Genomic DNA, 118262 nt, shown 5'->3' on the forward strand with positions numbered 1-118262 from the left:
AAAGTGAATATTATAATGTTGGGCAAAGCTGATACTTTATGTCAGGGTAATTATAATCAAACCACAATCTCATTCATAATTGTCATAATTTTGAGTCAAACTTGCAATAAAACTAATGCTGTAAGCTTGTGCATCTACTTTTAAGTTATTTGTTTGGTTCTCTTTTGTTGGTTTAACAGGTGAATCTTAATTACAATTCTCAATATCAGATCTGAAGATAACTGCTATCATCAGATGTTTGACAGCCGTGGTCTTAAAGGTGAGTCCATCATCCGGTGGGTAAGATTTGGTGAATTGGTTGAACCCTTCAGTTGTAGCATCAGAATTTGGTTGACATCCAGTGTTGCTGTGATTTTTCCTGTGTACCGAAATTTATGGATAAGTTTTAGATCGAGAATTCAGTCGTCTGTGATTTTTCTGGGGAATGAATTGGTGCACGGAGCTGTTTTTTTTTTTTTTTTTTTTGGTCAAATCGGCATTTTATTTCATATAACTCTAGCGTGAATACAATCCTCCGGGTCAAGTGAAAATAAACAGTACAACGAGTATGAAATGTATGCTAAACTTGTCCAAATGACCTCTCTGGAATGCCGGACAATATAAGTGGCGACCAGTTTGCTGCACTGTTCGCCTCCCGATACACATGAGCTATTTAACAAGAGGTCAGCTCCCGCACCAACCTATGGGTGTCCTGTATCAATAGGTGACTATCCCCATACCTGTCTGCTCTCCGGATCCAGTCAATCACTGTGGAGGAATTACACTCGAGAAATAGGCTGTCAGCCTCCAACACCCGTCTCGCATACAAAATATCCTTCGAGGATGCCCGTAGCTCCGCTCCCACTGTGGTCAGACCTGGTGTGCTCCCCCATCCGGCTGCAATAAATCTACCACTATCGTCCCTGATCACATCACCTACACCTTCAGAGGCACCATCTCCCGCCATGCCTTTATCAAAATTTACCTTAAGATAACCAGAAGGTGGGGGTACCCAAGAGAAATAAATAAACCTGGATGCTGAGACAGCGGTACAGGTACCCCAGATATCCTTGGCCCTCCCAAGTAAGATCAATGTGGCCAACATAGTAACCTTCGTTGTACGCCGCAGGGCTCTGTCCATCACAACCCGTGGGGACGACCTCCTGCCCTCAAACAGATGGTTGTTCCTGTCCAGCCATATATGATAGGCCAAGTAAGCAACCACGATCCCCGTTTCTACAATGCTAGGCCTTTAGAGGGAATCGCTCAGATACCGAAGCAACTCCTCCACCAACTCCCACAGCAAAGAGAGTGGCATAGGTGAATATCTCCAGATCCACATAGCTGTAGGGAACTGAAGAAGTACATGATTGATGATCTCCTCAGCGTTCGGACATACCTCACATAGCAAAGTCATCCGCATCTCCCGCCTGGCAAACACACTCCTAGTCGGTAGGCAGCCCCAAGCCACCTTCCAAAGGAAAAATGCTACTCGGGGATGCACTTTCATCCTCCAGATCCATCCACCCTCAATCTACTTGTCTGGCTCCCTGCTGGTCCAAGCATAAAGATCTCTGGCACGTACCCTCAACCGGCCTGATGGCATCCAAACCAATCTATCTAGCTCCACCCGTGAAGAAATCGGTAAGGCCAAAATCCTCTCTACCAATTGCTCCCCAAAAGCCTCCCGGATCATACCCTCATTCCATCTTTCCTTACCGAAAACTAGCAAGTCGCATATCCTGTGTCCCACCAACCTGCTCGAGTCCACCATCGTCGGTAATCTACTGATCGATAACTCAATCACCCAGCTATCCTCAAGAACATCAATAGAAGTCCCGTCCCCAATAGCCCATTAGATCGCCGAGAGCACCAATGGAGCTCTAACACAAATTTCCCTCCAAATAGGGGAGTGATGACGTCCTGCCCGGACATCAGCCGACAAGGTGCCATACTTGGCCCTCATCAAGGAGGACCATATACTATTGGGCTCCAACAAGAAACTGGCTGCGAGCCGCATCGCCGATGCCTCCCGTCTCACCACTAGTGATGGCACTCCCAATCCACCATACCTGACCGGCTGACAAACCACCTCCCATACCACCAGATGGATACTGCCTCTGTCACCATGCCTCCCTCAGATAAAATTTCTGATGAGCTGCTCAACTGACCTCAACGATGCCACGGGAAGAATGAAGTTGGACAGAAGATATATCGGAATGGAATTAAGCACTGACCGCGCCAGGGTGACCCTGCCCATTATGGATAGTGTATGCATCTGCCACTCTTCAATCCTATATCTAATACTAAGTTCAAGAGAAGAGCAATCCCTTATACGCAGATGTTGTCCCAGGATCGGAACTCTTAAGTATCCCAGAGGACTCTCCTGCTTGCCTACACCCATAATCTCCATGATCTCGGCCTTCTCATGAGGCTTGGTCTTCGGGCTGAAGAAGATTGTAGACTCGGCTAAGTTGACCTATTAGCTAGAGCAGCACAGTAGACTTGAAAGATCCTCCTAATCACATGGGCGGCCTGCCTAGTCACCCGAGATAGCAACAAGCAATCATCAGCAAATGGGAGATCGACATAGCCCCCTACACTAGCCTATAAACCTCCAGAGTCTGAGAGCCCACGGCATGCCTAGATAACGCATCTGCACAAATAATAAAGAGCAAGGGGGACAAAGGACACCCCTAGCGAAGCCCAACAGATGAGTCAAAGAAATGAGAGGGCGCACCGTTTACCAAAATGGAAAAGGAAGGACCCCCAACACATCCCATGACCCATTTGATCCAAATCTCGTGGAAGCCGAAGCTATGAAGAGAAAGTCGAATAAAATCCCAACACATCCTGTCGTATGCCCTCTCCATATCAAGCTTGACCCCCATAAGGTATCTCCTCATCGGGGTCCTATTGAGATCAAACATAAACTCCTGGGCAATTAGAACATTGTCTAATATACTCCTCCCCCTATAACTGCTCTGGACTAATAATCCTGGATAAAATGTCCCTTAGTTTAGTTGCCAAAATCTTCGCCGTAGCCTTGTACAATGTGGTGCACAGGCTGATCGGCCGAAAGTTGCCCAACTCGGTAGCATCCTAACGCTTGGGGATCAAGGTAACAAAAGTACTCTGCCACTCCGAAGACATCACAGTTATGCTGAAAACTGTTGGATGGCCTCAATCACATTTGCCCAATTATTATCCAATACCTGCAAAAGAATACTTGTGGAAAGCCATCCGGCCTGGGTGCCTTGTCCCCTGCCAAGGACCACACCGCCTCCTGGATCTCCCTCCCCGACACGGGCCTAATCAATGCTGAGGTCTCCTCATCTAAAACTCCCTCTGATGGCATGGGTAGATCAACAGGTATCCTACTCTCCGTCCGCTCGATCCATCTAGCCCTGAAGAACTGCTCCAACACCCTGCATCTTGTATTCGGATCCTTCGAGATATGTCCATCCTCTTTGCTGATAGCTCTGATCCTACTCCGCTGCCTCCTGATGAATGTCGACTGGTGAAAAAATTTAGTGTTCCTATCCTCCTCAAGAATCCACTGTACTCTTGACTTCTGCCTCCAAAAGATCTCCTGTTGATGAAGGAAAGAGTCATGCATGGCTAGGAGTGATCTAAGCATTGACAATTCATCTGTCGATAATCCTCCCCTCGAAGTCTCCTGTGAAGCTTGGCCCCGTGAAGCCCAAATCAATCAATTCGTTGCTGTTATGAACTCCTGAAATTTCCTCACCTTCCTTTTGTAGGAGAAAGCCTTCCCCCCCCATCTTTTCCTGTGGGCCATCTATATAGTTAAAATCACCTGGCACTGGTTGTCGCTAGTCAACCAACTTGCATGCCTCCTCCCACAATATCCTCCGCTTCCTGAACTCTGTGCTGGCATAACTGCTACTAATAGCCATGGCCTTCCGCTGTCCTCCGAAATCACCATTATCACCTCTTGGTTGCATACATTAAATATGTCCATCTTACAACATTCCAATTTTCAAGTAACAATAATGACTTCAGATAGCCCTTGGGATTCCATAGCATAGAACCCCCATGATCTCGGCAAAGCCCTCCTGGCTCTTATAATACTCCTCCTGGCTAACTGGGTCTCAAACAACATGCAAATATTCGGGTTATATTGCTGCACCAACCTATGAAAAGCCGAGGCAAAGGTAGGTTTTCCCGCCCTCCGGCAATTCCAAAGGATAATCTTCATAGATAACCCGACTTACTGGCCCAACCCTCTCCCTCAGAGCCGACCCCACTGTGCTCAGCCAGGCCACTTTCACTATACTACAGGAAAAAGGGAAAAAGCCGACGCTTAAATGCCGACGCTAGGAAAAAGCGTCGGTAAGTTTTGCTCCCCACCAAATTTTGCCGACGCTTTTTATGAGTGTGGCAATTTGAAATAGTGGACGATGCTTAAAAGCGTTGTTGTAGACCCCCAACTAAACGGCGCTTAAAAGCATCGTTTTTTCGACTAATACGACGCACTTAAGCGTCGTTGAAGGAAAAGCCTAAAACGACGCTTACAAGTGTCGGCGAAGGCGAAGTCCCCCTCCAAACCCAGTGACCGAACTCGAGCTCGCATATTTGCCCTAGCTACTCCCCGAGCCTCATCTTCATCCTCTCCGACCGACCCTGAGCTCGCATATTTGCCCTAGCTACTCTCCGAGCCTCGTCTTCCTCCTCTCCGGCGCTGCCCTGGCCCTCGTCTTCCTCCTCTCCGGCGTTGCCTTACCCCCCATCTTCCTCCTCTCCGGCGCGGACCCCGAACTCGCATATTTGCCCTAGCTACTCTTCGAGCCCCCTCATTCTCCTCTCTGGCGCTGCCCTGGCCCTCGTTTTCCTCCTATCCGGCGCTACCTTAGCCCCCATCTTCCTCCTCTCCGGCGCGGACCGTCCGACTCCTACATCCTCTCCTCCTCCCTCCTTCCGGCGTCGACCGACCGACCCCAACCCCCTCTGCCTGAGGTATTTTTCTCCTCCTCCCTTCTCTCCCTCCTTCTCGCTTGTTCTCCTCCTTCTCCTCCTCTTCTTCGTGTGTTCGTTTCCTCGATCGAACTTCATGATAGCCCTCCTCTCCGGAGACCGGCATCGACTGACCGGCCCGAAGCAACGATCGATCGAGGTCCGTCTCTGTCCGAGGTAATGCAGTATCTTTCCTTTATTCTTCTGTGCTTAGTCATATACTCTAGGTTTTAAAGTATCTTTCCTTTATTCTTCTGTGCAGATATATCAATTGTTTGACATCTTTATTTTGTTTTGAGACATTCTTATTTTCCTTTCTTTTTTTTGGAGAGGATTTGTCTTCCATTCGGAATATCTAGCATAGATTTCAAATTTTTAACAAAATTTCCCAGGTGTTGAACATGCCATTATGCCCTTAATATGATCTATTTCCTTGATTACCTGTACTTTTAGCTATCTTTGTAAATACTGAATAGATGAGTTTTGCTATTAAGTGAGGTCTGACCCTTGCTTCCTAACAAGCTTAGACCCCCTTACACCTTTATCTAATCAGTTAAATGAGATCTATTTCCTTTTCCTAATAAGTTTTACCTTAAAAGTTACATCCAAGGAATAACTGAAGGGATCAAGAAGTCTCACCCAGCCCCAATTTACTGAGCAAGAAATTGGATGATCATAAATGTATATGCTTCAGGAAGCCAAGATCATCTAGCTATTGCAGGGAGCCACCACCTAGATCTTTTAATTTCCACTGAAGGGTGTATGCCCATTTGAGCCATGTAAGGCACTACCATGGATTGAATGACAATATAGATCTGCATTTGGTTGAAGTTTTATTTATAAAGCTCATCCATAGTTTTCCCATCACACACACACACACACACACACACACACACACACACACACACACACACACACACACAGAGAGAGAGAGAGAGAGAGAGAGAGAGAGAGAGAGAATTGTAGCTCCAAGAATTGCAGCTCTTATGGTAATGGATGGGGTTCTTAATGCTCCAAGAATTGTAGATATTCTCGGTTTGAAACTTAAGTTCCTGACTATGCTGCCAAAAATGTGCTGGTCAAAGCAATCTAATTTTGACTATGCTGCCAAAAATTCCTGAGTCCAAATTATTTCTTGCTTAGCGAGAAGGTGTCAAACGAAGTGTTCGTCTTTTTACCAAAAAAAAAAAAACGAAGTGTTCTATTTGTTATGTCAACAAGAAGGCATCCAATTGAATCTCAAGACGATATCGAAATCCTATGCATCGTATTTGCACAAATAGAAAGCTACTGCTGTTTGTAAGAGGAGAATTAGTTTCTTTATTTATATCTAAGATGATGTACAAGGCCTTGTGTGAAAATAGTTTCAGATCAATTGATGCCGTCTCCTGGTAAGAATGACAAGTTTTGTCACTTGCTGCCTTGGTTCCACTGAAGACAATTTTGGTGCTATCAAAGAAATTCTCTTTATATAACCAAAGCAGATAAATTTCACATGAGGAAACCAACTGATAGCATCTTTTGGCAATATATTCTTGTGGACATTGCATATTTACTTTTTTTTTTTCCAGAGGGGAATTGCATATGTTGCTGATAGAGCACACTAGCATCATTTTCAGAAGGTGATCCATTTTCTGGTGCTGCCTTTTGGGAATTGATTTTCAGAACTCCTATAGGTGCGCTGCTGCTTGTACTGCTTTGATGTCGAGGCCTGTTTCATTCAGGTTTAGAGTACATTGTAGCACTATCCCATCTTGTATTATTTGACAGGAAATCCAACAAAAAGAATCGTTTACCTTTTGAGTTTCTGGTCTGTCGATTTTAGTGTTTCTGTGATGACTGATGAAGTAATTGCCTTTGGCTACTATTTTCACAGAGGCAATGCACGGTTGCTTTTTCTCATACAGGATCCTACCCGGACCACGCTAAGCCAATACTTGCACCCTATTCTCCCCTCTGTAAAACTGGCAGATGCATCAAATAACCAGTTGATTCTCAATGACCACCCAGTGGCAAGTCTATCTTTGTTGGTATGGATATCCTGCAAAAGTTTGTCAGCCAAGCCGCTATTAGCTTCCAGTTAGTTATTTACTACTGTAAACGCTTCCAGAGGAGCTTGATAATTTCTTTTATATGCATTTATCTTCTAAGGAATTCAGTCACCAGGTCATCCCTCTAGTGAGATTTGATCACCAAGTAAAAAACTTAATACAGTTGGCTTTCAACCTAATATATCAATGTTCTATGAGATGTTGATCAGTCTGAAATTTGAAAAATTCTGGTAAAAAATGAAAAGCAATGCTGATACAAGGAGTTGCATCCAGTCGGCAAGGCAAAGACAGCAAAACCAAACCCTTTGTTTTCAATCATCTTCTAGAGTTAAAATCTTCAAGCCAGGGTGCCAAAATTTCTCTTTAGAGAAACTCCTTCAATTTCTTCTTCTTTTTTCATTAGGTAATAGAAGTTGGCTTGACCGCTCTGAGCTGCTAAAGCCTCTTCTAAAATGCATTTTTAGTTAATTGTAAGCATTTGCATGATGTTTTCCATATGCTTGCTAATGATGTTTTTAGTATAAATTTATCATTTAAAGAATAATGATTCTTTTTTGTGCATACCAGGTAACAATATGCCCCGAGAGAGACGATTTAGAGATGTGGAGTTCCAACATTCTCAGGTAGGATCTACTTCTAATCAGTCCCTGCAGTCCCAGCAGCCATGTGAGCACTAGCAGCACGAGTCAGGATCTCAGCGCAACCCTCCTGCTGATTGTCCAGAGGATGAGCTCTGGATCCAGGGTAATTCAATTTAAAGTTCATATTTTATGTTCATATTTGTCTTCAACTTTTTAAGGCATATTTTATTTAATGTTAATAGATGGACAAGAGACGGTGAGGACGAGACGGGGACCCACTCAAGCAAAAGATGTGTGGAAGCTTCCTGAGGATGAGAAGATCATCATCCGATGCAACGAATTGGGGCAGCTCATCAATAGAGCTAGAAGTCTTCTATCAAGCTTTTTAGGATCGGTTGCATGCAAGGGTCACCTGTGTCCGCTCAACTATACGAAGTGGAATGACATGCTTCCTTCGTATAAGGTTGAGGTTCTTAGACTTATACAGGTAATGAATTGAATTTGTTCTTTTTATTTGACACCTCCTGTATGTTAATTTGCTTACTACCATAATTTTAATTTTGAGGTTTAATATTATTATATCATTCTGTATCTTGTTGTAGGGTAAGTTTGTACTCCCTCCAGAGAGCCATGATTGGGTGCTAAAGTCCCTCAACAGCAAATGAAAAGAATATAAAGCAAAATTGAAGACGGACTTCAAGTGCGAGGGTATGACAGAGGAGGAGGTTGCTCGTGTGACTCCTCCTGATGTATACCCTCAGCAGTGGAGGGAGCTTGTTCACTACTGGTTTTCTGAAAAAGGACAGATCACGTATATTATTTTAATATCTTATATTATCTTTATTATTAATATAGATTGCAAATATATACATTGAATATATTTTATTGTGTGCTTTTATTTTGGCAGACATATTCTAATATTGGTAGAGCTGTACGAGCATCTCAAGCAGTTCCTCACACTTCAGGCTCGAAGAGTTATGCGAAACGTAGAAATGAATTCGTAAGTTTTTTTGAAACTATTTGAAACTCTACTAACATATAGCACGTATCATGATATATAATTTGCCAATATACTTTCCGTATGTGTAGATAGTAGAGCATGGAAGAGAGCCTGGTGTAGAGTTTTATAAGATGACCCACACTCACCGAGATGACAGCTTTGTCCGAGACAAGTCGAGAGATATAGTTGTACGTATACATTTTTTATTTGTTCACAATTTTTTTATTAATTTTACTTCTTTTAAAATATTAATGTGACTGTTTTTTTCTTTTTGAGAGAGATATAGGAAAGAGCTACATCTCTTATTTTAGAGCGCGTCGGGGAGTCATCGTCATCCGACGTGGCCAGTCGCGTCGAGGCTCAGGTCTATGCCAAATTGATGGGCCCAGAATGTTATGGTCGCGTGAGGGGTTATGGTGTCGGAGTTACCCCCACTCAGCTGTCTGTAGTGACCGATATACCCAAGATGCCAGACAAGGTACTAGCACTGTAGAGGTTTGTAGTTTGAAAACAGAGATGGCACAGATAAAGCAGTCATATGAGACAAGGATAGAGGAGATGAGGCAGAGTCATATGACCGATATGTCGGAGTTGAAGCAGAGCCAAGAGTTGAAGATACAATCTTTGCAGGATCAGCTTGACCATAGTTCATCTTTTCTGCAGAGATTTGCTCCTCCGGTACATAACTAAATTTATATGAATATTTTACGTAATTATAATGTATTCTTGTATGAGCGTGATGACTTTCGTATTCTTAGTTTCTAAAGTATTTTTTTCTTGTAGGTTGCTGATACTTCATCTACTCGTAGAGATGATGATGCCGTCGACTCTTGATACATCGTAGATTGTTTACTTAGGAATTTGAGATGTATGTTTTTAGGGTGTTTTTGAAGTACAATGTAATCAAATATGATAATATGAATATTTTGAATGAAAAGTTCTTGTTTGTGACGTGCATTTTGTTATCTATGTGATTTAGTGTATTTGTTTTGTTAGAATTTAATGTATACAGGGTATTAAAAATTGCTTTTACGAATTTTTTTTTTTTAAAAAAAATCTATTGCCGACGCTTTTAAGCATCGGCAAAACCAACAGGCACGGAACCTGGCACGCGTTTACCGACGCTTTATAGCGTCGGGCATGGAGGATATTGCGACGCACTTAAGCATCGGCCTATTCGAACACAAAACCCTCGGTTTTATGCGTCGGTCCAGATCGGCCGACGCGTTTAAGCGTCGGGTAACGTGCAAGATAACGACGCTTAAAAGCGTCGGTATAGATCGAGTTTTGGCCGACGCTTATGGAGGCGTCGGCGAAAACTATGCCCACCCCCACCTACCCGACGTGTTAGCCACGCTTTAGGGGGCGTTGGAAGGAAATATACCGACGCTTAATAGCGTCGGTAAAGCCTAAAAAAAAGCGCCGGAATATATTCTTTCTTTTGTAGTGCTAATTGTCTCCCCAGGTTCCGTCTTCTTTACTGCTGCCATAACCTGAAAAAGAAGTTGACTGTGGCTTGGACCACTGTTTTTCCGTGCCAAATGGCACAAAATATCCACAGTGCAGCCATTCTTTGTCTGATGTCAAAAATTGTGTGAGCTGATCTTTTTTGCTGTCATTAACCAGAAAAGAAAAAAAAAATCGTTTAACACGTTCCTCATCGGTTAAACTGTACCATCTTTAGCATTAAATCATATTTGTCTTTATCATGGATTTATTCTGGACAGCATTCTACGTGGTCATGAGATCGATGGTGAAATCCTGCATGCGACAGAGGAAGCTGTAGTTAGTAAATTGGAGTTTAAGAAAACTGTTCGAAATCTTTGAAGGCTGAACAATTATGGTAGTTAAAAGATAGATTGCATTCTACCACTGATTTGTTTTTTTCATTGAGAAAACTTTCTTAGGGTGTTATCTCTTCACCGCATCACACTTTCACTCTTTTGTCATTTAATTTCAACAATAAGTTCGTAATCGCATCGACCTAAATTTTAAAGTTTTACAAGAACCAAGGAGGCGAGGATGATTCCTTGAAGCTTAGTGATAAAACTAAATATTTCATTTGAGAATTGAATAACATGTAAGTGCTAGTTGCTAGATGAAGGAATGAGAATTCGAGGCTTTTTCATTTCTAAAGAAATAAATAGTAGTGCTTGCCGTAGCATGGATTTACTGCACTACTTTTCCTAGAATATAATAGGTCTAAACAACTTGATGGTTTTGGTAATGCTAGCAAAACTATGATGACCTCAATTAGAACAGCTTTTAATTTCCTACAGAAAAAGCTTAAAACTTGAAGAGGATAAAATTCTACCTCATTCTAGAGGAGAATATAGGGAGAAAAAAGTTGAGCCAAATATTAGTTATCATGCTCTGGCTACCTTATTATAGATCCCATGGGTTCTCTCATTTGTGCTGGATATAACTCCCTTCAGTCCCAGTTGATTAATGAGGTTGAATTCAACTTTGCTTGGGAAGGAATTTGGGTGGCCACTCAAGAACTTAATTGCAGTCACCTTTGGATTGAAGGTGATTCAAAAAATGCTATCGGATATGGATTTCTGAAGGCAAACCAAGCCTCAAAAAATGCGCGAATTGGTTGTCTAAGCTGGGCTTAAAACCAACATTTGGTAGATGGTCTCATAACTTCCCTTGGTCTCTTCTGGATCTTGCAAGAGTTGATAGTAATGCATGTTCATGGAGTTCTCAATGCAACTCTAAGCATTTGCCTTGGCCAAAATGAAGAGGATGCTTCTTTACATAGAGTCAGGAGCTTAAAATATTAGGCTTATACCAACGTAATAATATGGTAGGGTTTGAGGCTAATTGATTACCTACAATATCCAAGATTGCTTGTGAATTTAACTTAGCATGATTATATCGTTACGGAGCTAAACCATGTTTAGATAGTTTTCCATTATGGACATTCTAGTTTAGTTCACCAATGAGTCTAATGCAAGCAGCATCAGGCTTATTCTGATCCATGGTTGGTCCTTCCTGTATCTTTGTACCTACGGGAATAGCACTACATTGCTTTGACAAGAATAGCAAGCTATCGTTTTGCTTAGTCAGTGTCGTGTTCAGGAATAAGGCTGGAAATTGGCCTCACTCATGCCAAACATGTTTAAGAAAATGGAATAAGGGAGAAATAGCTGTTTTGGTCAAACCTGATTATTCCTGGAATAGTATTTTCAGGGGAGAAGATGGATTAACAACTATTCCTGAAACAAGGCCTTTATTTAGTCCTGCCTCCTCCTCCCTCCTCTTTACGAGGACACAAAGAACCATCAACCCTAGATCTAATTCCCTCAAGAATAAGAAATTCCAGCAAACAAAAACAGGAATAGTACTTCAAGAGGGACAAGTGTCTCTGGCCCACGTTTTCTTATTCTTGAATCAAATTTCAAAGAATTCTATTTGGATCCTTATGGAGACTTCTAAAAAGTTCGCATTGAACATTATCCTTTTTCCTCCATTTGCTCCAACAGTGTCCAGGATTCTAAGATAGATAATTCCCGTAAGATGAACAGTATCTTAGATAGTGAGGTTTTCCACACCTTCTGGTATGCAGTACTCTTATGCAGAAGAATGATGATCCTTTTGCTTTCTTCATGCATCCACTATATTAACGTGTTACAGTGATGTTCAGAGAAGTAAAAATCCAGTGAATATCTATCATTTCCAGAGGTAAAAATCCAGTGTAAATATGATAAGAATCTAATAACATTTGAGTGATGGCGGAGAGATGTGCTCTTTGCTACGTCACTAAAATAAGCATGCCCGTTAGCATCAAAAATATGACCCACAACTTGGAAAAAAGAAAAAAAAATCAGAGCTCAATGGACACTGTGAACTGGAGGTTGCTTCTTGTGAATTACAGCATCAAATTCCATTATTTTGGGGTTCAATGCACATCAATAAGTTGAAGATTATCAAACCACTTCAGAACTTTTGCCATCATGGTCCTTGTTTTGGATTCTAGTTTCGGCAATTCATGAAGATTCTCAAATTTTACTGTTTTTAGTGATTTTCTTGGGGCTTCAATGTATAGGGGGCCCAAATGCATTTAACTGGAGATAGAGGAATTAGTTTTAGTAGAACTGGATGAAGAGTTTTGATCCTTCCACTTTTCCCCTCTGTCCTTGTTCCTTGTGCTTCTCTCTCCCTCCCAATTACCATGCAAGTTAAAGCCTGCAGCAGCAGTCCAAAAGGCATTCTCCTTTAACTATGCAATTGGTACTCCTTTGAGTGGTTGGAATATTTTTTCTTCAGTAGATGAGCATTATTGCACTATTGCCTCCACTTAGGCTGCAAGGCACTCTGCAGTAATTTCTTTGGCACTAGATCTTGGTTTCTTGGTCTTGCAGTTTGTCTTTCGTCAACAGATGTGGTTGGTTCCACTTCTTAGAAAGAGGACAAGGAGAAGATCAGAGAGATATATTTTTTATAGAAGGGCTGCAATCTATTATGACCTCAATCCAAATAGCTGCATGGTAGGGTCGTTATCTTTGTTGAAAAGCTAATAATGCTAATAGTACAAAGAGAAATCTAACACTTTCCAAAGTGATTAGGTACTCTGAGCATCTCTGCTTTTATTGTGTTTCCAAGGTCCAAGCATTGCTACGTAAGAAAATAAGGTTATAAAAGTGAGTGGAGCCTTTACCATTTGATAGCAGCATGACAACAAACCAAAAAAGACCCACAAAACAACTTATCACTCAATGTTTCTTTGTTGACTCTTTCCTGTTATCTTCAATTGTATTTAAGAGCATTGCACTCATGCATGCCCAATCCCTTTATGAAACTTCACAACCCCTCACTCGAAAAAAAAAAAACAGGCAACACCAAACCAATAAATTAATATTCTCCATCCGTTCGAAGACCCTTATTATATAGAGATGGGGAGAGAGTGAGAGAGAGGGATGTCCACCTCATTTGATCCCTTACAAAGATGATGAAGGGAATGAAGTAACTATACTGTCCATATTGGTTGGAGCTGTTAGGAGGCTTTCTCCACCAAGCGATCCTTGCATTTGGTCCCAAATAAGAAGGCTGGAGTACTGCTGTGAATCCACCCATTCATTCAGCTCTTGCTTCTCAAAGCACTCCCTACTTGGGTCCCCATCATCTCCCACACAACATGGCTGTGCCTCCATGGGCACCGTGTTTCCCATGACATCGACCAAGGGTGGCAGATAGGTTGAGTCCATGCTGCACGAGAAGTTGAGGAGAGGGGGCAGTACTTGATCTTGATGCTGACTAGGGTTCCACAAGCTGGAATTTAGGGTTGTGGCATCTAGCTCATCTTTCGCACTGCTTCCCGGCCGGCTATCACCGGTGCTGCTGGTGTCGAACATGAAAATAGGACAATGAGTGTGGAATATGTTCTCAGGAGCTGGCTTTGTTGATAAATTTTGGTTGATGATGGCATCCAGTTGATCAACTGCAGTGTTGAACCTTGGCTGGACTAGCTCTGTATTTTGTGGACTGATCGATGGAAGCGTGGTAGGTTTTTGTATCTTCTTTTTGATCCATGAATTCCAATAGTTCTTGATCTCATTGTCGGTTCGGCCGGGCAAGTGGCTTGCTATGTGAGCCCATCTACACAAGCCACCATGCAAGCTATTTAAATTGTAAGGTCTAGAATTGCAAATTTTAGCTAGGACTTTATGCATACAACCATATTGGACTATTTTTTTCAAAAAAAGAAAACGTAAGCCTTAAAATTAAGGCCATTTTTCAAAACACTTGATGTAGATCTTTTTTTAAAAAAAGGGCAATTGAAAACAAGCTTGCACCAATTTCATGCAAGCCAAATGGATGTGACACCTCATTAGAGCATACTTAATTCGAGATAGAAGATGGTTTCCATGCAAAGCATATAAACGTGCGATCATCACATCCTTGTGTGCCAAGACACGAACAAAAGGAATAAAGTAGTGTTTCTCAAACCTATTTCCAACAATGTTATGAAGGCTGATAATTAACTTCTCCTCCTCTGGTGTAAACCTCCCTCGTCTAATGTCGGGTCTCAAGTAATTGATCCATCTCAAGCGGCAACTCTTCCCACATCTTTGGAGCCCTGTGGGACAAAGCACAAAGGAATGAGAACCTTATAGAAACGACCTACGTAGTTTCCCATTCATGTCTGCTAGAGATAGAGAGAGAGAGAGAGAGGACCAGCTTTCTCTGGGACTTCACTCCAGCAGCCATAGCCATGGGTGGTGATGTATCTGATGAGCTTCTCATCTTCCTCAGGAGACCAGAGGCCTCTCTTGACCTTCTGTTGGTTGCAGCAGGAGTGGTGACCCATGTCTTCAACTTCTTCCTCTTGTTTTCTAGTTCCTCTCTCTGTTTGTCTTCTTCTAGCTTCAGGCGCCGTCGGTTGGTTGGAGAGCTCTCCCTACTTATGTCAAGGAGAAGAGTTAGCTCCTTCTCCTCCTCCTCCTCCTCCTCCTCCTCCTCTCTCTTCCATCTCCCTTTTAAGCTAGCAGCCGGTACCTTCGACAATTGCACCGGATGGGTCCTACCTTCTTGGTCTCCTTACGTTCTATCTAACCCTACAGCGACTGGGCATCGGACACCCCCTTCGCTCTCTCTCTCTCGTGCTAGGTAGACTGGTCCTAGTGTACCACTTTTAGGTACAAAGAGCCAATACTTCAGCGATCGCCAGGAGTCAATCATGAGAAGACGAGGTATTGTAATGTCTAAAACTAACAGTAAACGATCTGCCGACAGCAAGCAACGTATCCATCATTTAGCCGTCAACTTGTTTTAGCAGCTGCTACGTAACAGAGACAATGGCTCCTACTTCATAATTTCGTTATTAAGCTCAATAAGATCTTCAAATAATAAAAAAAAAGCTCCATAAGATTGTCTGTAAATTCATACAAGAATTAGTTTTGATTAGTGAATAATCATATAAGAAAAAGGTCGAATGTTTCATAAGAGTTGTTATAATGTTTAATTTTGTTTCCGAATAGACCTAATCCTTGCATGAGATCGAAAAACATTCAAAAGGGTTCATGAGAACTTACAACTGATATTTCCATCATTTTTTTTTTTTGAGGACATCAATTTATTTTTCTTTTTTTCTTCTTTTGTACAAGAGATACCAGTATTATTGGAACCTTGATGAGTAGCCTCTCCATCATTGTTTCACAAAGACAACTAATACGGAACCATAGCACCATCCTATGAACATTGGCGCCGCACTATCCTAGATTCTAAAGGATCATATGGTGAGCGATCCAGTTCAACTTTGGAGTAACAAAGGAAAGATTGACCTGGGACATGGTCACATATGTAAGCTTGTTAGCTAATTTGGTGGTCCTCCATTGTCAAGACAGACAGACCTCATGGTATGTAAGAGATGTCTGTACTCCTAACTACTATTTTGATATGACTTATTTGACATGGCCTTATAATCTGGGGCTCACAATAATATAAGCCACTTTATGGTGTATATCGCAGATTATGTTGTATGTCTAAACAGAGATAATTGAGTTCATCTTCAACCATCATAACTTCATTTTAGTGTTCCATGATTCTACTAATTACCCCAAAAAATTCTTTTATGAGCATTGTTGGGCCTACATTCACATATAGGATTGCATCGACTAAATTTTTTGTGCTTGAAAAGGTGAAGGTGGCTGCAGGTGTAGGCTTTGTCATACGGGGCCCGCACTCCAGGGCAGTGGCTGCAGGTGGCTGCCAGTTGTTTGATGCATCGGTTCCCAGAGCAAAGCTGCGTGCAGCCTGGGCGGGTCTTCGACATGCGCAGGTAGTGCTATGGGCCAGCTCGATTATTTTGGAGGGTGACTCGGCCACTGTCATCGGGTGGATCCAGAGGGGATTGGGAGGTGAGGGCACAGACCACCCCTTGATTCGCGACATTGTGATGATGATGAGAGATGGGGGGGCCATCCAGGCCAAGCATGTATTCAGGAAGACCAATGGGGCAACCAATTGGGTAGCTGCCTACGCGGCCCACCACTCGGGTATGCCCTCTGGTCAGGGGAGAGGGAGTTGCCATTGGTACTCCGTGAGTTATTGTATTTTGATCTTATTGGGTGTATTCGTACCCGCACTGTATGAAGCATCCGTATTCAGCAAAAAAAAAGAAAAAAGTTGAAGGTGGCTTTTTAGAGATGTGAAGGGTAATACTGGCACCTCATATTTTGTGCACACTCTTCTAATTAGTCTTCTCTCTTCCACTTCAGAGAACATATTTCTACCTCTCTGGGTATTTTATCACACTTGTGTATACTGCAGGATGAGTCATTTAGGCTTTGATTACTGGACCACACAAAAAATGGAGTCCAACATTTTGGACCATCCCTAACTTTAGCATTGTTTGGCATTGATAGCCTATTATTATTATAATAGGAAAAGCTAACTTGGGAGTTGTATGGTCAAATCAACTGGAAATAAGAACAGCCCACAAGAAAACACTTCTTTTCACATTATGCAATGCATGCACTTCATACAATACACATGCAAAGGCAAACCTTGTGTCCATTGCTTTTAAAAGAAAACCCATCTGGTTCAGGATGGGAGGCACACCTAAATCTCCTTTGGTCATGGTTGAACTTGAAAACTGGAATAAAAAGGCTAGGGAAAACTCAGAATATAAGGATTGATAATTTGCCAAAGTTTCAGAAACTGTTTAAACAAGAAGTAAATATTTTAAATATAGATGTAACAAACATATCTGTGTGTATCCAGTGGATGAGCAAACATTGAGAAATTAAAAACTATGGGAAGTGAATGCTTTCCAGATGTTTTTCATTCAACTTTGTTGACACGTTGATAAAATGATATGGAATCACGCATTGCCATTTTCTTAAGAAACTAACAAAAAAATAATTGACGCAATGTCTTCGATATTGTGTCACATTCAAATCTTAAGTTATATGGACCATCGTTGATACTTGCTGGTCCCAAATTGGTAAGAAAGAACCTCTGTCACAATACGTTGGCATACTTTTTTTCTGTGTGCGAGTAGTAACAAAATTATTGCACCCGTCCCATTATTTTACCTAGCTAGATGTTGAAACGTATGTAGCTATCAACCAAATCGGCTAGCATGTGGCATTTGAGTTAAGTTTTGCACGCTGGGTCTAATCATTAAGTCGGAATGCTCTGCCGTGTGTATTTTGCACGGTCGAGAGTGGTCCAACCCTAGAAAGCCACCACATCATCCATATCAAAGATAGATAGTTATCGTTTATTTTGCGTGCATACTATTTTTGACATCAAATACAACTGTTTGGATTTCTGAGATGAGCGACGACCAGCTATCTCCAAGATGGATGACGCAGTGGCTATTCTAAACTCTAATTATTTTGAGCCTAACATGTATGTACTCAACCCGATCATGCCTCACTTTGACTCGATCTAGAGGCTCCACATACGTAGATCATCCACCCGAGCCAACTTATACCATTAATTACCATGGTCATACGTAGTTTCATGCACCTTCCCGACCACGTCTGAATCTGTTCCCATCCTTGTTTTGCTGACACTCTTTGGAGGTGGTCCATGATTACTTTATTCATGCCCAATCCAAACTCAAAAGCTTCTCTAATGTGGGCAGCCATGGACCCTTACAATCTCCGCAGTTGATGATTGCTCATCCATGCATGAGACATTAACGGCCTCTTGATCGATGCTCTCCTCCAGAAATTTCCTTTCTTGAAAGTTCTGACCGAAGAAAGCGGGATAAGATCTACCATAAAGATGGAGAGGAAGGAGAAATTCCTCCAGTAATTGTTTATAAATTTTTGGATAAGAAACTTCCATTCCAACCATAAAGTCGCCATGGCCTCGCTGCATGCAGCTTCTATTGGTTCCTCTCTCTTATAAAGATTTTTGTAAAGGAAAATGATGCATATCATATTAATGGCTTCATCGTCCATTTAGTGATTCTAGCAAGAGATGTGGAGAAAACAAGATTATAAAAGGGAATGCAAGGTATTTAGTCAATGTCATTAAAAAGTTGATGGACAATGAGTATTGCTTAGGTCTGTTAAAATATTGTTGGTAAGGTTTTATACAGTATGGTGTAGATAGAGATGTATGAAGGGAGAAATAGAGAATTTAAAAGGTGTGTGGGGAGTGCAGATTGATTGACACAAATTACTCACCACATTTGACATGAGAGTCTTCTTGCTTGGATGGATCGCAAGCAAAATAGGAAAGGAATTAGAGGGTGGGGTAGGGGGGAGGGGCAAGGGGCAAGGGGAAATGATTAGCATATAGCTTTGGGGAGGAGCAACAGAGAATTAGGTCCTACTAGAGTTTCTTAAAGTGTAGAGAGAAAATGGAATCTCTTCAAGCAATGGTTGGTTAAGCTAACTTAGTCTAATATGGATGAGATGTCTCCACCATGTCTCCATTCATCCAATGTACCCCTCATTCTTCATCAGTTTCCTTAACGTTCTTCTTTGGGGGGCTTCCCCAACCTCCCCAACCTCATTCTTCACGTAGAATAAGATTAAATCCTCCCAAAGGAATCCTTTGTGCAATTAGAACTCATCACTGTGTGTGCGTGCCTGTGTGTGCTTCTCTCTCTTGACCCCCTTCTATCTCTGACTTAAAAGAAAATTTTGATAATATATAAGAGATAAAAAGCTAGCATTATCACTGTTATGCTTAAGTAGCACTTGCTGTTCCAAGAAAATTAGAAGGGTTAATTGTGTCTGTGGGGGAGTCCATCATTAGGTAATCAATAGTTGGCAAGGGCCACACTAGCTGGCTTCATAGGAGATGAGAGAGGTGATGAAAAAATTAAATGGACCACCAAGTTTGGTCGGGGATTGATGAATTTGTAGTTGCCTTCTTCATGATTCATCATTCGAGACTGGTGTTTTCTCAAGGCATTAGACAAATATGTTTCATGCGACATCGTTCGCGATGAATCACTGGATATTTGCACCGATGGCGATCATGAGTGTGTTTTTCAAGTTGATCATGGGATCGTACGGTTTGTCGCATGGTCTTGGATTGTTGATGGGCATGGCATGTGTCATAATGCACTTCATCACTGGTAGATGGTAGATGGGAACAAAACTAGTTATTAGGATCTCAGCAATTCAATGAAATTTTAAGTTTTCCAGAATCCTTCTTGTATGACTAGTTTTAAATAAACCAAGTTGATAAATTTTCTCCCCTATATTTAATCCTGCTGCACTTGTGAGTACCTATTGCACTCATTGGCTCCTAACATGGTTCTTCTATCCTTATCCTTTCCCTCATATCTCAGGTCTGTTAAAGGCATACAATGCCGACAAATATACATATATAGTTCAAGGTTTAGAACTAGGGTTAGGTCAAGTCTGCATTGGCATGAGCGATTCCATCTCAAACCATTTGCATTTAAACATGGTTAACCTCTTTTGACAATTGTATCTGCAGTGATGTGAACCATGTATAACATAGGGTTGCACCTTGAGTTGTGCAATCTAGCTACCTAGGTCTTGTGCACAAGGCATTGCGATTCATTAGGGCAACTAAATGACATTCTATGTTCTAATTGACGTGTGTGGTCCTTGCTTCATTTGCGTTTTTAGTACTGAAATGTAAATTATTCACTATAAGCAAACACATATGCTATGTATTATTAGATCTAACATATTTTTATAAATAGTTGGCAAGGGCTCCAACTTCTTTGATGCCTCCTTTTTTTTTTCCTCCTTCCCCGAAACATCGTGCCCAATCCTAAGTGATCAGACCCATGTATATGACGCGAACCCCACCACCGGCACTGGCAATCTCTAGCAATCTCCACCGACGATGACGAGTGCATCAACATTGGCACCAGAGATTGTAACACCCCTCCCTCTCGATCTCAGCCATTGTGTTGCTAGTGGCTATGGTGATGGTGGCAGTTATCTTGTGATGTTGCTGGTGGTGATCATGGTTATATTGGTGGTGATGACTATGGTGGTTTTGACAGTGGTGGTGGTGGTAGACATGATGAGTACTACCTCACCTTCTATCTTACTTCCTCACTTTTCATCAGGTTTGGATCAAAAAAAACCCTTGTCCCCTGACCCATTACTTGACCTATTTGGTTAGAAAATGCAAAACCATGCCTGATCCATTTATGTTATACAAACGAGCATCAACTCATTTAAATTTTTGTTCATCAATTATACATATAACTAAAATTAAAGCAAACATGGTATCTTAAGATCACAAACAACAAAAATCTAATTTAATTTCAAATATGTTATCATAATCATAATAGACTTAAATTTAGGATATATAACCATCATAAATTAATTAAGGATAAAACTAGCTAAACTACAATCTCATATCCTCAAATCTCGTTGTCCACCCAGTCATTGTATAACCCTTTTATTTTAAGAAAAGAGCGAACGAAACTATAAGAAAAAAATTAGAGACTTTTCTACTACATTGATCACCTGAACCTACTTGCTATTAAAAAAGCCCCATCCAATCCCGTTTGTTTCAGGTCGATTCATACAGGTTGGCAGGTCTGGTTCGGATTTTGCCACCCCTAATATTCGAACAGGACCACAGCTTTAAGGTATCAATTATATTAGTTGTTACAATATCATACTATCAGATGACTTTTTCTTAAGAGCAAGATATTCCATTGTTAAATCTAAGTGATTTAAATAGTCTTGAAATGTTTGAGATCATCCATAAGTAGCATAAGTTATGAGTTGATGATTAAATCTATTTGAACTATTTTATTATCCTAATAGTTTTGGTGGGTATAGTGCTTTGCTTATCAATTACACTACGAATAAGAGTTAGCTAAATCCAAATGCTTTAATAATTTAGGTTTTTAAGATAATGACTAACTATGAAAAGAAAATAAAAGGGCAGTGGTTTAAAGTAGTCCGTGAAATGCTGATCATGTTATTACACCAACGGATCATGATTAATGGTGTAGATCGTCCTTAGTGCCATCTCCAAAGACTTCATCAACTGCACAAGTTGGCACCTTCCTATACCAAATTTATATAACAAAATCTACTTGGATTGCTTGTAACTTATTAAAAATTAGGATAGGTAACTTATTTATATAATGCTTAAAACCATCACTATGTTTTTTTTACTCCAAATATCTCTACCCCGGCCTGAGCAAATTATAACTGATGTGCGTTCTTCTTTAGCGTTTCTTGAGTAGTTCTTGTGAAGGGACATTACTTCATGCAACTGAAAATCAATTGCTAAAAAATCTTATGCATGTAGGCTGAATTTTGAATTGAACTTATTTCATGCTGCCAGTGATAAAGTGCAATCAATTTCTTTAGTTTAAATTAAGATTCATCATACCGATACCGGACCCCGTATCGATGCCATACTAATATAGTGTCGGTACTCCTAGTGTACCGAGTGTCAGTACGGTATTGGCACCGATATACGGTACAGTATATCATGGGTATGTGTGATAAAGTGCAATCAATTTCTTTAGTTTAAACTACAATGTTCACTTCTAATGAATGAGGATGTGAGTTTCAAGTTCAAGCATATACACGCCAAACAGTCTAATCATCTTTTGGAATTCAAGGTTTGCTGCAATCATCAATCTTTCAACAACACTCATTAGAACAAACACAATGGACTGTCCACTGAAAGTTTAGCTGTTTATTGCTAGAAGATGTTGACCTAATGGGTTGCTTAAATTACTTTAAATGCTCAACCAAAATCCCTTTGTCTATATCAATTCTAGTTGTAATTTTGGTAGATTCCATGAGACCATGCCACATTGGTGCAAGTACGATAAAGTCTCAAGATAGATATTGCCGACCTCTAAGCATCACTTCCCTCATCTAACATCTAGTACAAAGAACACCTAACTTCTAGATAATCTACATTAATCAAAGATAACTTCTAGGAAGTGTTGGAAAATTCAGCAGAGAAACGTAATTTGCAGAACAAAATACAAAAATCAAACAATACATGAAAGTTTAAACTAAACTAATGGGAGTATTTAAAAGTGTTGCAAATGCCATTGTTGTAATAACTATTACTTTAAACCATGCTTATAAGTTAAAACATGATCATGATAATAGGATCATGGCATTTTGATTATGATATGAAACATGCTTATGGCATTTTCTAGATGGCTGAAACCTATCAAATGTTTAAATATAACTAACAACGTAAGAGAAACAGAAAAATATCAATCCCTAAAAGGAAACTTTCTCATAAATTTCCTCATGCATAATGAGAAAGTGGTGATACACCTCAAACATAGATTTTTGAGGTCTTAGCAGAGAGAATACTATAAAATACGTCTGTCTTACTGTGAATATTTTTGAACTGATTACAGGTGTTCATCAACGGAAGAAGGCCGACCATGGAGGAGGGACCGAGGCGGCCGAGCTCCGATCCTTCTCCCCCAATAGCCTCTTCTCCACAGTGCCCCATGGCGGCCAAATGCCCACCTCTTGTCAATTTAAACTGATAAGGCAAGCACATAAGAGAAACATGCCCTATGTCAGTTTAAAATGATCCAGATAGTCTCCCGCTTGTATGAACGGCTCTCTCTCTCTCTCTGCGCGAGCGCGCGTGCGCGCAGAGAGACAAATATGCAGAAATTTTGAAGCACCTTAAAGAAAAGAAATTGTAAATTTTTAACATAGTTGACAAGTAAAAGAACTATGCAGAAAAAGGGAAAAAATCCAAAATGGATCACAGTTCATAAACCTCTTTTGTTAGCTCTTCCTCTAGAGTTAGTCATATGCATCAAACAAAATGTTCAGTGTTATGCTAGTTCGACTCAAAGAATCATGTGACTGAAAACTTCCCGTTTGATCCTAGAAGTTACATCTCCTCATCGACAATGTTCCTTATCCTCATGAGGTTTTGCTTGCGGAATGTAAATAAATAAATAAAAAAAGAAAAGGTTGCAGCTATTTTGTAGCCTCATTGACTGTACCAGTTTTCTAGAATTAAAGTTCAGGCCATAGAAAGCTAAAGATAATGCAGCCTCATGAAAACCCAGCCAGAGTTTTTTTTTCAGGAAAAAAAACAAGAAGTTTATTATGCAGCAAATTTAGCTTAGGACAAAGAGAACGAATTTAATTCAGGAATTCTTATTAATTCAGTGATAATACAGAGTTTAAATACAACTATATATATTGAATGGCTACATATTGAAGTAGCAAGCTTGAGTTGCATCTTCTATGACGCTTGCTGTATGGACAATTATACAGTATCCAACAATTAACATACAACAGCAACAAATGAATTAAAGATCAACCTTCTCATGAGCTTTTGCTTTAAGATTTACAGTAGGTGGATCTGCTCCAAGATGATCGCAGAGTTTTCCTCTAATGGCCTCCGTGTGTGGACTCAATTTTGGCCCTTGTAGGATCAATGTGGCATCTAAGTTTCCAAGTTCATAGCCTGCCTCATGCATTAGTCTGACCTGGAATGGATTACATTGATTAGTTAGAATTATTTGAAGTAATGCCTTCTCTGAACTGATTGGATGGAATAGATAGACCTAAAATAGAAACAAAGCTAGCTATTGGAATAGCAACAAAATATTCATTCAAACAAAAAAACAAATTAGTTTACCTAAAGGAAAGAAAGAAAATCAGAAATCTTACCAGACGAATAGCTGCCCCCTCCTAGGAACTAGCAGGAGTGTTTTTCATTTCTTTTTTTTTTTGAGATAAAGACAGCATCCTACATCAAAAGTTGTCATCTTGCCCCTTTTTCTAAACCCTTTCCAAGTATAGGAGAATCTTGAGTATTGCTACTTGATTGCATGGGTTTAAATTAAACAATAAGGTGTGCTTTCTACCATCCAAATAACCATATAGGTTTCATGGCAAGCTCCTCCCTTGGCTAAGAATTTGGGACCAACTACTAGATGGTTGATGTTAGGGTGAAAACTGGTTGTAAATTCTGCACAAATCTATTAAGCCTTCTAATCTTGAAGTCGTGCTCTATAACAACCCCATATTTGATAAGTCAAGGCTTGGGTGATGATGATGGTGGTGGTAGGTACCAACTGAATAATATATTTTTTTAGTACCAACTGAATAATATTAAGAGTGCTATAAATTATCCAGACGCTATCTGAAACATCATTAACTGTACATGTCTTGTCCAAATAATCTAGCATATAAAATGTTTAACAATTGGTGGTACATCCCTTATATTTCTGTTGCTTCTGTACTGTTCTTAGTATCCAAATTAATAAGGAACACTGTTTTGGGGTATCATACAGCACAAATGAATTAGATATGTTTCCCCTCTCGAATGCTATGGCGATGCCTAGTTACCAATCTTTCACTGCAATCATAAGCAATCAAATGCCAGTTGTTAAACTTGACTGACAACTTACATACAGCTAGTCAATATATTTTCATGCCTCTCGAGACTTTGCTAAGAAAGCAGTTGCAGAAAAATTAGGGTGACAATTGTGTCAAATGTAAGTTACTAATAGAGGTCTATATTAAAATTATAAACAGAAAATTTAACTACATGTAATGATTTTTAATCACTGATCCTATGTTCTCAGGAAGGATTGGTGAACCTCCCATCCCGTGGTAGGGTTCGTGTAAACTGCACTATATCTGAGGAGACTTCATAGAGCAAATGTGGAGGCTTCTTATGGGATTGAAACAAAGAAATAGATGGATGAATGGTGCAAATGATTTTGGATGGGCATGGCTGTTTCTCTCGGTATGTCAATTTGGTACTCCTAAACAAAGGAAGTATCAATGGAAATAACAGTTAAGGACTCCCTGACCCAGTTTATACAGTACTGAAGTTATCAAAAACAGCATGCAAGTTAAAGGGAATTTGGATGCCATGCATGATGTGCAAGATAGCATGGAAATTGTTGTGCCCTACATTTTTATAACTACTCAATGGTAGCAGTCCTTGGTGTTTCTTTTAGTTGGCATAGGAGCCTTATACCAGTCTTCCTAGTTCCTACAATGTGAATAGACGTATCTTAGATTATCTGGGATTTGGGTTCTTCGACCGCCCATTCTTTTCGCACTATTGACTTCAATGACTATCATGCCATTTTTTTTACTACGGCCAACTGCACCAACATGCTATTTTTATACAGCATACTGGGCACCCAGACAACTCCTTCATGCTCTAGATAATATGGTAATGCCCTTGTTTTCAAAATAAATCTTGTAATTCTTGTTCTATAGAAGTGTTATGGATGAATGATTTGTATAACTAGAATGAAAAAAGATCTTTAAAGCAATAAGAAGGGTCTCAATGCCTCAATAACTTACATTGCAAGTTATTCATACAAAGTTTGCAAAAAGAGACCAGTAATCAGCTCGATTACCAGGTCCTTTCAGATAAACCCAAAAAAGGTTAACAAGTTTCAACTAGGACATACTATTTTATTCTTGTTGCAACTGTGTTCTCACTATCCAAAGGAAAGATCCTTAAAACATGGTACTTCCGAATGATAGAGTTGTTAGTTAGTTCCCAATATGATTTCTTTTTTTGGTTGATGTAAAAGATGGTCAGGACATCACAAATTAAGTAAACAATATGGAGTAATTCCAGAAATAAATTTGAGAGAACAAAAGTTGAAGAACTAGGACAAATACAGAGTATATAATTGAGATAAAATAAAACATGAAAAGATTTTCATTACTTTGTGCCTATTCATGTGAAAACAAAGGAAAAAGAAAAAGAAAACGAAGAGATGGAGCCCATGATGTCCATGCCTCATATTTATCAAACTAGGGTGGATAATGTGACACAATCATAAAACCTTATTATGTGTTGAGGTTGACTGGTAAAGAAAAGAACGCCCAGAAAACCTAAGCATGGTTCAGGGAAAAAATGGTGAGATATATATGTGATAGAACTAGAAGGCCAATGTAAAATTACCAAATCCTGCGAAATCCACTTACATCACTAATAGGCCCTATTTGATAAATACAAAATCAGAAGGAAAACAGAAAAAAAGGAATTATAAAATAAAAATCCATAAAAATAAATTTTATCTTGAAGTCAACAGAAAGTAATTTAGGGACTTGCTCCTGTCATTTCTGAAGCCAACCAAAACATTGCCATGCAGGCATTTATTGAGCATTATTATGGTTTTATTTTTAAATTATTGATTAAAGACATCTATGAGTACTTTTGTCTTACAACTAAAGTTCTGTGAGTTGTAAAACAGTAGATTTGAAAAATTAGACAAAAAAACTTATCAAATACGACATGAAAACAGAGACCTCATCATTGGTCTTATTTTCATTATTACTTCTCATTTCCTTCATCAGAATTTATTCTACCATCAAACCCTCAATGTCTAAGTTATAGAATTTATTGTTCCACTAAACCTACAAACTCATACTCTGCATAGTTTGAAGACAACTAAGAATGCTTTCCTACAGTTTCATCATATTGAAGTCTAAGTTATAGATCCCAACAAGAAAGCATGCCGAATCTGTGACTATATATGGCTTGACAAGATGAAGCATAAAGCTATCAGTCTGATGATATTGAATGATATCATCAGTAACAAAAAAAAAAGAAGAAGAGATGTCCTCAATCAGCCAAAAAGTTGAAGAAAAACTTTGCTAAGTCATAGAGAAGGAAAAGCAACAGTAGATCACAAAAATACTAACAGAGCTTTCTCGTTGATCAACATCTAGTTACAAGGATTCAACCGACTATAGTAAAAAAAGAAACATAAGAGAATTCAGTGATTGAAGAATCATCATCAAATGTTATACTGGTGAGTGATGACACAGGAAGGCCATTGAAAACATGACTCAAGACTAGTATAGTTGGATCACTGCCAGTAGAGGAAGCTGTGAGTCTCTAAGGATTCAATTCCCTCACAAGTACTCTCTCACCAGAAATAGGCAACATACATTGAGTTATGCATCTAAAAAAGGCAGCAAATAAGGTGGTGCAATTGAACTATCCTAGTTTTAGAGCTGGTTAGGATCAGCATCAGGCAACTCAAGTTTCTTAATTTCACACCCGACTTTATGCTACAATTATGCAATCCAAAATTAGCAGGATTCTCCAACATTATGATGATAGATTCTGCGGTCTTAGTTTGGATCAATTCACTCCATTAAAGTTCTAGTCCAACCCAAAAAGCAATTCTACAAGACTGCATCCAAATGGCATCACTTCCCTATCATAAAACAATAATACTGAGTAGAATTCAAGATCTTTTTCTACCGTGAAGCAGATGAGCATCAGAATTGTAATAAATCATAAATGATCTATTTTTTTGGCGTTAAAAATCAGGCACGACCTAGAAAATCGCGATTTTTTATGAATTGAAAAATGCGCTACGGAAACAAATCAAAAAACACAGAGCCAAAAGAAGAAGGCGAGCCAAGAATTCTAACTCACAGCCTCTCCCAAGAAGACAGAGGACGCGGCGCCCATCCACCTGGGATCAATGTCGGGAAATATCTGGCCGATATCCGGAAGCCCCAAGGCCCCAAAATCGCATTCACCATATAATGAAGCAACACATCTCCTGCAGCAAGACCAATCAATCAATCAAACTGAACAAAAGAATCCAAAACCCTCCGCTCCGAAACCCTAATTTTTGCCAAGCTGGAGCGCGCACCGTCGGAGTGGGCGTCGCAGCCGCGGTCGTGGGGGATGTCGATGCCGCCGATGATCAGTGGGAGAACCGCCTCGAGCCTGTGGAGGTCGAAGCCATGGCCGACGCAGATTGTGAGGACCAGCGGAGGCAGGGATGATGGTGGGGCATCGGTTATTGCCGGGTCCTCCGGCGCCGCCCGCGCGGCGGAGACGGCGGCCGATGGAAAGAATAGTGGCGGAACGAAGTAATCGAGGAGAAAATTCGGTTGCTCCCATCGGCAGTTGATAGGTTTCGAGCAAGGTCAAAAAACAACGGCCGAAATGACACTATAACGGCCGGTGCAGGTAGTCAGAACTGGCAGATAATTCAGGGCCCGTTTGGTATTGCCAATGTGTTTTATTTTTTACAAAATTGAAGAAAAAAATGGAATTAGACAGAAAAAAATTGTTTCTGTTTAAAATTTTAAACAGTTTTTGAAAGTAAAGACTTGTTGCGTTTTTTTAATATATATATATATATATATATATATATATATATATATATATAAAGGCAAAAAAAAGCAAAAATTTTGTGCAGGTATTGCCAATTGAGTTTTTTTACGTGTATACCCTCCTAAATATTAAAATTTACATTAATACCCTTCTAAAAAAAATATTTGTATGTATATCTTCATCAACTACTTGTGTTGTATATATATCTTTTTTTTGCGTATCTATCCATGCCATCTAACATCGTTAAGAAGTTAGCAGTTTAAAATTAAAATGATAAAAATATCCTTAGTAGATATATATACAAAAGAAAACATTTATAAGGATATACATACAAAGAGTAATTTTAGAGGATATTCATGCATTTTCATATATTTAGAAGGTAGACATGCAAAAAAATTCTTAATTTTTTGCATAAATACCATTCTAATATTTTTCTATATTCTAATCTATGTCCTCATATATGCATCTATAACAATAAATATTTTAAGCTATGTTTTGATAAAATAAGATATAGTGGTTGTTATAAATGAAGAAGAATAAAGTAGAATAAATCCGTGATTAGTGAAAGAACTTCTAAAACTCTTTTTGTTATCTAATTGTCAATTCAATCTTTTTTAAAGCAATATTTTTATAAAAATATTGAGGATGTATTAGACAAATCCGAGTATTAAAATAGGTTGAAATTAAAAAAAATAAAATTAGAATTTTTTGTATGTAAACCCTCCTAAATATATGACATTGCATGATAGTAAAATGTTATTTGCATACGTAAACTTATAAATGTTTTTTTTTTTTGCATATATGCTTATTAAGGATATTTTAGTTATTTTTAATTTTAAACTGCTAATTTTTTTACGTTATTAGATGGTTAGGCACATATGCAAAATAAAAAAAATGAAGGGTATACACATAAATCCTCTATAAGATGCAAAGCCCCTATGAAAATACATATGAGAGCTGCCAATGCCCCCAAAAATTAATTCTTTGCTTTACAACTTCAAGATCAGGTTTATTTTTCCATTTACGTACTCTAATACTTGCAAAGACAACGTTTAGAACCATTATTTGACCTTCATAGATAAATCTTCTCCCATGGTTATAGACTATAGGAAACTTTCACAATTAGATATTGGATTCAAATCAAATACTGTGTTCAATTGGGACCAAAATCTAGATCAAAATAATAGATCTACCAAGGAGCTTGGACAAGTAATTAGTAGATCACAAGAACTACCTCATAGTTAAAACTTTAAGCTCCTGTAAGTAGGCAACAACTCTAAAATCTTCCCCCATTGAAAGAAAAGAAAAATAACATTCTTCTCGAAGGCAAATTTTATAAGTCAAAAATCCTAACTTATTATCAATCCTTGGCAGAGGATAATTATATCTCATCACGTGGCATTAATCTGGATTAAAAATCTAAGAGAATATACAAGAAATATTTCACTACAAAATCTCCTTTCTTTTCAAAGCACAATAATAAATTGCTTACAAGCAAAACATTGTATCCACCAAGGTCCACAAATTAAGGATTGAACTTATATCAACCAAAGATAGGCACAATAAGGACGAAAACCAAAGATTGAACCACTGAAGTTGTTGGGTATGAAAGGATATGCCCAAACATCCTAGATACTGCCTTATTTAGTCTCTAAATTTGGGTTCGAGGGAGATTCTAAATGCTATGTCCTCTAAAGAAGATCTAGATGTCTGAGTTACCATACTTATGATTTTATGTGCATGCTGAAACTAGGAAATACAAATTTATCACATCAATACTATATTATACACTATCCAAATCACATATATAATATATAGATATTCATATTAATATTTGAAAGGTAATTAAATCTTTTTGTTGGAGGAAAAGCGAATAGATTACTTGGAATTCTGTTTCAATATTTGCTTGATTTATTTCACTCTAATACTCCAGCATCTTTTTCCATTCAGTCAAAGAATGATTAAGGTTTAAAGTTCAAAAATCAAGTCCAAAGTATTATTTTCATTTGCGAGTTCCATGGTCTTTCTTTTTACAGCCATTCATTTTATATCGCCAATTTTTTTTTCTTCTACCTGTATTCATTGTTCGGGTCTACTTGCGTATCCGATTCGAAATTGCAGTTTCTCTGTTAACAATCGGTTCCCTCTTTCCTGTAATGCTTTCAAACAAAATCATGATGGTATTTTCAACTATTTGATTATTCTAATTATATGATCTTGCTGTGAGAATTATTATGATCTTTTGGGAAGTTCAACTTTTAGTGATCTGTTTAACATATAACATTGTTCTGATTTTTTTTATATAAATAATACTGGTAGCTTACAAAGTAGGATATATTTTGCTTGCCATTGACAAATGCATGGAAGAATGCAAATTTCCAGGCGTAGCAAGAAATCAAGAGCTCGGTTTAGCATTAATCCCCATGGAAAAAGGCAAGATAGCTCTTTTCAGAAACCTATCCAAGATCTATTTGTTTAGCATGGAAAGAGCTCCATCTGCTTTAGTAGTACCAAGTTATACTGTTCACATAAGGTGGTTCGGTCGGATGATCCAATCAAGTTCAACCTATTTTTAAATGCTTGATCTCCAAATTAAATAAATTTCAGTTAATATTTACAGAAGCAGATGAAATTACAAGTACAAATAATATTAAATTTCTATGGAGTTAATAACCAATCCAATCCACTCCTACTAATTTTGAAAAACAAAGATGAAGTTCTTGATGTTAGAAACCTCAGCTTTAATCCTTGTGTACATAAGAAACCCAAACCTTACCAAAAAAAAAGATTGATCTAGTTAATGTTACATTCACATATAAACACATGAAAGAATTTGATAAAATTATAAAGTTATAGGAAAAACCCAAATCCAAACCTAAGGGTTTTAATTTTTGTCTACGAAACAATGGGACAGGGAGCAATGGCAGAGCGCGCTCTCTGATCTAAGCACCGGAGCACCTCTGCGCGGCTCCCCACCACCCGGTGGAACACCTCCCTCACCTGCCTCTCCAGCGGCCCAAGCCCCTCCTCCAGCCTCCGGCACGCCTCCGCCAGCTCCGCCGCCCTTTCCGCCACCTCCTCCGCCCTCTCCCTCTCCAGCGACGTGCCCCCTTCGCCGCCACCGGCGCGGGCGCCGGAGGCCTCCTCCACGACCTGGATCAGCACCTTCCCGCACCTCTCCACCTCCAGCAGCTCCGCCAGCATCCCCGCCGCCTTCCGGTCCCTCCGCCGCCATTCCTCTGCGATCCTTTCCTGCAGCGCCACCATCGCCGCGGCCCACGGCAGCTGCCTTGGCGGCGCCACCGGCGGCCCGCCCCGCTCCTGGCACGGCAACGCCGCCCCCAGAGCCCACATGGCGAACACCAGCACGGCGCTCATCGTGTACACCGCCGCCGCCAGCTCCCCGGCGCCCCCATCGCCGCCGCGAGGAGCGGCGAGGTGGGCGGAGCAGTTCCTCGACATGCTCCAAGACAAGAATCTCGAGTTCGTCTCCCGCCGGCCGAAGGATCCTGCGCCCTCGGTCCGGATACCTGCGGTGGCGTCGAAGGGGAGGAGCTTGAAGAGAGCGCGGCGAGCGCGGAGGAGGTGGAGGCGGGGGGAGAGGAGGGCGGAGGCGGCGATCTGGGCGTGGCGGAGCCAGTGGCGCAGGGAGTGGAGGGAGAGGGAAACAGCGTTGCAAAGGTCGAGGGACTTGACGGCGCGGTCGAGGAGGTCGGCGACGGGACGGGAGGCGGCAGAAGCTGCGGCAGGGGGGCCGCAGCCGAGGAGGGGGAGGAGCGGCCGGAATTCGGCCTCGACGGCGAGGAGTGTGTCGAGGAGCTTGGAGAGAAAGGCGAGAGAGAGGAGGGGCGAAGGCGGCTTGTCGAGGGAGTGTTTGGGGGAGTCGGGCGGGAGAAGGGAGAGGAGGCGGTCGGCGACGTGGGAGTGGAAGAGGTCGAGCTCGTGGAGCTCTTGTTCATGGCCATGCTCCATGGAGACAACTTGGCTGCGGCGGCGGAGGGGCCGGCCGCGGAAGGACATGGAGAGGGAGAAGCCGCCCTGGTATTCGTTGGAAGCCATTGCTTTGGGGTGTTTTAATGAGAGAGAGAGAAGGAAAAATTGAGACAAAGTGAGAAGATGTCAAGTGGAGAAAAGATTGGAGTAATGGCTTTTAGGCCATCATGGGATGGAGGAGTGCTTTTGTTTTTTTTTTTTTCCGGAGGAATACGGAGGATGAGGGATTTGGATGGCCGGCTGACTATATATAGGGTTGAAGGGATTGAGAGGCTTGCAGTAGACTGCACTATTTCCTTGTATTGGAAGCTGACTTGGTTTTTGGTTTTTTATGTTGTATTTCGGGTTCGACCGGTTCAAGATTCATGACTTAGTTCAAGATTAGGTCACCGGCATGAGTCCAGCTGGCTTGGCCGAACCGGTTTAAGAAAGAATCTCATTTTTCGATGGCAACTTCAACTTTGGACTGCATTTGTGGGAGGAGCCTAATATCAACATTAATATTAACAACATTGCTACAGGCTACTGCTTTGTTCCTCTTTTGATGAAGTGGCTTTTGCTGACAATTCAATCGATGTTGAATAACCGCATAAGATATTTTATTTTTTAAGATTGAAATAAAATCTTTAGATTGATTTTATGCAAGAAGGAAGATTGAAGATTTTTTTTTTTCTAAATGTAATCAAGATATTCTAAAATCTTGATCAACATTGAAGGAATGGAGAACTAAAAATGTGGACTGATACAGATAAATTGAACTAATCATGGTAGGCATTGTTCAAAGATTTTGTAGTTGAGAAAAAAAAAAACCAGTTAACATGAGGAGAAGGCAATGTTAAATAATTTTGACCTATATAATGATCAGCATTTTGAGTTGTATCAGTTTACAGTAGCTGAAATAGCAGAGCTTCTATTTACATTGTCAACCAGTACACCATGCTGATATAAATCAAAAAAAAAAAAAAAAAAAAAGGCAGGGACTGGACCAAGAGTTTTGTGGCTTGGTTAGGTCGAGCATAGAATGAACCGGACCGGGTCGGACCGGACGGTCCGATACTATTTTAAATTCTTTTATGTGGAATTGGGAGCCTAAGACCAAAGAGGGTGGCGGAATGGACTGGACAGGACAGGTGGCACGCCCAAGTTGTCCCTCCAAGAAAACCTAGAGGACGTGGGCCCACGACCGCGTCACTTGAACGCGATTCCCGTCAGACCCCAATTTCAGGACCGCATACAATTTTTACGCGGACAACGATCTACCATCCATCTCGACCCTCCCACCACGTCCTATCCGTTCGTTTTAAGTGTCATGAGTACCGCCATTGCTGACGAGGTAAACGAACGGTAGAATTAGTATCCTCATAGAATCGTTTATGCGTGCGTTGTAAGATATAATTAATCTTATCTTTTTTAGGAATCCATTACTCTGACGTTGAACTTTGACTTTTGTTAGAAATCGGGTGGGAGGTGGGCCCTACGGCTCCTCAACCAATCAATGAAACATTGAACTTGAACGTGAGAATTAAAAAAAAGATGTTTCCTGTGTTGGGTTTTTAGCAGATCCTAACATTAGCTCAGAAAAAGTCTAGCACGAGGCCTTTCGTGTATGATTAGGACACAAAGTAAAACTACGAAGCCCAAATACAGCACCCACACTTCTACGTGGCACAGGCGTGAGAAGAATAGCACACTTCCTTCCAATCAATATACGACACGTGGTGGTGAACTTCCCGGTACCATGAGATTGCGTCTCGAAGAATTTTGGTAGAATTTCGGACATCACTAAATCCATCCGTCCATTCTGGTGGGCTCAGGTATTGGACGGATGAAGATGGCCGGCAGAGGCCGAACTGCGTTGGAAAGTGGAGGGGCCCCGCAAGCTACCCACCGACCAGCCACCGTGACTCGAAAAGACAGCAGGTGAGAAAAGCGGGTCCATTCAAAGGAAATGGCATCGCTTTGAGCTTTTGTTCGTTTTATAGGGATTTTTTTTTTTTGTGTTTACTTCATCAAAAAAGCAATACGGATAAGCTCAATGTCAGCTTAGTCATATGTGTTAGATTCTTCGAGATCCATTTTAAGATCTCAGCGATGTTGATGGATAATTTAGGTATTGTAACTTTATATTCTACCAGGGTTCATGTAGTGCAATGCATCCAATAATTGCATATGTAGGTGGCACTTGATGATCCAAATGGAATGACCAAGATGATATTAAATTGCTAGTAATTTTTATCCCAAGATAATCTGATACTCGATGATCTAAAATTATCGTGTTTGGTATAACATGTTTCAGTAATTAAAGATTCTCATATATCTACAAGTAATCTATTTGAAATTCTATAGAAATCCAAAATCACTGGCCATATAATAGCAAAACTATTTCTCACATATGTCATAAAATATATTAGTCATATAAATATAGTATAATAAAATATTAATATATTTATTAATATATTAATTGTTATTATAGAATTAATATTTTTATTTTATACTTATCATATATTATTTTTTAATACTAATATTTATTTTGATTAGAAAAATAAGGCAAATAGAAATAATATATTAAATAATTTCATTACATAATACGGTTAATAATATATTCTAATATAATATATATCACAAATATATGTAATATCAATATAATATAATATATAATATTGAGATAATATATAGTATTGATATAATATATTAATGGTATATTGTTTTACGATTTTTTTTACTGGATTGAGAAATATTTTTGTCTTCAAATTTTAGCTCAAGATGATCTTAGATTTCCGATCTCAAAAATAGATGTCCTTTACTTGGTTGGGTAGTGATTTAAGAAGTTGGGATGATTGGGGATCACGGCCATGTAGGATGATTTGTTTTTAAATAGGAGTATAAAAGTGATTAAAAAAAAGAGAGAAATCTCTATATACCATATTGTTCTTTTTTTCTTTTTTTTTTTTGCTAATACGGGTGGATCATACCTGACGGGTACGGATACACCCAATAAAGTCAAAAAATAGGATACCTCGGAGTGCCAAAGGCAGCTCCCCATCTCCAGACCACAAGGTATCTCCGGAATGGCGAGCTACATGCGCAGCCACCCAATCCGCAGCACCATTAGCTTCACGGTAGATATACTTAGCCTGAAAGGCCCATCCATTCCTCGCCATAGTTCATATGTCACGAAGCAATGGGTGGTCACAGACGTCACCCCTAGGACCCTCTCGAATCCAACTGATAACGGTGGCTGAATCACCCTCTAGGATAATAGACCTAGCCTGTAACACGCACCGGGTATGTCGAAGGCCAGCCCAGACAGCTCTCATACCATATTGTTCTTTTATGATAATATGTACGTCAATATATAGCCTCATAATGTAGCTAATAAGTTATATTTGGACTAGCGATACCAATATAATAATAACAATATGAATCATATTTGGATCAATACAGCAACAACCCCCCTTATGGTACGGTAAAAATCTACTTGAATTCGAAAATCAAGCCTCATGAATGATGCGTCTTAGCGAAGATATCTTCAATTTGACCATTGGAGGAAAAAGAGCGAAGCTGTATACTACCCAATCATATTTGGACTGGTATACTGACAAAAAGAACAGGTCCAAAACAAGGTCACTCGTCCAAGCGAAAAGGTCATAGCCAGCTGTAAAGGCCCCTCCTTGTGACAATCATGAGCTGCCCCAAACATCGAAAGGGCAGCCTCATCCTTGATCCTTGGCAGGAGTGAGTGACCCTCCAACTCTTCCTAATTTTTCCAATTATCCATCATATTTTTTGGACATTTACTTCGAGTGCATAGATAAATTATCCTTTCAAATCTTATTATTATTAGCTTGATCTTCTAAAGATCATGACCAGTTTATTACCTTCTGATTACAGATTATAAAAAAAGAACAATAAGCAGATAAAAGCACTGGAAATGATGTGAGGCATCAATTTGAACGCATTTTGAGCTCTTCTCTTGAGGGGGATTGAGTACTTGAAGGGCCAATAAAAGCTATCATTGCTGATTTCTGATCAAAGTATCCATATAGAATAAAGGTCTCTGCCCCAGAGAAATTAGTAAAGGGGATGCCTATGCTTTTGGGGTACAATGCCAGCCAGATACTTTATATATGGATCAGAACAAATTGCTGTCAAGAGGTGGATGACAGGCAATTCCCATCCATGCCTTCTAATTTATTAACAAATAAAATCTTGGAAAGGGGTGGGCGACCGGCTCTCACCTATACGTCCGCGTCCTACCAGAGAGATAATTGTGACAGGGTCTAGTTGAAGTCATAAGAGACATGGGGCAATTCAAATTAAAGAAGAAAGGACTAATTGCGTAGTTTGGCTTTCATGAAAACAACCCTTCTTGGGTTTGAGACGTTTGAGAAGAATACAAAGGAGTGGATCGTAAAGATTGATACTTTTGTAGTGCCTTTCAGGTCGTGCATGTATATCAGAAGGTAAATAAAACCGTTGATTGGGTCGCCTCTTCTATTGCTCAGCATTACGGCGAGGACATACCAGAAAGTCTCTCATCCATTGTTTTGTGACTTTTGTCATTTTTTTTTTCTCTTGATGCTATTGGCTGCACTCATGCTAGAGTAGTGTGAGCAACCGTTGTACCAAAAAAAAAAAAAAAAAAAGTTGAAGTTCTTTGTCCAGTGAGAGCCCGCAACATGAAAATTCAAAAAAAGATCATTTCGATTAGATTTGGTGTTTATAGGAGTTTCAGCATTGCGATATTCTGAAATCCAATTTGTTGGAGTTTCAGAGAGTGAAAAATTTTCGCTTCTAGGATTCCAGGAAACCAACACTCATCGTTTTGCCCTTCATATGAGGATCATTCACTATCTGATTGCTCAAATAACTGAGGGGAAGCATCTAACCATTCCAATCAAATTCCATTCATGAAAGATCAATTTGCTGCCTCGACTGTACCAAGGCCATGTAGAAGAGGTTAAGTTCTTGACTAAATGCAATTAAGTATCTAACCATTCCAATCAATTCCATTCATGAAGATGGCAGTTTGAACAGCGAACTTTTGTTGTGGTAGAAATATGTGACATGGCCAAAGGTTAGATATCTTGATACCTATGACTTTTGCTCTCAGATCTACTGTAATAACGAGTGGTCGTGGATAGATAAAGTCATAGGTACCGAGATATCTAACCTTGCTCTCATAAGTAGCAACTGATCTGATCTTATCCATATTGTAGTAAACTCTAAGATTGATATTTCTGGTGCATAGTATCTAAAGATATCTAATAGTTTTGCAAGTAATCCTGCAAGTGCCAACCATGAAACCAAGGTACGCTGTACCGGTCTAAACCAGATAATATAGAGGATACCGTATCATATCGGTTTGGTACCGATACTCGGTACGAATAGTGTACCGACACTCGATATGCCAATAAAATTGTGTACCATATCGTACCGATACTATGCTAGTGTAGCAATAGTATGGAGTTCGGTATTGAGACGGCGAACCTTGCATGGAACCAAAATATTTTTTTATTTTTTAGAATTTTCATAACCTGCAGCCTTGTAGTGCGAGCTGCATATAATCTTTAGGATGCGGTCGGATGAAAATCTGAATATCCATTTGTTGCATGTTTGAAGCTGAAGCTTGGAAGCTGATTTGGCACCTTAATTATTGTTGACCGGATGCATTTTCTTGCATGTTTTGAAGGTCCTGACAAATATCGGGTTCGAGGAATTGTTCAAGAGAGAGAGAACAGAGACTGGAATCATTAGGTAAGGATCTCTAATGTATGTTGTATATAATAATTAACAGCCACCTACATTATCTTCCTTACCATCAGACTATTCTAATAGCCATGATATGCAGTTATCCAGGATGGATCAAATTGGAGTTATGGGGCAGTGACAGTTCTTCTGTTTGGGATGTTAAGGGGATGCCATATGCTAGTGCTAGATGAAGCCACAGCATCAATTGATAATGCATCAGATGCATTCTTCAAAAGACCATAAGAACAGAATTTGCAGAGAGTACAGTCATTACTGTTGCTCATAGAATCTGGCCCAAGATATCTATGGTTCTTGCTGTTGAATGATGGTGAGTTCCGTGTCTATTCCATGCAAGCTCAGTCATCCTATCAGAAATTATGCATCACTTCTTGTGCTCTGAAACATTTGAAGTTCATGCAATTAAACCGAAAACACAATAGCATAATCAACAACACTAATTACCAGCTATGATTGGAGAGCATTTCCTGCTAGTAAAGATTCTAGTCTAAAATATTTCTACCAAGCATTATCTTTTATTTTGGCAAGAAGATTAGGAGACACGATGAAACGACACAGATTTTCAAAATTATAACTAATCACTAAAAAGCTCTAAAATGAATAGTCCTTTAGTATTAGGTTTTAAGTTAATCAATGATGAACAACGTGTTAATCAGTTCAAACTTTCACCTGAGTTCTTTAAATCTCCGTACTTAGTTTCTTAATCAAGAATTTTCACATTTTGTCAGGCCTACTTGGGGTTCATATTCGTCACCAATATAAGTAAATCAGGGTTTCTTCTCTATGCCATATCACATTTTCATAAGCTGAACCCTGTAGATGCTTGTCTGTTGTCACTAGAAACTTCCTTTAGTGCATGGATAAACATTTCTTGCCATCGCAAGTCGTACATTCAGTGAGTTTTCCTCCATTGTTTTCTTGACCTCATCTTTCTTGACCATTAGAAGGCTACTTAGCTCCACAAGAAAACAGAATTGCTGCACATCTTTCATTTCTCTTGTAGTTTATGGCAGAAATACTAATCCCAATTGCTTTAGTCTCTTTCCTATATGCTTTAAGGCAGCAGAAACAAATAAACAAAAATCATGTTGTAAATCATACTCAGTTAAAACTTTTGGGACTATGCTGTGGTTTATTATTTGCCAAGAAACTTGGCAAAGAGAAGGATGTGCCCTTTAGAAGGGAAAATTAGGTTTACATTGCTCACCGAAGACAGCACCCTCTACCATTTGCTTTTGGTTTTCTTTCTTTACTGTTATTGATGGATGTCTACGAGGAAGTGTTGTGAAAGCATACATTATGAGTTTTCTTTGACCTTTCCTCTTCCCACAAGCATTTAGCATACAGATCATCACATATCTTCCATGTGTCAATTAGTTTCTTGCTCTACTTGTTACATGCAGATGAAAATTTAGAGCAAAACTAAACATATTTCATAAAATCTCTGACGGGACCCAAGATGTTTACTACCAAATCATGGTTTGGATTATGCCATCATCTTCAAACATGAAACCCGATCTGAATTTGAATTATTAGGGTTAATTGTAGAAGTTGAATTAGATTGTCATAAAGCCAAAATGTGTTACTTTTTCTTGAAACAATATTTTCCTTTATCGTACTGGCTGTTATTAAGCAACTTATAATGGTTCTATATCTAGATAGTGATCTTACAGGTGAATATGTAAAGTATTGCCCTCTCACCCTACCTTGCTATTAGACTCTTTGATCCTTATCCTACTGCAACAGTTCGCAATATTTTAGCTCTCTCATTACATGCCTATGCTCAGATATATCAGTTTCTTTCATTCAAGGAGTCAATAATACCTTTCACATTCATCTGAAAGTTAGAAATATTTTTAATAAATGCAGGGGAAAGGATGGAAGCAGGAGGAACAAGCATCAGGGCTCCACCATGTGTTTCAGTCCACCATTGACAGCAAAGATCTAAGATGTGCCTCCTGGCTACCTACAGGACATCTAAAATTTTGCACTTACATAGTTTCTTTATTTGAATTTTATAATAATAATATAATACCTAACTACATACTCAATTTTCTCCCACATCTCCAAAATAGGAAGAGATGGGCTTAAGGGGGCCTAAACATGCATCTTGAAACACCTTCCAATCGTGTGCCGCAAGCATTAGATCGTGTTTTGTCTAGTGATTGCTTTGGGCCTTCTCACGGCCGAGTGTAGTGAGATGCTGGTTCACAAAAAAAAAAAAAAACCCATCTATCAAGTCGCAGTGTCCAACACTTAGACCCTTGACTCCTGCGCCAAGTATCTAGGTAACAGTGCATATCTATCAATACTCTGAACGGGTATATGCATGATAAAGGTTGAACAAATATAAGATCAATGAAAGGTAAGTAATGAGAAATGTAGTTTAGCAAATGAAAATGCTTTTTTATTATACTTACATTAATATATCATTAATATAATGTCTTCGGCAAATTCTACTTCAAAAACTAATGGCAATTTCAGAATAAAAATGCATAGACCCGCAACTGAACTAGCTAAACTAAACCAAATATGATGTACGCACAAAGAATTAAGTTGTAAATGTTAAAGTCCAAAATGCCAACTGGCGAAAAGAACACTATAAATTTATAGTATCTGTTATTTAGCTTTTCTCATTACCAATCATATTAAAATAGTTTACTTAATTCAAAGAACCATATCAATTCAAAAATTATAATTTATTCAATCAAAAAATTGAGATATAATTTGTTATATGGACAAAGACCTCCGCATATAAAACCATAATTTTTCCAGAATTTTTCAGTATGGCATTAGATAGATGTTATGCACTATCCTATACCCAAACTATCCAATCAATCGGTTGCTAGGTAAATAATAGTCACCATTCTCATTGCAACATTAAATAATCACCTTAGGATGACCTCGGAAATTGGGAACATCTCCCTTACAAAATCTGACAAAAATAATTTATAACTCACTTTAGTTTCAACTTTCATATCCCTGAACCTCATCCATGAAAAAAAGAGTAGCTTGTCATGAAACTAAAAACAGGCCAATTTTTAGCGAGCACTAAGTATGATAAGGTACCTTCTTGGCTAACGGCTACACGCTTGTTAAGCATATAGCAGCGTCAGAATCCACACAGAGAATACGGCCTGGCTACATCCATCTCAAATCCCATGATTTGAAGATCTAGAAGAAGAAAAACTTCTTGGGCTTCCCTTTGTTCATCTCCTTCCTCTTCTTCTTCAAATCCTCCTCCTCCTCCTCATCATCATCATCATCGGCGCTTTCCCCATCATCCTCATCGCCATCGCCTTTGGAAGGATCGAGGCGGGCCGCGTCCATAGCCCACTGCATCACCTTCTCCACCTCCTTCTCCGAAACCCCATCACCACCACCGCCGGCGCCGGCGCCGGCTTCGTCATCCGAAACTCTAAGATTCGGCGTCATCAGATCCGATTGCTGGATCCCTGGATTGGGCCCCGATGAAGAGCCCTTGAGGGCGGCGAACCTCGCCGCCAGATCATCCCCGAGGATCCTCTCCCCCTCCTCATCATCTGCCGCTGCTGCTGCTCCCATTCCCACAGGTTTCGTCGGCGGAGGCGGTGGCGCCGCTGTGGAGAGAGGCGGCGAGGGCGATTTGAGAGCCTCGAAGCGGCGGGCAAGGTCGGAGTCCAAGGCGTCGGAGGAGGAGGAGGAGGCACGGGAAGAGACGGGGTGGGAGTCGACGCGGAGCTTGAGGAGGAGGTCATCCTGGGCAACGCGGAGGAGAGCCTCCACCTCGGCTTCGGGGCCGGCGAGGGAGCTCTCTTTGCTCTTCCTCTCCCTCTTCGTCGGACCGCTCATCCCCTAAGCTTTCGAGGGGGAACAAGATCTCAACTCGTTCCCTTTTATACTCTACTTATGTGTTTTTTTTTTTTTAATTTTTAACTGCTTCGATTGAGGGAAAGGGAAGGAAGAGCAGAGATGGAGGTGAACATAAATTAAATAAATAATATATATATATATATATATATATATATTATTTTTTTGGTACAATAATATGGATGCGGCCAGTAACACCAAAATTTTGGCACAGTACCGCATAATTCAGACAAAATCTCCAGTGGTGAGCCAATAAAGTATTATTTTTTAAATTCAATCTTTGCAATCAAATTTTTCTCCAAAACTGACTATACAATATAAAAATAATTATTTTTTTTAGCTAATAAAAAGTGAATGGAAAGTTAGCACCATTGTTTTACCATCACTGCTCTTATTCTCCATTGTGACACCGTTGTTATAGATTATTTTAATATAATAAAAATTTAAAATAGAATTTTGGAAGCAAAAAAAAATGTTCATTAATTAACTGTTATTTAAAACACTAGCCACCCAATAGTAAAAAAAAAAAAAAATTAAGCTTGCTGATGGGCATGCTACAAAAAATGACTACAGAAGAAACAAGTGCCACTAGATTATATGAGAATCAAAAAGTTTAGAGAACCAATAAACCTTCCATCTGCCAGTTGATACCAACTTCATGATCTGTGTTTAGACTAGATGACTACTCCAGCATGCAAGCTGACATCAACAATCCAAACTTCTACCTACTCAGAACAAATACAAATGGGATAGGTTTATGTAGCAGGATGTATCAAAGATTAAAATTCATGGCCACTTGATTTCCTCTAGCAGCAGAAGTCTCACTTTGAAGAAGAATTTAATCGAGCCACCGAGCAACTCCATCATCTTCACCTACTGCCGCAAGAATCTCAATGCGCACATCCAAGACGGCCTACATTCGATAGAACAAAAGCGAAAACAGGAAATTCGTGATATTCTTTCTCACTAGTCTCAGGTGCAGGTTCACATGGAAATGAGCAAGTGAAGGATGAGCAGGAGAGTCAAACAAGCATGTGAAAAATCTTGTAACAGCATGATAGAAGAATGATAGGCACAATGACTTGTTGATACCAGATGAACGGCGTTATAAACAAAAATTAAAGTCAATAATCATGATGAGAAAATAAATAACATCCAAAAATTAATGATTCAAGACAAACCAGTACAATATGGTACAGGAACAAACGAAGGATTTTATAAGCAGATACCACAAGAAGTATCATTTAGCATGGCCATATTGTGCAGGCCAATAATACGACTAGAAAACCCCATGCGCAATGAAGATAATGTGTCCCTGACTATATGAATATCAATATGAATATTTATTGCTCACTACATTAGTAGTATTAATGTTACCATCTTCAATATATGATCAATGCGCACACCGCCAAACTGATTCTAAAAATTCCATAGATATAAATCATCAACGCTACTCAGACATTTCAGTTTACCCCAAAATACTCGCCTCCGACACAGATGGATATGTTGTATGGTACTATGTTATGGGTTTGTAAGTAGAAATTCTTAAATATTAAAACAATCACTTTGGCAAATATTGAACCAAAACTTGTACCCTAGTCCACATAACATAGATTGTCATTGCTGAACTTTGACTTAAATATTCAACTTGTATATGGACCAGTATCAGATTTATGTTCCCAACCATTTAGAGCAAATATGGATATATTATGTATTTGGATTTTTTTTTTGATATGTCAAACCAAGGTTTGCTACACCATGCTAACCAGCTGGTTCGAGACACACCAAACTGTACTCATAGGGTACCGAAACAGTTCAAGCTATTAATTTGGAATGTGCTGATTAGTGGTTTGCAATTCAATCCCCCCTCCTTGCTCGGAAAAATTGAGAGAGCACTCCCTTGCTTCTTACATTCAAAGGTCCGGTACCTCTCTCCCTCCCTCTCTCTCACTTGGGTTAGGGTTAGGGCTTCCCTCAGCCTTCTCCCTCCCCCCCCCCCCCCTCTTTCTCTTCTTTTCTCCCTCTCCCCTTCTCTCTCCGGCTCTTCTTGTTTCAGTACGCTCTGGAACAGCAAGGTACAGACTTGTACTGTGTCGAAACAGTCACCAACCGGTACACCCTTCGATACTGGTTCAGCAAACCTTGGGTCGGATAATTGAAAACTTGGAACACTTGATGACACTCCTTGACACATTCCATCAAATTATGATGCCATCATCATTATATGTCCACTTTTTGCATAACTTAACAACTAGCAACTGTTTTATCCAATTTTTAGAAGATTCCCTCTCAGACCCATGTCACATGTCCAGGTAACATTGGATACAATTTATGTCCGATTTGTACCTGTTAAAACAAATATAGATACAAATTTTAATATTCTTTTATATTCAAACACATATTTTTATCCCCTGAATATAAACAGATATGGACAAGGATAATACAAATATCCAGTCCATGTCTGATCCATTTTCAGCCTTATCAAGCACAAATGAAATATTTGGGTCAAGGGCATCCCCACGTACTTTTTTCACGAGGAAGCTGGAGTAATGTTGAGTCTACATTCAAAAGGTGGAATTAGTTACACATTTGACAACAATCAGAAACAAGTATGCACTGAAGCACAACTGAATCTAACAGCCAGGCCACTTGACTGTCTGCTATTGAAGCAGAAATTGTAGAAAAGAGCTAGATATTAGGCTCTGCATCATGAAAAGGAGGGCTTAAGTTGAGAAAAATGCCGTGTGAATTGGTTAAGATTAATTGGAATGCAGCCAGGATACCAAGAATAACCAGAAGACTCACTAGAAAACAGGAATCAGTTATCAATGATGTTGTCTACTTTCTATATGATCGTAGAGAACATAAAAAAAGGAAGGCCACGCTTCCTTTTTGAAAAAAAGGGATCAGGGGGTGAGCTAAGAGGAGACAGGACTCCAGCCTAGATGGATTCAGTAGCTTCTCTTTTCCAGAACTGCTGGATATACAAAAGCTACTAGAAGCTTATTAAGGGAGACTTCTAAGAAAAGTTAATGCAACTTTCTTGCACTAAATCCTAAAATTGAGGATGCAGATGTTTCAATCAATTCCATCTTATATTTCACAGCAATCACTTTCTAAAATACAAGCAGCTCAATGTTAGCAACTCAACCCCAGCCTCTTGTGCCTCAATTGTCAGCAAGAACCTATTGGCTTTTGTCAGAGGTAGGTGAACTTATTATGTAAACTACTGACTAATCAAATGTTCTGCCCCTTCGTAACTACAAAAACAGACCCAAGCTTTGCCTAAAGATTGATCTTCACAGACCGTTCGACAACTGTATCTTGTTAATGTGTAGCCTAGGCTAGGAATCTGCAACAGACGGATCAGCTGGGTTTAGATCTGTTGACCTTTATATTCTCTTTTGGTTCTCATAGTGTAACTTCACAAATATTTGTCTAAGCTCATACAGACTGAGAAAAGGGGATCATTTCTCCCCTTTACCACTTCCAGCGGCAATGGGAAGAGATGCAAGCTTCCTGGATAGTTCAATGAGGATCTGTTTGTTTTCATGTAACCCAAGCTGGAAGAGTATGCAATTCAAGAGAATGAGCTAATTCAAAGAGTAAGAATACAACCTATGCCCCACTACATAGAGTATATTAGAAGAATTCACCACCCAACTTCAATAAACATCTACTGACAAAAAAATAAAGAAAGAAAAAAGAAAAGCATACAAACAATTGATTGTAGTTCGAGATATTCTTGTTATGGTGCTTTTTCTCTTTGCCTTTTTCCAAATTAATAAATAGGTGGGAGTCCTAATAGACAAAAAAATATATGTACACATGTATAGATATGTACATGCATACATACATATGTATTACGTATGAATGTATATACTGCTCCAATGGGCAATTACATCCCATTGAATCTCATAAGGAATCATTATTCCATCAAGATTATTTTGTTATGAGTACTCTTCTATTTTGCTAGCTGATAGATACTCTCCCAGTTTTGGTCAACATAAACTCCTTGCCATTACTATTGGAAAAAGAGTCAAGAGAGGTGCTTAGGAGAGTAAATACAAGGAAGTGATTAACTTGTTGCTTTACAACAAATGGCCAGCCACCCCAATAACTGTGTTATTCAGTATGTAACTCAAAATTGGTTCTCAATAAGTTATTCAACTGTAGGCATTAGAATTTAGAAGTATATAAAATATTTATTTTAAAAGATCTGGAATATTAGAAATGTGCTATTCTTAGTAGTACTATCAAATTTTGCAACCTCAGTGTAGAATTAGAGACTTTTCCATATTACGCCTATTAGCAAGTTACTCCTAAAGGTGATGAAGCATAATACTTGTGCAGTAAGTTTCTCATACATGTTACTAGCATGAAGACAGACTTAATGCACAAGTTTAAGCACAATGATAAAAAGTAGCAATCACCAACCTCAAAAAGATATAGTCAATGGTCAGCTATCTGTATGGTTAACAAGAAACAGCTTACCAATGGATTTCTGCAATTGACAAGTTTACATTCTTCAAGCAGAGAACCTTCCAACATCCAGCTCTCCCAAACATCAAAACTGTGACTTGCAAATACAAATTCCATTCTTCTGTTTATCTGGTATGATGGAAACTTCTGTTAAACTCAATTAATAATGGATAAATCACATTGCTCGAAGAATACTGCAAGTATTCCAAATGTGGCATGTTTATGTAAACAACCAACACATAATTAATTTAATTACTAGCATATTAAGAATACGGAAAGCACATCTTTGTTCCACCTTAATCAGAAATAACTTTAATTGTTACCATGTTAAATCAACCAAATTATGAACACGAACAATCAAGTAAGCATATGCTGCCTTTCAGAATTTAAAAAAATAACCAAAGCCCAATAAAATTGCCATGCCACAGTATTAACAACATCAGTCCAGTCATAAAACTAGATAGGTAATGGCAACTATTGAAACTCCCTCCCATAATCATTTAATCAAATTGATGGTTAATTTATAACTGCAAACCAGCAGGATTTGAAGAAAAGTTACTTAAATGATGCAATCAAACTGTTAAGAACATTAATGGAGTTGTGACAGAGTGGTAGTAGCTGTCATGGGACAAGTAAATTTCCAATCATGTTGGCTAAACCAAGGAACTTATCTAAGCTAGATCTATCTAGAGCTGTTAAAGATAAAATCTATTGTTATGACATAGAGATGTAAGTTATTGGCAGAAAATATAGATTCCAAAAACTAAAAACCTACATTATTGGAAATAGGCGAATGCTAAATTGATTTATGGAACAATTGGATAAAAACATTTTGAAATTTGTAAAACTACTTCAGTAGAAATAGAAAATGAATGAAGCTATAGTCAAAATCCATAGCCAAGAGATGCCATGGCAAAATCATTCCCATTATTGTTGATCTACAATTCAGAAAAATAAAGAGATTGATGCAGATATATTTGATGAAACTAAAACTACATTGATAATGTGAACCGGTGCTTCAAGGATTTATGTGATCATCACAACTGAATGTGAAGTGGCAGAAATATGAGTTGGATGGTGATGCAATCCCTTGGGCTAGGTATTCGAAAATTGAAGATATCATGAATATAGGTGCTGGCTGTCCAAGTTGTGGCACGGCTGCATGCACATGTTCGGTAAGTTGCGGTACCCACAGGAGTACTCACCAGGCATTGGCATGGCATGATTTTTCCAGTAGCAAATCAGCATGGCACCAGCACATGGTACTGAAAACTTGAAGGCCTAGACCAGCAATTTTAATTTCTTCAGCAAGCCTGACCAGGAATTAGATGAATAAGGGAAATGGCATGAATATTTTACAGTCCTTTTAAGGCTCTAGGATCAAAAGGGCAGCAATGGCTTGACAGACCAGTAATTGAAGAGCCAAAACACCTGGCTTGCAACTTTTAACAGGACTTCACATTTGACAATGGTTGCTGATTTGTGGACAACCAGATCAGCCATCAGATTGGATATAATACAGGGGAAAAGATAAGAAATGAAGATACTATGTAATCCAAGGTTAATGGCTTAACTGCTTGAAGATGGCTTGCGATGATTTTGGTGGCTTTTACAGATTTTATAAGCTCAGTTTCAGATTTGCCCTTGCTTTAAGCAAACTGCAGCTCGTGATAGAGAAAGAAAACAAGAACGTGTTAGGTATCCAGTGGATGGATCTGCTTAACAAAATGGCACACATCCGCCATTTCGATCTGTTTCTGAAAAATAAACAACTGGAAGAGGGAATGAGAAAAGAAAGAAGAAGAAGAGGAGGAGGAGGAGAAAACAACTGACTAATTTGCTACTCCTCAACACAAAAAAAGATAAAAGCAAATTGATTACTGACTTGCACACTCATAACCAAGGTCCGCTGTACCGGTACCGGTCGGCGTACCGGTGGCCGGCCGGACCGGTACGGTACTGATCCGATCCGGTATGTACCGGCCGGTACCGGTACCGTACCAGCCGGTACACGGTGGTTCTTAAAAAAAAAAATCGTACCGGTGCGAACCCGGTACCGACCGCTACAGGCTCCGTACCGGCCGGTTCGGCTAAAAAACGGAAAAATACCGGTTTTCTTGTGGTTCCGGTACCGGTCTAGGACCAGACCGGTACGGCATTCCATGCTCATAACCATATAGGATCTAACATGTTTTGAAACCCAAGAACTCCTTATGTTACATACTTTAAAGAGTCCATTTTGGTGACAAGCAAGTTTCAAGCTTAATTAGGTTATTTTGGGTTTCTTGGGAGCACGACATGACATTGTTATTCTGTAAACAAGGGGCAGGCTTGCATTGTTGTAATCCTTGTAAACTTGCAATAATTATTGTTCGACAATCAGCGTTGAAATTCAAATAACTTGCAGTTAATTTTAGCAATCCAGATTATATGTGATGAATGCAAACTATTCTCTGCTTAAATTTTATAATTTCCTTTAACTTTATCTGTTCATTATAGAGACTTACAAGCATTCAGGACATTCTTGTTGTTTGAGTATCTCCATTGAAGTCCAAATCTTTATCATACCACTCTTAAAAGTCAGATCACATCAAAACACCGAAGCCGTATAAGCATAGTCGTTTTTTAATAAATAGTAGGCTAGTCTACATTTTCTTTGTTATCACAAATCAATATTCTTTAGAAAGCCAACATTCAGTGCGCATAACCATCATTATGATTTCATCTAACAAAAAAGTTAATTTATAATGATTAAAACTCTGCTTTTACTTTGAATTCGCACCATCAAACATACTTAAGAAAGATCCGAAGATGATGCTTGAAAAGTGAGGGTCATTTTACAATAACATCAACAAACTTTGCAATTCACAATTTAAGATCCTTGATCTGTCCATTAGCACCAAAAAATGCTTGATGTCTAGGAACTGTTTGCAACAAATAAAAATGCCCTAGCTAATATTGCCTTGTCAAAAATATCTAAGTCATGCGATGAAGCTTGCGAATAACACACTTTACCTGCAACAGTTTTCCACCAGCAGCAAAGGATCGCAATCCCAGTGTGTCCTGAAAAAAGAAATGAAGAGATCAGTACTGGGGAACAATGAAACAAATCTTATAGTGCTTATACTCCTCAAAATAAAGGCAGACATGATGCAAAAAAATATAAGAAATAAACTCTTCAAAACTACACCTTGCTTCTAAAAGAGACAAGAAATTGTGCAGCTGGATCCCTTTTGGTCACATTGCACATTGTATCTAGGAACCAACCACCACCTGGAACTCTTTGTCTTGAGACATGAAGTCCTGGACGATCTCTTGCATGCAAGGCTATAACAAAACCATCTTTTAGCAGTTCACCTGATTTTCTGCTAAGTCCCATGCTTACTTCCACCTGCTTCTCCAGAGTTGATTCTAAGTTTGATTCATAAAGACACATTTGCTTGCTTCTAACATTTTCTGGAGAAGCAAATCGAGAACTAGAACTTAGCATTTGCTCCCTGCCACTCATAGCAGTGTCTTCATCTTGATGTGAAGTACTTTCTATTTCTGAAAGATCATCTAACTTTAGTTGGCATCGCTGGCGATCTGGTCTCTTTTTACCCTTCTTCCTAGATCTACTGCGCTTTCCACTGGTTCTAGAGCCAATATTTTGAGATAGACCTGAAACTTCAGACTGAATATTCGACTCACCTTGTTTCTTGTAGTATTCTGGAATCAACTGACTCTCATCTGTCAACTGCTTATTATCACAAGATTGTACAGGACTTTCTTTCACTTGTTTTTCTGATTGGTCATCTCCATACTCAATTTCACTTATGTCTTCATCCTCATCAGAAATCGCACTCTTCGGAATAACACCATCCAAAAAAAATGATTGCAAAACAGAGACAGCCTTCTCCCTTATTTCCATCCATACCTCTTCACTGTAGTCTGCACTTCGGGGAAGAATCAACACATTTGGCATCTCCCTAACCTGAAATTTACACTAAGGCAGCTGAATATTGCCAAAAATAAAAAGGAAATTATACCGACACATAATTGTGGATCTGTAGTTAAATAGACTACTCCACAGAAAATGTGGGAACAGCTGAAGTGTCTGAAATAACTGCATTAATTAAAGAATGAAGTAGTTAAAGATCACATATTTCAGTATACTAGAAAAATGAAATAAGTTATAAACAAGGAAGGATTGGGAGCAAATGCTTACCATGGATATTAAAACATAAAAGAAAATGAAGCAATTATTCAAATAAGTAGATAAACCTTAATTGAGCATTTTCTCTTAAAGAGTTCTTGCATATTCTTCTCAGAATTTTATTTTATGACAGTGCATCTTCATTTTTTATTCCTTTTAATTTGAGATATTAAACCGTTGATGTAAATGGCCTATGCATGTGCACTTACCTCCTACATAAAAGCTCACATAAGCTTTATAACTTGTGCTGTACGACAAATTCTTCCAGTGCAGACATGAAAACAACTACCTTATGTGCAAAAAGCAGGATATCATTACAATGTACTTCATGTAATCAATTTAAGTTAATTCTCACTTATAAAGTGGTCTCAGTGAGACAAATTAAATTATGCCTTTCTGTCTCCAAACCAAATCCAAACAAGAATACCATCTATAATTCATTCCCTAAGACTACTGCTCATACCCATGCTTCCATCCATTGAGGTCCCTCAGCACCATCCAAAGCAAAACCAGCTATAGTGCCATCTATTAAGAGCTGTTTTAAAGCACAATCGTCTATCAGCTGACTGCTACCTGTAGCAACAATGAATGCCCCTGTGGACAAGCAAATTCAATCTTAGAACGAAAACGTAATGGGTAGCTACAACATTGAGACAAATTAATCAGCAACACCATATGAAGGAAACATATACCTAAAAAATGAAAAATTTCTATTGAATTTACCAGGCTTGATATTCTGCAAGCTTTCTGCATTGAGAAGATGAACAGTTTCATCTGATAGAGAACAATGAAGCGTAACAAGGTCGCTTGCAGCTAGCAAATCATTTAAAGTATCCATTCGTCGAGCAGCAGAAGGGAAGGTAATGGGATGCTTCCTTGATTTTTTTTTCCCCTACATAGTATGTCAAAAGGAAATTAAAACACAAACTGGAAATCTACAAGTTTTTAAGAAACCCTACAGAGAGCATTTGCAGAACACATCCATTTAGAGGCATGAAAGTTATGTGAATATCTTATGATATGTTTCATCTACATTTACACTCTCAAGATCCATAGTTTTTTCTTAATTGGACCAGAATCAAATAAAAAAAGATATCTTATAGTTCTCCACGCTTGATGGCTTTCCTTTTTCGAAAAAAAGATATGTTATAGTTCAAGTATGTAAGATGAGTATAGTTGGCACATTTTTTTCATGAAGGTGAAACTGTCAATTTGGGTTAAGGCAATGATGAAGATAGTTGATTTCCAAACTTCACCATCTTTAAACAAAGAATGTGAATACTTTGAAACCAGAAGAATTCTCCTTTTAGAGGCTTGATGGCCTTAACAGGAATCTAAAAAACGACTCGCTTGACATGCTGCCAGTCAACAAAAAACCAACACATAAACCTTAACCATGCCTTCAATATATAAAAGAGAAATGAAGATTCTCTACCCAAATATTGTCCAGTGTTTTAAATTGCACGCTTCTAATTATAAATAATCATATAAAGCCATAATATACGATTAAAAGTCATCGAAAAAATTACAAAGTTCCTAAATAAATACTAAAGACATATCTACAGTGTTGACTAGTAGAACAATTCAAAGCCTAGAAAAATCACATATTACTGTGAATAAAAGAAAAGGTTTAATAGTTAACAAATGATAAATAATTGTGGATAGCACCTCAGTATACTTCCAAACCTTCTGAGGCCAACTCATTAATGTTACTATAGATTAGCAAAACTTATAGGTAAGCAGTCACAGAGACATTACAAATCAACTAAATCAAATTCGGGCTGCTTGGAGCATTAACTCAAATAAGCAAATAAATGAATGTCAACTTCTCCCCCGGCAACGTTGAATTAGTAAGAGAAAGGATTTTGCACAAAAATTGACCTCAAAGCTTGCATTTCTATAGCATCAACGCCAAAAAAATTAAAAATTTAAAATTAAAATATTAGGAGAGACACATTCCTTTCCCAGAGATTAGAATGTGGTCTAATAATGGATACCTCGTGGAGATCGAAGTAGAGGACGCTCATCCTGAAGGCGAGGCTCCTGGTGGCGACGCATCGGGCCGACGCCGACCGCCCGACGATCCCGACCACGAGCCCCCGGCACCGGCGCATTCCCCGGCAGAGTGGCTGGACGGACCCGAGCCAGCCGGCGGAGGAGGAGGAGGCCGCGGACGCGTGGCGTGAGAGGAGGTGGGTCCGACGGAGGAGGCCGAGGAAGAGAGCCATGACGGTGTCGGCCACCTCCTCAGCCCGGCCGGCGTCGACGTGGATGAGGCGGAGGCCGAGGTCGGCGGCGAGAGCGGAGTCGACGGCACGGTCGGCAGAACCGAGGCAAAGGACGAGTTGCCAGGGACGCAGGAGGCGCTGGGCGGCGCGGGGGAGGAAGGCGAAGGAGTGGACGAGGACGGCAGCAGCGGACTCGATCCGGCCGTCGGAGAGGCGGCCGAGGCCGACGTGCTCGACGACGGCGGCGCCGGCGAGGGCTTCTTGTTCCAGAGAGAGGTCCTCGAGGCAGTTGAGAACCACCACCAAAGGGAGCTCCGCCGTCCGATTCCGATCCGACGGCGTTCGGCTGCCGCTCCGGTGGGCCATCTTGCTTCTCCCCGAGCCCTCCCTCGGCTTCGCTTTTGGTTCAGTAGTTTGAGCTCCGACTTCTCGAGTTCTCTCCCTCTTTTCGTTTAAATTTTTAATAAATCTCTTTTTCTCAAAAATATATATATATATATATATATTTTTTTTTATTTCTTTTTCTTCCAGTATTGGAAGGAAAAAAGGCGAAGTGAGAGAGCGGGCATTGGAGCTATCAAATATGACATGTTCCGCATATAAGTTATTATGCGAACGAAATGGATGGCTGAGATTGTTTTGTGGAAACTTGGACGGTAGATCCTTCTTCCGCATAAAGATTGTGTGAAACGTCAAATTGGAATGCGTACTCAGAGAGGGGGTTACGGTTTCTGAGGCTTAAATGGGCTTAGCCTTTCAATTATTTCCCACCCGTGCCCTTCACTCGTCTTCCTTTCTTTTTGTACAGACCCCGAAAAGTTGACCGTCGAAGTCGGACTCCAGGGGTCTAAGAATGGAGGTACGTGGGGCCCATGGCACTTTTGTTGTAGCTACTTCCTGTGGGGACAATTTTGGGGCCGTTCATATTTTGGGCGGTTGTTTAAGTTAAACTAGCGGGCGTTCGGATCCAGCAATGTGGCGCGCCAACCGAGGCACTTCAGGTGCAGTGAAGTACGTGGATCAGCTGTGGATCCTGGTGCACAGATGTCACGTAATGGCTACTCAGTGAGTGACACGCAATGTTCTGATTCGCGCGCTCATCCTGGTGGGCCACGCAAATCCTTTTTTTTTTTTTTTTTTTTTTTCTTGAAAGAAAAGAGGTAGGGGGAGGAAGGGACAAGCCCACCCCCGTGTAACAGCCCCCACTGGGCCCCCCGCCCCGCCAGGAAAATGTTCGATGCGGGCAGAAATGGCCGTGTGTTGGGTACCCCGACCGGTTTTACTCATGCCATCCCCACCCATGGGCCCGGCTCAGCTACCCCTCTGGGCTCTAGCTCGAGTCCCAAGTGTGAGTACGTCACACCTGGCACCACCCCGGCTACTAGCAAATTCTTTGGGTATTTGTTTATTTTTTTTATAAAAAATACCATGTGGCTTTTGGCCTCAAATATGTGGAATTTTGCACTTCTTTCGTGGCACGAATAAAATAGCTTTCTTGGGTTGCGAGGAAGGTAGGATACCTAACGAGCCAGAGGGATGGGAGACATGGCAGCTTCTTGTCATGCTCAAGGAAAGCATCTTTTCCATCACCTTTGATTTCACTTTCATGGACAATAACTTTGGATTTTGGATCTATCATATTTTTGATTTTGTGTGCAACTATTTAGCATTTATTTTATTTTAAGCATATGATTAAAGTTGAGGATAGTATGGACTGAGGTTAAATTGAGTTTCCTTATGCAAGAGATATTGCAAACTGTGCATTGGTACGATTGCCAACCATTCTGATCACCATTGCAAATTTTTTCTTTATTTTATCATACGTAATTTGTAATCCTTGCACTAAATCTGGCATGAATCCCATGCAAGCAATTAAGCGAAAAACCTAGCATGGTAATACATAGACAGATTTCTTGGCTAAACTAAAATGATTGAGAAGCTTCACAGCTATGCAATCCAAAATGTTTAGCGAGCATATGATTTTGGATGATTTGTAAGCATATGTTTGGAAACAACTTCATTTGGTTCTATGCTATATGCAAAATGGCATTAAGTATCTCACTTAATTATAGCTAGCCTCGAGTAAATGTGATGCTTGTGACTATAATAGATTGTTGTGATTCAATTTGGTATATATTTTCCATAATTAATCTAATAAAGATGGTAAATAAGCTTCTTATGTCCAGAAAATTGAACCAACTAGAGTGCCACCTCATGCTAGCTCTTCCTCTGCCAAACCGCCCATCCAGAGCACACACATTCACATGCACATTTGCACGCATGCAAACTGAAGTAAGCATGTTGCATGCAAAATAAGATAATGATTAGCAATTTGGAGTATTGAATGCATGGCTCAAGATTTTTTGCATTACAATAGCCAAAACCTAGGATGATGGTAGTTTCTTAGCCATGAAACAGTAGATTCAAAATATGAGAGCCATCGAAAATATATGTATTTATATTTCAATGCAGGTAGTCTTCCATCTATCTGATCATCATTTATATTGTCTATATAAAAATGATAGTAGAATGTAACTTGCACAATGTGCAGGTACAATTTTTTCTTCTTTTTTAAACTATTTTTGAAATGCAATATATAGCAGTATAACAAATTGTAATAAATTAAATAATTCAATAACTAAATTTCTACTATACATTGAGCAACAAACTTTAATGATAACTGAGCAGAAACTTTCGTCACTAATACTAGCATTATTATGTTGAAGAACTTTATACAAGAGCTTCCATGCAAAAGCTCCTCTTATTAGTGGCCCCTAGCGATGCACGGGTATGGTTTCCTTCCCCACTTCCAATTATTTTTAAAATGCAATTATAACAATGTAAGAAATAAATAAATAAAAAGTTTCAATAACAAGATTTCTGTTGTATATTTAGTAATAAAATTTAATAATTGCCGACCACATCGATGCTAGTATTATTAATACCGGTGAATAAAGTCATGAAGAGCATAAGATAAGTTAAACCTCCATTTAGATAAATACAATAGACGGACGAGCATATCAATACCAACATTATTAATATCCATTTCACATTAAACAATAAACTTTAATGATGATCAAGTATATTAATACTAGTGTCACTAAGACCAGCATCTATATGGCTTCTTTTTTTTTTATATCAGGAATTTCTCTCTTATTTGATTATGTCTGTTATTTTTTATACCAAAAATTTTTCTCCTATTTATGTTTATCGTAATTACAACTCTCAAATGGGTTGGACTCTGTATCTTTCACTATTTCGATTCCCAAAAGGATTGAACTATTTGATTCAACTTCTAAATAGATTGGATTCTATTATATTGCTTCTCTCTTCTCTCTTCTATATATCTTTCCCTAATTCAATTTGCAAAAAGATTGAACTATCTGATTCAACTTCTAAATAGATTGGACTCTACTCCTATTTTCTCTCTTCTCTCTTCTCCCAAATATAGTTTAGTAGCTATAGGGTTTCTTATTACATACATACATATGTATGTACAATGAATTTTTAAGTACTCATATCTCCAGGGACTTTAGCCTTATGTAACCTTTGAAGTTTATCTAATAGTCCTAAAAACAAATACATATATACACACACACACATAACCACTATGATATACTTACTCTCCTTTCTCACTCTACGATTTTATTTTTTTCCTCTTACCTAAGCCTGAGTAGATCGATCATTTGATAGCACATAGAGAATTCTAACATATAATACAAAACAATAAGAGGCCATCAAAATCATTATAATAATTATAACGATGTTATGTAAAATCTTGGAATAGTCATTTGACTCTCAAACAGTGATTCAATAGAAAAAAGAAAAGAAAGAATTTTTTCAACCAGCTCAACTCAAATCTTTCAAAAAAATAAAAAAATATTAAAAAAATATGATAGTAGGATTTGTGTCTCATTTTATTTTATTGATGTTCATAAAACTAAGATACATAGCCTCTATTTATAATGATAAGTTTCGCCCTTGTATAATTTAGATCAGATTTTTTTTCTAGTTCTAATAAGACTCATTTGTTTTAAAATAGACATGATTAGTATAAATAAATATGAAAAAGCTAGAAGTCTACAAAAGGTAAATCTATACTTTTATATCAACTTTATTTTTTTCGCTCTGTCTGATTTTTCTCGGATTAAAAGATATGCCAGATCAAAGTTTTTTTTGAAAAAAAAGAATTAGTTTGACCGGCCTCTTTCAGGATCCAAACGGTAGAATTTGAGCATGATTTCTAGGGATGCTGCTCAATTTTATGTGGGACACCATATTATAGATCTTGAAAAGTTATCAATTTTTTTTAAAAATAGATCATCTTAATTGGATATAATATAACAAAGTTATGGCATTCGAAAGTTTAGCTTGCGACTCGACATCCAATATAGTGGATCTCACTCTTGGACCTGTCTAGCCCTATCTATAGTGGCCAAAGTGGTCCACATCGAGTTCGGTGATCCTTTTGGATCAAACAATATTTTTAAAACTTGATTGGACAATATTCTGGCAAGCTGTCTTCCCGAGTTAATCGATGACATCAACAAACATTATTATGACATCATAATTATATTTTTATATTTTTTTAAAAAAATCTAAAAACAAGAAAAATAGAAAAAAATATCACTAGTTATTCTCTTTATTCTAATTTCTAGCAAGATACATTAGTGTAATATTATTTCTATAGTTAGAAGTGGGTACTTGTATCTTAGCCACTAATCACATATCTAATGACTGATATATGATGCCAACTTGAAAAGGAAAAGAGGCATCTGTTGTGTCGGCCCTAACTTTCTCTCAACTGAGACGCAGGCCTTAGACATTGTCTCCCCCTTTTTCTTTCTCTTCCCCTTGGCTGATCCTCTCTCCCCTTTTGTTAGAAATAGACCTCATCTCTTCCAAATCTTGCAGCCTCAATGCTCTCCATTCTCAGCTCAAGCTCGATCACGAACTCGAATCCTCCACTAATGCAAGATGAGGCCAACTCCAAAACCCTAGATCCCTAACCTTAGATTTGTGCCTCACCAAAACCCTAGTCCACAACAACACCCTCATGACTTGGTCCCTTGCCTACATTGGCATCTAGCAACACATGTTCGACAAGGTGGGGATCTTTAACTCCACCATTGCGACCCACGTCGTCACCCTCGGCATTCATTTCCTAGCCTTCGACGGTAAGCAGTCTACTGACTATGCTACCTTTACCTATAGCTCCCTCATCAGTCACCTTAGCATCTTTCTCACGTCTCCAACCCCAGCTCCATCCATGGTCTCGGTGGCTTCTCCAACACCATCACGAACTTCTGACAGGTCATCACGATCTTTAGCTTCTACAACCAGGCCGACTTTACGAAAAGTGACTTTCACGAGCTTGACTAGATTGCCATTGTGAAACCCTTCATTGAGATGCCGCAAAGACCACCCATGTCTCCGAACTAGTTTGCGAGGTGTTGCGTTTTGCTATCGCTGAACGACTTGGTGAGTACTGTTTGGACCTTCGCTCGAGAAATTTTGAGTTAAAAGTCCAAAAAAAAAAGGTCAAATTGAACCTTGCGACTAGTCTAACCGATTCATCATGTTCTCTTGAGTTCAACCAAGTTTTGACCACTTTTAAAAGATACTTTGAACTAAATTGGACCAGCGACTGGTTCCTCATTAAATTGGTTACACTTCTGGTCCAATTCTAAAAGCTAGGGTTGTGCATTGTTCGGGCCAAGTTGGTTTAGGGTTATTTTTGGAACTGAACCGACTTAAGTGTTTCCTAAAATTGAAACGGAAACATAACTAATCTATTTAAATTGGGTTCAAATTGACCCTAAAAAATCGGTTCCATTCGGTTTAGTTTATCAAGTTGAATTTAATGAGTTGAGCTATATGGATTGGGCTAAGTCTAAACATAAATTTTTTTTTAAATAGAATTGATATTCAATGAATTGGACTAAATAGGTTGGACTAAGACTCCACATATAAAAAAAAATTAAGATATATATTTTTCTATATACATATAGGTCGAGTATGGTTATATATATATATATATATATTTGTCTATATTTGTCTACACATATGGATGGGACTATATTTGTTTGAATGTACATAGGTTTGGGTCGGATCGGTTAGAAACAGATGGATTCGGATCGGATTCATGGTTTGATTGATTATTTTGCACACCCTGCTAAAACCAGTTAGTTTCAAATCGGTACCTAATCTCTACATGCTTGTTTCTCCGCGGGCCCTACGACGTTTTGACTTCGAACCGCTTCGTGTAAGCTTTTCTACCCCTCGTCTGACAGCGGACCTCTGCCTCAAAAATTATACAAAAAAATATCTCCTTTTGCTTCCATTATTCCTCCGGAAGTATAATCCCTGAAATCAGACAAAATTCCACTCCGGTTTCAAAAATAACGATATTGAATACTTTTGTCTCTATTGGCGGTCCTACATAAGCTTATTCGGAAGATAGGAACAGCGGAAAACAAGTCTTAGCTGTGATTTATTTAGACCACCCTCCTGTCGTGAAATCGCCGCTGCTCCGCGCGCGCTGCTCTTCCCTCCCTTCGTCTTCGCCGCGCGCTGCTCCCTCTCTCCCTTGACCCTCCCTTCCTCTCTTCGCCTTCGACTTCCTCCCTTTCTCTCCAACACCCTCGTCCTCTCCCCAGCTCCCCCACCCCGATTCCAAGAACCATAACAATAATCCTAACCCTAATTCTCCATCTAATCATAGGGCAAGAAGACGACGAGGGGGAAATTGGAATCCATGGTGGAACCTTCGTCGTCCGGGCGCTGAATCCGGCCCGATTGGGCGGCGATGATGGATCTTTTGTCCCCTACGTCGGAGGAGAAGAAAGACCACTCGCCGTCCCTGGCGATCTCCCTTCCATCGCCTCCCCCGCCCCGGCGGGGAACCGCCGACGCCGCCGGCAACTTCTGCCGTCTTCTCGCCAACGGCCCCCCCGCCGCTCCGGCCCCCTCCTCCTGGTTCGAGATTCGCCTCTTCTACGTCCGCATCACCCCCTGCGCTGCCGACGCCGTGCCCCCCCGCCTCACCCTCTCCCATCTCCGCCGCGAGATGGGAGCCGCCCTCGAGATCAAAGGCGCCCGCGTCCCCAACTCCGACCCTACCTCCCTCCCCCTCCGCCGCGACCGCTTCGATCGCGACGCCGCCGAGGTCACCTACGTCAGCACCGAGGGCGTCCGCCTCACCGGGGCCGTCGATTTCGAGGTTTGCGATGATAGGGGCAATTTGATCCTCTGCGGTTCTCTGGGGAGGGTGGAGGCTCCGTGGAGCAATGGGGTAATTGGGTTCGACAACCATTCAGGGTCGTGCGATAAGGATCCGAAGACCGGGTGGAGCATGGATTGCTATTCTGCTGCATCGATTGCTTCCTCTGCGTTCATGCAATCCAAGCTTGGGATCTCGTCGCCGTCCATCGAGGTCTATGTGGCCGGGTGCTATGCAGGGGTTCCTTTGATACTCACACAGACCGTTCAGCTCAGCCCGAGGCGGAAGGCCGCGAGGCCAGGAGCGCTGGATGCGATACCGGAGGATGAAGAGACCGCTGGGAGGGAGCAGGGAAGCAATGAAGGGTTGATTCACCGCAGAACATCATCATCATCTGTAAGTTGTTTTTTTTTTTTTTTAAATACATTCCTTGCAATTTGCAGTTTTCCTCCCCATTTCACATTGCTAAATCATAGTGAAACAGCTATTTCTTTTTAACTATAAGCTTTTTCTTGTTTGTTAGAAGTGAGAGCGGACGACAACTTTGCTCAACAGAGGTTTTAAGAAAGCATTGCTTGAGCATTTCATGCTTGGTCTAAGAATATCCGTGATAAGACTTAAGGGAATATTTAACTGCCTTCTCCTCCATAAAATTTCAGCAAAGCATATTATTCGAGCTGCTAGACTTGCAAGAGAAAGAGCAAGTAGGATGGTTACCAGTCCATTTCTGCAGGAATCTGTTTTACCCGTCAGATGCATTTATAACAGATTTCATCAAAAGCTAGAAGAGTGAGAACCAATAGGGAAGCTAGTAGGTTTACTATTAAAAGCCAGAGGAGAGAAAAGCATGATAACATATGGCGTATGACAGATGGTTGATTTTTAATGATCTTGATGGAAGGTCATAATGCATTAGTTTCCCTTCATTTCACATCTTAGATAATGTAGTAGCAAGTCCACTAAGCTGGTCATGATAACTTCCAGCAGTCTTGGTGTTTGCTAAGCTCAATTCACTGGCATAAAGGATGGTGGTGCTACAAATTCCATGGCTTGAAGCTTCTCCTAGCATCCAAACATGGGTTTGATGAACTCCCTATGATTTGCTCATACTACACGGTGAAACGAAATTAACCGCTAAGTGGATGCCCAATGTGTGAACATGCAACATAACAGAAAGATACTCTCAAAACTCACAAGCTGCATGAGGATAAGATATGCAAACCAATAGTCATTTCCACTAGGCTGATTGAAATTAGCGTCCAATTGGTTTTGCCCAAGATTAATTTATTTTGGCTGAAAAGCCCAGCCTAACAAGCCTTGATAAGAACCCATTTCTTTCTTTTGGCATGATAGGTATTTGGTGCGGGCTCTTGTCTTCTTGTCACTCTAGTCGGGGCACCTCAGTGTTATTTGATGTAGACTTTGCATTGTAGGACACATAAAGCCAGCTTCAAATTATTGGGAAAGGGGGTGAAGGTTACTTACAGTTCTAATACAATTTTTTCTATTTTATAATGCTTAGTTTGCAATTGTCAGGTTGATCTTTCATTTCCTATGTTGTTCCAAGGGTGCAAATTGTTAAAGTACTATGAAGAATGAAAAATGTTAAGATGGGTAATACATGTTATGAAAGAAGCCATATTGGTGCATTAGTGTAACCTTCTTAGTTACAGATTACCAATCTATGGCAATCATTAGATGTGATATATATTCTTTCCTACTTTGGTTGTGTTGCAGTGGGAGTTCATGGTTTTGGCATTGACAAAATGACATGAAACTTTATAGGCTTACACGTTACAGCTTGATGTTGCCATATTATCTCGTTTGTGTTCATATCTCGTCATGTTGATTGGATGTTCTAGTGGAATGACATAAACATAAGATAGATTTGTTTAATCAACTCACCTCTTCTATATAACATCGATGAATCATCCATAACAAGGAATTGACTAGCAACTGATAAAATGATTAATTAATTTTTGAAGAAGGTTATACATGCAAAAACAAGTCCTAATCAACAGGCAAGGTCGATGTGGTTGTCTGTTGTTAAAATTTCTACCCTTTCTTGTAAAAGAAATATTAAAATCCATAGACATCTTAATATAAGACTGGCTACAAATATGCTTTCATAATTATCATAAGTAGTCTTGCTAGTTGTAGCTAGTTTTTAAGACTAGAAGACATTCGAATAGGAGGGTTAATCTTGGCGCATCAGTAAAGTTGCTTCATTATGATATGAAGTTTACGGGTTCGAAATATAGAAACAACCTCTCTGCATGTAGGGTTAAGGCCAAGGATCGTAGAACCGGTAGCTGTATTGATCGATTATTGGACTGGTACTGAACCGATCGCCTTAACACAGAGCACCAGTCCGAATCGGTCGCCTTAACATAGCGCATGCGGTGCGCTGTGGCACCGGAGTCGGTGCGAACCAGTTCGCAACGGTTTCTAGCCATATCGGACGGAACCATCTGGTTCAGTCCGGTACGCTGGGTTTCGGCTCCACAAGGGCGAAACCATTTTTTAACGCTGAACCGGACCAATCAGAGACCAGACCGGTTCGGTACGGGCTGAATCGGACGGTACGGGCTGGTACAACATTTCTTGGTTAAGGCGATATATATTTGACCCTCCCCAACCTTACATGGTAGAAGCCTTGTATACTGGGCTGCCCTTTTGAAGATATTTGAATACTATTTTAGTAGAGTTACTTAGTCTAAGTTCATTTTGCATGATCACATTTGTGCATTCAAAAGATAAATAGGTGCCTCGTATTTGTGAAATTTTATTCATCGTTCCATCTTTAGCATTTTTTAAGTTATCCTGTTAAAAATGGTATATTGAGTTTTGTACATCACATAAGGATTCAATGAACTTATTCACAAAGCCTAAGCTTGGAAAGGAAGGGGGTGTGGTGGAGTTGAGGTTGTCTAAAGGGAATATTAGGGATATTGGGTATTTCAGTCAAGCCATCATACTCATAGGTTTTGACACGCATCTATTATTACCATATATTGTTTTTTGGGGGGGACTTTTAAGGGGTCCTCTGTGCCATCTTATGTTGGTTCTTTGATATGCCAAACAGACTCTTGTGGTGACTAATTGGGAAACCCAATCATAGAAGGTGCGTTGGGAAGGGAGGGAGTTTAGTATGAGAGGTGATTCAATCATAGAATTCATGAAACCTAGGTGTTTTGCTTTGACCTTATTTTATTAAAAATAATATATGCTCATGTGAGGGAGGTTTCATATGGCATTATGCTTTCTTACTGCCCCAAACAGGCTCTGACCCCTAAAAACTAGTTCCTGGGTGAGATTTCTTTATGAACATTGTGCGCACAGACAGAATCCACACAATGTGCACATAGATAGGGTCCACTTAGCAGATTGTTGGAAATAGCTAGGATGAAGGACATTCCTCAATTTTTATCCTTAGATGTCCAAAATTTGTCTATTTGGAAAAAGTTATCATAGAACACAAAAAAGAAAGGTCGAGTTTGATCATAAGATCCTTGTAGTTCCATTATCCATAGCATGTTGAGATTTATGTGCTTAATTATGTTCAGTTCTCAACATATTTAGTGGAAGATTGATGAATGTAGAACCATTTTAGGTCATTATAAAGGTGAACTTCTGACTTGTTGGTCATAGCTATGGATAACAACGGAATTAAGAGCATATGCATGAAAGAAACCTGTAATATGTATATGTAGATAAGAGGATTAGACCTCCTTCTATTGTCACTAGAGGGCACATACATTTTTTATGAAATGGAGAACTTTGTGAAGATATATGGTTCATTTGCTTATAGTACTTGTAAAATAAATAGACTATATATATGACACCAAATGTTAGATGCAAAGCCAAAAGTTTTGGGAGGAAAAATTTTTAGGTCGTCAGGCGGATGAAGGGGAGAGTTCTTTGAAGTTCCAGTGAAAATGTCAGGCAAATAAAATTTTGTGTATTCTGTTACACAAGGCAATATTTTTTTGTTAACCATATCATTCAAGTATTATACATACACGAAATATAAGGAACTATTTCATTTGGGTGAGGATGCTGACAGAAATGTGGATTCACATACAACAAGCTCATTGTATTGCAGAGAGAAGAGCATTGACATGGATGTTAATCTTATCAGGAAAGACAGGAGTAATTATATGCATGTAGACACTGGAGTTGCACTGATGGAGGATCAAGTGATTAGGAGCCAATAAAAATTGCATCGATGTGTGCATGATAGCATGAAGATTCCTTGCTAAGACGGGAGCTTAGGTTTTTGTGGTGAGGTACTTCAAGAATGTTAATGGAAGATACAGCAGAAAATATGATGAAGCTTATGTTGGCTGAGGTTTCCTTAACAGAAGAATATGGCAAAGGACTTACAAAGCCTAGACCAATTAGATTGATTTTTCTTTCAGAAAGAAGAATAGTACCTTTTTAGAGAGTAGCATGGCTTTGCACATGAGATAAGAGTATTTTAGTGTTTCTACAGCTAAATGGTGTTGGTTTGTACATAGTCCATTAGATTCTGAGGAAAGGAAGGGTAAAATCTGGTTCATATTTCAAATGGCCGATTGGTCATTGGGGATATTTAAGTTATGCAACTTTTTAATGAGGACATTCCATGTAAAAAAGCTGATTGCAACCCATAATGTTTCCATTAATATGGGGACTGAGTTGAACTATGTAAATTGAAATATTTTGAAATTTCACATAATGTTTTAATGTTTGAGCAAAAACAGATTATGCATTGGTACTAGGGGTGTCGATGAACTTGGCTGGCTTTGATCAGTTGGAAGGCCTAGCCCTGAAAAATATAGGCTTTGGCTCAGATTTCAGGCACTTGGGCCAGGTGTGGGCCAAAGAATATGAAGCCTATTTTTTTGGGGCCAGGCTTGGGCTTAGATTTCATAAAAACTTCACTATGCCTGATTTTAAGCTTGATTTGAACCTGAAAATAACCCCAAATTTCAATTAGATTAGGGCCTGCTATGTCCAGGGCAGGTTCAAATCCAGGTCTGGGCAGACCTTGCAAATGTTTTCTGATCAGGTCCTGTTATGTCACCTCTCTATAGATTAGTCCTGAATTATGTTGGACAGGGCAGGCGACGGGCGTACCTTAAAACTTAATTGGCAAATTGATGGATAAATGAACTTTCTTGGCCGTGTTGTTTAAGCTCAATTGTAAAGCAACCTCAAAGATTTCCCCAAACTTGGTTAAAGTTTGGACAAAGAAGAGAGGCAAGATTTGATGATTCTTCATGCTTGAAGATTCTGCTGGTACAGGAAACTTCAATAATATATAGTCATTTGTTTTGATTTATTCTAGTGTGAGGAGACTTCTGTTAGTTTCTGCTTTTAATTATTAGCATTTGGAAATCTTTGAAAAATTGGCTTCATAATCCTAGGAAGGCTAGATGAAGGAATTTAAACTCCATGCATATATTTCAAGTAAAGACACTTCTGATAATGTGCCAAAGGTAATTTTCCTTATGCGCTTGGTTTGAGTGATTATGTGAAGAGTTTCCACTAATATAGAACCTAATAGTACTAGTAAGGAGGTGGACATAGGATTTAGAAGAGGAAGAGGGTGCCTTGACAAGGCTACTGAGGGGAGGATCTCCTAGGCACCAAGGCGAGAAGAGAGCTTAGTAGGTGGATGTTTGGAACTTAAATTGTGTAGCCAATGAACCAGCTAAAATTACTTGCCTGTTTTGCTGTATGATCAATGGCTGTAGACAATTTTCTTGCTTGTTGCTTTGTTCATATATCATCTATTTAAACTTATAAGATGATTGGAACTAATCAAAGCTGTACGGCTTTTACAGGTTACAGAAGAGATTGATGAATATGATCCAAATATCAAGGTTGGTCATAGATACTATCCTGAAGGTTGGTACTTGGATGATGATGGCCAATTAACATGGTTCAATGCTGGTGTTAGAGTCGGTGTTGGGATAGGATTGGGAATGTGTGTTGGAATAGGAATTGGTATTGGACTCCTCATGCGTTCGTACCAGGCAACTACCAGAAATTTCAGGAGGCGATTCTTCTAAGTTCAACCAGAATGCCTGACTTTGCTCTTACAACCAACACTCCTTGCAGTAATGCTTCTAGAAAATTTTGACGGCATAAGAAGCTCCTTCAATGCCTCCTACGCCCGGCAGCACAAGATTCGGCACTGATTGTATTGTTCGTGGTTTGTTGATCGGTTGGTTTTTCTGTAAAGGCTCTGCCATAGAGCTATTCTGTGTCCAATTTGTGTGCGCTAATACTCAGCTTCTGAATGAGATATTTTTCGTGGATAGAAAACTTCGTCTGACCGGACCACCCAGGACTGCACATTGTGGGTTTTAGTGCAGAAGATTATCCCTGTTTTTCACCTTTTGGCTCTTATAAATTTTAGAGAGTCAGAATCGAACACTGGACATGATGTGTTATTGACATGTATCTGTGTCTAGGGATAACCTGTGAAAATTTTATTAGCTAAACTGTATGTGAATACTACCATGATCTATTTTGGTAAACTTATTTAAATTTGTCTTTTTATTTAGTTATATTGTGATGTCTTGGTACCCTATCTATATTGTAGGTTGAACTAAGAGTTCCATGCCCATGTCATTCCACGCCTATTGTTAGGGATGTACTGTAAGGATGCTGTGATTGCTGGAGATGGGTTTCGAGAAAGAGCACAGATCCTCTCCAGAAAGAGCACGGATCCTCTGCGGGGCATGGTTTGTGCTGTAGAGCTTGGTATAGTGCTTGATGACCGCCGGAGATGGATGGCCATCCAACAAGATGTTTTTATATGTCATACTTTGATGGATATCCATTTTTTGATGATGGCCATCACCATCCGGTGCAGTGCAAATAGCGCTCCATGGAGGATCCTTGATCTTGGAGAAAATAATAGTGATATCCTAGGGAAGATAATAGTGAAATGTGACTGGTTAAGCTGTAATCAATTTGCTCCCTCAGTGGAGGGAGGTTTTCGGGCATTTAATACCTATACTGCAAGAACATAGATGCATGATTAATAAGTTTGCTTCTAGCAGCCATCATCATCGAGCGTTGCATCGGATGCTGCAGTGCGAGCAGCGCACCATGGAGAATCTTTGATCTTTAAGAAATTAATAGTGGAATATGACTAGCTTAGCTGTAATCAATTTGCTCTCTTGGAGGGAGATTTCTAGGCATTGAATGCCTATACTACAAGAATGTAGATTCTTGATTCATGAGTTTGTTTCGAGCATATGCCTGGGGAAACAGACCAGGTTGTGGAATGGAACAAGGGAGGTCATGTGGTATATGTTTTATGTGGTAAGGGTTATATCTGGAGATTATACCTAGAGAACTATGTAACTGTGATCTGTAAATCATTCCACACGTATTGTTGTGGCCGAACTAAAGCTCCGAGAATATGTTGTCAAACGGTCGCATTACATGGCCCGGCTAATTCGAGTAAGGCCAGGCTTAATCGAGTCCAGGCTGTTTGACAGTATAAGAATGTTAAGGTTGACCTTGAGAGGAGGTATGGGTTTTGGCACTTTCGATTCCTGCGGGGGAGACGACAGATAGATTGGTCTGGATTTCGACAGGAAGGACGAAGGTATGCGCTAGAGACTTGCAAATACTGATGGGAGGGGAGACAATCCGACAAATTGATGGTGGGTGGATTTGGAGGATGCGTATCCACCCTTACGTAGCTTTGTTCATATGGAAAGTGGCGTAGGGCTATCTATCAACCCGAAGTGTGGTAGCTAGGAGGGGTGTAAGAATTACGCCGATGTGTGAGAAGTGCCCCGACATGGAGGAGTCTATCAGTCATGTGCTGCTCGGTTGCCCTCGGACAATGCATGTTTAGAGGAGAGCTTCATTCCCCATGCCGCACTCTATGAGGTCGACCGAGGAGCTTTTACGCCAATTGAGAGAGGCTATGAGGAGACCGAGTCCTGCTAAGTAGGGCATTATGTGTGCTTAACTGGTTTATCACATCTAGCTGGACAGAAATGCCCGTCTCTTTGAAGGTAGGAGGACATCCCCGAGGGCTGTGGTAGATAGAGCTCTCCTCCAATCTATAGAGATCATCAACACGACCATGACGACTTCATCCGAGATGGCTAGGGACATCTGGAATTTCCACTTCGCTGCTGTAGTGCCTAGATTTACACTTGTCTCTTGGGAGCTCCTGCCCGGCCATGTGAATTTCGACGACAATGTGTTGGCAGATGGAGACAGAGGAGGTATGGGTTTTGTGATCAGGGATCACAATTGCAGGTTGGTTACTGTGGGAGGGTATCACACCTGTGACATAATAGCCATTTGTGCGGAGCTCCGGGCAGCTTGGGAGAGCATTATCTTTACGAGGCGTATTCTAGGGGCTGACAACATCTTCCTAGATGGGGACTCAGTGACAGTGGTTGAGTTGATCTGGAATAAGAAGTGAAGGGGCGATGACCACCCACTACTCAGGATATTCACAGGATAGCGAGAGAATGTGACTCATTTCAGGTTGCTCATATGTATCGAGAGGCAAACATAACTGCAAATTAAATTGCCTCCTTCATTGCTCACTACTCGAGAGAGTTTCTTTGGACATGCCTCGAAGCCGCCCCTCCACCCTTGCACCATTTTTTTTCTCTCGACTCTATGGGTTGCACTCACACTAGAGCAGTGTGAACAACCATTGTACCCCACAAAAAAAAAAGGTTGATCTTAAAAAATTTATGACCCGACCAACAATACTATCATGTTATTCGGAAGGCCAACCAAATGCCATGTTAATGAAGGGACTAGCAATGAGTTGGTATGATCTAACCAAAATCAAATAGTATTGTAAGGATCCATATTGGCCTAAGTTTAGCTCCATATCGGCTAATGCATTGGATATATTTTAGGTACTTGTACAGAGCCGAAAAAATCCAAGTAAGAATTATTACGAATGGTATTAGAGCAGACTCAGCCCATGACCCATGTAGACTAAGGGATACTGTAGTTTGAGTCCACTTAGATGAATCAAAAGTTAAAATATTTGTGATTAAATTTGAATGGATTTAGATTCTTAGCTTAGTAAGAATGCTAGAGCTTCGTATTTTTGGTCCCATATCAACTATGCATAAGATAGATGATTTTAGATACTGTCGAGGAGCCTAAATAAATCTTTTGGCTTTTTTTTTTTTAGGTGAGATTTTAGATTGTTACAAATATATTTTAGTCTTAACTTGCACCAAACCTCTCTAAATACCGAGCTGGCATTGATCGACCCAAAGGCTCAACAATGGATGGCGCGACTGAGCGAGGTTTGTCGGGGGCTTGGCTTGAAGTATACGCAGCATGAAGAGGACCGAATCCATCTGGTTGAAATTCGTTGAGTTGAAATAAGAAGTTTCATTACATTATTGTTCTTGTCATCGCCCGAGGGAAGGGAGGACTGGGCGATGGAGCACCGGAGAGTGAGGAGAAGCATGGGGAGCTAGGAATGGTGATTATTATAGGAGAGGATACTCGCTGGTGAGTCAAAAGTCCTCAAGCACCAACCAGTGCAGGATGTGGAGCTCGAGGTAGGTCCTAATTCGAGTCAAGGAGGTAGGTCCTAATTCGAGTCACTTTACTGAGCTTCGGCTCGAATTTGGCCCTAGGCTCAGGTTGAGCTCAGGCCTTATTTTCATAAAATTTTTGGACTTAAATCCAGCCTAAAGCTCGAGTAAGAAATTCGAGCCAGGCTTAGGTAGAGGCATGACCCAACCTGACCCCACCCATTTCTAGAAAGGTTTGAGCTTGAGTTCAACTGCGAGGAAATGATTGCAAAGATCCTGCTTAGGAGTCAATTGTTTTGGCTAAGATCTCATATTTACCCTCCGTTTGAGAGTTTTGAGGAAAAAAAGAAAAGAAAGGAAAACTTTAATGAGGAGAGAAAAGAAAAGAAAGAAATGGAATAGACTTTTCTCTCATCTTGTTTGGGAGTTTTAGGAGGGAAGAGAAAGTACTTTCCTTCCTCTTATTTGAGAGTTTAGAGAGAAAAAAAAGAAAACATATATTTTTAACACTTTTACTAAAATACCCTTATTATAAAAGGGGTATGTTTATAGGTAGAGGTGCAAATGGATCGGGTCGGACCGGGTTATGAGTGACTGGGTCAGCTGAAAGTGCAGCTGTGGAGATGGAGCTCCGTAGAGGTGCATCAGATGGGTATATGGAGATGGAGATGACATATGAAACATTAAAACAAAAGATGCCCTATGATATATTTATCCTTTTAATTTGGTACTTTTTTAATTTAAGAGTAAAATAGATATTATAAAAATTTATTAAGTTTCAATTCCTTTCTTTCCAAATCCTCCCATTTATGGGAAGAAAGAAAGGAGAGAATTGGAGCCCAAATTTTTTTCTCCTATTGCCTTCTATTCCCTTCTTTTCTTTTCTTTTTCCTCCACTAAAAAACTCCCAAACATCAAAATTTTTAACTTTCTCTTTCATTTCATTCCTTTCTCCTCAATTTCAAGTTTTCAAACGGAGCCTTAAAGTTGTATAAGAAATTAAGGAGTTATAAATTGGAGTAAAGAAAAAAAAAACTTAAAAAAATATTAGCTGGTAGATTTAAACCTTCAACCTTAAGGTTTATAGCCATATGCTCCAATCAACTATGCTAGGAGCCTAGGAGATTAAGAAACGCACCATAGATAAACAAACTGGAGTAAATCTTAGTGGAGAAATTACTTAGTTACAGATCGGGCGAGACCTTATTCCAACCCTAGAGCACCGATCAAAAGCCAAAAAAATTAGAGAAATTTCACACAAATCTAGCAGTCTTCGAATCAAATCTTGTAGAGGAAAGGACAAAATATTTGGAAATTTGAGGACTTACTACTCCGGATTCATGGCGGGAGATCGAGGGAACTGGTGCTCTTGCCACAGGGTAATTCCGGCGGGGTTCGCGATGGGTTTTTCGCCGGAAAAGCGGGATGGAGATGATGGAAGCGTCCCACTCTAGAGTTTCGACAAGAGAAAATAGAACTAGGAACGAAGATGGAGGATTCTAACGGCGAAGAGGGTAACGCTGAAAACCGTGTGAGATCAAATAGAGCCAAATTACATATTTAGCCTCGTACTTCTTTTTTTTTTTTTTTTTTTTTTTTTTTTTTTGCTAAAAACCTCGTACTTCTTAAGAAACACAATTAACATAGTTTCTAAGGAGCCCAATAGTCTGAAATGGATGCGTCGGTCAAAAATTTATCAACCTAAACTTAATTTATTTATTAAATAAATTAAATTTTAAATCTAAATTAAATAGATAACGTAATCCACATAATTTATTTATTGGATAGATTAAAAAATTAGTTAAATAAATTTAAACAGATTAAACAGTTTAAACGACCTGGTTAAACATATCAGAAACAATTTAAATAGATTTTAAATAAGTTAAACGAATTGGATTATGATTTGACGTAATTTTTAAATGAGTCAAAGATTTAAATTTGAATTCAACTCATTTAATAAGTATATTTAGTCGAGTTGACCCATTTATGATCCAACCATATTTTGTTGGTCAAATCATTAATTGTTATCCTTAACTACATTAAATTGCTACTGTAGCTTGACTGGTTAGAACTTGGATAAGGTTTTAAATAGCAGTGTTACTATAAAATTCATTATGGCAGTTTCAGTCACCCTCATCAAATTAGATAATGCAAAATTAGTCATTGTGATTGTTGGACATATTTTGCCGCTGTGCGGGCCATACCTTGCGGGATCCCTGAGCAGCACAAGGAGGGTCACTGTCAGCATGTCCTGCCGTCTGTCAACGGCGATGGCTTGGTTAGTAGGTGGGTTATATCCGAGGGTCCCTGAACCCATGGCGAGGCCAGGTCAGAGTCCGGGGTGGGCGAGGCCTGGTCGGAGCCGACTCGTGGCGCTGCCTTTGGTGGGGTTTAAGGAAATAGAGTTGCACCTTTACTAACACTGGTCAGTTTTGGTGTAATGGTAGCGCTTGATCCTGACAGTGATTATAATAATTCATTGTACTAGTAGAAGTATTATCTTTTATGGCCAGGAGTTAGCATTAGAGTTGGGCATCGGGCCGTGCCGGGCCGGCCCGGCCCAGGCCCACCGGGCCCAAGGTCTAAACGGGTCGTGCCTGGCCCGGCCCGCTTATGAAGCGGGCCGTGCCGGCACGGCCCGTCTCGGGCGCAAAAGGAAGCCCGGCCCGGCCCCAGGCCCGTCTATTGGCGGGCCGGGCCGGGCACGGCACGCCACGGGCCGTGCCAGGCACGGCCCGTAACGGGCGCAAACGGGCCGTGCCAGGCACGGCCCGTCTGGAGAGGGGGGAGGAAAATAGCCGTTTCCAACGGCTATTTTGGAAAAATGACATTTTTACCCCTCCCAACAGTCCAATAACGGCTGAATTGAGGGTATTTTGGGAAAAAAATTTTTTGGGCTTCTATAAATAGCCCTTTCCTTCCTCATTCTCACCACACCAAACCAACTATTCTCTCCTTCTCTACTACTATTATTTCTCTCTTCTAAAGTGCTCTTCTAGCAATTTAATTTTTAGTTTGCATTTAGCAAGTGTTCAAGTGCTACACAAGAGGAGGTTCCTGTTGAAAAGAGAAGGTCACTCCTGTTGAGAGCACAAGAGGAAGCTCAGAATCTCGGCTCTGCGACTCTGCCTCTGCCCTCCGACCCTCTACTCAATTCCTCCAATCCTCCTTGTGGTTAGTTTTTATTTTTTGAATTCATCAATTTAGATATGTCATCTTTTGAGGAAAGTCAGTTTGGCATTCCTCCTGTTTCTGAGAGAGAAGAAACTAATCCCCAACCCCATGTTCCTAGTTCCTCTAGAACTAGTGAACCGAGTGAAGATCAAACCTCTTCTCGTAAGAGGACTAGTGCTGTATGGAATGAATTTGATAGAGTTATGGTTGATGGGGTCTGGAAAGCTAAATGTAAAAAATGTGCCAAACTTTATAGTTGTAGTAGTAGTGGGGGAACAGGGCATTTAAAAAGACATCAAGAGAGTCATAGGATGCATGATTCTCATGCTCAAACTCAAAGTACCCTTAATATACAAGGGGGATTACTTGTAGGTAATTTTGCATATAATCATGAAAATCAAAGAAAAGCACTTATAAAATGGATAGTTAAGGATGAATTACCTTTTAGTTTATGTGAATCTTTTAATTTTGAAGAATATGTTCAATTAAACCTACAACCTGCTTACAAAAGAACTAGTAGGCGTACATTTAGAAGAGTAGCTATGACTAACTTTTTAGCAATGAAACAAAGTTTAATTGAAACACTTTCTACTTTAAATGTAAAAATTTCATTAACTTCTGATATTTGGTCAGCATCTGTAGGTAGTAATTGTTTTATTGCCATTACTGCTCATTATATTGATAATGATTGGCAATTAAATAAACGTATTCTTGCTTTTCGTGCTTTTGATTTTCCACATTCTGGGCAACAAATTTCAAATATCATTTATCAAACTGTATGTTCATATAATATTAATGATAAAATTATGTCTATTACTTTTGATAATGCATCTAATAATAATTCTGCTGTTGCATTATTAAAAGACTCATTGCATCCCATGTTAGATAGAAATTTATTGCATATTAGATGTGCATGTCATATCTTAAATCTTTCTGTTCAAGCTGGCATGGGTATGATTCAAGATGTGATTGGTAAAATTAGATATGCAGTTTCTTTTATTCATGCTTCAAGATCAAGACTTCAAGAATTTAAGGAACTATGTATAAATCATGGTAAACGTTTTAAAAAATTTAAACTTGATGTAATTACTCGTTGGAACTCAACATATAGCATGATACATGATGCATACCCATATAAAAACTTATTAAGTGCATGTATTAATGATCGTGGATTAGGCTTTACATTGACTGAAACTGATTGGAATAAAGGAAAAATTTTGGAAGATTTTTTGCTTAGTTTTTATAATGCTACCAATGTTCTTTCTGGTATTTATTATCCAACTTCATGTTCATTTTTACAACAAGCATATATAATTAGTCAAAAATTTTCAGAACATATAGATATGATGATGTTTTAATGCCTATTATTGACCTAATGGAATCTAAATGGAATGAGTATTGGGACAAGATATGTCCTATGCATAACTTAGCTGCTGTATTTGATCCTAGAGTTAAATTAAATGGCGTGCTAATTTTACTTGATGCATACTGTGAAAATATGATTAAAGATCCTGAACCTGCTAAAAATGAGGTAAAACAACTTCTTTATGATATTTATGCTATATATGATGAAAAAATTCGTAGATCTAGAACACAAATACAAACCTCTATTTCTTCTTCTAGTAGTTCTCGTTCGTCATCTATTTTTTCATTCATTGCACAGAGAAGACACACACATGCTTCAAGTTTATCTTCATCTTCTTCATCTTTAAGTAGTGAACTAGAATTTTATTTACGAAATGATCTTCAGTCTGCATATGATGAAAATCAAATAGAGAATCTAGATGTATTATCTTGGTGGAAGAGTGTTAGAAATCAATATCCTGTTATGTCTGCAATTGCACGCGATATTTTAGCTGTGCCGATGTCCACGGTAGCATCGGAATCCGCTTTTAGTGCAGGTCGGCGTGTTCTTGACGAAAAGAGAAGTAGGATGACGGGCGAAACGGTGGAGATGCTTCTCTGCTTCAAAGATTGGTTGGATGCTGAGGCAAGACTTCAATATAAAGGTGGACATAATACAACATCCTCTGATGATAATGATACAAACACTACTGAAGACTGAAGAGTGAATACTGATTCACTGAATCACTGATGATTAGTAAGATTTCTTAATTTTTTATAATTGTACATTTTTATTGTATTCTGGAGGTCAGACCAAGGTCCAAACCTCGGCCCTTTCTTATTGTATTCTGGAGGTCAGACCAAGGTCCAAACCTCCCTTCATGTACCATTTTGATTTAAATTAATAAACTGGTAGGGGTCTATGCCAAACCCCCCACCATTCCAGTGGCTTTATATTCATAAATCCTTAGTTTTCAATATTTATTAATTTATTAAAAAAATTTATGAAGCATTAATTTTTATCGGGCCTGGGCCGGGCTGGCCCGCGGGCCGTGCCGTGCTTGGCCCGCGGGCCTAGAGCGGGCCGTGCCGGCCTCGGCCCGCGGGCCAGTAACCTGTGACCCAGCACGGCCCCCTTAAATGGGCCGTGCCAGGCACGGCCCGGCACTGTAGCTATCGGGCCGTGCCGGGCCGTGGGCGGCCCGGCCCAGTGCCCAACTCTAGTTAGCATACATTATATTAGATACTTGGTGCATTAGATGACTGGATATTATGGCTGATAGGCTTGTTAGTTTTAAAGTGCTTGCGATGGAATCCGTGGTGTCAGGCTTGTAGTCTTCCTTCATGTGTATTTTTGCTTATCATGTTGTGTCAATATTATGAACAGGATATTTATATAACGGTCTGGTTACTAAATTATAAGGCATGAAAGTTCATTGCATATATCCACGCTGTCCCTCTTTTTTATGGCGATATCTCATCAACAATCCAGATAAGCGATCAATTGCAAGCAACAACTATTATTATTGTTTATGGTTCAAAGCCCACATATAAAAACTACAACAAATTAAGGTTGAGGTTTAGAGAATTGCAACACATTTTCTTCAGCATAGGAACAATCACCTAGTATCTTTTCAAGAATTTACAAAATAAATGAATGAATGAATTTAATTTAGAAAGTATTGTTTTTGTAGCTTTATTAATGACTTTGTGATGGAAATATATGTGAATATATAGATAAATATAGAGTTTCTCTATAAAAAAAGAAAAATACAGATAGACAACCATAACATGTATCCTAGATAAGTATGGTCTTAGAAGTCTCTATAAAAGCTGAGAGAAATCAAGAATTTGTCCAGGTCACTTCTCATGCATAAAATATTTTACATGCATAGAAGTGGTAGTGCAGGCCAAGCACCGGACAGAAGTCTCCAGTTGTCCAGCACCATGGATCATCGAGATGCATTGGAGCCAAGTGATACCGTGCCAATATTAAGGCTACAAATAGGTCGGATCGATCCATAACCTGACCTGACCCGATCTATTTAGATTCGACCTACTTAAATCCGATCCGACCTATTTTGGAGGACCTATTGGGCCGGGTCAGATTTTAAAATTGGACACGTTACATTTTTCGAGTTCGTTCTGAGTATACTGAATTCAGACATGATTCGAGTTTGTTGCTTGTGATAGTGCGATTAATGGTCGGAATTTCACTTCAATGATCAATGTTGGGGTTTAAATTTGGCCCGAGGGTGTTCACGCTAGAGGAGTCAAGGGAGCCACCAGAATATCCAGGAAGAAGGCGAGCCACCTCCCGTGCGACGGTGTACCTGCACAAAGCCTCACCGGTGATTCCGGTGAGGGCCCTCCAACGATCAAGTTAGAGTCGATTTCGGATGGATTCTCAAAAGTCCCCCCTTACGTTACCTTACAGGGCTATTTGTAGTCCCTGTAGAGATATCCAGATGGCGAATGTATAGCTCATTCTCATCATGAGAGGGAATGGCTTTAAGCCAGACGGCAATTAGCTAGGGCTTGGTTGTGGCACGCAATACGGTCCATTCTCGTGAATAGTAAGGCGTTGACAGTCGTAGCAGGAGACGGCCGGAGTAGCATGGCATTATCTTTGACTGTCATTGGCCAGCAGGTAAGGTGTGGCGTGGAGGTGTTGCGATGTACGACCATGTAGATGGGTGTGGGTACGCTCGTAGATGCGGTCATGGGCGAAGCCGAGCTCGTTGAGAAGTCGCATCATATATTCAGCGAGGTCGGCTTAACAGGTACTGAGGTTAGCCCGGCATCCCTGATTCCGAGATGTGCTCCGTAGAGTGCCCCGAGCTCGGGGGTCAGGGCGCGTTATTGGATAAGGCACCTCGAGCTCGGTCGTGGTGTGTCGGTGAATATAGGGGCACCCTAAGCTCGGCCAGGGCACGTTGTTTATTGAGTGTGCTAGAGCAGCTCGGCGGAGAGCAAGGTACTGTCCGCTTTGGAGGAGCACCCATGTGCTTAACATCGTGCGCGGATCGTGCATGGCAATTTTTTCCTCACGGCTTCGTCTCACGAGGGGCGCCTTGCTATGAGCATCGAAGAAGGTCGGCGTAGGTTGTAGCAGCGGAGAGACCTGTCTGAGGTTGGCTAAGCCTTCGATGAAGTTTGAGCTCGGATTGACTCTTAGCGGGACCGAGGTCCAGCTCAACCGGTGTTGGGGCTTGTTTTGGAGTAGCATTGGGTGGCCCTACGGTAGTAAGCAGGACGATCCATTTTGCCCCCCATCAATCAACATACAAATAAAAACAAATTGAATTGAAGGAATCTTTAATTCTCTTGAAGAAGTTTTTATTGATATTGAAAGCATGCTTTACCTAATGCATTACATAGAACATAACCTAAAATCCTAATTCAAGCATTAAATCTGAACCATAACTATACTCCAAATAGGACTTAATAATAAAGAAACATGTTTGGATTATTCCATTATAACTATAGAAATCTAGCTTTAATTCCATATTGTCTCTAATGAAAAATTTATAGAGGAATCCGGCTAATCAGCTAACTCATGCAAAGCTTGGAATAGTCCGGTGGTTATAGTACTTGCTAGCTGCACCTTATGCCGCATCATCCTTCCTATCATATAGAGTTAAAACTTGGGACCTCTGCAGATTATAGTATTCTAGCCTTTTAGCGTTTCAGGATGATACATGGGCGTGGATGATTGGTTTCAACCTAGAGTTGCTCTGTTTATTTGGGAAGTAGTTTGGCACCAGATTCCATGTCGAGATACTAGCGAGTAGAGGGATCAATATTTCTCTGTATTATGATTGATGTCTAAATGTAGAGGAGATTGTTTTAAAGCGTGAGGGCGATGTGGGTATGATGGCTATTGGATAATCCTTCCTCAGTTACTCCATCCTCCACACTAATAGATGCCTTCTAGTTTTTCTAAAGAATGGCACACAAAAGGTCTCCAAATAATGAAGGTGATTCAAGCATCATACATTGCTTATCATATTTGGTTGGTCTGAAATGGTCCCATGTTTGAAAATAGATATTACTTATCTAGTCTCATCCTCATGAGAGCTTTGATGCAAGCTGCCGAGATTTCTTATTTATATGCTGTTGGAGATTCATTTGTAATTAGGGATATTTGGAACTCCTAGGCAGGTTTTGCACTTTCTCAAAAGATCTATATCACTTGGGAGCTCCCACACCTTTGCTATCTCAAGATTAACATTAACGATATTGTATTAGATGGCGATAGAAAAGGTGGAGCTGGATTTGTGGTCAGAGGCCCAAACTCATGTTTTATGATTTTGGGGGTTGACACTTGTATGACACCACATTCTTAGAAGGAATCAAATATGCTATTGCCATCTTACAAGCTAATCATATTATTTTGGCGGGCGATTCAAGCATTGTGGTGGACCGGGTAAGGAAATAATTTGAGTCAATTGGCACCCACCTATTGCTTTTGGATATTTGGAAAATCATCAAGAATGAAGTGACCCATGTTTACATAGAGGTAAATAATGCTATGGATTGGGTGGCATATTATATAGGAGAACTTTTCTTTGATTCTTTTAAGTATTTTATTTTTTGGTATCTGTACTAGGGTGCTATAATTCATCCACAAAAAGGAGGTGGAGGAAGAGGAGGCGAGGATTGGGTCAGGCCTCGACTCTCTAAACTAGCACAGAGTAGAGAGTTTGGGACGGTCAGATCTAAGTCCAACCCATTTCCAGCCCTACAAAGAAGTGGCACCTGTGCAAAGTGGTCCACAAGACATGTTTTGTGATGATCCATATTTATTATTTTAGATCAACTCTTGCTTCAAGGCTCAACCCATCAATGGATTTACATTTTTCTTCTCCAAGCCTTAATAGCCCAAGAAAAAGAAAAGATAATCAATTCATTTATTTTTGCTATTTGATCAATTCGTCAAGAGAGGCCAGTCTCACAACCTTGAATCAATTCATTAAAAGAGGCCAGCCTGACAACCTTGAATCTAACATGTACCCAACCCAAGTGTCTGATCATAGACCTGATCCCAGCCCAATGTAACAAAAACTTGCTCCTGTTAAAGCCAGGACAATGATGGGTTATATTTGGGTCTAAATCTAAGAATAGAAACGAGCTGAACCAGATCTAAATCAAACTAGAGCTATAACTACATCAATCACAATTAATGCATTCGTTCCAAAAATCTCAGAGAAATCTTACGAACTCCATAAATTGAGCTGTAGATGGATTTTCTCAAAACAAAGAAAAAAAATTAATGGCAAATTCGCATGGAAGAGAAATGTAGCTAAGTGGTCATGATCCTCTTGCTCCATGAAGAGCTACAAATGCCAAAAAGCTAATATCAGAGGATGTCCCTCAAGGATAGGGGTTGTATTTTTCGCCCGAAATAATCATTTCTCTTCCTTTGCACGAATCCACTATTGGACCGCATTATGTTCACTTCAAGATCTGTGCAAAAGAGTTCGGAGTGCTTTTAAATTTACGGAAGGTACGATCCAACAATCGACATTATGCAAAAAGATCAATTCTTCAGATACAATCCGAACCCTCTTCCTCTCAAGTACCCGATTGTAGCTCTTGCTGATGCGGCGCATGAGGGTTTATTGTAATTTACCATTTGATGCAATTTATAAGTTGGTTAAATCATGCCTTGCCATGCCCAAGCCACATCGGCTCGGGGAAATTATATGATAAGGACTTAGATGTTAAATAAATCTTGTTGTAGTTAGGGGAACCTAGTTTCAATTCGTATCCATTTTCTATTAAAAAAAAGGAAATAAAAAGTCATTCTTGATTTCTATTCATGACATCATATTTGTCTGATTCAAATCTCCATGCTTGTGCTTGTACGACAGCTGTAACTTTCAAACCAGTTACATGTCTCGGTCTCCCTCAAGACTTGGAAGTTTTCTCAGATAACGAATGTAAGTTTCGGCCTCCCGCCGGCAGGACTCAAAACCTTTCCCTTTAAGCAAGCTTTAATCTCTTGAATGCATCATGAGAATTGAGAGCAGCAGCAAGAATTTAACCCTTGACTGCCATCTCTCTCCCCTTTCCGTTGTCTGAATTCTTTTTTCTCAGTCTTTCTCCATGGCTCAAAGAGTACTTTTCCAGCCAGCTGAACCCGGCAACTTCTAACTGGTTCGACCGGAACAGTAGAATTGAATCCAGCCACAGCAAACAGTCAGCAGCATGACGTACGAGCCAACGTATATCTCTAATCCATGCTCTCGTAGGGAAAATGGACTGATCTTTATAAGTATGTGAACAAAACCTAGGATTGTTAATTGAACAAACTGCTGTTGTAGGTCTTCTGAATTTTGACCAAAAAATTCCAGTATTCATTTTAAATTTAGTTAGTTAATATTCTTCCAGCTTTCTTTCAAAACGAGTAGCTGTCGATAGTATTTAATATTCTACATTTGTGACTTGGCAAGAAAGAAATCGTCAATTAAAAGGATAGAACGAAGATTAAGTGAAAGGAGTAGAGCTTCCTGGTGGCTTCCTCCGGTCGTTCGGACTCGGCGAGTCATAGCCTTGTTTTGTGATGGATTAGAATTGTAGTTTAATGGATACCGGGAAGGTAAACGCGGAAAAGCGTCGCTCTCGGATGGTATGCGTCAAAGACTCAAACATGATAAGAACAGAGGATTGTCAAACAAGAAAACATAAAAAAAAAGAGGCATCCGGATCGGGGAGACTTTCCTAACTTGAGAGAAAAAGTCAAAAACATTGAAACCCCTAAATGCACCTCGACTTTGTGGATATTAACATAAATGCACCGGATTCCGTAATCCATTGGTCAGCTTCCACCATAAATAATAGACCAGCACACGCCTCAAACTTTTTGGACATCATAATAACTAAGTTGTTAGAAGTCATAAATGTATCACCTCCTTTTTAGAGCTTAAGTATGACAGTTTCAACTAATATTGGTATATGCTTCATGGACATTATCAACTATAAGTCTATAGCAAAATATGATGCATCTATTGGGTTAATATTGGCCTAATGTAACTGTTTATGCGGTAAATTCAGAGTAGTGTTAATACCCCCAATGTATTTTTTTTTTCTTTTGTAGTAGGATTCTCTACTAGGTTTATCCCTTCTCATAGCATAGTTGGCTAAGTTGATGTCAGGCTGCAGATACCACTATCCCCAGTGTCTGAATAATGTATCATCTCATATATATTATAAATATATATTATGTATATTATATATTATATATATATGTGTGTGTATATATATATATGTATATGTATGTATGTATATATAAGATCATTGAGTAGTTTCCAAAGCTCAAAACATATTTACACGCATCCGTGTGGAAGTATCCAGCTGAAAGAAATTGTGTGAACAGGGCACTCAGGTCCATGCACGTAAATGTTTGACTTCTAACCAAGCCTAGTCTACCCAACTCTATATATAGCCATTATATCCTGCGAGGACAATATCTTTCCGACTCCCCTCGTGCGAGCCTTCTTCCCCCCTCTCCACTACCAATTCCAACTTCCTAAACTCTCACCCACCTCTTTTGACGCGGCCCTCTCTCTCTCTCATGCATATCGGCTCCACTGTCGCCGCTCCTCGACCCGTCTGGCCTGTCCGAACCCTCCCCCACCTCGCCGATTCTCCCCTCAACCCCCTCGGATGCCGACGAGCCTACATCCAACCACTAAGAACCACCGCCACCGCCACCGCCACCGTCACCACCTCCACCGAAACCCATCTCGCCAACCTCGAACGCCTCCTCCAGAAGCAGTCCCCTTCTCCTCCCCTCTTCGCTCCCAACCCCGGCAATGACCCTGACCCCCCTAATTCCACCTCCGGCGGCGGAGGCCCCCTCAGCGCCCTCAACCTGCCCTTCCTCTTCCCCTCGTCCCGCAGGCAGCCGGAGGAGATGTCCCCCCGGAGCCTCACTGGCCTCCACCGCCTCCTCTCCGACTCCCCGCGCCCCTCCCCCCGCGGCCCCATCGCCTCCCGCTGGCGCCACTACCACGGCGCCGCCGACTGGGCTGGCCTCCTCGACCCCCTCGACGAGAACCTCCGCCGCGAGCTCGTCCGTTACGGCGACCTCGTCCAGGCCACCTACCACGCCTTCCACTCCCGACCCGACGCCCCGGCCGACGCCCCCCGCTCCGTCGACCTCCCGGACCGCTCCTACCGCGTTACCCGTTCCCTCTTCGCTACCGCCTCCGTCGAGCTTCCCCGCTGGCTCGACCGCTTCGTCGCCCCGTGGATGACCCAGCGCTCTAGCTGGATTGGCTACGTCGCCGTCTGCGACAGCGACCGCGAAATCCACCGCATGGGCCGCCGCGACATCGTCATCTCCCTCCGCGGCACTGCCACCTGCCTCGAGTGGTTTGAAAATATCCGTGCCGGCCTTGTCCCAGTGGATGACGGCAAGGACAATGACGAAAAGAATGACAATTCGACATCGAGGTTGCCGCATGCACCGAAGGTGGAATGCGGCTTCTGGAGCCTGTACAAGACGGCTGGCGACCGCTTGCCGAGCCTATCGGCGGCGGTGGTGGAGGAGGTTCGCCGGCTCGTAAATCAGTACAAAGGGGAGGAATTAAGTATCACCGTGACGGGACACAGCCTCGGGGCTGCGCTGGCGGTGCTGGTGGCTGACGAGCTGAGTGCAAGCATACCGGACGCCCCACCGATCGCCGTGTTCTCATTCGGGGGGCCGCGGGTGGGGAACCGGGCGTTTGCCGACCGGGTGGAAGGTCGGGGAGTGAAGGTGCTGCGCATAGTGAATGCGCACGATGTGGTGACGAGGGTACCATTAGGTGTGGCGCCGCCGGAGGCGGCGGAGAGGCACCTTGGCGGCAATTGGTGGCCGGCAAAAGTCTTGGAGGGGATGGATGGTTACACCGACGTCGGGAGCGAGCTGAGGGTGGACAGCCGGGCGTCGCCGTACCTGCGGCCGGATGCCGACCCGGCGTGCTGCCATGACCTGGAGGCGTACCTCCACCTGGTGGACGGCTTCATGGGGACCAACTGCCCCTTCCGGTCCAATGCCAAGAGGAGTTTGGCCCGGTTGCTCAGCCAGCAAGGAGGCAATGTCAAGAAGCTCTACATGAGCAAGGCCCGGGAACTCCAGGTGGGCCAGCTCGACCCGTCCGCCGCCGGCGGCGGTGGCGGCGCGTTTTCCACCGTCTCGGGCTGCCTCGCCAGCCCATCGTCATGAGTGGCGTCAAAGAAGCGCGTTATGTTTACGTGCATTAAAGATTAATGAAGTATGGATGGATCATTCAGTCAATTATTATTATATGCATGCCAAAGGTGGTGAACAAGAAATTGGTGAACAGAGGTGGATGGGTACGTATGTACATATGTAAGCAGTCATACCAAACTTGTATATCAAATTCTTTTAGTAGTCAATTGTAGATGTTTCAAACAACGTTAATTGACCGGTCTTACTGAGTATCATGTTGTTGGGAACTTATTTCATTTGGCGCTTCTGTGGTCATTATCAGGAATTAATGGAGAAGGGGCTGAAAGGAACAAATCCACTGAACTCACTTACAATGTTGAGTTTTGATTTTTAAACTTAAATTGAACCACTAATTACTATTCGGGCCGGGTCAGGCCCATCAAAAATTTTCTTCATCTAGTGGTTATTTAGATTATGTCAGAGTCAAGCATGATGTGGATCCAATAGCAGATGTCATGTAGTTTGGATCGAATAATTAGCTACATTTTTATTATTACTGACTATATATAAATTAACGATGAAAATTTAAAACTACCAACAATTTTCAAAATGAACTAAAAGAAGTCAACTTTAGCATGAGTTCCATTCAATTTTTCATATGTAAATAAAAAACAAACATCTTTAATATCCAAGTTTATAAGTTAGAATTTTAAAAATAAATAATTGATATACTTAAAAAAATTATGAATAACAATCCACTAAAAAAATAATGAATGCTTAGATATAAGTAAATGAGTGTGTTATGTCGCTGGAATGAACAAAAAGGATTAGCTTTGATGAAGGTCAACTGATGTGGAAAAGATATTTAAATAAGTGGAGAGAGATTTTATATGATTTAGAATTTTGTATTGCATTGGATTCGATCTGAGTCAAGTCAAAAATATTTTTGTTGATTCAAATTAAACTTGGGTGATATACGAATCGGATTGGGTTAGCGGGTTGAGTCAGAAAGGACAAAATCTAAATTTGAACTAGTTTCCGAAATAGATCTAATTTCAATCCCTGATTCCTCTATGAATTTTTGAAAATTGATCAAGTTGAATCAGCTCAAGGTTGGTTTGGGTCATTGGTCGATCCGACTCATTTGTAGCCCTACTTCAATCTCTCAATTTGAATGCTTACAGTCTTGCACTGCTAGTATTTAGCCGGACGGTACTTATGGGATGGTTTAGACCACATTGACCATCAAGTCATCGGCCATTTTGTTGTTAGGTCAACCATACATATTTTTGTCCGACTCTTTTTAAGCCAGTACAAATGGCAATGCTAATTTCTTTACATGCTGCTGTGAATACACATTCCGCCGCTCTTTCCTTGGCTTGAGATCAGAGGGCCACAACTTCCAACTAGTTCTCAGAGTTCTCTGAAAAGATAATTTTTATAATAAATAATATTTTGAGGGACACGATGAAGACAGCATTATCTAGGTTCGTATCCTGGTCTCTTCCAAATGAACATGTATGGTTCAAAGCTCTTCCATCTTATCTCAAGGCTGGTAGTTATCTACCGTTGCAAACTAATTCAAAAAAGATTTCAGGGGTGTGCTTGCCATTGAAGTCTGGAAATTTTAGACTTATTATGGATGTCCTAAATCTTCTTGTTAGTTCTCATACCTGGAATCTTTGAGGTGCATCACAAAATTGGATTAGTGGAGAGACTGAGGGTTGGATCTTGCTTGCTGACTAACTGATGGATAAATTTCTCTTATGCAACAAAGCTCGTCAGAGCATCCATATACACACACAAGGCCTTCGACATGCATCACTTATAGACTTCTTGGAGGAAATAAACTGAATGGCAAGGTTGTACTGTCTAAAATTTCTACATTTTTGGTTATAATATATTTGTTGGAGCGATTTGTCCCGTCTCAGAATCAAACTTCATGCTTGATCTTTTTTTTTCTTTTGTAAGCCAAATTTATCAAATCAATATAGTATAAATATATCAGCAAGAATCAGAAAATAAAATATATAAAAATTAAGTGAGAATATATATAGTTTCCATTCCTTTTGATGTTGAATGGCGAACATTTAAATGAACGTAGACTCATGAATACATGGACGCGTAAGGATAGACTCCCTCGAAATGAGAGCCACATGATTCAAAACCACTTTATAAGCTCAACCTTTGGGAATTCAAATATTATTGCTTCAACTCCATTATAGACTAACAATGTTTCCATGTCACATTTAACTAGTAAACTTCCCTTCGACATCTAATGGTCTACTTACTTTACATGCTAATTTACAAACTTCCATTTTTTCTAGTCAACAAAAGATTGGAAGGAAAAATGAGCTTTCTTTTTCTTTGGTTAATTTAACTCATTTGAAATGTCATTCAAAAATTCGGACCTTGTACTATGACTAGGATAAGATGTGGTCTAGGAGTATAGACCAGCAAGTAATAACCCCGTCCTGACTCAGTTTTAGCGTAACTAAACTTGACCCGGCAAGGTTAACAATTCAATCACTCAACCACTTCGTCAATCTCCTTTATTATTCTTGACCACATAAAACTTAATTTTGGCTCTGATACCTTGAATAGGTCCTACTTCAAAGGTTTTAACCCCCGCTTTTTTAAGAGTAAAAGGTGTGAAACAGCGACGAGAAAATGGAGGGAAATAAGAAAATTCTTATTCAAAAACGAACCTCAGATGGGTTAAAAGTTTGGGTTAAAGAAAATTTTGGCTTCGGCGAGTATTTCATCATGTATGATGTTAAAAGTTTTTCAACCAATGACCAAATCTTTGACCCATTTGAGGTGGAGAAACAAGCACAGGTATTTAAACTATACATACATGCATATACATATGTACATACATACGTACCTATGTACACAAACACATATATACAGATATATATATAGTTTTGTGTAATTTAAATCATATGACTTTTTCTATTTAAGTATTTTAGAGATTGTAGATCATATTTAGCGGCTTAAATCATGAGTCTGCCTACCCTAACATTTTATCTTTGACAATTCAGGATCAAAATCATGAACTATATATACTATCGATAGTACCATCCCTTGCCATTTAAGACAGAGGGGACTCTGATTCCACAAGTGTTGAGGTCAGTCTACTTAGGGAGAAGACCACCGGCGTCTCATTGCTCTAGTAGTACGCTTAGCTAGACGATGGTTATGGGTGGACTTGATCTTGTGGTTGTGTCTCACCCGATCTTAAAGTCCATCTCTCATAGAAGAACTCCAACGTTCGAATTCCGTAATTAGGAGGAAGTTGCGATAAGTCTGTTCCATTCCCTTGCAACACGGATAGATTAGTTCAACAAATCTATTAGATGGATTACTTCAACAAATCTATTAGTTTCGGACTCACGTAATTATTGCAATAAAGTATCGAGATATTTTATTAATTTAGGTTGCAATACGGATGGATTAGTTCAACAAACCTTCTGACCCAATCGTTGCAATAAAGTATTGAGATATTTCTTTAATTTAGGTTTTGAAGCCGCAATCGGTCGGCACTTGCCGGTCCTAGAATAAAATAAAATAAATAAAAATAAATAATTGACGATCGTGGACTAAAGCTAGGCTATTACTACAGGCTACCCTAATGGGTCATGATGACGTCAGGCCAACATTTGCGAGTGGGCTTGCTCTCGAGCTAAACCCTAGCCCCTTGCCTAGTTTTGTACACAACCAACCCATTCCATAGTCTGATCTACCAGACCTAGAAAATGACCAGTATTTCTTAGTGAGAGATGGATATAGATGTGTCTAGTGGGTGCAACTACTGACTCATACTTGCTCGGACTTATAAAGGGTCCATGCTGCTTGACAAGTCTAACCTAGCTAGTATGATCGAAACAATTCATCGATGCGCAAATTGCCCGGCGGCTAATCCTTAGGGGGAGAGCATATGGCGACCACTAGAACCAGGGGTGCTAATTGGCTGAATCAAGCTCAGGCTGCTGTCAGGGGTCAAAACTTACAACCAAACCCGACCTACCCTAAACCAAGCTCGGGTTACGTCGATCGAGTCTAGTCGAGCTATTGGCATTTGTTATTACAGACTTTAGTCCTGGCGGGGTGCAATTCAGTCAGGTTAGTTGGAATGGCCACTTCTATCATTTCATATGACCGACAAGGCTGCTCTCTTCCTTCATTCCTTTTCTTTAACACATATATTTCGATGTTTTTTTTTTTGGGTCAAAACGACATTTCATTTCCAATAAATCAAGATTGAGTACATCTTGCCAAGTCAAGGGAAAGTAAGAAATGCAATAATGGGAAATACTTGCTAGACTCGTCTAGATAACGTCTCCAGAGTGACGAGCCACATATGAGGCAACCCAGTCCGCAGCTCTGTTCACCTCACGATACACATGAGCAATCTGGACAGCTAGCATCTCCTGAACCAGCCTACGAGTATCCCGAATCAAAGGTTGACCGTCACCATATCTATCCACTTTCCGTATCCAGTCAATCACCGTAGCAGAATCTCTCTCAATGCACAATCTGTCGACCCCCAACACACATCTCGCATACCGGATGCCCTCCCAGGCAGCTCATAGATCTGCCCCAAACAGTCAATCTAGGTGTGCTCCGACCTCCCGCTGCAATCAATCTGCCATAGGTGCTTGTTTACTTTGTAAAAAAAACTTCTGCGGAGAATTTGGGCCGGAACCTCTTTCAAAGGCGAATTGTAGATGGACGTTGAACGGCTCGAGAGAATAGAATTGAGCTGGGCTCAGCCCGAACTCGACATGGGCTTTTTGTTACATTTTACTGTACGTCAACCTCTCAGGATGAATGCCTCCTAAAATAATATCTATTCGTTGTTCAACCTGCAGCTCAAGGCTGCAGAAGAGGCATTACTGTCTACAGCTAATCCTACGACTATAGTCTCTGGAATTAATGCAAAAGAGGTGCCAACATCTACTGATGTTGCCCTTGCAACCGGCTGCCAGCCTTAGTTGATGCCGTACCTGTGAGTATTAAGATCCTTGTCTTCTTCGTGAGAATAATATTCAAGTAAACGCCCTTGATGGCCCCATATACTGTTGCAATCTATACACATTACTAGTCAAAAGGTTGGACCCAACTGTTGCATGCCAGACGGGAGCTAGGAGCCGACATCCTATTTCTCGAGAAAAACTTATCCATTGTAATTGATTGGATCTAAGGTACAAACAAGTATAGAGATGGACAATACCCCTTGTTACGGGATATACGTAGATTAGTGCAGGAGTTCACATCCTGTCAAATAACTCATGTGTATTGGAAGGCGAACAGAACAGCAGACTGGAATGCCTCTTATGTTATCCGGCATTCTAGAGAGGCCATCTGATCAGATCCAGCATGTATTTTATATCCTTTATTTTGTTTAGTTGCAGCAGATTATACTCATGTTGGAGTTATATGGGTTCTGATAAAAAAAGAAAAAAACTATATTCCTATAGCATGCCACACGAGGAGATTGAAACGAAGTATGAAAGGTATAAATTACTAACCCATTGTGACATGTCGTTGCATTTTTAAGTAAGACACAGGTTTGTCATCCTCAGAGGATGGGACATCGCCTAGGCCGGGTACGTGCACAGAGATCTAAAAAATATGACAAGATAAGAAGCACCAGTGGAAGCCAATTTCCTGAACCACACAATTTTGAGTCCGTACCTCCCACCTAATCTCTCTGCATCTGAACTTGTGGAGAGCCTCCCGCCACTCCTTGGTCTCCTCTGCTGACCATTAACGTGTCAATATTCTAGAACGTCCAAACTGAAGCTCATGACGTAATATCGAGCCTGATCACTTATACATACATACGTACGTATCATGTACATACAAATATATATATATATATATATATATAGACATAAATATGCATAAGGCCATTATAAATAACAACACAAAATGGCCATTATGTACAAGTTATAAGCTATAATATAAATACCTTAAAACTATTTTAGTTTTAGCAGCTTGGACTATGATAGGATGTTTCTTTCTTTTTATAAAAAGATAATAATGTTGTTATCGAAAAAAACACATGCTATAGATCAAAGTTAAGGTTGATAGGTCTAACATATATAAGGTAGCTTACCTTTTTTGAATGACAACCTCCAGAAAGTATTTCAAGTTAATAGCAGCACAACAACAATAATAACAATAGCAATAATTTTACCTTAAGCAGCCTTGTATGAAAACAACCTCACACTTTTTTTAATTGAAAAGATTAATTCCTCCAAAATATCCAAAATAAGATGGTATAGTTCATGTAGACTACATGTGAAATTCTAAGGCAATTCAAATTTTTATTTGACCAATAAAATGAAAAAAATGAATTCATGAAATGGTAAATTTTCACTTTCATGCCTTTATTAGCTGGCCTTTGAAATGTGCAGTTTGACAATGAAATTATAATCATTTCACAAAATTCTTCAATCAAGCTTCAATCTTAGCAAATTCCATCATGCATTTCATCATCTACCTTCACTATCTAAGCCATTGCTATGATGATCTTGGCATAATACATTTCTTAGCCAACAACAATTCACCTTAGCAAATTCCATCCACTAGCATAATCTCTCTTATCAAATGACATTTTACCTTGATTTAGTAAATGAACGTAATTGGCTCTATAAGGCTTTAGCTTGTCTTGGATTCGAGGTTGTTCCTAAAAGATTTCTTTTTCTTTATTTGGACAAGCAGTTGTTGTACATGTTGACTTCTATCGAAACATTCATAGGATTTCGCTAATGCCCCTTTCCTGGCATTGATAGGTTTTTAGAAAAAAGAAAATAAATGAGATATTGACTATTTGGTTTGAACATGTAAGATTTGTTTAGTCATAAGCAAGATATCAATTCTATAAACAAATATTCTTATGACCCAACCACGTCTTTATAGTTTTTTGCATATAACTTCTAATAACTATTAATCGCTACTACCCTTCTCATGAGTAAAGTTTAAATCAATATACAATTCATAATATAAATATATTAACATGGAGAAGTATTTTTCTGAAAACATTTTTATTATGCAAAACAAATTCCCATGTCCCCATATGCTATTTCATGCATATTTTACCATCTTAGAGAAAACTCCTAATAAACAATATATAATGCAAGGAACCACCCATGCTTAGCTTGTAGCAATATTGAACTCCTTATTTATAACATTTGAAACTGACTCCACATAATCCTCCTTAAAATTGGATGGCTTTCATTTAAAAAAAAAAAAAAGCTCACATGATGCCACATTATGTAGTATACTAATAGCAAACAAATCTCTTAGGTTTTAGTAAAATAATTATTTCACATTAAAATATCCTTAACCTCAATTTGTATTTCAGCAGGTGCGTAGAAAGCTCTTAATTTTCATACTAATTGACTTCTAAAACGTTTCTTAGTCGAAGGTGCCTTCTTCTTTTTAAATTTTAAAAATAACATAACTTGATCCAAAAAACGAAACAACATTTATATATCGATCGGGTTCAAGCAGGGAACTTTTTTTTGGTCCTAGCCTAGTCTTTGAGTGCAACTTTAAGCAAAATAATAAGAGTTAATGACCCTCCCCAACTAATGACTCACGAGTAGATAGGCAAACTGGAATTACGTACGCGTGCCGCAAGAGAATCTAGGAAACAGAGAGCAGGTATCAATCTGCCAACTGTCTATGCATATCAAATAGGACATAATTTAGTTCCATGAATTAGTTTTCCCAGGAGCTCGGGCTAGATGGTTGACAGAGCTTGCGCCACATCAGCTGGTTTGCCAACAATAACCCTGCTTGTACTACGATGTGATCTAGCGAGACAGAGTCATATTCAAATCCAATAATTAAGTCGTAACAAAACGGGTCTACCTTCATTGACGATCCATGGTCCCTCTTTGACATGCATCTTGTGGTCAGGAGCTCATAGCTTGGAACTCACCGACTAAACCACGTCCCCTTATGCATTCAATTGGTCTATTTCCACATTTCCGACCCCAACCAGAAACATTTATACTAAAACGATCTTGTGGTCGAGGAACTGGTTGCCGTGTCATATAATACTCGGCTAGTCACCTCATCTCCCAGTGGCCCCATGCAGGAAAGCCTCACGTTCTTTGACGCAGAGCTAATGATTGGAGCGCCGTTTTGACCCTCTCCTTCTCCATCTCCTATCTCTCTGACTGAGAGCGTGGCCTCGGGCTTGCGCGCCACGTGTCCTTCCCCGTCTCAAAAGTCCATCTTACTCTCGGTTTCCATGCCTCCCCAGCAACCCTCGTCCTTCTCGGCGCGTATCCAAAAAATCCGTCACCTTTTCTCTCCCTGGCCCACCATACCGACCTCCGTCCCATCTCCCCCTCTCGCTCTCTCGTCTATAAATCTCATGAATGGCCATGGCCTTTGGAGCCCGCACCACCGACAAGTTTAGCAGCAGCACCAGAAGCCGCTGAATACTATACAACAGGGCGTTCTACTGCTGCTGTCTGAAATCTAACTGTTTATAATAGGAAACGAAACAAAATGAGAGTTGCCATTGGTGCCACTCGTCATGGCTCTCTGCCGACAGCCCGGCGGCGCCGCTCCCTGATCACCACCTGCTCCACCTCTTCTGATTCTTCGAAACGGTGTCCGTCTACTGTCAGGATCGGCAGACAGTGGATGGAGTACCAGGGTGCCAACAACTGGGACGGCCTCCTCGACCCGCTCGATGACACGCTCCGCTCCGAGATCGTCCGCTATGGCGAGTTTGTCCAGGCTGCCTACACCTGCTTCGACTTCGATCCCTCCTCCCCCTCCTACGCTACCTGCCGCTTCCCCAGGCACTCATTCCTCCGCCGCTCCGGTCTCCCCTGCACCGGCTACCGCGTCACCCGCAATCTCCACGCCACCTCCGGCATTCGGCTCCCCCGCTGGGCCCGCGCTGCTTCGACCTGGCTCTCCCGCCGCTCCAGCTGGATCGGCTACGTCGCCGTCTGCCAGGACGAGGACGAGATCGCTCGCCTCGGTCGGCGCGACATTGTCGTCGCCTTCCGCGGCACCGCAACCTGCCTCGAGTGGCTCGAGAACCTCCGGGCCACTCTCACCCACCTCCCTTGCCCCTTCCCACCCTCAGCCTCCCAGCCGGAGCCAATGGTACAGCGTGGGTTCTGGAGCCTCTTCACCTCCCCCGGCTCTATCCGCCGGTGCCTCCGGGACGAGGTGCGCGATGAGATCGCCCGGCTCCTCGACGCCTACGGAGGCAAAGGCCAGCCCCTCAGCCTGACAGTCACCGGTCACAGCCTCGGCGCCGCGCTCGCAGTCCTCACCGCTTACGACATCACGACGACGTTCCAAGACGCGCCGATGGTCACTGTGGTTTCGTTCGGGGGACCGCGCGTCGGCAACGCCAGCTTCTGCCGCCGGCTGGAAGAACGAGGGGGCAAGGTGCTGAGGATCGTGAACACGCAAGACATCATAACCAAGGTCCCCGGGTTCGTCATCGACGACAACAATGTGAAGGAGGAGGACAGCAGCGAAGGCGTGATACCGAGCTGGCTGCTGTCAAAGACAGGGTGGGTCTACGCCGACATCGGCCGCGAGCTCCGTGTCGACGGTCGGCGGACGGCCAATGTGGTGGCCTGCCACGACCTCAGCGTCTACCTCAACCTTGTGAACCAGCTCAGTGCCAAGTGCCCCTTCCGGTCATTAGCCACGCAAGCGATGGCCGGTCAGCGATGACTCCGTTCATCTTTTTTCCGGGACAGTCTCATTTTGTTTCAAGTACAGCACCAATGTGTTCCCTTTTCCCATTGTTCTTGTACGTATGGAAGAATCGAAAGCGAAATAAAAGAGATGGTTCTTAGAGGAAGAAAGGAAAAAGAGCACGGAAAATGGAAAAGGGCTTCCTTGTCTCGTTATGGTGGGGTAGGTGGGTGTGGCCTAGCTTTAACGACCCCATGGGATATTTCAAAGTATGAGACTTTGGCCTTCGTAAAGTAAGAGCTCTGAAAGGTTTATGAACAAAGGGTTTGACTTCAGACGAGAAGGTTCGAGCTTTCTTCTTGTTCTCATTGTAGCCGTTTGTAGCCGAAAGTGGTGCGAGGGTGCATGGTGATCCTGAGTGAGGCATTTAATGGAATGGAGTTTGATAGGGATGAGTGGTCGGAGACTGTTATCATGCAAGCCGCAATCTCAGCGGCCAAACACCTTAGCTTTCGGCTTCACTGGTCAGACTTCACGGTCGCGTCTTTAAGTGAGCTTATCAGGTTTTTACCATGTGTAATTCGTTGATATATACCAACAATTACCCTATACTGGCGTACAGGCTTTGGACTCCACGAGTGCATGGTGCTACTACACACGCATTGGCAGCTGCACGATGCATCACAAGATGCGTGAAATGTAAAGATATATCAAAACTGCAAGTCCATGATACATACCTCATTGTGTTGAGTGATTGAATTGTACCACAAATATATATAGGACATTGCTCCTTTTCTGAACGTACTCTCATCTGTGCAAGATTTTATACTGTGAAAATATATCTGCCCAAAGAGGTAACGAAAGGGATGGACACTGCCAAATGGCCGGCGAGTTTAATATTAACTACGTACTAATTACGTTTCACAATCCAATGCAACCTCATGAATGGACATGTACGTATCTCATCAACTCTCTTCTTTCTTTTCTTCAATCGCTTGTGCTCCTTGCTATTTCGATGCTGGTGAGGTTGTTTCTTCTTGTTTTTTGGCTAGCACTACCATTCGTACTTAGGTTGAAATCTTGCTTCTCATAGATCTTTGGCCTTGCTGGCTCTCCTCATTTTTCTCCCAGGTCCCCCGTAGCTTGGTGTGCTAAGAGTCAACTTTGATGAATCTGTTAGCAATTACAGACATTTAGATTTTTTTTTTCTTTCTTGAATAGAAATTCATCCAATTCTAGATAGGGATTTTGGTGGAACCCAACCTGGGCTATTAGATCATATATGCTCTTATAGCCTCTCTTTTCCAAGTGATTTTCCCATGAATGAACCACTTGAGTTCAGAAAACTAAAATCAAGAAACTTCACACGCTCAGGGATCTTAATTGGATCGAGACATGGTATGTTGCCTTAGAATCTTCCACCTATACATATTCAATTCGATATTCACGTACTTACGGCATTGTTGCATCGACTGAGAAGCTCCATTTCCTTCTAAGGTCTGGTATACTTGTTGCGAGGCAAACATGTGTTACCAACTTGTTTGCATTTCATGATAAACTTGTTTTGTGGTCCACAAACCTCTTGGTTGATTGCAAGACTGCATCTTAGAGATTTAGAGGCCTCTAATTACTTTTTCTAAAAACAAAAGATGGAAAAAGATCTAGCTAGCACAAGGATTGGCCGCTCGATCCAATCCTATGTTTAATCCATTGAAAGATTCCTAACACCTCCACTCCCTTGCTTATGCCTTGCTGGTGCCATTGTATCACGCGTCACGGTCCTCGGTCGGTTTGCTACACCAACGATGAGCCGAGCTTATCTTCTTCCCCTAAAAATCTCATAAATACCCCAATTTCCCTCCACTCAATCCACCGTGAAGCCTCTCCTCCCTCCTTCTTCTCCGATGGCTGGGGTGCTACCCCAACCGAGCGCCACCACCCGAAGCCCCTTCTTTTTTGTCTAGTTTTTTCATTCCTCTCTTTCACTGTTCTGTGATCCATCTCTTTCCGTCGAAAGCTGCCACTGCTGCGAGATCTACTACCGTCTGCCAGTGAGTCCCCCGCCTTGACTTGCTTCTTCCTTGGCCATGGGAGCTGCCACTTTGGGCAGCTAGGGGCGCTGCCCTTCCCTCCTGTTCCATTTTCCCCTTGTGCATGGCTGAACCATTGTGGCCATCTCGCTACCAGTCGCACCACCTTGCCGTGAGCCGCTGGCCGGGCCACCACCAAGCCATCGACCAGCCCTCAACCTCTTCTCTCTCATCCTTTTCTCATTTTATCCTCTTCTTCCTCTTCTAATTGTTTATTTCTATTCATTTTTTTAATTTGTTTACTTATGGATTAGTTTATCAAATCTTTTTCTCTCTCTCTTGATTTATGGGCCAGACATGATGATTGATCAATGTTGACCCGTGTCATTGATAACCAAATCCATACCCCTGATTTGACCTAGACTGATATTCTCTCTCTTTTCCTTCTTTCTCTCTTTAGATAGGCTCAAGGATCCTAGTGTAAGCCTTGCTTTTCTTATTACTCGGATCCAAGTTGATCTTGTGTGGAGGCCCTAAACCACCTTGGTATCCAGGCAATAGATTGACCCATTATCTCGGCGCCAGCTGGATCTTTTTAAAATTTAGCCACTATTGATCTCTATCGAGCTATCTAAATCATGTCTGAATTTGACTAGTTGAGTTCACTTTGTTCGGACCAATCCGGGCATCGGACACTGCTACTTGACCAATCTAACTAGGAGCATGAGGCCGTATTTCTAATAGTATATTGATTTTTTTTTGGCTTCGTTTGGTTTCTAAGATGGCATACAGCGGCCAGAAGTGTATCTCATCTGGATGCCGTAGTTAGATGTCGGTTTGTGGCAGAAGACTAGCTCGTCCCCTGATGTGGTGGTTTTCGTGAAGGTACATTTTTTATTTTTGTTTTTTGCTAAAACTATTTTACAATGACAAGAACGGTACAACTTCTTTGGACAAGAAGCCCACCTCGCTGGGGTAGTCTTCCCCCTGGAACAAAAGCCCGGACTGGAGGAAGGTCTCATTCGAAGAACCATCTATGCTTCACCCACCCGCAAGGGCCTATAAATACCCACCTGAGGCATTGCCTCTCAGCTCATTCCTTCATTCGATCGTTCGCCCTCCACAAAGAGAGAGAGAGAGAGAGAGAGAGAGAGAGAGAGAGAGAGAGAGAGAGAAGTTGATAATGAACACTCTAGTGGAAAAAGATGACCATGCTTGCAATAGTCGGAGAGAGAGAGAGAGAGAGAGAGAGAGAGAGAGAGAGGAGAGAGAGAGCCGCATCAATAGTCGTGCGATCTGTGAGGCATTCCATCGAATAGGCGTGGGACGCAAAGATGGATGGAATCGGATCGAAAGGGAAGGAGCCTCTAGAACCAGTGAAGGTGAGTAACCAAGCCCCCCTGCAGCAAAGGGCCCATCTTGGGCAGAGGTGACTAGGGGCGTGACGAGGCAGGCAATGTGGACCAACGACCGGATCTCCGGTGAAGAGCTGGGAGCACTGCAGTGAACATTCACGGAGGTCTTCGAGATGCCAGCTGAGCTGTTGGAGAAGACGAGTGCCTGGCGGAGCTCGACGGTTTTCATTTGGAGCATCGGAAGGAAGGTCCCAGTCGAACGGGTGGCGAGAAAGGTGCAACGGAGTTGAAATCTGGCTTATGAGGTGGAGTGCTTCACCATGTCGGATGGTGTTATTGCCGTCCGGTTCGCTTGTGAGGAGGATCGAGAGGCCACCCTATTGTGTGGTCCGAGGTTGGTGGCCGGACAACTATTTGTCATTGAGAGATGGAGGCCGAACTACATTACCGGATCCTCCAAGGTCGGGAGGGTGGTGGTGTGGCTCCGACTTCCCATTTGCCGCTGGACTACTGGGAGAAGGAGATAATACTCCGCTTGGCGGCGAAGGCAGGGAGACCTCTAGCTTTGGACAGTGCCACGGATCAAGGGAAGAAGCGGGGCTTCGCAAGGGTGAAGGTTGAACTGGATATAAGTGCTCCTCTCAAGCCAGGTATGTTCATCAACGGTATTGTGGAAGGGTGTGAAGGAAAGTTTTGGCAGGCATTCGCGTATGAAAACTTGCCAGAATACTGCTTTAAATGTGGGCGAGTTGGCCATGGAAGGGCTAGCTGGGTCTCAGCCCCTGCTACGGTAGGTGTGGAGAAGATAGGAGGAAACCAGAGTGAAGGAAGTGCCGGAGAAGGAAGGAACTCTATGAAGGATACTATTCCGGGGGCTGGGGGGGAATGGAGACGGAGAAGAAGGAACCTTTGTTGTATGGCCCATAGTTGGCTACACATCGCCTTGGACACGGAAGGGCGCCTAAACTGGACAGCCGGAAGGGGAAGAAGGGCTCGACCAGTTCCGGCACGACACAGGGCCCCCCTGTTGCAGTTCCAAATCTCCCCGGAAAGGGGTTGAGCTTGTCCATCTCTACGTCGGATTCGGAGGGGTGGCAGAATCCATCCAGAGTGGCGCGGTGGAGGTCGCCGGAGAAGGCAACGGCGGGCGACTCGTTGGGCGGAGGCACGACTCTGATCGACTCCCCAAGAGGCGGACGCACCGCTGGGACGATGGATCATTCGGAGGAGCCCATTGGGCGGGGCCCATTTGAGGGCCTAATGGAGTCCAACAGGCCGGGCCCAGGTGCTATTACGGGGGGAGCGCCCAGTAGACCAGGCCCAAGTCCTTTCAAAAAGCTCAGTGACATCCCCAAGGGGCGACCGACCGAGGATGGCTCGGCGTCATCGTCTTCGTGCAGGCCCCTGCTCCCAGGAACGGTTGGTCCGGCAACCTCCCGCCCGATGCGAAGGGGGGAAGGAGACCACCGGCGGGGCCGCAGCCCGCCTCCACCTTTGGCGGCAATAGGTGCCCGCTGGACTGGACATGGGAGACAGCCGTGGACACCCAAGGAGCCGCGGAGGGATGTGTCTCGGGTAGTGCCAGCAATGGCTGGGTGGCGGAAGAGGACTGCAACGAGGCAGAACTCCGGCGAGTTAGACGAACCCATGGTTGGACAGGGGAGGTCGACAATGCTGGGTGAAGGGAATGATGCACCAGGAGTGGGAGAGGGGGATGGCCTTGACGGGAGCTCGGTGGGCAAGGTGTGCCGGCTGGTACGCTCTAACAATGATGGAGCTGGGGGAGGGCCTGGGGAGGTCGATGAGGCCTGGCGGCCACTTTTCTTCCCTTCACCGGCTATGCAAACCAAGCATCATCCAAAGCTTCCCGATCCTGTAGCGTGCCATTTGGCACGGGTAATAATGAGAGGAGATATTTCTATGGAAAGCATGGTGCAGAGAGGTGAGTCTAGTTGCAGTTATAGGAAGAAGATTGATAGAGGGCAGCAGGGGGGAAGTTGGGTGCTGTGAGGAAGGACCTGTAGACCTAGCATGCCAGTTGGCACAGGTCAACAATGAAGGAAGGCACCTCCAGTTGTTACTCCATAAGATGGATTCAGTAAGAGGCGCAAATCACAATGGTGTGGTGAGTGAAGGGGGAAGGAATTTGGAGGAAGCTTGTGGCAATGGGTCCGGGGGAGTGGGCCATGCCGCATCATCGAGTGCATCATGAAGGTGATTCTATGGAATTGCCGTTGAGCGGGGAAGCCCTCCTTTGCCCCGGCCTTCCACAAGTTGGTGCATCAACACAACCCGGACATTTGTGTTTTACTAGAGATCTAGTTATCGGGGAGTAGCCTACAGAAGGCTAGGAGGGTGGTGCCGAGTTCTTGGGGGTTCTATGCAGTGGAATCTCAAGGCCTATCGGGAGGCATTATCGTTACTTGGGCTCAGAGCAAATGCAGAGTTGACATCTTCAATGTTTGTACTCAAAAGGTGATTATGGTGATCTCGGAGGGTAGTGGTGATCCTTGGGTCTTTGCGGCTATGTATGCTAGTATAGATTTCAGGAAGAGGAGAATTTTGTGGGAGGATGCTTTCCATTTGATCAGTCGGGGTCACCTGATGTTGGTGGTCGGTGACTTTAACTGCATTGTCGGTCTCCAGGAGAAGATGGGCGGGAAACCCTTCACTTACACAAGAAAAATCAAGGAGTTTCAGGATTTTCTTGATTCAAATGGATTGGTTGATCTAGGCTTCTCGGGCCCGCAGTTCACGTGGTGCAATAATCAACTGGGATGGGCACGAATATGGGAGAGCTATACAGAGTTTGTGCCACTGGTGGGTGGGTCCAGTGTTTTCCAGATCATCATGTTAGACATCTGCCAAGGATAGAATCGGACCACTGCCCATTACTGGTGAGTACTGAGGCACTTATCCCTGTCTCTTCCCCTTTTAGATTTGAGAAGTTTTGGCTTTGCTACCCGAGGTCCTGGAAGATGGTTAGGGAGGCATGGAGAGTACCAATCAGGGGGGATGCTATGTACCGGATATTCTGGAGGCTGGAACTGACGAGAAGGCTAAGGAGGTGGAATCGTGAGGAGGTAGGGAACATCTTCAGGGGGATTGAGGATTCAGAGGAGGCCATTACTAGACTATAGGCTCAGCAGGTCCAGAGCGGAGGTTTATCGAAGGAGGAGGTGGGGGAGCTCAGATCGCATTTGGCATTGCATGACTCTCTTCTTAGACAGCAAGAGATACTTTGGAGATATAAGTTGAGGGTACAATAGATTTTGGAGGGGGATCGGAATACTAGATTTTTCCATCAGACGATAGTGATCAGGAGGCATCAGAACAAAATTAGAATCATCAGAGGTGAGGATGGGCAGCCATTGGAGGATCTGGATAGGATTCCGAGGATCTTGGAGAGCTTCTTCAGGGCTAGATGCACGGAGGAGACAAGGGGTTTAGCCCTAGTGGACATTTCGATGCCTCTGGCAGGGGTGACGGAGGAGGAGGCTGCGGCACTGATCAGTCCGGTACCGAAGAGGAATATTAGGGAGACGATCTGATCCCTTGAGGGGGACAAGGCTCCAGGGCCGGACGGTTTTCCTCCGTTGTTCTTTCATAGGTATTGGACTATTGTGGGACAGGATGTGATAGCAGCTATATAGCAGTTGTTTAGTACAGTTACACTGTCTACTGAGTGGCAGAGGACTTTCATCACACTGATACCGAAGCGTTAGGATGCTACTGAGCCGGGCCACTTCCACCCGATTAGCATGTGCATGATCTTGTACAAGGCTACAACGAAGATACTTGCCGCTAGGTTGAGGGACATTTTTTTGAGGTTGATTAGCTCGGAGCAATGGGCTTTTGTGGGAGGGCAGAGTATCACTAACAATGTGCTTATTGTCCAGGAGTTTATGTTTGACCTCCGTAGGGCCCCAAGGAGGAGGAGCTTGATGGGGATCAAGCTTGATATGAAGAGGGCCTACGACAGGATGAGATGGGATTTTGTACAGCAGTCTTTGCAGGGGTTTGGCTTACCTGAGGGATGGATCAACTGGGTCATGGGTTGCGTTTGGGGCCCCTCTTTTGCTCTTTTGGTGAACGGATCGCCATCTCGTTTCTTTGAGTCGACTAGAGGACTGCGACAGGGGTGTCCCCTCTCTTCCCTGCTATTCATTATCTATGCAGATGCACTTTCGAGAGCTCTCAGATATGCTGTGTCCACACATGAGTTAGAGGCTTACAGGCCAGCAGAGGGGGCTACTCCGATTTCTCACATGCTGTTCGCCGATGATTGCTTATTGCTAGCCCGGGCATCTTGACAGGATGCAAGGGTCATTAGTAGGATCCTTCGGACTATTGTGCAGTGTCAGGTCAGTGTGTCAATCTTTCTAAATCAGCTATTTGCTTCAGCCCGAAGACTATAGTGGCAGTGAAAAACTCTATTCTGGAGATTTTGAGGATGGGTGAGTAGGAAGGCACATTGAGATATCTGGGGATTCTACTCTCAGGTTAGCGGCTACGTAGCAGTGATTGCTCCTCTCTAAAGCTTAGCATCAGGCAGCGGTTGGAGGGATGGCAGATGCACACTTTATCGATGATGGAGAGGATTACCTTGGTTCGGTCTGTTCTTACAGCGATCCCCACTTACTTTCTATCCAACTCTTTCATTCCAGTGATGTTTCTGAAGACACTTGCGCAGATCTTTAGGAACTTCATCTGGGGAAGGAGTAGTGGTAGAGGCGGGATCCATTTATTGGCATGGGAGATTGTGTGCCAGCCGATCAGCTTGGGAGGATTGGGGGTATAGTCACTGGTGGTGAGGCGGGAGGCTCTAGTAGCACGTCATGTAGCTAGATTTATGCTAGAGCCCGACAGCATGTGGTCCTCGTTGATGAGGGCCAAGTATGGCCCTTTGCTGCCTGGGTCACGAGCGGGCCGTCACCACTCACCAGTCTGGAGAGAGATGTGTGCCAGAGCCATGTTGGTGCTTTCGAAGATCAGATGGGCTATAGGGGATGGAAGGTCTATCAATGTTTTGGAGGATAGTAGGGTGACTAAGCAGCTGATTAGTTGTTTGTTGACCATGGTAGACTCAGCGAGGCTGAGTGGATATAGAGTTTGGGACTTGCTGGACCCTATTGGGGGTCAGTGGAGAGCTGGGCTGATTCGGGAGGCTTTTGAGAAGCAATTGGCAGAGTTGGTTCTGGCTCTTCCGGTACCAGCCCAGAAGGAGTCTGATAGGTTAGTATGGATGTCGTCTGGTCGGATGCGGGTACGAGCTAGAGATCTCCATGCTTTGTACAGTAGGGAGCCAGCTCGGCAGATTGAGGGAGGATGGATTTGGAGGATGCGGGTTCATCCGCGTGTGCCGCTCTTCATCTGGAAGATGGCATGGGGGTGCCTACCAACCAGGAGCTTGCTAGCTCGGCGAGGAGTGTGGGTCACCCAGTTCTATGAGGTGTGTACGGAGAGTGAGGAGACTATTGATCATGCACTTCTGCAGTGCCCCAGGTCGAGGGAGATATAGAGTTGGTCACCTACACCTCTGCCCCATGGGGTGGAGTCGGCATAGGATTTGATCCACTTGCTGAGAGTTTCTTTGAGGAGTTCCAGATTCTGGGAGGGGGATCCTCAGAGCATACCTGGCCTACCATATCTGGTTGGACAGGAATGCCGGCATATTTGAGGGTAGAAGGTCGCTTCTGAGGCTGCTGGTGGATAGAGCTGTATTGCATGCGAGGGATGTCACCGTAACTACCGCGTTGTTCACTACTGAGATGGCCAGGGACATCTGGGGCACTCTTTCCACTATTCTAGCGCCTAGGTTCACCGTTGTTTCTTAAGTGCCCCCACCCCTTGGTCATCTCAAAGTGAACTTCTATAGTAGTAGATCGGTGGATGGTATAAATGGAGGTGTCGGATTTATGATCAGAGACTCCTTTGGTAGGCTAGTAGCAGCTGGGGGTCGGCGCACACCTGGGATCACTGTTGTAGGAGCAGAACTTCGGGCTGTATGGGAGGGGTTGTCATATGCGAGGAGGTCTCTTGGAGCCGAGAGGGTGTACTTTGAGGGGGATTCTTCTATGGTGATTGGCGGGATTCGAGATGTGGATAGATATGGTGATGGCCATCCTCTCATCAGAGAGACCCGTAGGCTGGCTCAGGAGATGGGTGGTCTGCGGGTAGCACATGTTTTTCGGAAGGCGAACAGGGTAGCAGACTGAGTTGCCTCCTTCATCGTCCGGCACTCCGAAGATTTTCTGTGGACATCTATAGGAGAGATTCCCTCTCCTTTATACTCTTTACTTTCCCGCGATTTGGCAGGATGTACTCAAGCTAAAGCTATATGAATTGCCACATTTACTATAAAAAAAACACTCTAGTGGAAAGGCTGTGCGGCCAAGGACCCAGCATTCGTTCGCAGCTTGCGGCAAAGCGACTGGAGCCATTGCCAGTGGTCGATCTCGGCCACTTGAACCAAAACTCCGCGGGCAGATCTCGTGTTATCGAAGACATAGGGAAGGCTTGCCGGAAACTGGGCTGTTTCCAGGTTAATAAGCTACAAATGTCCTCTTCTTTTATGTTATTGTACTATAATTAGTTGCCTTGTTTCTCTCTCTCTCTCTCTCTCTCTCTCTCTCTCTCTCTCTCTCTCTCTCTCTCTCTCTCTCTCTATATATATATATATATATATATATATATATATAAGGGTTCTTAATAAACCATCGAGCATTCCTACTCTGTGACTGCATTCTAACGTACCTCTATTCTCTCTAGAGACGACGTAGGAGAGACAAATCCATGCATGAGAATACAATTCGAATAATTAACATAGTTTACATTACCATTCTGACACCGATGGGCACAACCCAAAGGTCGGACGTTGCTTGGACCGAGTTAAGCAACGCAAACGCAGTTTGACCACCTGAGACCGGGACGACGGATTCGTTCCTCCTGAACTGTGTATGGTCTCGTGTTGCAGCAGTTAAGCCAGGCTACGTCAAATCGACCCAACTCCACGTATCGGTCCACACAAACACACGAACAACAAGGGGGAAAAAAAGTGTTTTTCAATGCCAAGAACTCTCCAGAGTCGTTTGATTTATTTGGACAAATATACGACAGAAATATGTGCATCTTTATCTTTATGTTAGTTCTTGCAAGAAGCGCGAATAAACAAGAAAGGTAAAACAGAGGAGGCAGAATGGTAAAGAAATATTCATGGTATACGTGTAGGAATATATAATTTAATCTTTTTGCAGGTCATAAACCATGGTATTGACACATCAGTCATGGGCGCTCTCGAAGAAGCTTCCGGGTTTTTCGAAATGCCCAAGGAAGCAAAAGAAGCATTTGCATAAGATGACATCATGAATCCTGTGAGGTATGAGACATGCTCAGGGGATGGTATCAGCAAGACGAGAGAATTCCTAAAACACTATGCTCATCCTCTCAGTAAGTGGGTCCAGTTCTGGCCGCTAGACCCACAAAGCTACAGGTATGCCAACCACAACCCAGTCGTGCACAATTTTCATCCTTTTCTCCCTTGGCAAATCACAGCAGAGATATGTTATAATTTTCTGTAGCTTCATTCATTAGAAGGTAATCAACAAAATACAGCCGTAATGACCTCTTGGCATGTTTCCAATTGTTGAAAGTTTAGTACTTCGATCAGGGAAAAAATGGGACAGTATGCAATCGAAAGCAGAAGATTAGCCATTCAACTGATGGATGCCATACTGGAAAGCCTGGGATTGGGTCAGGGGTATCTGAATGACAAACTTGAAGAAGGAATGAAACTGCTGGCCATCAACTGCTACCCAAAGTCGTCCCAGCCCGGTGTGATTGGTTCCTCATTCTGATTATGGCTTTTTAACCATCTTGCTCCAGACTTGTCAAGGCCTTCAGGTCATGGGGAGCAATGGCGAGGCCTGGAGAGAAGTCCCACAGGTCCTAGGATTCCTACATGTCCTTATTGGCGACTACCTACAGGTGCTGATCAGCAATGGCCTATACAAAAGCGTGGTCCACAGGGCACTTCTGAACACTGAGAAGCAAAGGTTTTCGATAGCCAGCATCCACAGTCTTTCTATGGATGAAAAGGTCGAAGTCGCCAAAGAGCTGCTAGATGAGCAACGGCCCAAAAAATACAAAGAGAGCAGTTTTTGGAACTACCTCTCAGCCGACGCTAGCAAGGAGAAACGCTTCATAGAGAGTCTTAGAATCGATGGAAGCTTTCCTTGAACTATGAAAACAGAGTAAGTCCCCCTTCCGGCCTCAGAATCAGGTTTAAGAATATGCTTCACGACTGCAAATCTACGTGTTAAGTTTTCTAAATTTAGTTTCTGGTCAATAACAGATGTTTGTTTTCAATCAATAAGTCCTAGTCTCTAGAATATTGTTAGCGCATCACAAGTCATGGTTTGTTACCGTAAATCTTGTGATCCACTCTCTTTTCAGTTTTACTTTCGCACTATAAATATAATGTACTGGCGGTGAATAAAAAAACCCCTTTGCTGCATCGTATCAACTTTTTCATTTACTTTTTCTATTTCTATTTTCAGATTTCACATACGTTTCTCTGTCTTTTCCTTCTCAAAAAACAACAAGGGTCAGCGTGGTGTGCCTCCATGTTAGTTTTGTAGCACGGACGTTATGATACCGCAGCAGAGGTTTCTTGTATCCGGTTCTGTTGTTTAAGAGAAGTTAAATAACCTGCAATCTGGTATGCTAAAATAAAAATAATTTGTAGTTTACCGTTGGGATGTAATGTGAAGTGGAGCGTTGCTTTCAAACTTATGTGTGGAAGAGTCATGGTTATGGAGGCCGGAGGCGTTACATACGCTGATGATCTACCAGCTAGAATTGCTGAGACGAACTGTAGGACTCTAAACACCTTACGACATGCAACCTTAATTTACATTACCAAATCATTCCACTGATCGAGGGAAGGGATTGCACTGCAAGCATTCACACAATAGCTATCAGCAACGCAAGCAGTTGCGTTTTGTGTATAATTTAGATGGAGGAACTGTTACTTGCAATTTAGAAGACTGACAAGCAGTAATTTCAAGTACCAAGTTAGGCAGCCAATAGCCTCAACATCAAGAAGCATGATAGGGATACCTGTGGCAACGGAGCCCACCAGTAGTAGCAGGATGACTAGGAGGAGGGTATCCAATCTCAGCAGCAGTAGGTGCTGTTTATGGATGTTTTTCTCTGTTTTGTGGTGACGTTTCTGTTCTGTTCTTTTGTGTGTGTGGTACGAGAACGGAATGCCCCCGGTGCGGTCACTCCGGAGGCACCTTATGGAGTGGTGATGGGGAGTTGCCTTTGGCACTCCGAGGTATTCTATTTTTTGACTTTATTGGGTGTATCCGGTCCCGTCAGGTCTGATCCACCCGCATTAGCAAAAAAAAAAAAAAACGAAACACACGCTTTTGACATATTAATAAAAAAGTTCTTGGAGAGAACCTCCTTCATTGAAGGAAGGATTCTTCAATTCAGACTTTTTTAGTTGTTATGATACATCTATTTCAGCAGAATAAAAAAAAGAAAAGAAAAAAAAAGGAAACACACTTGAGAGGAACGCCTGGGCATTCAGGGGGAGAAGGCAGAACCCGAGACACATTATGGAAAGAGCCATGCTCTAAATGGCGGAGATTATTCAACCCCTCTCCATTTGGACAGCCTGAGATAGCAATAGATACTTGAGACTTTTGTTCCACTCGTGCGGCAGCGACCCAAACCATTACCATTATACGAGAGCCTTCCGTTCCAAGCTTTCCAAAGATAAATTTTTATGACAATATGGTCCATAACGACAGTAGTAGAGGTGCAGAATTTGTGATTAGAGATCCTAATTTTAGACTGATAACGGCAGGAGGCAGCCACATCTTTGGCACCTTTGTTTCTAGGGCTGAGTTGAGGTTGCCTAGGAGAGCATCAGCCATTGAAGGCTCATCCTGATAGTTGAGTTCATTTACCTGAAAGACGATTCAGCTACGATGATTAAATGAATTCACAATTAGCCTGATGCAGGTTGTGAACACCCACTTCAACAGGACATCCACGATTTGAGCACGGATTGCGCCGCTTTCCACGCCACTCATATTTAGCGAAAGCCAAATAAGGTGGTAGATTGGGTCGCATCCTATGGGACACAGCACTCCGGTGGCATATTGTAAACCAACTATGGCATTGGTTTTCTTTCTTTTCGTAATATTTTATTTTCTATTTTTTTTTATGTACTCGTATTAGATATATATATGATTTATCTATTTTTTTAAAACAACAACAATAACAACAACAATGCACCAACTGCAAGAATCCAACCCCCCTGATCCTGAATAACAGAGACCGTTTCTGCTGTCCCGTTGAAGTATAACCTTTCTAGTATAGGATTCACGTTAATGCACAAAACGATATATTGATGTTAGATCCCTGACTAGCTTCAAGACAAAAGATTCCTGTCTCAATCTTATATTTGGGCTGGCATGTGTGTGTTAAGAGTCCAAATCGTCAATAGGGGGTAATCTGTATATGATCATGGGTGAAACGAGGGCCACAGGGGCCGGGAGCAGAGTCCAGTGGGCCCTCAGCCCATTAGTTGCATCAGTGTGCGAGATAAGCCCTTTCCCACTACAGGACAATTTAGTCAGTCATTGGATAGGGCCGAGAACTAGCGAAGGCATCACCTTTCTATCTTTATCCATATCGGGTTTTTTTTTTTTGCTAAAAATTATCCATATCGGTTTCCGTAAAAGAATATTGCAGCAGCTACCGGGCAGCCAGGAGGGAAATCTCCTCCCTCCTTGATGTTACTCTAACTACTCTATTTATTTCTATCACCCTCTTCTTTTTTTTTTTTTTGGGTACAATAGTAGTTCACATCCTACGGATATGGATGCAGCCAGCAAAATCAAAAAATAACAAAACAGATAAAAAACTCGGTACTTTGTCCCGGTCTCTCCATACAAATCTACCAGAATGGTGGGCCGCATAGGATGCAACCCAATCAGCTGCTCCATTTGCTTCTCTGTAGGTATGTGTGATCTGATGACCATCACATTCCTGCAATAGTCTGCGAATGTCGAAGAGCAGCGACCTATCCTCATCTGCACGCCCCCAACCTCAGACCCAGTCGATTATCGTGGCCGAGTCGCCTGCAAAAATAAGTCCATCCGCACCCAATATCCGATGGGCAAAAAAGGTACCCTTTCAGGCGACTCTGAACTCGGCACCTATCACCGAGATATCAAAAATCCATTGATCCCTTGCCGCCATAAGTCTGAACTCATAGTCTTTGACGACAAAACCTGTACCTCTACCTCTTCCGTTCTTTTTCTTTACTGATGAGATTACATTATACTTTTTCACAAGTGGATACGTACATACATTGTTTTAACATGAAGTGGCTAGAGAGCTCGGCAGAGTGTATATATGAAAAATGGGGAATATAATTGCCGTTTCATTGTCTATTAGTGATTAGTAAGTTTTAGTTAATAATTAAGTTAAGCTCAGTAACGTACGTAACCGAACAATTAAGATGCACGTACGTATTACTCGGTAATAATCTTTACTCTATATAATCTATATCCGAAAAATCTTCAGGCACGGTCCCTCTCTCACACTAATACTGTTGCTTTCATTACTCTCAAATCCCCACTGTTTCTCAAAATTATCAACTAATTTAGACATCGGAGAATCTCACACCAAACAAAATTCGACGATCTTCTGCATTGTTTTTCTCTTGCTTTCAGGTCAGACTATTAGCAAACCTCTTCATCTGAACCCAACCACAATTGACCACTCGCCATTCACCAGCTCATCCGGTCCTCTCAATCCAGATTTTAGCGGCAACATATACCTTCAACTAGCTTTTTTTTTTTAATGAGATTCTATATTGTTACAAAATGATATTGGAATCAAGTCGGTTGATGGCCTTATAGATTGGAGAATACTGTAGAATGAGTTTATTTGGATTGATCACGAGATTGCGGTGTTTGTAATTGAGTTTGATTGAATTTGGATTTTTAGTTTGGTAAAAATGCTAGGGCTTAAACATAGCATATAAGGATCCGTATGAACGTATGTTGAGTCTCATATCAATTATGTAATAGGTACATCTTGTGTATTTATATAGAATAAAAAAAGTTAGATTTTTGGATAGGCTTATGGATTGCTACAGATCTGTTGCCCAGAGATGGTCACCCAAGAGGAGGGTGAATTGGGTGTTTTAAAACTTTTTGTCTAATTAAAACAAAACACACAAGTGTATGTGCAAAGGTGAAGCTAAAGTTGCAACCACAATCAAACGCAAACACACAAAGATTTATAGTGGTTCGGAGCTTCCACTGCTCCTATATCCACTCCCTAAACACCTTTGGGAATTTCCACTATAATCAGCGATTACAGTCCGGTAGTTTTGCGAGTGCACTACCCAACTCGTTGTTTTACCCCGGGCTAACAACGAACCCTACAATCCCCCAATTTAACCTAGGCTTGGGACGCCTATCCCTTGTTCCAAGTCCCTTGACTGGAACAAGCATAATAATCAAATGTTTTACAAAGATTTGAAAGCTCTTAAGAAAGCAAATATATCAATGAAAAACAACAAAACTGGAAGAATCCTTTTTGCCGTTGGAAGCATGGGCGATGGTGGTTCTTCCGATGTGGATCACGTTTGCTTGAATGCGAGCTTTGAATGCCGAATGGGAGTGAGTAGTTGAGCACGAAATCAGATGGGAAAGCTTGAATGCACTTGATTTCTCCTCTTGAAAGTACTAACTCCCTTGAACCTCTTTCTCTTTCTTCTCTCTTGAATGATCTTGTGTTTGGTTGGTGAGAAGTTGTTTAAAGGCACTTAAAAGCTCCCTTTTATAGCCCTACAAGCAATAGATCCATTAGACACAAAAATATAGCCGTTTGAAATTCAAACAAACCTGCAAAAGTGTGTCAGTCGTGTCCCAGGCGCTCCGGAGACGTCTCCGCTTGAACGCGAGACGTCTCGGCTGTATAAAAATTCTTTTGACGATGTTTGGAGTCGACTCGGCGCTTTACGGGGACGTCTCTGAAGAAGAACAGCTTGAATGCTTGTTTTTCTGTTTTTCTGAGAGAGTCGGCTCGGCACTTTACGGGGACGTCTCGGGATGTTTGCGCTTTTTGCATGGGGACGACTCCGCGACGTCGGGGACGACTCCGCAGTCTTATCACCGAAAAACAAGTCCTCTGGAATCCCCTGAGAGAGTCGACTCCGCGCTTTCTGGGGATGTCTCGGGAAGTTTGCTTTTTATGCGTGGGGACGACTCCGCATCCTTCGGAGACGACTCGCGCGCATCCCTTGAAATCGGCCTTTCTGCCGTCTCTGAGAGAATCGACTCCGCAGAGTCGGGAGTCGACTCCGACCCTGCGAGACGCCTCGCCAGGTGCCGAGGACGTCTCCAGACGTGCCAATTCATCCTCTTCGTGCCAGAGATGTCTCTGGGACAAACCGGAGACGTCTCGGCTGTCCCTGATCTGTTTTCTTCATCTCAAAAAATCTTCAAAAAATCCTTGAAAAATATGGAAACATGCCTTGACAATTCTTAACAATATTCTTAGTTAAACACCTGAAATCCTCAAATAAATTGTTAATATAAAGGGAATTATACTCTAGTGTTTTGTATTCATCAAAATCCATTAGGGGGTCAACAATCTCCCCCTTTTTGATGATGACAAAACACTGAGTATATGCAAAATTTAAAATTTAAACATATACACAGTATTTGTTCAAATGTACAAGTATTATGTTTTGGTTAGAGCTAGATACAGTGTGCATAATTCAATATAGTCAACTTTCAGTTCTATCCTTATGCATAAGTATTGATCTTAGTAGCTCTTGAGCAATTTTGGCATATCAACTGAATTTGAATCAAGTTAAAATGTAAATTAATGAAATATTGATGCTAAAGACAATTGAAAGCTAAATACTTTTTGACTCCCCCTTTCTTTTCCAGAAGGGCAATTGTCTTAAAGCTAATATTCTTCAATTTTATCTTTTCTAATTCAACTTTTAAATATGAGTGTAAATTTTGTATTTTGTATTCCATATATTGGTTCTATTCCATATATTGGTTCTACTCCCCCTTTTTGTCATCAACAATGAAGGGGACAAATTTTCCTTAGGTACCTAAAATGCAATTCCTATTAGAATTCAGCATATTACCATGAATCACTCAAGGATATTCAAGTTATGCTCCCTCTTTCCAAGTTATTTCTATTAATGAATTCAGCATTCATTTCACTCCCCCTTTGTTTTGGAGTTCATTTCAGACCTTTCAAATGCAGTTATTACAGGTTGTGCTCCCCCTTTTTCATATGCATTGTCAAGTTGGGAAAGGAGTAATATTATTGCACATTGTTAAGTTTGATCATTCAAAGCATCAGAATTAGAAACATACACAGAGTTTGATACCACAGAATTAGAAATATACACAAAGTTTCAAAAAGAAAGGTATGACCTTCATATTGTATTACAATCATTTGAAGTCATTACAAGTATTGATGGCTAATACAAAAGAAGTTTCAAATAAGCCTAGGGTTTTACAAAAAGATGAACCCTAGATGTCTACAAAATGTCCCTCACCGGCGACCACGCTCAATAGCCCCAGCAGCAGCCTCTATAAACCCAGTTATTGCATCCATTAGGGTTTTAAATTGATTTCCCTGAGACTGATTGAAGGCTGTCACTAGTGCTTCAAATTCATGAGTTGCCCTTTCAATTCTTCCTCTAAGTTGGGCAGCCACAGTGCCCACATTGCCTCCAGGGCTCGTCAACTCTTGAAGACCATCCGATATGATCTTCAATTCAGCCTGTATCTCAATTGATCTTAAGGTTTGGCTTGTTCCCACATGAACCAATTCTGACGCTGTAGCTTCTATCTGAGCTTTGATTTCCTTTAATTCTTGTAGGAGTGCTTCATGTGAGGTACGGATGGGAGCTAACTCAGCAGAGACTATTGATCTCATCTCTTCCCTCATCTGCTGGCATATCACATATGCTAGGGTGTGCATCTGCTCATCTGATAGGGACAGTGATCCACTGACTGGAGGAGGAGGCACTGAGGTGGATGGTCCAGCCGAGCTGGAAGGTACATCAGGAAAGGCCATAGGGCTATGTGGAGGAGAGAGATGGTCAGGCTCCTGATGTGGGATCTCAGGCTCTATGGTTTGGGATTTTCTTTTAGGGGCCTTAACCCAAGACCCGTCTTTCTTGTGAAACTCCATCCTATGTAATGTGCTCTCATTGTAGTAGTCAATGTTTCTCAAAGGTTTTTCTGGCTCATTTTCAGGAATTGGAACCTTAAAATGTTTGAACAGTAGGGTGAAAACTATCCCATAAGGTATGCTAAATCTGGAATACCTATGACATATGGAGATGTAGTTCAATATGAGCCTAGGGAGGTTTAGGGGAATCCCTAGCAAGATATGGTGCATAATAGCTAAGTCTCGCTCCGAAACGAAATCGAAGCGACCGATTTTTGGAAACAAGACCCGGTTAACTATGCTCAAAAGCAATCTCATTTCGGCATTGAGGTCTTGGGACTTAACTATGTCAAGAGGGCCGCAGTCCTCTCTTCCTAAAAGTAGATTTAGGGCAATCTCCCTTTGGGGATGTGAGGTCGGAGCCTCACCGTATTTGGGGATTTGTAGCAAGTTAGATAGGATGTCCTCATTGATTTCTATCAATGTGCCTCGGACATATCCGGTGTACCCCGAGTCCCCTAAGGCCATATTGCTAAACATTTCTCTCACTAGGCCGGGATATGTTGACATATTTAGGGAACATAGGTGTTCCCAACCTTGGGCACTGAGTCTCTCTCCAATAGAGAACCCCTCACTAGCTAGAAACTGGAAATCTATATATCTACCTGTGGTTACTGTGCGATTTGCACAGGAGAGGGTCACGGTTGACGGAGCAACCGGAGGAGGCGGCGCGGAGGGCTCTTCCCTCCGTTCCTCGTCGTCGTTTGCTACTCTAGGATGCCTCCCACCCGTTCGCCTAGCTTTCTTAGGTGCCATGGATTGGAAATCTAGAGAAATGGGGAGAGATTTTGGTTCGGTTTGTGGTGGAGAGAAAATGGAGGCTAGGGTTTGTGTTTTTCGTTGGGGACGAAAGAAGGTAGCTCGGGTCGGCTCGAGCTGTTTCGACCTAATTTAAAAACTTTCATTCGGTCCCCGAGACGTCTCCGCGACTAATGCGAGACGTCTCGCCGGGGGGACGTCTCTGTGATTTGCCAGAGACGTCTCCGGCACTGAAAAATTTCACAATGATTTCTATCTTTTTCCAATTTATTTTATTCAACCACAATAATCAGCGTGATTTCTTTTGGTGAATATAGAGTGAGTTTGCTTGTGATCCTTCCCTTCAATAATACATCCTGTAAAAGTTTGATAATGATTTTTTGAATTATCAATATTGAAATGAGGAATGTTTGACCAAATTTCGAATGTCTATGAAATAGGCTCTGAAAATATCTCCATGAAGAGTCCAAGGGAGGGTAACCATCCTCCGGAAAGTCAAACAATTCGTCATCTAACTTTGATAGATTCATGTTTTCACTTATTAGATACTAGGTTTGCTATTTGTGACCTTGAAGTGTATTATTAGTTTGAGTAGCATTCACATGTATCTCTAGAGCTTACAAAGCATTGCATTACAAGTTCAATCTATTTGCTAGGATCATACAAGCACAAAGCATTCCTTAAAAAATTGAACCTATCTTTACAAAGGGGCTTTGTAAAGATATCGGCCAATTGATTTTCAGTACATACATACTCAATCATCACATCATTTTTCAGCACATGATCCCTTATAAAGTGATGCCTAATCTCTATGTGTTTTGATTTAGAGTGTTGAACAGGATTTTTTGTTAAATTAATTGCACTTGTATTATCACACCTAATTGGTATGTTGTCCATTTTGATACCAAAATCTTCAAGTTGTTGCTTAATCCAAAGAACTTGGGCACAACAGCTTCCAGCTGCAATGTACTCAGCCTCAGCTGTGGACAAGGCAACTGAATTCTGTTTCTTGCTAAACCAAGAAACCAAATTAGCACCCAAGAATTGACATGTGCCACTTGTGCTTTTTCTGTCGAGTTTGCACCCGGCAAAATCAGCATCGGAATAAGCAATTAAATTTATATCAGATTGTTTAGAATACCATAAGCCTGCATTAGATGTCCCTACTAGATATCTGAATATTCTTTTAACAGCTTGCAAGTGTGATTCCTTAGGACATGCTTGGTATCTAGCACACATGCAAACACTGAATAATATGTTTGGTCTACTAGCAGTAAGGTAAAGTAAAGAACCTATCATACCTCTGTACAATTTGCAGTCTATACTTTTACCTTTTTCATCTTTGTCAAGCTTGCAACTTGAGCCCATGGGTGTGCTGATTTCCTTTGCATCCTTTATCTTGAACTTTTCCAACATTTCCTTGATGTATTTGGACTGACTGATGAAGATGCCTTCCTCTGATTGTTTTATTTGTAGCCCAAGGAAGAAGTTGAGCTCACCCATCATGCTCATTTCAAATTCTCCCTGTATAAGCTTAGCAAACTCTTGACAAAGACTATCATTAGTAGCACCAAAAATTATATCATCCACATAAATTTGCACAAGCAATAAGTCATTCCCTTTTCTTTTAATGAAGAGGATTTTGTCTACATTTCCTCTCTTAAACTTATTTTCAATTAGAAAATTACTTAATCTTTCATACCATGCCCTAGGGGCTTGCTTAAGTCCATACAATGCTTTATGCAATTTAAAAACATAATCTGGATGTAAGTGGTTCTCAAAACCTGGAGGTTGTCCTACATAAACTTCCTCCATTATATAACCATTTAAAAAGGCACTTTTTACATCCATTTGATAGAGTTTGAAATCCATGAAGCATGCATATGCCAAAAGTAGTCTAATAGCCTCTAACCTAGCAACAGGAGCAAAAGTTTTATCAAAATCTATTCCTTCCTCCTGATTATATCCTTTGGCTACTAGCCTAGCTTTGTTTCTTATTACTATTCCATCTTCATCTAGTTTATTTCTATATACCCACTTGGTGCCTATAATTGAAACATTAGGGGGTCTTTTCATTAGAGTCCAAACTTGATTTCGTTCAAATTGGTTTAATTCCTCTTGCATAGCATTCATCCAATTTTCATCTTTTTCGGCTTCTTCTAGTGATTTAGGCTCTATCTGTGAAACGAATGCAAGATAATTACTAGTGTTTCTTAAAGAGAATCTTGTCCTTATCCCTTGTGAAGGATCACCAAGGATTAGATCCCTTGGATGACCATGTGCATACCTCCATTCCTTAGGAAGATCTTGATTTCTCGCTGGAGGTTGATCTTCTTCATCTTGCTGAATTGTATCTTCTTTGATTTCATCCTCATGTTGTTTGTCTTGTATGGAGAATTCCTTCATTCTGTCTTCAAGTATACCTGCATCACCATCTTCTTCTTTTCTAGAAGAATCTCCATTAGCTTCATCAAAAACAACATGAATGGATTCTTCAACAACGAGAGTTCTCTTGTTGAAGACACTGTATGCTCTACTAGATGAGGAATAACCTAAGAAGATCCCCTCATCTGATTTAGTACTAAATTTACTTAGATTGTCCTTTCCATTGTTTAAAATAAAGCAGCGACAACCGAAAAATGAAAATAGCTTATATTAGGCTTCTTATTTTTCAACAACTCATAAGGTGTTTTCTTTAAGATAGATCTAACTAAAGCACGGTTTAAAATATGACATGCAGTATTTACTGCTTCAGCCCAAAAGTACTTTGGTAGATTCGATTCGCACAACATGGTACGAGCCATATCTGCTAGTGTGCGATTCTTCCTTTCTACCACCCTATTTTGTTGGCACTACCAGAAAACACGCGTATAGTGACGGGAAATTAGTGACGGACCGTTATCAGTCACTATTTGTGACGAATTAGTGACCGACATAAATTTGGTCACCGTGGTGTAAACTTAGTGACAGATTAGTGACAGGCCGGTCACAAAATGCGCGGGTAGGATGGGCGCCAAAACTTAGTGACCATCGTAGTGACGGGGTATCTGTCAGCAAAATGATAACCGAAATTGCAACCAGATAGTGACAAATTCAGCCGTCACAAATATCGTAACCTAAGTGTTTATAAATTTTTAAAAGATTATTTTTGGCAGTGACGGGTTATTGACAAAAATTTCCGTTACCAAATTTAAATTTTAATTCCAAAAATATTAAAAATATTATTTTTGAGTAATTCTAAATTAAAAAAAGATAAAAGGAGGAAAATCCAAAATGAAACTAAGTGTGTCCGCCGTCCCGCCCAAATTCCTTCGATAACCCAAATTTCAATCGTTCTCCAGAAAACTCAAATTTCTTCTTCTCATTTTCAAATCTCATGGTGCCGGTCATGACCTATTTGTACCCCTACTGCTGCTTTCCTGCAATGGGATTAGATTTTGGAAGAAGGTCTGGGATTTTTTTTTTGTCCTCGTGAGTGGGGAGCTGGGAGACATCAAGTTCGGTGCAATCGGCCTTATAGATAAAAAATAGTTTGATATGAAATTTGGCTTGCAGACCGACTTACCTCATCACTTCCCCATCAGCCCGGTCGAAGCACTTCCCCATCAGCCCGGTCGAACTTAAAACATTGGCTTCGTCCCGATTGGACGGTTAGGGCTTCTGGCATCGCCGCTTCCCCTTTCTTGTCTCCCCTCTCCTCTCCTCTCCTCGACCTCCGCCCTCTCCTCTCCGGCTCCTCCTTGCCGACCATTTGTGCCTCCCCGTCGACGGTGACCACGGCTACATCACGCCCCCCGATCGGCCGATCCAACTCTCACCCGGGACAAGATCATCACGGCTACATCACCCCGTCGACGCCCCCCTTCTTCTTGCTCGTCGGCTAGGGTTTTCAGAACCCACAACTGGTTCTTTCCCGAGCAAGGTAAACCCTAACCCCGTTTCTTTTTACCCCATGATAACAAAATAAAAGAAACAAAGAAGAGGAAGAGAAAGGGGGAAGGAACTTACCGAGGGGTCTCCGTCTGTGGATCCAGCGCCGCGCTTGATCGCCGCCGTGGCCGCAGTTGTCGACGGCCGCGCTAGGGTTCTTCTTTCCCTCCTATCCGGGTTCTTTTCCTTCCCCTGCTGCAGGTAGGCAAGGCAGAGAGGGTCATTCCTCCCCCCTCTGCTGCGGGTAGTCCAGTCCCGATTGGCATTCTTCCTTCCCCTGTTGGTCGCGTTCTCTATGATGTTGAATTTTGTCCTCTCTCTCTCTCTCTCTCTTTCAGTATAGAGCTTATCCCTTCTTTTTCCTCTTGATTTTTGGGGTTTTCTTCGTTTTCTCCTGATATTATGTGGTAGATTTTATAATGGTGGTTAGGATTTGCGCTACAAGTACCAAGGTTAGGGTTTTGGGTTGCCCTGATCTTGAAGTTGCCGGATCTGGCTGTAGCTATATGAATAAAGAGAAGAGGGAAGAAAACTGGTCGGCTTGCTCTCCTTATTGTTGGCAACCCGCTTACCAAGCTTTCCACATTAATTTGTTCTTAAAATGTAGCTTCCTATTTTATTCTTTTTTATTTTTTGTGAGAAGGGCAGAAGAAGGAGATGGTGCATGTGTTAGCCATTTTTAGAGGACCTTCTCACACATCAAGAGCTATCTATTTTCTTTGTTTTTTTAATGTTTTTATTAATTTTTCAAAGTGATGATATCTCGGCCATTATCCAGGCAAGCTGTTTTTTAATTGCTGCAGATTGTGTCATTAATGCCTACATCTGAGTCTTATTTTCTTTTAATCTGTCGCTCTATTGTTCCATGCTGTTCTCTATAATCTCTCTAATTACTTTTTTGGTTGTGTATTGCTATGAAACTTTTTGGCCCTCCTATGTTTTGGACTTCACACCTAGGTGCAACCAGTTTGATCTGGGATTATGGCTGATATGCCACCCAAACAATAATGGATATTTTTCAGCTGTTAATTTATGTCTCCAGAAAATCAATAGTAACTTAACATATTCAATTTTACCATCAAATTGGAATGAGGTTGCAGAGCTTAATTACTGTAGAAAGAGCTTTATAAAGATTTTAAGTAGGTGATAGATATGTCTTTACCCTGTTGCTGATCATCATAAAGATTGAAAACATATGGTCCTGGTATTTTGGATTGGGCTTTCAATCTCAGGATCGAAATGACACAAAGTCTTGTACTGTAGCAAATTCTTGTATTTTGGATTGAACAGCCTCATTACTTGCAGCGTTCGAAGCGGCAATTTCTTCTAGGCGCTTCCATACAACTTCACGTTTTGACTTAATCTCCTTTTCTTTAGATCATCTTCTTCAAACTTCTTCAAGCACTCCATGAATAGCCCAGGATCATGATCAGAAAATATCTTACGAACATTTAGCGTGAGGCTCTGAACAGCTTGGTTCCAGTGAGACTTTGTATTTCTCTCCAAAGCAGGGAAGATAATTGGTAAAATCGCCTTACAGTTTTGTTTTGTTTAGTCTTTATTAACATCTTGTAAG

The 118262-nt window shown here is 41.2% G+C and overlaps 9 protein-coding genes and 1 non-coding gene across 10 annotated transcripts; 5 read left to right on the forward strand and 5 right to left on the reverse strand.

Moving 5' to 3' along the window:
• Positions 1-13221: 13221 nt before the first annotated feature.
• LOC103715801 (MYB-like transcription factor EOBII) lies at positions 13222-15018 on the reverse strand. The gene is made up of 3 exons (XM_008803559.3): positions 14769-15018; positions 14541-14670; positions 13222-14189 (listed from the first exon to the last, which is right to left on the reverse strand). Exons 1-3 carry the CDS (start codon positions 14899-14901, stop codon positions 13532-13534), a joined length of 921 nt encoding a protein of 306 aa, XP_008801781.1. The 5' UTR covers positions 14902-15018; the 3' UTR covers positions 13222-13531.
• Positions 15019-23643: 8625 nt separating this feature from the next.
• Positions 23644-28447, reverse strand: LOC103715821 (2-C-methyl-D-erythritol 2,4-cyclodiphosphate synthase, chloroplastic; the record flags this gene model as incomplete). The annotated part of the gene is given in 4 exon segments (XM_026807971.2): positions 23644-24003; positions 27945-28039; positions 28042-28074; positions 28168-28447. Coding segments are annotated over 4 exon segments (588 nt in total), but the record flags the coding sequence as incomplete, so codon positions are not given.
• Positions 28448-31229: 2782 nt separating this feature from the next.
• On the reverse strand, positions 31230-32864 carry LOC103715802. The gene has a single exon (XM_008803560.4). It carries the CDS (start codon positions 32694-32696, stop codon positions 31533-31535), a length of 1164 nt encoding a protein of 387 aa, XP_008801782.2. The 5' UTR covers positions 32697-32864; the 3' UTR covers positions 31230-31532.
• Positions 32865-41241: 8377 nt separating this feature from the next.
• LOC120104425 (AT-rich interactive domain-containing protein 3A) lies at positions 41242-42315 on the reverse strand. The gene has a single exon (XM_039115576.1). The coding sequence runs from the start codon at positions 42228-42230 to the stop codon at positions 41574-41576; it is 657 nt and encodes a 218-aa protein (XP_038971504.1). The 5' UTR covers positions 42231-42315; the 3' UTR covers positions 41242-41573.
• A 497-nt stretch (positions 42316-42812) lies between these two features.
• On the reverse strand, positions 42813-53573 carry LOC103715805 (C-terminal binding protein AN-like). Its single transcript, XM_039115575.1, has 7 exons — positions 52923-53573; positions 51649-51817; positions 51389-51519; positions 49921-50703; positions 49746-49793; positions 46743-46859; positions 42813-43161 (listed from the first exon to the last, which is right to left on the reverse strand). The coding sequence occupies exons 1-7, from the start codon at positions 53517-53519 to the stop codon at positions 43087-43089; spliced, it is 1920 nt and encodes a 639-aa protein (XP_038971503.1). The 5' UTR covers positions 53520-53573; the 3' UTR covers positions 42813-43086.
• A 6094-nt stretch (positions 53574-59667) lies between these two features.
• Positions 59668-66935, forward strand: LOC103715806 (uncharacterized protein At1g01500-like). Its single transcript, XM_008803563.4, has 2 exons — positions 59668-60771; positions 66207-66935. The coding sequence occupies exons 1-2, from the start codon at positions 59962-59964 to the stop codon at positions 66432-66434; spliced, it is 1038 nt and encodes a 345-aa protein (XP_008801785.2). The 5' UTR covers positions 59668-59961; the 3' UTR covers positions 66435-66935.
• A 14986-nt stretch (positions 66936-81921) lies between these two features.
• Positions 81922-83857, forward strand: LOC103715807 (phospholipase A1-Ibeta2, chloroplastic-like). The gene has a single exon (XM_008803564.4). It carries the CDS (start codon positions 82012-82014, stop codon positions 83647-83649), a length of 1638 nt encoding a protein of 545 aa, XP_008801786.3. The 5' UTR covers positions 81922-82011; the 3' UTR covers positions 83650-83857.
• An 8239-nt stretch (positions 83858-92096) lies between these two features.
• On the forward strand, positions 92097-93725 carry LOC103715822 (phospholipase A(1) DAD1, chloroplastic-like). The gene has a single exon (XM_008803581.4). The coding sequence runs from the start codon at positions 92152-92154 to the stop codon at positions 93346-93348; it is 1197 nt and encodes a 398-aa protein (XP_008801803.3). The 5' UTR covers positions 92097-92151; the 3' UTR covers positions 93349-93725.
• A 3399-nt stretch (positions 93726-97124) lies between these two features.
• On the forward strand, positions 97125-104935 carry LOC103715823 (flavanone 3-dioxygenase 3-like). Its single transcript, XM_039115673.1, is given in 5 exon segments — positions 97125-97347; positions 103075-103241; positions 103954-104189; positions 104367-104534; positions 104536-104935. Coding segments are annotated over 5 exon segments (1194 nt in total).
• A 12244-nt stretch (positions 104936-117179) lies between these two features.
• LOC120104487 lies at positions 117180-117274 on the forward strand. Its single transcript, XR_005506881.1, has one exon. It is a non-coding gene; the product is annotated as a small nucleolar RNA snoR109 (small nucleolar RNA).
• The last annotated feature ends 988 nt before the right edge of the window (positions 117275-118262 follow it).

This window comes from Phoenix dactylifera, chromosome 18 (genome assembly GCF_009389715.1).
Source record: "Phoenix dactylifera cultivar Barhee BC4 chromosome 18, palm_55x_up_171113_PBpolish2nd_filt_p, whole genome shotgun sequence".
Taxonomy (NCBI): Eukaryota; Viridiplantae; Streptophyta; class Magnoliopsida; order Arecales; family Arecaceae; genus Phoenix; species Phoenix dactylifera.

What these genes read in the sequence shown, in the direction of transcription:
- LOC103715801 (XM_008803559.3), bottom strand. Translation starts at nt 14,901, where the DNA reads ATGGGTCACCACTCCTGCTGCAACCAACAGAAGGTCAAGAGAGGCCTC. An exon ending in TGAAGTCCCAGAGAAAGCTG is followed by an intron (nt 14,671 to 14,768) that starts GTCCTCTCTCTC and finishes TTTGTCCCACAG; the next exon opens with GGCTCCAAAGATGTGGGAAG. An exon ending in CATAACATTGTTGGAAATAG is followed by an intron (nt 14,190 to 14,540) that starts GTTTGAGAAACA and finishes TGGCTTGTGTAG; the next exon opens with ATGGGCTCACATAGCAAGCC.
- LOC103715802 (XM_008803560.4), bottom strand. Translation starts at nt 32,696, where the DNA reads ATGGCTTCCAACGAATACCAGGGCGGCTTCTCCCTCTCCATGTCCTTC.
- LOC120104425 (XM_039115576.1), bottom strand. Translation starts at nt 42,230, where the DNA reads ATGAGCGGTCCGACGAAGAGGGAGAGGAAGAGCAAAGAGAGCTCCCTC.
- LOC103715805 (XM_039115575.1), bottom strand. Translation starts at nt 53,519, where the DNA reads ATGGCCCACCGGAGCGGCAGCCGAACGCCGTCGGATCGGAATCGGACG. An exon ending in CTGGTGGAAAACTGTTGCAG is followed by an intron (nt 46,860 to 49,745) that starts GTAAAGTGTGTT and finishes CCATCATACCAG; the next exon opens with ATAAACAGAAGAATGGAATT. An exon ending in TCAATTGCAGAAATCCATTG is followed by an intron (nt 43,162 to 46,742) that starts GTAAGCTGTTTC and finishes TATCGAATGTAG; the next exon opens with GCCGTCTTGGATGTGCGCAT.
- LOC103715806 (XM_008803563.4), top strand. Translation starts at nt 59,962, where the DNA reads ATGATGGATCTTTTGTCCCCTACGTCGGAGGAGAAGAAAGACCACTCG. An exon ending in GCAGAACATCATCATCATCT is followed by an intron (nt 60,772 to 66,206) that starts GTAAGTTGTTTT and finishes CGGCTTTTACAG; the next exon opens with GTTACAGAAGAGATTGATGA.
- LOC103715807 (XM_008803564.4), top strand. Translation starts at nt 82,012, where the DNA reads ATGCATATCGGCTCCACTGTCGCCGCTCCTCGACCCGTCTGGCCTGTC.
- LOC103715822 (XM_008803581.4), top strand. Translation starts at nt 92,152, where the DNA reads ATGAGAGTTGCCATTGGTGCCACTCGTCATGGCTCTCTGCCGACAGCC.